Raw genomic sequence first — 144,179 nt, forward strand, 5'->3', positions numbered from 1 at the left:
AGTATTCAGCATTAGTCATTAGTTTGCATGCCAGGACCTGGCTGGGGTTGAAGAGCAATATATTTCAGCCCAAGTTACAGATGTGGTATAGCCATAGCCAGCTTTTTGAAGCCCCCACCAGTTCCCTGGGGGAGAGGATGTAGGATTACAAAGTTGTTATGGTCAAAACTCCCCTGCAAATCCAAATACGCAGAGTGGAGAGCCAGGCCTGAGGTCTGATGGGGAAGAATGGGTTTCCAGCTTTATTAAACACAGAAGGAAGGCATGCAGAGAGATGATCAGAAGATACCCTCAGTCAAGATGTAGCAAGCAATTTTCCAGCATGCGGAAGAATGCAGCTGATTACCCACAGGACTTCAGATCAGTGTAGTTTCTCAGATGCCTACCCCTGTACTCACACACACCGCCCACTGCCCCCCAGGTTGATGCGAGGACAGCATTTATCACCTGTAATCAGATTACAGAAGAGTTTCCAAGTGTATGCTGGACTCGTAAAAAGAATATTTTAGACTTGCACAAGGAACAGACTTCAGAACAGGGTGGAGAAAGTTTGCACACACAGTTCAACGGGTACTCTGAGAATGTGCTTCATCTGGAGTCAGAAGGTGGTACCTCTTTGGGCAGTTTGTGAGGCTTTTTTAAAAAAACCCAACATCCCTGTATAATTAGAACACATTCCAAATGTGTTGATTGCTCTGTACCTAGACTGACTAACATGCTCTTTGGTAAAAATTGTGTGGCATCTCCTCATAAGGAACTCCTAGTTAAAATAATTTAACAGTGTATAAACACTCACATACTAGGGCTATCAAGTCCCTGTATTGAGTTGGTGCATCTATAAACTACCAGTGGCTTCCTGTAGCAGCATGAATCTAGGATGTACTATAGATTTATATATCACCAGAGCTTTCCCAATTTTTGATTTTTAAACAAAAGGTGCTACTTTAACAGCTGAGTTAACCAAACATTTTCCACCTTTTTTCCTCTCTCCCCTTGAAATTTGGGTTTTACTTGTAAAGTTTTGTGTTGCTTCAAACACGAAACTGTATTCCTAACATTGCAAGGCCCGTATTAGTCACTTGTTAAAAACAATACTTTGTAAGCAATGAGTGTGTTAATTTTAGGGGAGGGGGGACGGGGGACGGGGGGGGGGGACGACCACCAAACCCAAGTCCCCAAATATGCTTTTAAATTTAAAGCAACTTAATTGTACTACCTAGTTCAGTGCAGGGGCACTCATATCCACCTTTGTTCAGGTGACATAAGCTGCACAGGTCAGTCAGAGCAATGCTGGGGTCAGAGAGGGAACAGACAGAACCGCTCCCTCCTCCCAACTGCATCCCAGCCCATTTGCTACAAGAAGCCAACTAAGACTAGAGCAAGGAAGGACAGAGGAATGGCTTTCTTCTTACCTATCTGATCGCTCGGTGACTGCTAGTACAGATTTCTGCAGACAACAAGGACAATGTGGGATGAAAAAGTGAAAGGGAAGTGCAGAGTGCGTGAACTGCTTCTCCAGAGAAGCAGAATGACAAGTGCTTCCCTTGAGGTGACCCACACAAACTGCAGAACACACATGTCCCACAGGTTGTTCTTCACCTGTGTGCAGACCACCTGCACCGGTTGGGCCTTGAGCTGACTTTTCTTGAGATCTGCCAGGGAGATCCCTCACTCAGCGCACCTTCAGCAATAAACCAAACCACAGATACCGCCACGTGATGAGGAAGAAGACTGACAACAAACCACACAGAAGCCAATGAAGTTATATGACAAGAATGATACTGTGCTATGAATGTAGGTGTGTGAATCATGAAGCAACAATGCTCCGCTTCGACGTGAGTATTCAAAAACAACTCCTCCAGAGGGCATTCAGAGCAGCAGGTAAACGAGGCTCTTGTTCCAAGGGCTCCAACAAAGTTTCTTTTTCTTCCTTTCCCAAATAAAACGCTGCTGAAACAGAGGAAGGCTAGCCTGGGGAAACTGAAGTCAGCCTCTGTGATTACCCACCTTAGGCTTACTCTGGCATTTTCACATCTCAGTGCACAATTGCTTTATTGTTTTCTCCCCTCTACAGACTGCACTGAGAACACTGATCCAGCACAGCATTAGTGATTCCAGGGCAAAACAGGTACAAGTACAGGGTGTATCACATCTATCCACCCTTCCCCAAAATCTTTCAAAAATAAATAAAGCATCATAACTGAAATAAGAAGATTGAATTTTTTTATTTGTACTTAGCACATACAGGACAGATCAAAACAAATATTAAAAGATAGCATTTGTAAACAAATATATTTCACAAAAAGTTATACACTATCAAATTTGCTCTCAAAAAATTCATGGTTATAGCTGTTTATAAATGTATATTTATCAAAATCAAGTTAAAAACTACTTCATTTTTAAAATATCCCTAATGAAGATTCATTTATTCCAACAACTTTGGAGAGACCACAGATGTAAGGCCTAATTAGAACAAATGCATGAATGAAGTTGGCACTATGATTTCCAGTTTTAAAAAAAATAAATCGGCAAGTGATCAAAATATCTGCCAAGCCTATTTAAAGACCTAGGTTTGTAAAATATACATTCAACTTTGCAAATGCCTAACTTAAAAAAATATAGCTATTCCACTGGATTGTCCTCATCTTGTAGTGTACCAATCATGAGCTGTGTTTTTGAATCCACTCAGAGAAAAGTTATCAGTAGGTAGTTTTATGCAATTGTGTAGTTCACTTCCATAATCACATTAAAAATAAGACGACAGCAGCACCTTTCAGCAAGGATTCATTTTTAACATTCTTGCCCTTATAGCAGCAGGTATGGTTTTGGGGATGCTATCAACATAATCAGTAAGTCCAAAAAAACCCACACATACTCCATGAAGCTTACTATAGTGTTCTTTCCCTATACTTGCTTTCAAAGTCAGGCAAGCACCTCTATTTTTGCTGCAGAACACAAAAATTAAAAACAAATGACACTCAAACCTATGACTAACTCAGTAGGCTCCCTTTGTTGGTGGTCCACAAGCCATTTTGATTGCCAGTGTGAATTCTGTTTCTTTCTCCTTCCAGTCTCCTATTTGCACGTCAACTGCAAAACAGTTTCTCAAACAACTTCTATTACTTTGACTCAAAAGAAACAAGATAATAAAAACAACTAAGGCACAAATGGCTGATCTTCAACAGCAGGCAGGGGGTCACAGATTTGAAAGTAAGGTAGAATGTAAATGCCCAGAAATATTTCTGGTCTTGGTGCACTGAAAATTCTTACCAGCTTTCACAAAAGGTTTTTCAAGATTTTTTACAAAGATATGGAAAATACTTTTCCCAAGAATGTCCATGAACACGAAACAAGGATGGATGTACATACAAAGACACACACATTATGCACAATACACTTTGAACGTACTGCAGACAGACACGGACCATGGAATGCAATGATCGTCTTAAGATGACAGGTGAAATGAAGATGACTGTTTTTCAGAGAGTCGTCATGAGTTTATCTTGGTACACCAGACTTTGGACTCCTCCTAAATTCTTCTGGTTCTGCTCCTGGATATATCGTAAATTGCTGTCCTCTCCACTTGTGGGGGGTTTCCAATATGGCCTGTCATCCTGATAGGGTGGCCTGTACCATTTGCACAGTTATTGATTAGTGAGAGATGGAAGTAAACTTACGAGTGCTACACAGTAATGAGTTCATCCAGCAAGTGCTAAGCATGCATACGGTGCGAAGGGCGGCTACCAGTAAGGGAAGGAAATGGTGACAGACCTATAGGTCTGATGCAGAAGCCACTGAAGCAACTAGGAACCATTTAGCTGATTTCAAAAGGCTTTCAATCAGAGCTCAGTCATTAAAACCCCTCTCTGCTTCCAAGTGTTATAGAAAAGTGTCGTGCTTCAGTGCTCCTGAATCCCAGAGGGATGGTGGGGAGGCAGGGGGAGGCTGTAGGAAAACTAAATGTGTACAACAAACAAGTAAAATAAACTGTATCATGCAAAAAGTTGAGCTCATGAAAATCTATCCTTAAGGCCTGAAAAATTAAGAAAGGCAGTCCTATTAAGGATGAAAATTGCTCTTCTGTAAATACAACACTGGTGCAGTTAATTACACTGAAGCAGCCTATAAGTTACACAGTCGCGTTTTGTTAAGATGAACACCTAGAATCTATAGCTAGTACAGGTATTTCTCGGTGACTATATAGTGAAACTTGCAAAAGTACTAAGAAGAAAAATATTTTTTCCTTATTTGTTCATTACTTATTGCTGCTTAGAGATGCTAACCTCAACCATTCCTACAGTGTCTCCTGAATCATTGCAGGAGGGAATAAATAAATAAAAATTTTGAACAGAATCTAGGAAACCACAATATTTAAGATTCCCTTATTACCAAACTGAAGTTGCACTTTTCATTTTGGCTTTGTGTTTTTTTTATTTTCTCAGAAGACTGAACATTAAGTTAACTGCAAACAAATAATATCACTGAAAGGATTTTACTAAGAAGACTGAGACACAATTACACATATGATTTCACAAATTATTCAACCCCCCCCCATATATAACATGTATTGCACAGGTAGTTTCATTTCAACCCTTGGCCCATTCTATACTTGCCCGCCCTGCGGAAAGAATTGCATGCATCTGTGGTTTGAGTGCAAGTTCATAGTTGGATGGGTTAAGCTTTCTAAAAGCAAGCTATCCAAGATGTTAAACATCCAACTCTTCCACTTTGACTCCAAGTTAAAATAACCTGAAGCTTAACCACACATTTAAACATTTCTACCTGACTGGGACAAAAATTCTGAGCACCTTTTCTACTGAGCTTGCATGGCTGAGCTTTTAAGTATGTTTTTTAGACTTACAAGCCTAGCTATAAAAAAGCCATTGTTCATATTTCACTGACCTTAATCTTTGCCCAGGCAGCGGAGGGGCTGAAGGGGGAGGTTGTCTACACACATTACAATACATTCTTGTGCTTATTTCAATATCACTCTGCTCCAGGGTGAACTATTTGGCTTTAAAATGTTAGACTAGCATCATAAGTGAAGAAATCTTTAGAAAAATTTCAGCAAAACCTCAAACGATTTATAAAATCACTAACCTCTCTTAGCAATCACTCTTTTGTAATGTGAAACTGTACATTTTAAATCACACACCAAAAATATGGACAAGTAAACCCTAAAACCAGGAATAATCTGAACATAAAGCATAGGGAATGGTAATTACCTAATTACAAGTCTTCTGTTTCTAGCATAAATTTAGTATCTGCTTTACTGCTGTATGCTAGGAATTTTGAGATGACAATGAGTATGTCTGCTTCTCTGCCTAGTAATTATTTCTAGTAACATATTTGCCTTTTTCCTGCATTCTCAGACTCAAACTCAGACCAGATTGTCTTTTCATGCATTTTAAGCTCAGCCTCATCTCCAGAGCCTGCCTACACTAAGAACGAAATCTACCCATTCTGATGTAAGACTATAAAGATAAAAACCTAAGATGAATAGGAATGAAGATTTATTTGTCTAAAAAACTGAGTAACCAAAAAAGGTTCCTTTTTATTAGGATAAAATAGCAGCTGATTTTTATCATGTGTACATGCACAGACACATATCCACCTGAAGGTGCCTGCCTCCAGTGTGCATTCCAGCAAGCTGGTTCTATCTTGGACTGAATATTCTTCCAAAATTTCTTTTCACTCGATTTCTCTCATTACTAGTTACAAAATAAAAAAAAGTATGGGAGAAGATAGCACAATAGCACGTACAGGAATGTTTTTGTGAAACTGTTCTCCGAAAACTCAATGTTATGATTTCACTCATTATCTGTAGAGCGCCTGATATATTGTTCAATGTACATGTTATTTTTCCATATACATTTCTGCAAAAGATTAAAAAAAGCACTGAAATGCAAGAATCTCTTCACTCATAACGTAACTTCATCCTAAAATGAGTTTCTTCTTTCTCTTAGGAGATTAAATACTGATCAAATTGCAATTATGTTTTATTGAAGCTACTGAGCATCTTCCCATCCAATATACTCCCTACAGAAATACTCTAAAGCTGTATTTCAAACTCTGAATTAAAAATCAACCCCCAAAAATTTTTCATCAAGGAGATTCGGACATTCCAAAGCAAAATCTAAATTGAAGTTATTTAATGCTGCCTCTACATCACATATTGCTAACTTATATTTGCTTTTCATGTGCAGAATACCGCCCAATACGTCCACCAAAGCTTCGTGCCAACAGATTAAGATAAAGAAAGAAGTAATCACCTTTTTCAGAAAGGGAAGATTGCTTACCTTACATTCACAGGTGTATGTGGATGCCAGTGTGGCTGAGCAGGATGTATATTAGGATGATACTGTGGCTGCAAGTGAAAAGATTGAAGCTGGTTAATGATATCATATAAAAACTCCCTATTAACTCTAACTTTTTATTTTCCTGGGGCCACGAAGAACATGTTCCCTGTGAGCCCTAGAAAGCCCACTGTTTCAGACTTTCTCCCATGCCATTTAGCATATACACGAGACCTCTTGGTGATGAGCTTGGTCGTTAAGACACACTCATGGGAAAATGCAAAGAAAATTGGTTTTCTGTTTGAGAGACAACCTGGCACATCTAGTGTTTCTCATAAGAAAGCACATCAAAAGAATGCCAGCTTTAATCAAAGGTGGAGAGTGAGAAAGGTTACTATTATAATAGCGGTCTTCAGGAGGTCACCTATCTTTGGTGACAGCACATTTCTCTCTAATATCCATGAGATCTTGAGGAGAAACAGTGAAACAAAATCACTAGTGAGGCTTTTAACAAAAACAAGTGTTAATACTAAGTTCTGATACACACACTCACTTTGGATGAAAGCACAGCTTGCCTTCTCAGTGGCACTGACTGCTAGTATCACAGATGAAAACCAGGTAAGGTTTTTCCTTGGAGTGTATAAAGGAGCTTGTTTAAAAAAAAATAACAAGCAAACATTTGACCAGCAATGAACTCCTTAATTGTTGTGATAGGGAAGATAATTGCAACTTTGAACTTGTTGTCAGGGATCATCCATGTGAGAGGCTGCACTAGACAAAAGCCAGTCTCCTGGGGTCCATCATATTCACAGTCCCAGAAGTTTTAACCTGTGATTTCACAGAAAGGGAAGGGAAGAGGGTGGCAAATGGAAGGCATTCTGCTTGCAGAGCATCGAAGAACACAGGGGGGGAAAAAAAGAGAGAAGAGTCCCTCTGCTTTCCCCTTAACTCCCAATGTGATGCTGTTTATTTTTGAACCACCTCAGAGAATCTCCCCCAGAGTAAGGAGAGGGGAGCAAACCAGCTGTACTAATTATAGAGAGGAAAAATATTTATCACTAAATAAGAAAATGACTATATTATCCTCAACAATTGTTACACTCTTACCTGGTAGTTATGGACTTCAGGAGTATTTTTAGCACTAAGGGAGAAAAAAAATTAGCTTTTATGTAATCAGTACATCTGTGTCACAATTTCCTATTGTTCAGGGTTCTACTCTTCAGGAAAGTATTAGAGTGAAGTAAAATTCATACTCTTAAGGACATCAATATTTTATTCAAAATGCACACCACAACAACTAGGGTGCAAGAAAGAGGGGTGTAAAATTTTTTTCTTCATTTTGCAATTATAAAACAGGAACAAATAATGCTAGGTAAGTTGGCATAATAGCAACAAGCAAAAAGGAACAGGCTTTACTTTAGTCTGATCTCAAACACAAAAAGAAAAAAAAATTAAAAATGGAAGCACTTAAAGTCTCATAGGCAGTCCCCAAGAAGAACCTGGTGCTGCAAAATGACAGAACCCAAAGTAATTCATCCCACACCAGAGAATTTGTTTTGACAGATCCTAATGCAGAAATGGTTTTCAGAATGCTATTTGCCTGACAATAGCAATTGAGAGGTTGAGAGAACTCGGGCAGTCACTTACCACAGTTGTGCCGCTTTCACAGGATTGTTTGCTTAAAAAGAAAGAAACAAAAAACCTTAAGACAGGTGAAAATAAGACGTGAAATATCAGTCATTTTGCAGTTATTCAGATTGGGATGTTACACTACAGTTTAAACATATCCTCATACAGCCACATTTGCAGAAACGCGTCAGAATTGCAAGTGCAGCCCTGTGCTTTCTAGCGTTCCTGTGTGAGTACATAAAGTATGAGGCAAACACGAACCTCCCTCTGTTCCTGCAAGAGTCAAAGCCCATGAAAGATGACAGCAGACAAGAGTATTCTTCCCAAATGTCACAACAAAAGGACTTTTGGCAGAGCAAGTTCTGCACAACCAGAGCTCTACTTTTCTCACCTTGCTGCAGCTACCATGTCAATACCCTTGAGTGCCTTGGAAATCACAAGCTACCCCTCACAGCAATTTTGCATCTTACAGAAACCAGAGTATTCCTGAAGTTGTTAATGGCCTGTGTCTTATTACAGTGAACGATGGTAGCCAAAAAAGCCCATCAGTTGGGAATATGGCAAGTCACTGAGTAGTCTTGAGCAACAAGGTCTTGGTTTGTGCTTTGGACAGGCTGGAAAGAATGATGAAGGCGGCAGCTGGATAACTAGGATGTATCATTTCTTTTTCCTGACAAACAGCGTATTTTTCCAGAGTGTTGAAAAACTCCTGAGTGATACAGCTGAATTCTGTGTCTGCTGAATTCAGAAAATGGATGAGAAACTTAATAAGACACTGTAGAAGTCTTGAAGAGACTGAGTTAGGACAGAATCCAATGCTTGAGGGCTGCAACTAGGTACAGGTCTTAATGGCCAAGAGATGTGTGAAAGACAATAATCTAAAGGGAGTTTTTCTATTAACTTAACAAGCGTGCTGTTGAGCTCTCTGGAGGGAGATCATCTGGGTATGACAGCAGTTCTGCCTGGCTGCTATGCACAGAAAACTAAACTGAACATAAGCCGCACTTTCCCTCTTCTCCCCTCATCTCACAGAGACAAGTATGGAAGCACTGAGGCACAAGGTATAACCTGCAAGTCTGACAGATCCTGTTATTGCAAAAATAAAATTAAAATAATCTATTCTTCCACTTATGAAATCATCCTCACTTACCATATATAATTGACTCCCATGTATCACACAACAGTATCTCACAAATTTAATAAATTTGCTTTTCTGTAAAACTGACATGTAGTGGGTGCTACAGCCTCTAGAAAGCACACGTATTCGCTACCCTTTCCCCACCATTGTACATGAGAAATAAAAATGCCCCCATAATACCACAAGGACTTTTCATGCAATGAGGTACTTATTCTAGGAATGCAAAGGAGTGCAAAGACATCCTAAGGTAATGTCAGCTCACTCTGCTCCATACAGCAACTATATCTTCAGCCTCAAGTAATACAGAATTTAGGCAGGGTTGCCTTGCAGTGCTCCTTCCTAGGTTTTTCCACAAGGAATAAAAATCATAGCTTAAGTTTTGAAGGACAAATGACAAAACCAAAAGGGAAATCAATTCCTTGTCATTCCATTCAAATTCAGCACATTTCAACTCCCAGAGAAAGCTGGTTAAGGTCACAGTCTGGACAGGTGAATAACTTGCTATTACAGTCAGCAACGCAGCAACAACTACATAATGAGACTGCTAAATAACCCTAAAACTGGCCAGATTAGCAAGTCAACGAGCGTTTTGGACACTCTCCACTCTACATGACAAATGCACTTTTTCAAAGGGAATGTTACATGCTCTCCCTCATTGAGTTTGAGGCAACTTTTCTTTCCTCCTCAATGGAGCAACAAAAGAAACCATAGGTACCCCCTTCTCCATAGGTGGGGAATAGAAGTGTAGACAGAGATTAAAAATGGTAGATACAAACAATGGACTCTGACTTTGGAGAAAAAAGCATCACATACATTCTGATTTTTAGGTGGTCTGACATGGTTTTCTTTTTATACTGTGGTACAGATTTTATGGTTGTAATATGACATTAATAGGAGTTAACAGGACACCTGCATGACCGGTTCAGTGAACACACGTACAAACATTTACCCTTAAAAGTTGAATGCCTTCGAGAAGGATATCGCTTGCTGGGCCTTCTTTCAAATGTACTAGTTCTGCGTAATCTTGTCCCATGTGTTGCTTGATACTCTGTCCGCCCACTTAAAATACAGAAATAAACAAAGTTAACTACTGCCTTTTGCTGAATGCTGTACCTCCTCCTTTGCAGAAACACAAATATATTGCTGTTACTTTGCTAAATACCTGAATCTGAAGCGTGATCCCAGCCTTATGAAGTCGGATCTACTAGATTTACTATTTGCTGGGGCTCGCAATCTGAAGAAAGCATGGTGCTCCACTGCACACTTCCACAAATGTTTGCACGTTTTGGCACTGTCTAACCGGAAAACAAATGTGTGCTCTTGCTCTCTGCCCTAAATGCAGAAACAAAAGCTTTGGAAGTTGGCATGCATGATATTAGTCCTCGGTAGGAGAAATACAGCCTGGGCCAACAGTGTGCTGAGCCTCCCTTGTGTTCTTACCAGCCTCAGCACACACCACGCTTTGTTGGATCAGGCCCAAGTAAAGGAAGAAAGTTACCTGTTCATCATCTTCTACAACCACAAGGGTTAGTTTGCTCTTTTTAAAGTCCATTTTTGTGATTTTAGGCCTAAACACAAGAAGCAAAAAGAAAATTAATGGAAAACCAGCATTTTGTAATCTAGGTGAACCCTCCAAAAATGTATGAATGACCTGCAATCCTGGAACACTTCAGGAATCATAATAAAAGTATGATTTCCTGGAAATGTGACTATTTTTCAACAAGTATTTCACATTTGAGAGTGGTACTTCCAACCAGGCTAATTTACCTTCACATTTAACCTTGATCATATAATCACAGAATAGTTTGGGTTGGAAGGGACCTTTAAAGGTCATCTAGTCCAACACCCCCTGCAATGAGCAGGGACATCTTCAACTAGATCAGGTTGCTCAGAGCCCTATCCAACCTGACGCTGAACGTTTCCAGTGATGGGGCCTCAAACCAGGACAGGCATCTATCACCCCCTGGGCAACCTGTGTTCCAGGGTTTCACCACCCTCATCATAAAAAATTCCTTCTTTATATCTAGTCTAAATTTTCTCTCTTTTAGTTTAAAGCCATTACCCCTCATCCTATCACAACAGGCCCTGCTAAAGTTCGTCCCCATCGTTCTTATAAGCCCCCTTTAAGCACTGAAAGACCACAATAAGGTCTCCCCGGAGCCTTCTCTTCTCCGGGCTAAACAACCCCAACTCCCTCATCCTGTCCTCATAGGAGATTGACATTTTAACCTTGTAGATTCAGCCTACAAAATATAGTAGTCTACCATTATGTAAAGGAGAAAGATTTCAGCATTTTAACAGAAAGGTGTATAACACAAAAGCAGATTACCAAAAGAATAAGCCTATTTTGTTGGCTCCTTCAAAGATCAATATGCCTGTTGGTGTCAGTCCGAGAGCATATTCACAACCATCTCTTCCCTGCAAGCAAGCACAGAATCAATAATCAATATGCTATTAGTAGTGTAAATCTTACTACAGTAGTATGTCAAAATTCATAGGTTTTAAACTAAACAATAAGGCTTGCATATTTTTTTAACATGACAGAGTAGAATAATATGGATCTGTATTGGGTGCAAACTGGCAGGTTTCGGCAAGAGGGGGCCGCAGGGTGTCCTGCATGGGAGGAGGCTGTGTTCTGCTCCAGATGTCTCTGATGCCCGTGGAAACAGCCCCGCATGAAGACTGCAGCCAGGGGACCCCACACCTCAGCTCACCTGTGTTTAAGAGCAAGCAGTAGCTGCCAGGGGAAGGAGACACAAAAGGAAAAATTTGAGGGACATGGGAAAAGGCATGTAGAGAGGGACGCTGTGGGGGACATGGCTGGAGATGCACTCTTAGGAAGAGCCTCTCCCTGCAGGAGGAAGTCCTTCTGGGGGGCCATGGCCCAGGGGCAACCCACACCACAGCAGGGACACACCTGAGGGACTGACCCACACCAGGGCAGGGACAACCCTGAAGGGCCATGGCCCATGGGTGCCTCACACTGGGGCAGGAACAGCCCTGAGGGACTGCAGCCCACAGAGAACCCCAACCAGGGTAGGGATGGCCCTGAGGGACAGTGGCCCATGGGTGACCCATGTAGCAACAGAGGAGCAATAAGAAGCACAGGTCAGCACAGGAAAATGAGTGAGAAGCAAGAAGCAGCACAAAGAAACTGTTGTGCAGATGACCCCAAACTTGTGGGCTGCCTTGGGAGGGACCGAGTCTAACCCGCAGGGAAAACAAGGGGAGCTGACACTAAGAAGATAGGAGGAGAGTCACTGGACTGAAGTTGAACTTGGGAAGGGGGAGGAAAGGTGTTTCTGTGTTTGTTTTACCTTTTTTTTTTTTTTTGGACAGTACCCAAATGTTTATGTTAATTGGCAGTATACTAAATTAAGTGAAATTCCCTGACTCGAGACTGTTTTGCCTGAGACAGCATCTCCATTCAACGTTCTGACCCCACATTCATAAAATAAGGTATAACATGGATCTTACCTTAACTACATGCATATCTACACCATACATTTCTAGCCATTTAGCTTTGTTCAAGTAGCACAATTCAGCCTGCGCCGGGCTCTTTCCCCTAAGAACATAAAATTTATTTATACTTAATGGTAGGAAATTTTTGTGTTTTTTAAATGTTTCAAAATTTATTCCCCTAACCCTTTTGTTTGGGCCCTCAATCTTAATGACACTAAACGGTATTTCAAGCTTAGCCTATATTTTTACCCTATTCCCCCCAAATGAAAATAAATCAAAGTGATGAAAATTGAAAAAGGTCTAAAATTGCCAATAAGGATGAAAGTTCAGGTAAGACAGCATCACCATAATGTACCATACTTATGAACAAAAGACAGGAAAAACTATTTGCTACTACCCCGAACACAAAACTTTGTCTCATTGACACACGCGCACATAAAGAGAATTATTTCCAACTCACACAGAAAACAGATCAGACTGCTTAAACAGTTATGAAATCACCTAAAGAAAAACAAACAAAAAAAGAAAAACTCACCCTACCCATCTTCCCTAAATTACCGCTTGCCATTTCTAAGGAGAGGGAGGGCTCAAAGTCTGGCTAGAATACTCCTCAACTGACAAACATAATCACCATTTTACATCTGTTGAAGGGGTTTTTGTGGACCTATTTGACTGTGGAAGAGAAGAAAACCTCCTTTTGCTAGAGACACCACTCCCACACAGGTACCCTACCTGCACTCTTTCCATTTCTGAAAAATGTCAAATTCCATTGCTTCGGTCTGGTTTGGTGCAAACCTGAATTCAGATACGAGTTCTGGTGTGTGCTCTGGGTGCTCACACTCTCCCAGCTCAGCTGCAATCAATTAGTTGAAAAGTTAAAATCATCAAGATCATGGGATAACCAGAAACATTAATTCCATAATCTCCACAAAGACAATGATAGTTTATAAGTTTCTAAGGATGCCGTAGAAGATATATACTTGTAATGATATCATAAGTTAAAAAAAGAACCCACAAACTCAAACCAGATTGTACAGCAGAAGTCAGACAAATGCATTTGCAGGAGCAGTGTAAGGTTATGGTACAGAATTCTGACATTTAAGAATGTTAGATCTAAACCAGCTTAACTAAAGCCGCTTCTCTGGATTTTAAAGCATTTAAAGGAAATAAAGTTTCTATTAAACCCCCAAATCAATGCACTACTGTTTCAGAAGAGGTTACTTTGAAACTTCCTCTGGGTGCAATGAGGTCATACTTTTAATTCCAAAACCCTTCCCATTCTATTGCATGCTTTGTTACATTACTGGTCGTGTCAAAACATGAAGATAAAAATTGTGGTTTGTTTCTGTTTTTTTTTTAAACCACAGTGGTGGTGTAATATTCAGATTAAGTACTTTTTAAGGAAAGAAATGCTGAAGCATTAACATAATTGAGGTGTCACTTTCTACTTATTTACTTAAGGCCTGGTATCTTCTTTTCTAGGAGCAGAACACTTTCAAACTCTACTGAGCTCAGCAGGAGATGCAAGTGCTGAGCATCTCAGTGATTTACGCCCTCAACTGTCTTGTGCCTGCGACTGCTTTGCTCCTGGAACCTCTCAGCTATACAAAGAGGCTGCAATGTCACTGCCACAAGACTGCGAGACAAACTTCAGTGGCAAATACGCCGTTCAGCAATACCACGTGTGACCTGACACATGATGTGATTCCAAACCAGGCCTTTATCATAAGTTGGTGTTTCTTGACTACTATTACTACTAAAAATTAAAAAAAAAAAAAAAAAAAAAAAAAAAAAAAAGCACAGAGGGAAATTAAATCCCTAGAAGAAAACAGTTTTATTGCTCCAGGGCAGTTTTATACATAACAGTTGCAAAAATTGTATTCATTCTCAGTTTTCCTAGCAGGGTACATTCGAACACAGGAAGTCACATTCAAAATACGATCTGTTGACTGATACACTTACTATGTGGTTTTGAGCACTTGAGCTTTGCTCCAACATTGTAGCATTCCTGAGGATATTAAACAGATTGAGTTCACTGATGTTCATTTCTAACTACTGCCTCACACACATTTTTTCTCTTCAACAGTAATCTTCCATGGTGAGTTACAGTATTCTTATCTATATGTCTTTAACAGAGATATCTCGGCTCTGCTGCTGTTTCATCTAGGTTGGAAGCTTATTTAATACAGATGTTGCCAAGAATTACAGGCAGTCCAGTCTCCAGTAGATAAGAGGGAGCCACAAAAAACACATTAGCAAGGAGGACTTCAGGGGAAAAAATGAAAGAAACCAAAGTTTGATGTGTTGACAAGCATCTAGGAAAAACATGGGAGATTCCTCTACTAGTTAAGCGAGAGAGAAGGCGGAGAATGAAGGCTGACTGTGCTGCAAAGAGGATGTGTAAGGGTGAGAAGAATCATGAGTGCGTAGGACAAAAGATACACAGAGAAGCTAGGGCAGAAGTATCAGGTACAAGAAAAATACCACCATTGTTTCTCAGTAGCTGCACTCACTATTTATTCCCTTTCAGGCAAACAAATGATGCCATCACCATGACCTCTAAGAAACAGGTCTTGAGAACAGGAGCCAGGAAGAGCCCTCATCAGCTCCCCGCACAGGGTAGAGGGGCAGTGGAAGAAGGGGGAAGCGTGAGCTCCATATGAGGATGTTCTCACTAGTGTCTTTCCCGGTGGAATTATGTCCCCTGAATGGCTCAGCAGCACTAATATTTTTCAACACAAGGGCACAGAAGAGGACCCATCTCTTCATTTGTGGTTTTATGACAAAAGTGTCATGCCCCTCCTCCAATCTTTTTTTTTTTTTGAGGAAGGGAAGGTGTTACATAATGCATTTATATACATTATCTGTGTTGTTTAATAAATAACTGCATAAACGGGGGGACATTTCTAAAGGGAAGTTTCCTAGGAAGCTTTTGAAAACTGCAAAAATGTGTTTATCTGTAAATATATTGTTGATTCTTTTACACAGAAGGAAAAAAAAGTTAGCACTATCCCATGAAGATATCTTATGATTAGAACGGTAAACTCGAGATCTGAGAAGCTTCCCTTTTCAGTTTAATTAGCAGTTTCAAAAGTATAACTGGTTAAATATGAAAGCCACGCAAGACTAATGAGGTAGTTAAAAACTTATTCAGGCAGTGATGATTCAAGTTTGATCACGACGTTTCTGTAGATAATCCTTAAGTGAAGCATGTGATTATGTATCTGCTTCACATACTGCAGATCAATGCTATTTGCAACAGAAGTTCCTCCATGGGACTGGCAACAAACCAACAATTTATGTTTGAAATATGATTAACACAAAACACCAGCCTTGGAAACTGTTGTTTGAAAGAAAAAAAGATTTACTGTAACAGAACAACTTCCTTGATAAAGAAAATGTATGAAGTTTATAGCTCCTTGATGAAGAGAAAAGGCCTTTCAGAGAATTAGAGCATCAATTCCTAAACAGCCTTTTATAATGTCTTCCTCAGATTTCACAGACTACATGTAACCTACTGAGGAGGGAATAATCATTTGACAGTTCTTTAAACTCTTCTTAATTAAAAGCTTCCAATGTCAATAAAATGTAAGAAACACTAAAAAAATACTAATTATAGCAAATTCCAGCAGACATAAATAAATTAGTTGCAATAATGAAATAATTTTGGAGAAACTTAGTGTGATAATGTCAAAATAGTGGAAAACTGAAACTGAAAAAAAGACAGAAGTACAAAAATGCCACCACAATTTAAATATGTTCCCAGAGACAGTGTCAAGAAGTGTTAGTTTTGTACCTAGTTGGAGACATTATAAACTTGATGGATGGCTATTGTATTACATTTACATAGTAATCACAGGTGTGAGTTACTACCCAAAATGTTGAGGCATCAACATATTATTCTTTGCTTGGTTCTCCTTGCTTAGACCAGGGGTGAGGGTACTGGTGTTTTTATCTGTGAAAATGTAAGTGATGAATCAAATAAGGGCTCCAGATTTTCTCCATCTCAAAAAGACAAACAGAGTTTGCCTGCAGCAGTTCTTTGCACACCTATCAATCAGAGCTGTGCCAGAACGGTGCAAATGGAAACTGAGAAATAACTCACTGCCTTAAGATTTACACCTGTTGCTGCCTGGAACTGAAATCCCAGTTTTGACTGTCAAGTCCATCTAGAATCACTGAGTTATCTCCATTCCTGTATTAAACAAGGAGACTCTGCCTGAGCACCCCATGTGCCATTGCCAATGACCAGCGGAACAGGAAGAGTATTTTTCATTCCGCTTCATATTGCTGCTGATATGCCTAGAATGGTCCAGATCACTGCACTTTCTTTTAGAAAAAAAAAACGAACGTGATTTGAGCTTCATTACACAGGTTTCGTTCCCATCTACAAAACAAACTGCCTGAAATTGAATGAATATTTGTATTAACATGTTTGCAGCGATAAAAAAAAAATACTCTTTCCTACAATAAACGATGAAAATGAAAAGTACTGTCCTGTTTTTTTAAAAATCTTGTAACCCTCGCTTCTGACACAGAAGTAATCTTAGTTCTTACCTTTCCATGTAATTCTCTCCTCTCCAGTACCTGCCACCCCTTCCCTCCTGCCCTGTAACCATCTCCTGTGTGACACACCGTGGAGACTTGCTCTCCCAAGCACTGGCCAGGCAGCAGGCAGCCCAAAACTGCACCTGCAGGGACCTGCCTGCCACAAAGCCTGTGCTGAAGGGCCAGCTGGCTCTTCAGGCTCAATAGGTAAACGCTGTGCACACACCACAGCTTATCCCTCAGTGAGGAACTATTTGGGGTCTGTCTTCCCTGATCAGCCCCTGGTTTCCACGAAACTTTTGTCTATCCATGCCTTTGACGCTCCTTCCCCTTGGCAAGTGTGCTGACATTGGTTAATGTATTTCAGAAGTTATGAATGGACGGATGGCAGGAAAGTGATCCCCCTAAAATTCTTCTCCTCGGGTAAAGAAATGCCATTTATATATGATCAAAGAGAAATCATTAGTATCAGAGTGAAAAGAAACTAGTAGGCGAGTTTTTTAATACATTAAGACAAACCGCTTTCAAAAGATCACATACCTTGAAGACACAGAGCTGCTAGTTCAACAGCGGTTTCATACGGGCATTTCAACCTTAAAAAGAAAAAAAATCTCAAACTATAAAAATAATGTCTTTTTTCTCAGTGAGCTCCTCTTGCAATAAAGCTAAGTAGTAGTCTAATATATGAAATAGAAGCATTAACTTCCACAAGCTTTTAATGATATGAAACATCTACAGTTAATTTTTACTTGCATATGGTTATTTCCTAATTTGGTACGTTCTAATTAGCACTACACAAATGATATGCTCCACCATAAAACAAGCTTGAACTAATAGAGACAACATTAAATAGACTATGAAATCACCTTTGCTCCAACACTGTATTTTAGAATACATGGTCTTGAGATTTTTTGGTTTTGTCATTAAAAAAAATGAGCAGGTGTGAATTTATTGGCCAGGGTGAGACGATAAACACAAAATACTTCTGCAGGGTTGAGCTGTACAGAAAGTGCTGCATTTCACCATCTTTTCCCCCTCTTTTACCTACCATACTGAAAAATACAGCAAGCCCATGTTACATTTTCAAGTCACAAAAATCAGGACAATCTTTGCTCTCTTTATACATTTCCATCATCTGGTCAATCCATCAAAGGTCTTTACCCATTCTATTTGTCAATGATATAGTCATGATACACGCAAAGCCATCTCTCTCTCTATTCTAAAGGAAAAAAATGCACACGGAACTGTAAACCTTATTTATAATCTGTGCACAAATTCCATAGAGAATTAAAACAATCATGCAGTTAGAGTAAAATTTTAAATCACTAAGAGTTTAACTATTATAAATACTTTAAATTATAGCTGCAAGAGCAAAGAGTTACTTACTTCCCTGAAAGAATGTCTTGCCGGAGCTGTAATACAAACAGGTACCTGACAAATAAAAATTCAGAAAGTCAAAAGTATATATATAGTCATCTTTCTAGCCCAAATGGCTGGAAAAATATTCAAATTCATTTAGTAGTCACATTTTCATTAACTTGCTTTTAAAAAAAAAAGGGCCTTCAGGATCACTCAGATAAACCTTGCAATCTTCGAAGTTCCCATAGCTTCCACTAAAATCAAAAAGAGGAGAACATTTTTCACCTTCTGGCTGTGTTCAGGACATTGTCTGTCCAAAGCCCTACACTGCTCTACCCTGAGCATGCACCACAGCAACCTAAAAGTTACTGACACTCCGATATTCTCCTGAACTGGGTCTTGACCAATTAAAGCAAGAATTAACTATCAGATGTGGAGACAAAACACAGATAAAGGCATGAAGACTTCAGGGCTACCTTCTCAAACACAAATACAGACCATGGAAAAAGTCCGAACTGGGCAAAAAGAAAAGCTCAGACTGAATTTTCATTTAAAATAGCAGAAAAGTTCTGAATAAAAGAAACCTCAATTCCATAGAGCCCATACATTTATTTAGGAGGCCAAGTAAGAATTTAACGCCTTCAAACTGTAGTAGTATTTTAAGCTTTTGCTAATCTTCGGTTCTAGGCATCCTTCACGTTTTACAGCCACTCGGTGTTGGGGTTTGAGGCATGCAGGAGTGCCCCAGGCCATACAAGAGCTCTGTACAGGACAGGATGGCACAGGCAGACCCTGCACTGCTCTGGACACTGCAGGGTGCGGTTTGCAACGATGAGCGACTCGAGAGAAGAAAGCATGAAGCACTACTGAGAGTCAACCCAGTAAACGCGATCCTAAACCTCTCCTATCTTTACAAAGGATGCTAGGAAGATAAAGTGTTTTTCATCACAGAGGATGTGCTGTGAACGTGGTGAAGGATGAATAGTTGGAATCAGACAGGAAAACAGAAATGAAAAGGAAGATTAAAAAGACTTCTCATGATACACTGAAGCAGAATCGGATTTATCCACGTTAGCTCCGTGTCACATCTCTGATTCACATACTCGGCTAATACCTGACTTGCCAATCAAACCTGGGTATTTGTGTGCATAGATTAAGGGTAGACAGGTATGTTTCCTGTTCTTATTGTTTTCCCCCGATGATTCACAATCCCATGAACTCTTCTAAACTTGCAAGAAAAATCTGGGCAGCCTTTCTATCAGTGTCAGCCGGCCTGTGCAGCATGGCTTACTCTTGCTCCTTTTCCGCCAGCAGACTGACAAGCATTGGCATCTCAGTTGTTGATATTCCCCAAATCAGCAAAATACCTTAGAAACTTCTCTGTAACACACATGTAGAGACACATTCCTCTGTTGTTTTTTCTAACTAAACTAACTAATCAGGTCCCATAAAAGTGACAGAATACGTCTTCCAAAAGGCACTGGATTTCAACCGTGGTTTTAAATTGGAAAAAGAGAGAGTGGGTGAAGGGTTTTAACACTTCCCCATTCCTGTGCTAATCATGAGAATGTGATGTTTACAGCTTCGCTAGAAACTGGAGTCTACCAGAAAACAGATCTCCACAAGGAATTTTGAACACACCCCCCCCCCCCCCCCTTCCAACCAAGGCAGTTCATGGTTGCTGTTAATAATCATTCTTCTTACTCCTCTTACTCTCAAATTCCATTTCCACTTGGAATAATTTTGAGTATATAGTTGCCAATCTTCACTTTTTACTCAACATGCTACATGGAAAATATAATCCAGCCAGCAAAAAGATTCTTAAAAACCCAGCAACATTCAAAATCACTTTCCCCAACAAAAAAAAATGCAACTATTTATTCACTGTACAATCAATTTCCAGCCCATTTTCATTTTCCCTCCATAGTTTCACAGTGGTCTTCTGTCAAGCTTATAATTAAAAAAAAATAATGTTCACAACACTGAAAATTTAGCTGACTAAAGTATTTTTCTAATTAAAATAGTCTTCTGAAATGCCACCTTTTAGCAATAATTAGATCACAAAGCATCAGAGGTTAATACTTTCAGAGGAAATGTCTTACTCGATCACAGCAATGATCACATAGCTCAGAAACACACATCTCTCAGTGACTAGGATCATATGCTTCAGAGGATGAAGCAAGAAATCTTGTGGTAGACAGTAATGGAATAATTTGACCACAAGGGAAATGTAATACTTGTCAGACATGCACCCTGATGTTTGAAGACTTATATCAATTTTCAGAAAAAATATATTATAATTCCTACTAATTTAACTGCATTTTCCCACTAGAGATGCCCCCAAATCATCCAGGTTTTTGAATTCTCTAAGATCTTATACACAATTACATAAATAGCAGGGAGTTCTATAGGTTAATTATACATTGTACAGGGATATACCCTTTTATTGAATTAACACTGCTGCACTAAATTCATAATGGATATTAAAGACTCCATGTCAGTCTCATAAGGTGGTGACAACTAGCTCTTTGATCTTGTCTCAGGTATTGAAAAAAAAAAACCCCATGGTCAACACAGCAGATATGAAAGGAGAAAGTAAACACGCGCCCCTAGGCATAAGTTTAATGTAAACATCACATGCACGTGAACTGCAATAATCAACTATCTTTATACACCTTAGGCTCATTAGGAGTACACTGATTATTGCCAAGCAAATTAGAAGACATAGAAAGTGCCCTATGGTGAGAAACAGAACCAAAGAAAAAAGATAAAATAACATTAAGATAGATGGTTAGTACACAAAGACGACACAAAGTTGGCAGATACAAAAGATAAGTAAACCCTTTTCCTCCAGCTGCTCCTTTCCCAATTTCCAGAATATCCTCTAGATCACACTAGGGTGCTACGAACCCAGCAAGGTTCCTCACAGCCCGCAAAACAGCCCACCAGATCAAAGCAAAAGACCTCCAGGTATTCTACGGTGACTGTATACAATGCAGTCTTTACACCTTTTGCACCACAGAGAACTTGTGGGAAGAGATTCAATCAACCAACTGCTAACCGAGAACTCCAGCTGTCTATTCCCACAATTCTGTGGCTTCTGTACCATTATTAAATCACCGCCAAGTCTCAGAGCACGGAGGACAAAGCAGAGCACTGGCATTTTAGCAGGACACGATGGAAAATCCTCTCAGAGGTATGGCAGGTGTCACTGGTATAAAGAGCAGCAGTCTCCCAGCTGCAGCTCTCCCCAGCCAACGCTGCCTTTCTTTGCTAACTTCAAAGCACCAGAACACAGCATCTCCTACAGACTAAAACACTTGGAGAGGCCCATGAGCGGTTTTTGGCAGCAAATAAAAAAGATGATGTTTCTCTGTCAGTAGGAAAACACCTAAGAAGTCAGACAAAATGACCACGCTTAGTAAGAAAGAGCAAAGCACCTGTTTCCAGTACCCCCACGTACTTTAGATGTCTTATTTACCCCTCTGCCAGCCACCCAGTTAACCATACATAGTTCCTACCTTGTAAACTCCTCGTGAAGGTTGTTCGGTTCCGATGAATAGTACTTAATTCGAAAATGCAACGTGTACGGAGGTCCAACTGTGTATGCGGAGATTTTAAATGGGGGAAAAAAAGTTTACACTAGTTGCAGTTCTGCTAAGGCGGAACAACAGCCACCACCCCACAACCCAAGAAACCCAAAATGAAGAATGTTTTTCAAATTCTTCAAAGAAATAAATATTTCATGTTTTTACATTTAAAAGTGCATGCAATAAAAAAAAATATAGAAGATTACCATACTTTATGATACTCTAATCATTAGATTAATCAAGCAACAGTCCATTTGGCAAAGACATTTTGGTTCAAAGATGTGCGTCCCGCAGCATGCTGTGAACGACAGCAAGTTCCAGGTACACTGCATGTGACTGGGGGCAGGGGGAGATGGCAGGGAGAGGGAGATGCTTCTTGTTACCAGGCACAAACACAACACAGAAAACCTCCCCACCCAATAGATCAGCTTTTGAATGGTACACATGAATGAGACAAGGTAAGATAAATAAGGTGAAAAGTGCTGGACAGGACTCCAGAAGGCACCCAGGAACACAGAGAGCTGACAACTCCCACAAAGTGGAGTTGCAAGAATTGTAGTTTTCTAATGCCAAAAGGTGAATGCTAGGTCTGACTTTGCCAGGTGACCAATGCATTCTTATCTGCCTAAGCCTCAACTTCCAGACCAACAGCCTGCTGGTGTATTAAGTGCTGGAAAAATGACTTTTTCACACCTTTCTAAGGTCTTCTGTAACACCACATCAACACAGTATATACCTGCCTATTAATGATCCATTCTACTAAATGACTCTAATAATTAGAGATTTGACGTCGTCCCCAAGGATATCTCCTAGAAGATGGGTTATAGTACCCTAGGCTGACAGTTAGGCACCACCGGTAAGGTCTGCATCAGCGAGATAATGACTCTTACCTGCCCACTGCTGGGGGGAAAAAAAAAAAAAAAAAAAAAAAGAGCAGTGAGCAACATCCATCATGAAAGAGGAACTCTTCCCAAAGCACCTGCTGAACGCAAGGTAAAGAAAAGTATCCTGTTGTAAGACAGACCTTTACAACACTCATCAAATTGCTTCCCTCTTCAACATTCCTCAGGGCAGGGCTTAGCCAATTTCTTTTTGAAACAGGCCCTTCAGAGATTAAACACAGACAGAACAGTGCAACTAAACTGGTTGAATGTGTTACAGAATCGTTGATTTTCCACATTTTAAGACAGATCAAGAAAAGGAAAGTGCACCTGCAAATCACTCAGTGACTTAAGGTAAAGCAGTCTGTGATGTGATGAAAAGGTGAAGAGAAAGCCAACCACCAAAACCTTACTATCTTTACCACCTACTCTAGCAGACTGACACCCACACACCGTGGGGTGAAAGCAAACTATCCTAAAGGCCTTTGAAAAAGAACTCCACCATTTACAAAAACTGTCTAGGTACTTGGATACTTATCAGAAAGAAAGGCAAAGCAACACCAACGCAATCAAGACCCATCTCTGTGAGTTCCTGCAAGGCGGTCAACAATTTCCTTGCAAAACGCTCTATTTTAATCTTATAGAAGTGATATTATCAGTTGGCCTATGGCTTTTGCCAACTGCAGTATATTAACAAAACACGTTAATGCCAATGCTGTACTGTACCCAAGCCTGCAACCAGATTATAAGAGAGCCAAGAGCAACTTCGCTCCTGTAGCCAATTCCCAGAAAAAAAAACCTGAGTGTACCCAAACTCAATCCCTCCACTCCAAATTCCCTTTGACAAAACAGCAGGTATTTGGGCTAGTTTTATTTATAACATAAAAAGAAGAGGTTAACCATCACACAATGAAATATTTTCCATTTACTTTTTGAAAAAAACCCAAGAAATCTGTTCTGGATCAGAAGCAGTGACAGAAACCGTGATCTGCGTCCAGGCAACCTGATTTCACAGATCAGACTGAAATTACCTGGCAACCTACTCTGCCTCGGACAAACAGCACATATTTAACAAGGGCTACTGAAGGCTGTTCTATTGCTTATCAGTGCTCTTGAATTTAGACATGACATAGTCAGCCAATTAGCTGAATGAATAATGAATAAATATTTATTCCATGAAAGGCCATATTTAAACATTCATTCACGTTCAAATACTCTAAGTTTGAATTCTTAAGGAAGTAACAAAATAAACAGGCAGAGACACGGTACTTACTTTTTATTTGCTTCTTAATGAATTTTGAATGGTCCAACCAGTGCTAAAAAAAGAAAATCCACGTTTAAAAGCAGTTCCATTTCAAGATTTTGTTGCCATAATAAATTAATTACAGTAAAATTTAACAGATAAAAATCTCTTAAAAGGAAATATTGCCATATTTATTTGCTAAACTTCTACACATTTGCAGAAGGGCTTATTTGCACATTTACCAATTTACCTTCTTTCAGGGGGGAAAGCTTGACTTATAAATGCATCAATACTGCCGGGGAAGTTTCACTCTTCCAGAGACGAAACCCCAAAATCCAAAGCCACAAAGCAGAGGGGTATAAGGAGAATACCATTTTGTCTCCAGGTTTAACCGTTGCTCAAGCGCCCCTGAGGACAGCAGGCCAATCCCCTGGGTTTCATTCTCCTTCCAACTCCCCTCTTTGATGGAGACCCTCCAGATCCCATACAGTCCTGCCTTCCATTGCTCTATAGCCAAGTTTCTTCAAGATAAAGACGGAAGACTTAAACCTCACTAAAAGCATCTAGAAACATTGATGCATCCCCCCTCCCCCCTTTTAAACTAACAGCAAAAAATCTTGAATAGATGCAACTATGATAACAAAAAAAGTATGTTTCCCAGCAAAGTTTATGCGCTCTCTCGTCAGTGCAAGCTGCATCTACAGAAGAATAGCAATAAACACTCTCTGGTGTAAATTTAGCTTAAATCTTTTACACTCTCTGTGCAATGTCCTACACAAGGCTGCAATCTGATTTGAAGCAACCTCATGTAAATGCTCCTGTCCCACAAGGTAATAAAACAGTATCTGGACTTCCTTGAAATAAATGTGTTTTTTATCTTTATGTATGTATTTATTTTAAAATAATAAATTATGTACTATGGAACAAAATCTTAGGAGAAAAAAACTCTTGCTTCCTCCCTATTAAAGCATTCATGCTTTCAGAAAAAGGGGAATCTCTGAATGACTACTTATCATTCCACTAACACCATGCTACCATGGCTAAAAAAATGTGAAAAATTATTTGTTGGATAGTAACACTGGTATTTATTTACTAAGTATGTCCTAAGCCAAGGCAAAAATTTGTTTATGACAGGTATGGAAGGGTATAGATTGAAAGTCTGACAACTTATGACCCTTGAGGTAAATAAATCTCAGAAAAAAAGGAGAAAGAGAAAGAGAAATGAAACTATTATTCTGAAGGTGCTTTTATTTGCGTGAGACTTGCTAGACTCACTTAGGTGAGGCTGCCAAGGAAACCATCCTTACAATCTGAGAAATAACTACCAGAGTGGAAATAAAACATTACAACAGCTCATACAAATACATTCCTTAGAGTTGCAAATAATTTATTCTGTCTCTATTTTGCTCTCTTATGAAGAATTACATGAGAAACCACAGCAGTTCATAGAAGCTTTGTGACATTTCAAATTTTTTATAAGGGAAAAATATCAACATTGAAACTTGCTTTTTTTACTGAAATTATACAAGTCTGCTACTTTCACACCTCTGGGGCAGATTCATTTTTTACGCTTCAAATACCTAGCTACAAAAATATCTTTCTCCTCAATGTTTATTTTGGCTAAAGATAAACCATTCACGAAGGCAAATATACTGATTCCATTAAAAGAAAAGTTTACCTTTAACATAAAGAAAACCAAACATGAATAACATCTATACTACAGGCAAAAATCCTAAAATAACTTTTCATCTGTTGCTCTGATTAGTACCGTGTTCAGAAATAGGCACCACACAACCTGCACTACAGTAATTCCCAATGAATTAACAGCTGATAGTCCCAATCTTGGAATGTGGTGTTCTAGGTATATTAAAACTGAAATAACAGCAAGTTTCAAACTGATTATTAAGTGTAAATACTTCAAAGAAGGTTTAAAAATAACTAACAAGACTCTACTTCCATAGACGGTTAAATGAGACTACAGCCTAGACAGGAAACGATCATTCATTCTCCGTACCCAAGCAGCCAGAGGCAGACTGCTCCAGGAGATAAACCACAGCAAGCATTAAACTTATCTCTCTTCAGAAGCAAGAATGAGCTGTCATTTCACGCCCATCCCACATAGCACATCATAGCTGTGCGCGATGTGGCCACCACGCAGACCACAAAATAAAAATACAGAGGTAGGACACAGACTGGCAGTATTATTGGCCCAGAGTTCCCAGGCCTGGCAGTTATGCAGATTTGTGAATCAGCACCAACCTAAAGTCAGATATTTTGTGCAACTTCTGTGAAAATAAGGATGAATTTCAACACTCCTTTGCCTCAGATAACATCAGAAGGCTTCTTCACACTGGAAATCACACCAGCTTTCCAAACGTCCCTCCGAGCTCAAAGAATTTTGCCACCCTCTTTCACCCTTTCACCTAAATTGTCTTTGGGCTTGGCTACATACTGCTTGCGCACTCAAGAACCGGAAAGTGAAAGCAATGGATTCTGGAGTCTCACTAAGAAGCTGAATAAAACCAGAGGGGACTTTTGGTCTCTCGGCACCTGTGACTGTAGCTCTGCCTGTCTTGTGCTCTGCCTAAATAACTGTACGTCATTTCAGGATCCAGACTCATCAAAGAAACTTAACTATGGATCTCAGTGCAGGACCAAGGCTGACCACAGCCATTTCAACTATACAATGCCACGTTCTCCATATCCAGTCTGGACTCAGAAATATCAGTGCAGAACATGGAGGAGGAAAGGAATTAATTGGTCTAGGACTGTGTTATGATAGGAAGACAATGTCTAAGCTACTTTGCCCGCAGTAAGGGAAAAAAAACAACCCAAATCTGGTCAAACTGCAGGTAATCAAGATTCTCTGATTACTTTAGAAAAGAATAGCACAGGACAGAACAGAATAAATAGTTCAGTTGGAAGGGACCTACAGTGGCCATCTAGTCCAACCGCCTGACCACTTCATGTTATCAAGGGCATTTGTCCAAAAGCCTCTTAAACACTGACAGGCTTGGGGCATCGACCACCTCTCTAGGAAGCCTGTTCCACTATTTGACTACCCTCTTGGTAAAGAAATACTTTCTAACGTCCAGCCTAAACGTCCACTGGTGCAGCTCTGAACCATTCACACACATCCTGTCACTGGATCCCAGGGACAAGAGCTCAGCACCACCCTCTCCGCATCCCCTCCTCAGGAAGCTGTAGAGAGCAATGAGGTCGCTCCTTTAACTCTGTCAGGTAAACCGGAACTTCAAATTTTGGATTAACTTTCATTTATTCCTGTTTAATTCCAGTAGAATTTCTTTGCTTTGCCAAACAGATAATGTTTCCTATGACATAAACAAGTAGTCACTGGTTGGGATTCATGTGTTGAAAACACATGGCAATCAATTCCACATGAAATTTTTAAAAAAGATTTCTTAAAATACTGCAAGTACATATTTATCTCAACATGCTCTCCTGTTGATCACTCACTTTATCTAACTGAAGAGGAAAAAAAAAAGTACCTCAACACTTTGTAAGTGGTAGCAACCAGTATCTTCTCAAAATAATCATGGAGCAAGGGAAAGATGTGTTTGTGTCAAGATACAGGAGATAAACTATAGCTACCAGAGCAGTCTATGTAAGGACCACAGTGACTGCTAAATGAAGACTGAAAGGGGGAGTACCACAGGTTAACACAAACCCATCGCACACTTGAGCTTTGCAAATTCCACTGCCTCTCTACTTGCTTCTTAAAAGAATGAAAAATCCTTGTCTTGATCTATACGGTCCTTAAAGGTGACCTGAAAAGGAAAAAAAAATTGCATTTGACCCTTTTTGGTTGGCTTGCTTTGCTATTTTAAAAGACATGAAGAATATCTTGAATAGACTGTTTTCCTTTATTTATTTTAACTATCAGTAAGAGAAAGCCCATTCCTACTGGAAGTTTTATTTGCTTTCTGAAAAATATTGTTTAAATGCTTTCTTAAATCTTACCTGAAGGTACAGGAGGGAGAACTGTGCTAAATGGTCAGGTTCGGAAAGGACAGTATGCTAAATAAAAGCTGGCACCTTTAAAACCAAAAGTCAATTATCCCTTCAACTGTCTTCTTTCTGTCTGATTTCTTAGGCACCTGAATCCTACCAAGCTGTCTGCCATTAGCCACGTGGCCTTCTAAAGCAGAGAGGATAAAAACATATGTATCACATGGGAGGAAGGAATCACGAAAACCAAGCCAATAAAAATGCTACCCACCAAACCACAGTTTGAGGACTTCTCTACATGTATAAAGCTAAAAAGTAACAAAGGAGAAAAGGCCCTTTCCTCTTTTCTTCTGAAGGTCACCTTTTAACAGTAGTAACAGAAAACCAAAGGAGAATTGGGGTCATGTACAAACTCAGAGACTACATAAGCATATACTTAGAAACTGTATAAGCTCCCCAAGAGTTCACAGCTTAATACTATGAGAAGATTGTTCTTTACACTTGTATATGTTTCTTTGATCCATCCTAGAAAGTTATGTTCCTTTTGAAAATGTAGATACAGAGAAAAACGGCTTTTACATAAACTGTTCAGAAACAATTCAAGATTTAATGGACACCAAGGGTGATACTGGTTAGTATTGTCAATAGGAAGCAGGGTAATGGGACACAGTGCACCTCTGTAGGGTTACTAATGACTCCAAGCAGAGAGAGAAAGAGAAAGAGATGGGACACAAAAAGGCATTTCTAAACTGGCTGGAGAAATTATTTCAATATGAATTCTGCAACATCAACACAGACAATTACACACTGAGCCCCAAGGGAGAGGGGAGGAGAGCGCCTGGCTTACATTGGGCTGCTGCACCAGAGTGACAGGAGGAGATTCTCAGAGGGGCACTGAAGTCCTTCGGGCCTGGAGGTGGGGGTTTTTCAGTCTGAGGACAAGAAGCCTACCCAAGGGGTGACTGAAGATGAAGCCAGACTCTCCGCAGTGGTATACAACAAATAGCAACAGATCAAGCAAGGAAGTTAGAGAGACAGCTTTTGCTTCGGTGTGATGGTTTGACCTTGGCTGGCTGCCAGGTGCCCACCAAGCTGCTCTATCACTCCCTCTCCTCAACTGGACACGGGGAGTAAATATGGCGATGGGCTCATGGGTCAAGATAAGGACAGGAAGATCATTCAGCAATTACCATCATAGGCAAAACAGACCCAAGTCAAGGAAATTAATTTATTATCAATCAAACTGCAGTAGGATAATAAGAAATAAAACCAAATCTCAAAACACCTCCTCCCCCAGCAACTCCCTTCTTACCAGGCTCAACTTCATTCCCGATTTCTCTACTTCCTCCCCCTGAGCAGCACACGGGAATAGGGGCTGTGGTCATTTCATCACACGTTGTCTCTGCTGCTCCTCCCTCCTCACACTCTTCCCTTGCTGCAGTGTGGGGTCCTTCCCATGGGAGATAGTCCTCCATGAACTTGTCCAACGTGGGTCCTTCCTACAGGCTGCAGTTCTTCATGAACTGTTCCAGCATGGGTCCTTTCCATGGGGTGCAATCCTTCAGGGCATCCACCTGCTCCGGCGTGGGGTCCTCCACAGGCTGCTGGTGGATGTCTGCTCCACCATTAACCTCCATGGGCTGCAAGGGGACAGCCTGCCTCACCATGGTCTTCACCACAGGCTGCAGGGGAATCTCTGCTCCAGCACCTGCAGCACCTCCTCCCCCTCCTTCTTCACTGACCTTGGTGTCTGCAGAGTTGTTTTGCATATACTTGCTCTTCTCTCAGCTGTTGTGCCACAGTTTTTACCCATTCTTAAATATGTTATCACAGACGCGTTACCAACACTGTTAATGGACTCAGCTTTAGCCGGTGGCAGATCTCTCTTGGAGCCATCTGGAACTGGCTGTGTCCAACACAGAGACAGCTTCTGGCATCTTCTATCAGAAGCAACTCCTACAGTCCCCCCCTCCCCCCCGCTACCAAAACCTTGTCAGGCAAACCCAACACATTTGAAGAAGCAGTTCTGCCAGGAAGAAGTGCTGGATTTTAGCCTTAAGGTCCCTTGAGTACTGCATCCAGCTCTGGAGTCCCCAACATAAGAAGGACATGGACCTGCTGGAGTGTGTCCAGAGGAGAGCCACGAGGATGATCAGAGGGCTGGAGCGCCTCTCCTACGAGGAGAGGCTGAAAGAGTTGGAGCTGTTCAGCGTGGAGAAGAGAAGTCTCCAGGGAGATCTTATTGCAGCCTTCCAGTATCTAAAGGGCACCTTACAGGAGAGCTGGGGAAGGACTTTTTACTAGGGCGTGTAGTGATAGGACGAGGGGGAATGGCTTTAAACTGGAAGAGGACAGGTTCAGATTGAACATTAGGAAGAAGTTTTTCACTCTGAGGGTGGTAAGGCACTGGAACAGGTTGCCCAGAGAAGTTGTGGAAGCCCCATCCCTGGAGGTGTTCAAGGCCAGGCTGGACGTGGTCTTGGGCAACCTGGTCTAGTGGGAGGTGTCCTTGCCTATGGCAGGGGGGTTGGAACTCGATGATCTTCAAGGTCCCTTCCAACCTAACCCATTCTCTGATTCTGTGATCCTATGGCACTCATTGCCTGTCCCAGCCTGAGTATGCACAGAGTCATCTCAGAAGCACCTCGATATGTGACATGGTTTATCCGTAGTCCAGATGACTACACATAAATAATGGAGAGCTATATGGACACCCTTCAAGAGCATTATCCTATCTTAATTCATATACATGTGACAACCTACTTCAGCCCAAGGGACATTTTGCTTTGCAGATCTGAGGTGACTGAAGCCGAACTAATAACTGAACATGAACACAGATAATCACTACTACACAAAACAACAGTACGTACAAGATTACTCCCTTTCTCTTCTCGGCAGTGAAACTTCATATCCCAGAAATGAGGGAAGAATAAAAAGAAGTAAACCACAAAACTATATTAAAAACTTGCCTTGTGTATCATAATTTTCATTAGATTTATTATACGGACAATGAAAGTGGATGCCACTCCAGATCAATTCTAGCAATAAAAAGCAAGTTACCTTTATTTTTGAAGCCTATGCCCAAACATTCAAAAAAACAACAGCAAAACCAACCCTGAAAGGATCTGTAACAAACAGGCAATAAACCTGACTAAATCTGTGGAAGAAAACTAAGGATACCACTTCAGCTTATGCTCTGACAATGTACAAAGACAAAAGAAAACAGCAAAAACTGTTTGCTGTCCTGGACAGACTGAAGACTTGACTTCTCTACACTTGGAAGAGAGGTGAAGAAGCATCACTGGTAGATAATATCACAACCACCTGCCCTGTATGGCTGTTTCTCAAGTCTGTGTCTTCCAGCCCTCCTGGAAACAGGAAGTGCTACTGGAAGACTGAAAGCTGGAGATGCTTTGGGAATTATTAGTGTTTTGGAGTCTCCCATCAAGTGTTCATGGACTGCAATCAGCCTTGGACAGCCACAGCTGGAGGTACTCGTTCATCAGTTGTTCTGCGCTGCTGTGGAGTCAGCCACATTGCTGTTGTCCAGTTACTGAACTGGCTTTCATATCACTGCCACTATTAGTAACTGAAGCACTGAGTACTACAGAATATTGTTCCCTGTACAGTTTTTGGGACCCTCCAGTCGTGACTGGTATTTATTGCCCTGGGCTACAGTCCACAGATACACATCTTGTAACAACCGCAGTCCCAGAGAGCTCACCCTCCAAAGGAACAGGAGAGATTCAGAGAGGAGAAATAGAGTAACAGATAATTTGACAGTTTATTCATGGGGAAATGGGATATTTCTACCAGAAGCAGGAAAGGAAACCTTTTTATTAGCAAAATATTTACCAGTCTCGCTTTCTCCCAACATTCAATGTATTGAACAGTGAGGCTTGTCTCTATTTTGTTCTGCCTAACAAGCACTTGTTATAGTATTAAGCAGTATATAAGAAAAAAGACTCCCAGATACCACACTATGAGGCTAATTGACTGGTTTGAGTTGCTGATTTTTCCAAATCCCTTAAACGCTTAAGAAGTCATAGCAGTAATATCAAAAGGAGGCAGTTGAAAAAACTCTTGATTTGAATAACAATGAGTCCTTAAAAGAAAATTCAGATGCAGCAAAGGCAGCCGTGAAGCACCAAGTCCCTCCAAGGCCCTGAAAGAAACCTGCTGAAACATCCAGGAGTCTAGTTCACGATGTGGAGAGAAAACAAAGGCATTCAGGTATTATTCTTTGTTGCCCAGCTTGCTTCACCCCCCACCCTCACACTGCACTGTTGAAAACCTGTATCACGAAGAATACATGATCCTGAATCTCCCAAAAATACCTGGCCACAAGGCCACCTTCCATACAGGTGAGGAAGCATCCGGATCAATGGGTCGTGACAAATTGCTGCTGGTTAGGCCCTGTCTGGGCAACACAGTTCTTGCCCCTTTATTTTCCTCTTATATTTTTACTTGGAACACTGCTTTCACAAAAGCCTGTTTTAGTTTCTACACACTCTTCTCCATCTCCGCCCTCCACTGTCTTCTTGCCTCTCACAGTAAATGAATCAAAACCCGATTTAGGAATCAGTCAATATTAAGAAGTTCAGATGAAAACATCTTGCCAGGACAATTCACTGCAGGTCAGCCGTGGCTCTCATCTCCCCAGGGAACCCTGGCCCCCATCGTAGCCACGGGCACCTGCAGGAGACATGGGCTGTCCTCGCATAAAAGTCTTGCTGTACACACACTGTAAATCCAGTGCTTCCCAATGTCCCAGATACATTGGGTGTGTGCACACATGCTCCAAATGGCTCAGCTGACTGCAGAGCACAATATATCTACGCAGCTGGGAAAGGCTGTTCCATACGGACCTTCTTTAAGCCAAGGGACCTTTGTGACATTGGAGATCAGACATAAAGGACTTAGAGGATCACTGAGAGAGACACGTGTAAGAAAAGTAGCATTTTAATTCTTTTGCTTCTGTTCTTTCTCAACTGAAGTTTCACACCTCAAGGATTATAGCAGCTCATTTGCAAAAAAAAAAAAAAAAAAAAAAAAAAAATTTAAAGATGTATCTTAAACCCCTCAATCACTGTATAATTGTTCTTGTGATCAGAAACAAAATCATAAGGGAAAAAGCAGCAAATTCCAAGCTAATCAACAAGGGCAATCCTTCTGTTCTGAATTCCCATAAAATATAGGGGGCTGGGAGGGTATCCATGTTTTGTTATCACAGGACAGACAAATGGAACAAAGAATGCAACTGCAGAAACGGCAAGATCTATATCCTTAGAGAATCCTAGAATATTTTGCAGCTCATAAGGGGCTGTAAACTGCAGAAGCCCTTTTCCTTACGATAATCTGGAATAAGAGACAAAGAACGGACAAGCCTGAACAGAAAATAAATAAACACTAGCTACCAGAAGCCTAAAATAAATGTCAAGTACCAAACCAACCATAGAATAGAATAGAATAGAAAGCAACATAGAATAAGTTGCACATGACCAGTTTCTGCAAAGATCAATAAAACACTTCCTCATGGCAACTCAACTTTGATAGTATGGTCTCATAAGATTTTATTATTGCTATTTCCTGCTTTGCTAGAACAGACAAACCATAGTAAAAGTAATTAAAAACACAGTAAGCTTTACATTTCCTCTAAGCCATTGCAAGAGACCTCCTCCATAAGAGTGACACTCTTCAATCACCCAAGCACTTCCTCCCAGTCGAAATCCTGTAACAGTTAGCTGAACAAGAAATTATTTCTTTGATTCTCATTTCCTTCCTTCACTCCTCCTTTCCTTGTCTTTCTCTCTTCCCTCCCTTCCACAAACAGGAGGAACAGAAAAGCAGAGCAGGGTTTTTATTACAAAACAATGGGAACATTGGAAGGGCCTTAGAATGTTCCCAGACTCACTAAAGCTGTCCCAGAGCACTGGTGTCCAACCTTTTTTGATGGCGCAAAAAGGTCAATTATATACATGTCCCACTGTACTACTATATTATGCACACTATAAAACATACACAAAACCAGAAATTAAAAAAGTATGAGAACAATCAAAGAACGACCTAGAACACCTGCAGAGCACTAAGTCTCAGGAGTTTCATTACTGAGTCTGGTAGAAAAAGAGCTGGTCCAAAGCTATTGTAATGCAACTACAGTAAAATGCAGTTTTAATCCTCACTATAACTTGTAAATTGTGATCAGTCAAGGTGCTGAACATCAGCAGGCAATGTACCTGTGCCGCTTTTTAAACCTCACTTACGAATAAAGCTTTTCCAGTAGATCAAGTTCTTCCACACACTAATATTTAATGAACTCTCCCCCCGAGTATTTCTACTTCTGGAGTTAATACCAGATAACTTAAAATACAACAGTACCCAAAGCTTTGCTTTAAAATAAACTACTAGATGATTGTCTAGATCCTTCTATTCGTGGGCATCTTCAAAGGGCACAAGATACAAACTGATGCAGAGTTCACTGTATAGGTTTTATAGTATTTTCTGTCTTACTGCTGACATCTTGCCTTGCACAACTTTATGGTTTTCGGTTGTATTGAACAATTATTTTTTGGGGGTATTAAAAATGAGCTGTTCAAACAAAACCATTTTTTTCTCTTTCAAAGCAGATAAGCTTTAATCATGATTTGCTTTTCTAAATCACAGCTATCAACACTGCTTGTCCTGACTCTCTGGCAAAGTTACAGGATTGCAAGAAACACAGTGCACGCAAAAGCTGCTGGCCTTGGAGCAAGCAGAAGCCATCTCCACTACTCAAAGACTATTCTGTGCTCTCTTATTTATAATGGTGGCTTAAAGATGTTTAGCACTTAACAATACATAATAAAGACAAGGGCTTAGAGCCTCAAGGAGTTTACACAACTTTAATCTCTCAAGTCCCGCAATTGCCACTCTGTGGTTGGGCTGGCACTAAGCAGAAGCACATGGAGGCTATGCATTAATTGCTATGCAAATGAAACGAGTGGGTCATAAGTTCAAAACAGACCAAGGAAGGCTGTGAAAGCACGGAACCTTTTTGCACAGGGTGCTGGGGAAGATAAAAGCTTGTGCCTTGAAGCTCTCGAAACTCCGCTCACTGCCCATCTTGGGCCAGACAAAAAACCCCAACAACCCAAATGAGAGCTTTGAGCCTTCCACTCCAGCGAAGGTGAAGAACTCTGCCCTCAACACTCCTCTTAATCCAGGAAACCATAACCCTACTACCAAAGCCCTGCAATCAGTGTTCGCTTTGTTAGGCCTCCCAGAAGCCATTCATAGCCCTTATCCCTCTTCTAACTGTAGATGCCATGATTTACTTCCCCCCGCCCCTAACACGTAGGAAAGAAATAGCATACAAACAAAGCTAAACCACTTGCGTATGTCAGCTCATTTTGCCCTGAACACCAGGGACAGAGCTATCTATGGAAAAAATACTGGGCGCACATCTCTGTTTCATCTTTCTTACCATTCAAAAGAGCCCTTCAGTTTTGCAAACGTACAAGAAAATGAGCATTCCCTGCTTGCTCAACCAGGTCTACTGCTTCTGATCTGCCCTATTTCTTGCCTAGGAAGGGACGTTTCGCTCCCCCTTTCTGATTCTCTTCTTACAAAACATTACAGAACTCCTTGCTAGGTAACTATTCCTAGCTATCAAGTTCCCAATTCGGTGAATTTACAATCAGTGACAATATCATCTGCTTTTCCTATTATAAGCAGGCTCTGCTCTATTAGCTATGCCCTTATGATCAGGTCCATCATAAAAGGAAACACAATTTATGCAATGTAATTTTGATCAGGAACACACACTAAACTTCCTAGAACCCCCCAACCCGTTATGGGCATACTTAATTCAAACATCATTTTCCACTGATAAATACATACCCTCAAATTAATTGGGATATTAGGATAACGTTTAAATAGACAACACCACTTTTCTCTCCCCCAAAATCATAGATTCCCTTTCTCAATATCAAGTCATTATCATATCTGGACAGGTTTCCTGTTTGTTGTTTAAAGTCATTGGTAAAGACCAGATCACAGTGCAGTGGTAAAACACTGACCTGACTTAATCACATGGACCCATGTTTGCTAGAGAATAAAGCAGAGAATTCTGAGATGATAAAGCAAAAACCACTTTTCACAAGATGTCAATGTTGTGGCTACATTTTCCTATTATTTTATTTTAACAGCACAGAATGCATGTCTTCTGTTGCTTTATGGAAAAAACATTTACATACTGACCATATAATCAAAAAGTAAACGCTTATCTTTCAAGTCTGTATATTCTCTACCCACAACCCAGGTTGCTGTCATACTGATACCTCAGCACGTAAGACTAAATACATAGCAATACAGCTTAACCACAAGATCAGTCTTTTAACTCTTCTTAATATATCTATCTACTTGCATCCCTAAATATGTTCTTTTATTTTTTTTTTCTTTTACCAGTAGATGATGGGGTCATTGGATAGGGGAGAAGGAAAATTTTTCTCTATTGCAAACAAAACTAAATCCACAGAGCAACATAATCTGCGCATGCAACAGCAAAGATAGGAGTTACGAGAAACCCTTGCTTGCAAGAGATTTAACACATTTTTAATACCATAAGAATACTAAACATAAAGCACGTTTTTCTTTATCCACAATTATTGCTTTTTCACCTATGTGTGATCGAGTCATGTGCGTATCATGTAAAACAACATGACTCACTTAGAGGATTTGGCTTTATACGCAAGAACTAAGCATGGTATCAGTCATTTCAGTAGTATACCCCCCAATGCCTACACCTCTCCATGAAACTGCACCAGTAATACATTTGTAATAGGCAACACAAACTACTGCAGAACATAAAAATTAACTGAAGTTATACTTACCGTAACCTGGGAAGCATCCATGAATTGTAGGCCAAAGTAATCAGTTTCCACAAGGTCCAAATGATACACAATCTGGTCAAACAACTCCTGTCCCTTTGCATTTTTCTGTAACAGAAAAGAAAGTGCTTTGTTTGTTTTTTTTTTTTGTAGGAGGGTGTGGGTTTGTTTGTTTAGGTTTCTTTTTAAGTTCAAATGGGGGAGAAGAGATGCACAATGAAGAGTAATATCTAAACAGTAATTCTCTTTATTCTAAAGAATGGTATTGACATTTCTTTCTATTTTCTTCAAGAAAGATACAGTGACATGTTGTTCCTGTCTACAGCTGTTTCAACAGCATCAGACTTCACTCTCAAATAAAACTTTCAAAGTTCCCTGTAACCCGAAGTGTAGGAGAGAAAGGAAAGGCTTATGTCCTGTAAGTGTCCTAAGTCAGAGAGCCAACATTTTAAACCCCAGGAAGCCAAATTCTCCGGTAAAAGCTTGCTTGACACACTGCCTGAAATGCGCTGGCTGTTATCACATATCAGCTGCAGTCATGCAGTGCCGTACCGCTGTTCAAGCTGCAAAGTAAATACTGGGCAGCTTGAATACTTTAAGTGCACTGTGAGGAAAATGAATGGGATTTGAGGATCTTTCAATAATGCTGCTAATTGCATCACATTTACAGTCTTCAAATGGAAGAACAAAAAAAGGCAGTAAAAAAGCTACAATTCTTACTTGGCATGCCATCTGAAACACATAGGCATGGAAACAAAACTAACCCCAGTCACGGGCTACAGGTACTAGTAGAAAAGTTAGCTGATCTTAAAGCTAGGCTGCATTGGCCTGTGTACTTGTCCTGAGGTTAAGCCAAGAATTTAGATACCCAGTGCTTCAACTTCAAACGCTAGAAAAAGCAAAACTTGGAGGTTACAGGGAGGTAGGAGGAAGAAGGAATAACAAACCAATTTTTCATGCAAACCCTGTTGTGTTACTTGGAGAAGGAAGTTTTCAAGTTCCTGAGAAATAAACAAACCCTTGGCTAAAAATACATGAGATAATCCTAAATCTCAGCAAGAAACTCAAGCTACAGGTGTATTTCATGCAGGAAAGTACAGATCTGGAACCACTTTTGTGCCTGCTGTCCCTCATAAACCTTCATAAAGCACTTCATGCCAAATTGTAGCAAAATTCAAGGATTTCAGCTGAAGGAGAGCTAAATAGTGTTCAGTTCCTTTAGTCTGGCCTTCTGCACAAAAGCAGTATCAATCGTAACATGCAGAACTCCTCTCCAGGACTCCAAGCTGTCTAAAATCTGTCTTCTCCAGCAAAAGACAAGATGAAGAGTTTCCTCTCTAGGTCAAGTAAGCTTAGGTTTAGGTATCAAATTTTATTTAAGTTGAGATTTGTTTTTTTTGTTGTTGGTTTTGGTGGCTTTTTTTACTAACAAAGCAGAGCACAGAAATTGAATAATCAAATTTCAGGAACAGCGTTAGAACTCCATTAAAACAAGCTGCATAAAAATTTAAAACAAGTATTAAATTATCATCTTAAGATGCTTTATTATTTTGGGGGGCAAGAAGTGAATAATAGACATTCTTAATCAAAGTTCAACATGATATTGAAAGCAGATGAGAATACAACAGCTTCTTAAAGAAGTACATTGCTAAGAAACCAACATCTTTAGATATACAACAATTGCTATAAACCAAACAAAAGGTTTGCTAAGTTTGCTAAAAAAGGATCTAGAACATATTTTCTCATATATAGGAAATTTAGCACTTGTTAAAAGAAGCCAAACCAAAGCACAACAGAATTTAAACTGATTCTGCTCAAATGATGGAGGAGAAAACACTCCATAGCAATAAAAAAAAAACACGGCAAGTCATGAGGAATTCACAAAACTCAGAAAAAAATCATTTGATGCCCTATGATCACCCTTGCTTTATGGCATCAACTACCAGTATGTTTATCTTCGACTGCCAGACACCCAATAGCAACCAGAGAGAGCACACTCCACCTTCTGTACCCAAATAGTAGTTAATGTTCAACATATGTGCTACACGGAGAATAGCTCTGCACTGCACGGCTAGACCATAAAATGCGGTATTACATACATCGCTTACAGGACATTATAACATTTAACTTGTCACTAAATAAGCTTTCCCAGCAACTCATACCATTTAGATGGTAAAGCTGCTCCAACCAACAAATTGCTGACAAAAAACTTTCTTTGAGATGTTATACTAAAGGGGGAGATAAAAATGACGAAATCCTTTCCTCTATGAACAGCAAAGGATGACCTGCTCTCCTTTTTTCTGCCTCTTCTCTGCCTCCCAATCTAGGGAGTCGGACTATGGACTGATAAATTGGTATCTGTGCATTGAATGAAATGGGTGCTATATGCAAAATAGAAGGGTTTTTCCTCAGGAATTGCAGATGCCCACATGCGTAAAAGTGGTCTCTAATGGAAAAAATATTCATATTATAAGAAACTTCTGATTTTCATGGTCTTTTCCTCCTCCCCTCCTTCTAAGATAACTCCGAAGCTCAAAAAATGTTTCCTGTATCAAAACATGGCACCACATAAAGAATATGAAACTGATTTCATACAATAAGAAATTCAAAGTAGATCTAATCAGTTGGAATTTAACAAATCATTCTTTCTCTACAGACTCTCAACTTGTGTATATTTTTAGAAGATACATGTAAAAAAACCCACAACCTTAAACTAGGAATGTTTTACGGTCCCACCTTGCTAGACAGATGGTTCAGAACTGTCAGATGTAAAAGACCTGCATAACTTCCATCTCAAAAAAAAGGAGTATATGGCGATAAACAATATACACATACTGTTATATACAGTTACTACTTTGTTGCTATGAAAGTTACTATAATTGAGAACAGTGATGTAAGGAAAATTGCAAAGCCTTGTTTGATTGGTGGAGAGGAGGTTTGGTTGGTTGGTTGGTTGTTTTTAAAGAAAAAAAAAACCAAAACAACAACTAAATCACTGTGAGTTTCTGGTAGAGCGTTCCTTGGAACACAGGAGAACTTGTGTGAGCACCATGAAACCTCACAGGCAAACGCTGGGGTGCATTTCAAATGTCCAGCTTATGAACAAACTGCAGCTGCAACCCAAGGTAAAACTGAACAAGCATGAGGCAGTCATTTGCGTTCCCTTTTGCCTCTTTGTCCTTGAAGAAACATAGAAAGACTGAATTACACTTGCAGGTTGGGAAGCTCCATGATAATGAGCAAATACTGAGAGAAAGGGGGAAAAAAAAAAAAAAAAGAAAAAAAAAGAAAAAAGGATGTTTCTCTCAGCAGCCAGCCCCATGAGCCATCCACACCTGACACTGGTACAAGTTTCCTCCACCCTGTATTCCAGAAACCCTCCTCAAATTTTTTTGGGACCATGAATCACGGCATCAATGAAAATTCTTACTCTTAATGAGGACTTATTGCTGGGTCCTCCTACAAGGACTCAAATCGGCATGGGTATAAAGCACCTTGTAGAGCCACAGCGACAGCTGCACGGCCCACATTTCAAGTAAACTAAATTTTTGGCTGCTAAAGACTTCCAGTCTCAGGGAACCTATGGAAATTCTTGTCAGCTAAAACCTGACAAAACAAAGATTAACTTCTCTAATTAGAAACTCTTCCAGACTTGACATGTGAATAGGCAAGAGGTTTTAACGTGCTTTTGGTGGGCATGAAGGAAAGGGCAAATTAATCAGCCAGGGGCATTTTACACCAACTGGCTCTGTCCAAACAGGCTGATCAGTTGTTGATTTTAGCTATTCCAGAATTGTTTGAAAGGTTCTGCCAAAGGGCATGAGAAGGGGACACAGAAGCCAGAAAAGTCCCAGTTTAGTGCAGATACAGTGCAGGAATGCCACTGACCACTCTCAGAGCACGCACAGCAAAGCTGGAGAGCTTCTGCGCACGCCTTCCCCAACCTGAAGTGCAGTGTGCAGCAACCAAGCACAGTGCTTGCAGCATTACAAATGAACTATTAACGGATTTCAGAAATAGCTGAAGTTGTGCTTGGGAAAAAAAACCCTGTCAAATAGGCCAGGAGTACATGAAACAGCCTACAAGTTGACAAAACGATAACAGAAAAAAAGAAAATAAATTACTGCCAAGAAAAAAGTCAAAGCCAATTAACCGTACTGTGTCCCAAAGTACATAGCGAGTAGTAGCAGAAATGAGCAGGTAGGGCACATTGAGTTTCTTTTTCTAAAGAAAGTGAAGGATTATGCATCCTGCAATACGTCAAATACTTTTGCACAGCGGGCTGCTATGATCTTGTGGTCACAGACACCTGGTTTTAGCTTCTAGGAAGTTAGTAAAGGTGCATTTGTAGATAGCAACCCCCTGCTCTGCAGGCCTGATGCTGCTTTATTCCAATGGCATCAGCGTTTCCTCTCCTTGGCATTTCCTGGAACTGGGTAGCTCAGTATATTCTGCTTGGTCCTCTTACACCTGAACTGTTATTAACTCATTTTTTCAAACCTACAACTTAGGCTTTATCTGCTGGTCGTATTGCTTAGTAGTGAGAATTTGCTTTGCCTTTTAACAGTCACTGGCAATGTTGTTTTCCAGCATTTCAGACATACTACAGGCTAAACATGCATAAAGGCGGCTGGGCTTCTAATTAGCCTTGACTCCTGGTGCCTGTTATCATCTGTCCCTTTAACTTGCTATCTTCTTGACAGTGAAGCCCTCAGTTTCTCAAACACGTTAACCCGTACTAAAAGAAAGCAGTACTTGCAAAGTTTTAAGCACAGATGTGCAATTCTGTATTCCTACGAATCTGTTCATTATGTCCCTTGGGAAGAGGATGGGACAGACACCACGCTCCGTGCCCTCTAAGCTTGGTCACTGGGGGGTACGTGACTACAGTACAAATATCCTTTGGATCATTACTCTTGTAGGCACATCAGAGCTAGCTCATAACTAAAAATAACTACATATTGCACAGCACAATTGCTATAATATCTAACAGCTTCAGCCAAGTATGCAGCTGAGGCTATGGCTGGGCTTGCAATAGCTGCGCTGAAAACCATGCTACCCAGCAATGCTACTATAGTAAGTATTGTCAAAGACATCTTTTCAGGTTCCAGTTTCCACGCTGCCATCCAGAGATGACACTCTGCAGAGGGCATGCTGCTGTCTGCAAACTAGCCATGACCTTGGTGCCTATCCCACCTTCCTCCCGGGGGACCTAATGAATAGATTCATAAAAATAGGAGAGTTGCATTTTTGTGCTTGAAATTATGCAGATATTGCTTTCTTTCAATACAGAATAAATTCAGTGTTAAGACTAAAAGAATAGCAAGTTATTTCTTAACACATCATACTTCCGCGAGGCTGGCTAACTTGCTCAAGCTACATGAATATGATAGGTTATTTTCTTACCAGTCAACCATTGACTCAAGTTTCCAGTTCTGGCTCCAAGCTCACTTAAAAATGTGCCACAAACACTGCTCCCAGTCATTTTCAGCAATTTTAGTTTGGGGTATTGACATTTCCTGAGCAAAAAAGAAGCTTATGAGCAAAGCAAAAAAAAACCCAACCAACCAATCAAGCCGCTTCCTTCAAATTACTCTCAAAGTCTAGGATAAAACTAGGACTCTCACAAGTCACATCCCATCAAGGGAATAAGGGAACTGCAAATAAAGAAACAGCACGCTACATTCTCTGCTGGTAGATTGGCACTAACAGTGCAAGTGAGCTGGGTTTTCTGCAACTAAGATGCCAATGAGAAATTGCAGACAGATACTAAGAAAAAAAAATGCCCAAAACAGTGGGTACAGTAAACCTCACTATTGCTGCACAACAGCATTTCTAAACAGCATTCAAGCTCTCATCTGTCCACTGGTTGTTGGCAAGAAGAATCAGTGTTCACTCCTTGATAAACAAGATAGAAATAGGGATTAATGACTGCAAAAGACAAGTAGCACCTCTGCTCCTTTATACAGGACAGCAAGGATTGAAGGTAGAAAGTCTGTAGAACTGGTACAGAGAAGAAGCCTGAACAAGAACAAATAAGTAGATCACCATATTTTATATGTACCAGGCACTACATAAACCCAAATAGCACTGGGCTTCTAGTCACATCATGATACCTTTACCATGCTGGCATGACATTGGCCAAGTCTTTCGTATTAGCCTAAGCTTTCTACCTGCTATGTAAGTAACTTTTGAATAAAAAAAATAAAAACAAAACCAAGAAGCCCAAAACACAAATTATGGGTAGGGAAGAACAATATGCTATTTTCAAGGTCTGCAATAGAAATGAAGAAAAGATTTTCAATGATTCTTTAAGTATAAACTCATTGAGATGAATCAAAGATTGGAACAGCAGCCCAGCATCATAAAGAATATACAGAAAATATAGCAGAGCGTTACCTTACATACAGAACAATCACTAAAGAGCCCAAAACCATGTCAATTAACCTGTTGGAAAGATGTGAGATGTGCAGCAACACTTAGAACATAAAACAGATTCAAGAAAGTCAGGTGAGATTTGAAGAGCAAGTACAGGGTTTCCTTTGCCTTTACCAGTTTGTGCATCCCTGCTTCTAGTCACTTCCTTCCCCACCTCTGAAACACATTGTGCCTCTTCCTTAAAAGGGCAAGTACAAGTGGACCAGCTTTGTGAAAGGATCTGTACAATGCTAACTTTTTCTGAAAGCTGGTTTTGCACAATTGTTTTCAACATATGCACTTTCACTAGCCGAGCTTTACAGTACAGCCCTTCAAAAACTAATTACAGTAGCACACCTAAAGCCTCCGAAGTCCATTTTGCTGGTGAAAAAAGGAGCATGAAATTACCATGTCTCAAGACCTACGTTATCTGGAGGGAGAACTTCGCCACTTGCCTAGTTTTTTCTAGGAAGATGTTGGGGCTGCCCCATGCTGGACACAGCTGGTTCCAGCCATCTCCACAACGGGCCCACTGGCTGCTGGCGGCGGCAGTGAAGCGGGTACAAAAGTCAGAAGTGAAAGAGTGAATCTGAGCCTGGGAAAGTGCTGTCTTCATCTTGACCCATGAGCTTTCTTGTTCCTGTTTTTTCTCCATATTTGCTTCCCCCATCCTGCTGATGGGAAGGTTGAATGAGGAGCTGGGTGGGAGACTGGCTGTTGGCCAAGGCTAACGCACCGCAGCAGGGAAACCCAGGGCAATTTTACATTTCTGTCAAGTCAGTGGTCATCTGAAGGGCATGCTGTCTTTGAAGAGCCTTTAATTGCTCCAAAAGCCACATGAAGGGCAAGCAGATACTACTGCGATGGGTGCCATATAAGTGCAATTACTATTGGCAACGTTAATATTGGCACTGACATTTTTATTTTATTGGATTCAGATGAAGGTGAGAGTTTCTGTTTACTGTCCCCATCACCTACATGTACTACTGGCAACACAGAGCTCTTCCAAGAGAAAAGCACTGTCAACACTTCTAAATGGGATCCTCGGGCAACAAATAAAAACTACCATCAGCCACAGAGCAAAGTAGTAAAAAAATCCTTACTTGTAACTTTATATTCTAGAAGTGGGTCCGTTCTCCTGTTATTTCAGATACAGACAGGTTACCCCATCACATTTCTACACTCAGAGGCACAATAAAAAAAAATAATTATTTGTATGGGAGGAAGATTCTTTTTCACCCCTAGACTGCCAGCTCCCTCTCCTGACCGGCTTGAAATACTACATGCACCTCAAGTCCGAGTACACAGCTGAAGAAACAAAAAGTAGCTAGGATGAGGAGAATAGAAACCTATGCTGAGGCTTCTTAACATACATGATTCCACTTGAGATATAATTTACAGTTCTGCATGCCTGGAGGTAGAGAGAGAACTTGAGAAAGGTAAGCTATGGGTGTTGAAGTGGCAGCCACCTCTAAGAGACAATACCATCAAACACAACACATAACGTTATGCTTCCCTTGCGTGACTCGCCCGTTGCCCTCCTGCACAAATCATGGTGGGATATAGGTGCCATTTTGGTGCAGAATTAGAGAAGATTCTAGGTAATGACATTAAATTGCATTTGAGAAATAACACAGAACACCAGCATAAGCTAAGTTGACTTGGAAGAGAACAAGCAGAAAGAGGCAAATGCTACTAGAAAAGAATCCCAGGAGAGTTTAGCAAAGACTCTCCGCTTTCTTATGCTAATGGCAGTACCAAACTTTCAAAAGACATCTTTGATTTCTTATACGCCTGCATTTGAATGCTGCATGAGTAGGAACGGTTTTAAATAGATGCAATTGTACAAACAGAATTTTCCATATGGACACATCTTTCATATACATTTTGCATGTGTGTGTCTAACTTAACTCTTTCCAATTTTTTAAACTTGTTTTTAAATAGGGCACTTATGACTGTCTACAACCGAATGGTTTACTGATAAGGCTCTACCGGCAACCTTCCTCTGGCACAGATGCAGCTAAGACCAGCAGTAATGCCCAGTCAGACATACAAGCAATACAAGCCAGAAGTACTTTATATAAAGGACGCCTGCAGGGTCCCTGCTGTCCCAGCCAGCCGAGTCACACGTTCTGTTTCCAGCTCTTACCCGAGAGGTTTGTCAGTGCAGCTGTACAGCTATATGCCGAGTAAAGAAGTGCCTACAGGGGGAAGTTACATCAGCATCACATCACTACTGATTCAAACTAAGAGTGCTTGCAAACCCCCTCCCCACACAAACACTCGCTGACGGGCCACACGGTAGAGCCTGGTATGGGGCTGGTCATGCCGAAAGCTGTTTCCTGAACGCTGGGCAATGGGGCAAGGAGGAGGCCACAAAGCTGTGTTGCGGCTGGGAGGCAAAACCTAGAAAGGCTGCTCTAAGAACAGACATCTTACACAACGCCTTATAGATCATTGCTTTTAGTGTGTGCAACAGCACCTGTAAAAGCAAAAGAGTGCAGATTCCTTTAGAAATATCACATCATGTATGCTGCAGGAATTTACTTTTTTCTATGTCTGGACAAAACTGGAAGTTCCTTAGAACCACTTCTCTCTCACAGCATAAATATTGCATACTATTGATGCTCACGTAATTCACATTCAATTGTTTCTATGTGTATTTTTTTAACTTAAATAAGGCATACAATTGTTGCACTTTTCATAGCAGAAAATTAATTCCACATGCATGCTAACATTAGCATTAATTACCTATTCCCTTATCTGGCACAAAGTCTTATAAAGTGCTAAACCTTCCATATAAATCATACTAATTCTTGATCACCCTGACAGTTACAGCCACTAAAGAAAGTTAAACACGTGAAATGTCGCAGCAGTGACCACAGAGAGGTTAGAACTCGAGAACAAAGCTCTAAGGTGGTCCTTCGCAGATTTGAAATGCAAAACCAAACTCTTTTAGAAGTTACCTATTTATTCAACAGACTTCAACACTCTTCACTCTTTGTTCTTTCACACACTAAGCCACAGGACCTCTCAAAAGAATCAAGTCCAATTATTTCCTCTTCTCTAAAGAGAACGAGAAATCCAGAGACTCAGAAAAGTCAGTAAAACCTCTTAAATGGCAGGTTTATAATCAGCAGTTAAAAAAAAAAAAAAAAAAACACAGAAAGACCAGGGCAGTTTACCACTAAAAATATTTTATTTAATGGGCAGCCAGGAAGACATAATTCTAATCTCCTCACTGCTGCAAAGGAATCATGTAAAACAAGATAAATTCTTGTCATGCTATAGAATTTAACTTCTTGCTCTGTTATAAATATTCAGATCTGAAGAAGAAATGGACACCTAACAGTACTGCAATAGTCATGGCAGCACAATGTTCTGCTTATCTTCATTCCAAAGAATGAAGGACTGATGCATCTGGGGTTTTTTCAATTAGAGAAAAAACACATTTAAGGTAGAGGTTCAGAGTGTCAACATGAGGAGCAGAAAGACTAAGTTATAGCTAAAACTGATTTCTTCTATTTCATGCCAACCAACAGATCATCCAGTCAAGTTAAGTAAGAGGCTGAAACGATAAAAGTAGTGATTATTAACAAAACCTCTGACCCCACAGTTAGTTTGCAGAAAAGCACAGTATTGATTGGAATCTGGAAAAGGGACATTTTCAAAAAAGACAGTCAGAAAAGAGGAACCACAAATCCACACAAGTGTCAGACCTTTCCCCATCAGGTTCCCTGCAAGCTACAATTTTTGTTGCCTGCTTGGAGGGAATATCATATGCCAGCACTTCCTTTGGATGTACTTTGAAAGACTGCCTCCAGAATTGTCTAGACAAAAATAGAGATGAAAAGGAAAATATGTGATCAAAGGTACATGCTACATGTACATATATTACAGAAAGTATAGATAGATTAGGAATAGTTAGAAGGCTACCCTTGCATATGGTTTGATTTGAAAATCCATTTGCAGCAGGCAACAGTGTTTAGTAATTTGCAGGAAGGTTTGAATTTTGTCTTTCACTTTGAGGTTTGGCTGCCCTGCCTGTCTCCATGCCATTAAATGAATTCTAGCTATTTACATGTCAAGGGAAATAAAACAGAATCCAAGAGACTATAGTGGAAATTAAACCCATGCACCATAAAGGAGTAAAAAAAAAAATATAAAGCATCAGCTTCTCACCCTGCTTATTTTACCTGTGTATTAACACCACCTTAATAGGAGCTTACGCTCTTGATTCAGACCATCACACAAACACAGGAAAACTTTGCCATTGCCACAGTGATTGCCAAAGATTCGGTAGAACTTAAACTGGCAATGCTTCCAGCTTACTGTGGTGGGTTAACGAGGCATTCCTTGTGGCTGGCTCTTTCCACCTGGGCATTTTACCTCAACAGAATTTTTGCTATGCTTGAAAACTTTTGCAAAAATCTTTTTCTCAGAGTCTGGATCTCAAGACAGATCACACCAAACACTCTGAATGGGTCAGTCACACATGGCTGAACTGCTGCCATCTCAGTTGTTTAAAATGGTAACTTGGTCTTTTAGTCAAACGTTTGTAGTTTGTTTTTTTTTTTTTTTTTTTTTTTTTAATTCAGGGAAACAAATGGTAAGAAACGTACTGCTTTCTTACTCACATAATGAATTATCAGACCATGCTAACATGGTCAAGTTCATATCCAAAAGCCACTGTAACATGAAGCCACTGCACAGCATTGCTTTCAGTTGGAGGGATAATGAACAAGTTAAAATTGAAATCACTCTGTGGTGGCCCCAGCAAAGACTGTGCCACCAGTTCTCTGAGTTACAAGACAGCCTCCATGCAGATATTTACAAAAGCCTTTGTTTATAAAACAGACAAATAAAATCAGTAAGGTGCTCTTTGTCTCAGAATAATTTTATTTCACAATAAAAGTGAACATTGGAGCTGAAAATTCCCACAAACTCACAGTACTTCAACGAAATTCAAACAATATTCAATTAAACCACCAGCATTAATACCAAGCATTCCAACTATCTGAAAAGTGATCAAGTCACTGGAGGATCGGATTTTGTTATCCTAATTCCCTATTCTATCACTAATAGAAACAATGTTTCTCGTTTCTAGACTTACAGACTTCCACAGAGTCAAGAGCAAACTCTGGTTCTTCTGTTGGAGCAAAGTTACGCAAGCCAAATTCCGACCCTAGTGACAATTTTGCTGCCTAATGGCATTTAAATGACACCGACAACTCAGCTGACTTTAAAAGTCATACACGTGTAGCCAGCAAAGCCTTTAGCTGCAACCCAGTACCACGCTGTACCAATGACGCAGGAAAGCCAAGTGTCAACTCACTCGTTCAGCTGTGTCGATTCAGAAAAAGACAGCATCTGACGAAGTTTAGTCAGGCTAAGCAGCAAAGCACATACGACTGTTGATACAGCCAGAGAGTCTGTAGATAAAGAGACTCAGTTTTTCATCTCACTGTAGAGAAAATACCATACGTTGGAGGAAAACAAGCAATTCAGACAAGGAGAGCGATAAGCTGAATGCTCAATCGCTTGCCCATCATGCACACCGAAGATCTTAAATTATACCCTCTTTTCAAATCTTGGACGAAAGACCAGCAAAAGTTGTTTATTTCGACTGTTGGGTTTTCAACATGTTTTCCCACACCATCCTTGCACTCAAGCTGGCACATTATAGTCTAGACAGGTGGATTACTGTGGATGAAAAACGGCTGGATCACTGGGCTACCTGGAAAATAGTTATAAGTAGAATTCCTCAGGGGTCTATCCAGGAACCCCCATTTAACACTATCTACCACACAGAGGAAGAGATGGAACACATCTTTGTTGACAACTTTGAAGACACCAAGCTCCAGTGTGCAGGTGACTTGTGAGAAGGCAGTACACACAGACGCTGACAAACTAGAGTTCAGGAAAGGACTGCAATGGTGTTCAGAGACTGGACCACATGCCCTACCCAGAGAGGCTCAGGGAACTGGGCTCAGTTAGTCTGGAGAATAGAAGGCTATGGATACCTATAAGCAGCCTTTCAATACCTATTGTGCTGTTACTGAAAAGTCAGAGCCAGGCTCTTGAAGATAAGAGACTGTGAATATCAACTGAAATAGTGGAGGATCCAACTTATATGTGGGCCCTCTCAGGAAGGAAATGAGACCTGGTCACCTGGGACATAGACAAGGCTGAGGTACTCAATGACATTTTTGCCTCGGTCTTCACCAGCAAGGGCTTTAGCCACACCAGCCGAGTTGCAGAAGGAAAAGGCAGGGCCTGGGAGAATGAGGAACTGCCCACTCTAGGAGAAGATCTGATTCAACACCATCTGATGAACAAGACCATGGGACCTGATGAGATGCATCGGTGGGTCCTGAGGGAACAGAGATGAAGTTACCAACCCACTATCCATCATATTTAAGAAGTTGTGGCAGTCCGGTGAAGTTCCCACTGACTGGAAAAGGGGAAACATAACCACCCTTTTTGCAAAGGGAAAAAAGGAAGACCTGGGGAACTACAGGCTGACCAGTCTCACGTCTGTGCCTAGCAAGATCATGGAGCAGATCCTCCTGGAAACTATGCTAAGGCACATGGAAAATAAGGAGGTGGTTGTTGACAGCCAACATGGCTTCATTAAGGGCAAATCATGCCTGACAAATTTGGTGGCCTTCTACAACAGCTTTACAGTGTTGGTGGATAAGGGAAGAGCAACTGACATCATCCACCTGGACTTCTGCAAGGCATTTGACATGGTCCTGCATGACATCCGAATTGATGAATGGACCCCTTGGTGGATAAGGAATTGGCTGGATGGCCACACTCAAAGAATTGCAGTCAACAGCTCAATGTCCAAGTGGAAACCAGTGATGAGTGGTGTTCTTCAGGGGTTGGTACTGGGACCAGTACTACTTAAAACCTTGTTGGCGACATGGATGTTGGGATCCAGTGCACCCTCAGCAAGTTTACAGACAACACCAAGCTGTATGGAATGGTCGACAGGCTAGAAAGAAGGGATGCCATCTAAAGGGACCTGGATAGGCTTGAGAAGTGGGCCCATGCAAACCTCATGAAGTTCAACAAGGCCGAGTGCAAGGTTCTGCTCATGGGCCAGGGCAATCCCAAGCACAATTACAGACTGAGCAGAAAATGGATTGAGAGCAGCCTTGAGGAGAAGGACCTGGAGGTGTTGGTTGATGAGAAGCTCAACATGAGCTGGCAACGTGCTCTCACAGACCAGAAGGCCAACCGTATCCTGGGCTGCATCAGAAGAAGTGTGGCCAGCAGGTCAAAGGAGATGATTCTGCCCCTCTACTCTGCTCTCATGAGACTTCACCTGGACTACTGTGTCCAGCTCTGGAGTCCCCAACTTGTTGGAGCAAGTCCAGAGGAGAGCCACAAAGATGATCAGAGGGCTGGAGCACCTCTCCTAAGAGGACAGGCTGAGAGAGTTGGGGTTATTCAGCCTGGAGAAGAGAAGGCGCAGGGGACACCTTATAGAAGTCTTTCAGGACCTAAAGGGGGCCTACAGGAAAGGTGGAGAAGGACTCTATCAGGGAGTGTAGTGATATGACAAGAGGTAACAGTTTTAAACTGAAAGATTAGATATTAGTGGTGAGACCCTGGAACAGGCTGCCCAGAGAAGCTGTTAAGGCCCCATCCCTGGAGGTGTTCAAGGCCAGGCTGGATGGGGCTTTGAGCAACCTGGTCTAGTGGGAGGTGACGCTGCCCATGGCAGGGGGGTTGGAACTAGATGATCTTTAGGGTCCCTTCCAACTCTAACCATGCTGTGATTCCATGGTATGTGGAAAAAAGCTACACTATGAGGATAATTAAACATTGGAGCAGGTTGTGCAGAGAGGGCATGGATCTCCACGCTTGGAGGTTTCCAAGCCCTGACCGGATAAAGTCTTGAATAACCACATCTGAATTCAGCGATGAACCTCCTTTAAGCAGGAGGATGGAAGGGACATAAGCAGGCTATCCAGTCCAACCTATGTAATTCTGTGTTTCTGTGATTTGACTAACCTTACAGTTTCCCTTTCAGTTTCACCGATAACTTGCTAAAATTTATAACAGTCTTGCACCTCGTACACATTTATAAAACAGATTCAACATGTTGCACTAGCATATGCTCTAATGCTACCTACATTTTAAAGAGCACTTTTCAAATATTTTAAACTAGCTTGAAATCTGCATCCTTTCATTTAGAGGGGCACAGTGAGTCTTTTTTAATTCCAAACAAAACCACTGTTGAATTGCTTCACAAGTATCTCCAGGCTCGATTCTCAACTCTCAACAGGAACAATTAATCTGTCACAACTAGAGTTAAAACTAATGCTCAAGAAGAAAAGCTTGACCCTGACACACAAAAAGGTTTGGAAGCATGCTGTTTCATCTGTTTCTAATTCTTGGATGCTGTGGTGGGCTAACCTTGGCTAGCCACCAGGTGCCTACCAAGATGCTCTCTCATTCCCCTGCCTCAGCAAGACAGGAGGAGAAAATAAGATGAAAAGCTCATGGTTTGAGATAAGTTCAGGAAAAACACTCACTGATTGCCATGACAGGCAAAACAGACTCAACTTGGAGAAGATTATTTTAATTTATTGCCAACTAATAACAGAGTGAGATAGGGAGAAATAAAAACAAAACTAAATCCACCTTCTCCCTACCCCTCCCCTTCTTCCCAGGCTCAACTTCACTCCTGACTCTTCTACCTCCTCCCCCCAAGTGGCACTGGGGAACAGGGGTAGCATTCAGTTCATAACACTTCATCTCTGCTGCTCCTTCCACCTCATGCTGTTCCCCTGCTCCAGCATGGGATCCCTCCCACAGGATACAGTCCTTCAGGAACCTCTCCAACGTGGGCCCTTCCCACAGGCTGCAGTGCAAGAACGGCTCCGGCATGGGACCTTTCCATGGGGCACAGTCCTTCAAGAACAGATTGCTCCAGCATGTCCCCGCTATGGGCCACAGCTCCTTCCAGTAGCCTGCTCCAGCATAGGCTCTCCAGGGACTGCAGCTTCCTTGAGGGCACATCCACCTGCTGCAGCATGGAGTCCTCCACAGGCTGCAGGGTGGATATCCGCTCCACTGTGGTCCTCCATGGGCTGCCGGTGGACAACCTGCACCACCATGGTCTTCTTCAAAGATTGTAGGGGAATCCGTTCCAGTGCCTGGAGCAACTCTTCCCTCTCTTTTTCCACTGACCCTGGTGTCTGCAGGGCTGTTTCTTCCACATTTTTCTTGCTCCTCTCTCTCATAGCTGCTGTACAGTGGGTTTTTACTCTTTCTTAAATCTGTTATCACAGAGGTGCTTGGAGCCAGCTGGAACTGGCTCCATCTGACATGGGAACAGCTTCTGGCATCTTCTCACAGAAGCCATCCCTGCAGCCCCGCTGCTACCAAAATCTTGCCATGTAAACCCAGTTCAAATGCCTCCCTTCCTCCACAGACTCCAGTCTTGACCTCAGTATCCAGGCTCCTCATACATCATGTACAGATTACTAGGCCTTCAGTATATTCCAAGTAGCCAGTGTTCAGGGGGAAGGTGGAGAGCAGAGAGTCACCTTAGTCACCCTTACTGTCCTAGCTCAAAACAAGGTTATCTTACATCTGCTATACTCATTGTTACTGAAAGGCAATAGTCTCTCCTCACAACAGAGGACTGAACTCATGTCCTCAGTGAGTGATAAAAACTCTTTCACTCTCTGAGAAATAGGATGGCTCCTTTGTCCGTGTCTCACCCTCCCTCCCCACCCCCAACGTTCAGAGGAGGAAGTGACTCTACTCTGTTATTCAATAACTGTGGGCACTCAATTAAAAGACAGCTTTTTAAACATCCTATATTTACTGACACAATCAACCCAGCAAAATATAGGTTATTCCAATGTGAGAGCAACTCTCTCCTTTCTGCTCAGAGATTCCACGCAAAGTGAAGTGCCCCAACTCCACGGGCCACAGCAAGTCGGTGGGGAGCACACACCTGCCTGCAAGCAACACCAAATGCTTTCCTGCCTCATTTTCACAACATCCAGGGGCTGCGAAAATCTTGTGAATTTGAAATTGTCCTTCCCCAGCCTGACTTATTCTCTCATTCCCCATGAATCCATTTTCCCCAGTGAATCATAAAAGCACAAAATTTACAAACTACAATATGACAAATATTTAACACTTTGAAAGTATTTTTAAAGCTTTATGTTACTTTACATATAAACGTAGGTTTAGATTTATTACCTCCCAACCCATGTGAGTCAAACTCTCCCACTTTCCCTCATCCCCTAATTTAAGTTTCCTGCGAGTGAACAGACATAAGATTGACAGTTTGTTGGTAACAAGCATTTCCTGACTTTGTGTGTAACTCATACTGAATTAATGCAATCTTGTATACAATGCAGCTTTTAGAAACAATGCATTTTCTCATGTTATGTTCCAATTGTCTTCTAGCTTTCATCACTGTTAAAGCTGCTGGTTGTTTTGAATTTTCAGAATAAACCATAAACTAGGGTGAGTATTAAATTGTAGGAATTTGCTGAAGCAGAAGGATAATGGTAGACATCAAACACTAACTCAAACAATCGTCCTTGTTATTCTATTCCAATATGTCTATTTAAGTGTAAGTGCATGAAAATTGGAAGCCTAACTACACAAAGCAAGCATTTAAAAAAAAAAATAAAAATCCATTGGTGTAATACATCTGGTTCCCAAGGCACACAAGATCAAGTAACAGTTTTCAGACAGGTGCATGTCTAACCAATTTGTTTTAACCCAACACAGTCAATGCTTAAAACATCATCTTCCAGACAGTCTCCAGTTGTCTTTTATACCCTGGAAGGGATACATGGATGAAGGAACGAGTTACGGGTTGTTTACCTTTTGGATACTGACCATGAAAGCCTGGGAAAGTATCCTTCTAAGATAACTGACATTCCCCTTCCCTTGTAGCCTAACCTCTTCACAAGGGATTTATTGTGGAGTAATTTCTGCACCTTGGAAAGAGGAAGTTCTCAGGAAGTTGAGCACCCATGTCAGAACAGGATGTCTGCAAGGTAACCACAGCAGAACATCACTGCTAGAACTCTTATGGCTAAGTTCCCTATGCTATTAAGCCTTAATACTAAAAACTAGGTTAAATGCATGTCATTTTCCACTGTGTAACGAGACTGACTCAAAGATTAAAATGGGTTCAAAGGCCATACCAAAGACACTGCTTAAAATAAAGAAATCTCTAACAAAAATAATCTACCAACAGTTCTGAATTTAACTTATCAAGATGAATAAGAACTGAGTGTACTATGTAGAGTACTCACTGGTGTTTTTCACTAGTGATGTTTACATCATACTTGGAAAGGAGAATTTACAGAAGTTACAAACTTCTTCCTCACTTTGGAAGATATCAGAGGTATGCTGCACTATTTACAAAGCTTGATAAGGAAACGAGAACTGCCTATTTACATGTCAGAACAAGCTAGTGCACACGTAACACTATGTAATGGAACAGACATCACATATCATATTTTCATCATGCATGAAAACCACATCTTAATTTTTTTTTCCAACAGCTGTAGATGGCATCTGTATTTTTTGCACTTTGTAGCAGCTCAGCTATTGTTCCCACATTCTTTTTCCAGCATCTTGATAAACTGATTAAATTTATCTTTGTTGTTTTCAAACAGGGTGGGGGCTAGTAGAGCCAAATAATCTTTTGTTCAAGTAGTGCTATGATATTAATACAAAAGGAATATATTTGTCTGTATCAAACAGAGCAGGCAGATCAGCTACTTGGCAAAGAAAACATGCAATACCAGGAGAATCTCATACACACATACAACACATGTTTCACATCTCATACAACACATTCAGAAACTGAAGAACCAGGGAGTCACCCCTGTGAGGTAGAGAAGAAAGACTTTAACTGAAAGCAGTGAAGGCTGCATCAATATGGAGCATTTAAGAGTCAACAGAAGACAGCAATAAAACTGAGAAGAAGGGAATAGGAACCACAGAGGAGGGTGTAAATTTTGACATATACAAGGTACAATTAAGGAATGCAACTTGGGGAAGACACGATGCAGAGAAAGACAGAAAACCAGCTGGTCATTTTCTACTAGCCTGGGACCCACAGGGATTGCTAGTATTAATACAACAAACACCTTTCTCTATTAGATGGTATACATACTTTACTGAGTCTTACAAGATGTGTCATGAATGCATCTTGCTGCCCTGATCCTGCAGTGCCCAGTAAATCATGCCTTAATGATGCCTGGTTGGGCGCCATTAAATATGATCTAGACACTCATACTACAGGCCTTCCACAGCTGTAAGACTTGAGAGGAAACATTCTATCTAACTTTTGCCTAAACATGCTTATTCTAAGTTTAAGCTACTAAAAAAGAACTTCTTTAATTACAAAAACAAATGTAAAAGCTAAATCTGGAGGCCCTAGAAGGAGGGAAGTAGACGGCATTAGGAAAATAAAGCAGACAAGATATTTATGGGCAAATTTATTAAAACTGATAAAATTTTTCCAAAACTAACAAAATTCTTGCATGTGCAAATAATTGTACTAGCGAACAGATTGCAACGAATCAAGGTACAGGAGGGAAATGAATTGGGCAATCAGTTGGCAGAAGGGCCTCAATCAACAGCCCATACTCAAAGGACTGCCCAAGCAACGCATTGCCCGGACAAACAGCTCCAGAAAATTGTGCAACAAACTCTGAAGTGCCAGTGCCTCAAGTTGAAAAAAAAGGAAGCACAGCTCTCACACAACCCACTACCCTGCTACGGCTTTCAAACAAACTCATGAGCAACTCAGGTTTTGTGCTTCAGGTTCACTACGGAACAGCTGGACTTAAAAGATTATTAAAAAATTACTATCAGTTCCAGCCAAATACCGCAGGTGTAGAGTTACGGCATACTACTTCTGAAAGATAATAATTAAGCAGCAACTAAGATGAAGGTGGGGGGATAATCAGTGGTGTGCTAATCAGGATAGAGGATTATTTCATGTTAAACATATTAAGCACAGAGATTTGGACTATGCTGGTGCAGCAACCCAATGTTTATCTTAAAAAAAATAAACTCAGTCTTGTGGTGCGAAAATAGTCTTTACTAACTCTAGAAGCCACAGACAGGGATTACTAAACATACTCTAAGAATTCACAAGTTCTCTACTGCTTTCAAGTTTCCTGCTTCCTATTATGCTGAACTTAAGTTGCCATCCAACAGCGACAGAGAAAGCCCTTGTGACAGAGATGCCGATTTCGTGAAATACAAGGAGTTTAAAACAAAACTGCTTCTCAGGAATTCCCAGCTCCCCAAAGTAGTCAAATGTGTGCATGGGTGCACATGTGAGGATACCCACACACTCTTAACATCCCACTTTCTCAGCCCCGTTTCAGCCAAGAGGATGACTCAAAAAACCTAACCCTATAAGGATACTAAGAATTCCCCAAATGCACTATTAGAATTCCATTACTAGGAGGAAATTTCTCATCATTATGGGGAAGACAAAAAAAAGTTACCCAAAAAAACCTGCCTAGTAGAACTCTGCCTAGACTCCAGTCCCTTGATAGGAAGAAAAGCCAGACTGCAATCCTGAAGCCAGAAAGATTACTGTGCTCCCCCAGGACAAAGCCCAAACGACTACTGGTGCCAAAGCTGAATAAAGCATTCTTGTTGAAAGGGACAACTGTGGTAATTTCTTTCCCCACCTCTCCCTCTACATACTGACAGTACATTAATTAACTGCAAAGTGTACTGCTAGAGGATGTTAAAGCACCTCCACTGAATTCAGAGAGGTTTCACATCTATACATACATGCTCCAAAGCAAAAGAAAATAAAACCAAACCAAAATAATGTAAAATTATCAAAGGACAGGAGGTTCTAATCTTTGTCTTTTGTCTTGCAGATCCAGACACAATAAGGATGGATGGGTAGATACATAAATAGTACAACCACCTCCTGAAAAGCTTTAATGGTAGAGATTCTCGTGGTTTCTCTGAACACCCTGCTCCAGTGCTACACTGTCTTCCCAGTGGAAAAAATTTTCATGTCCAATGTGAACCTCTGAAGCTGAAAACAGGCCTTGTTACATCATCTGCTTGGTTCCATCATCTTTGTAACTGTGCTCCAAATAGCTGCAGGCTGCTATTGGATCACCCCATAGCCTATTCTACATCAGACAAAGCCCACTCCTTGAGCCTCCCCTTGCAGGTCACACGGGCCACCCTGGTAAACATCCACTGATATATTTGAAACTAGTGGGCCCAAAAGGAGTGTCACTGGCGGAGGCTCATCAGTGCCAAGTACAGAAGAACAATAATTTCCCTTGATCTGCTGGCCACGCTCCTAATGTAGGACATTACCAGATTTATTGACAATGACAGCACACTACTGGTTCATATTCAACTGATTTTCAACCATAACTCCCAGTCCTTTTGAGCAAAGGTGGCACTTACCCATTAGTTCCCTGCCTGTACTGATTTGTGGTATTGTTATGCCTCAAGTGCACAACTTCTCATTTTGTGTTCAACTTTACAAAAGCCTCTGATGGCCAGGTCCTTAAGTCTCTCAAGATCTCTCGGGATTTATGCTTTGCCATACATGTCAGCCATTCCCATTAATTTAGTGTCATTTAAAAATATGTCATCAGCCAAATCACTAGCTATTGAAAAATACGGACTCCAGAATCAACCCTTAGCATACTGCACTCATCTGCCAGCTCAGCATTGAGGTATTGATAGGGGTCCATTATTTTCGAGCCATTAAGCAGATTGTTCACCTTCTACATGAGAATGTAGTTGCAGACAGTGTCCAAAAACCATAGTAAACTCAAGAAGCAATATAGTCACTGTTCTGTCATTCATACAGCCAGCCATTTTGCCGCAGAAGGCAGAGATGAGGTAAGCATACTCTTGTTAAATGCACATTGACTATTATGTATTAGTTTCTTGACTACAAAGTATTCGTTTCTTGACCATGTATTAAAAAATTGAACCCAAGTAGAGACAAGCCGTGATCCTTCCAGGAACTGAAATGAGGCTGTCAAGCCTATAATTTTTAGAGTTTTTCCTGACTTTCTTGCAGATGGGTATAGCATTAACATTTTTCCATGATTTTTCACCTTGCAGTCACATTGCCAACTCTTTCAGCTTCCTAAGGTGAATTCAATCCAGCACCAGGGATCTCAGTATAGCCAGTTGCTTTAAGTAGTTGTTAATCTGTTGCTGCCTAATGTGATCTGCCCATCTTCTTCCCAGTCTGTACCAGTACACTCAAAGGTATGAGAGCTGGTTCTCACCTGCAAAGACCAAGACAAGAAAGACCAGTCTTTCCCACACCATCCGGGGGTCTCACCTGCAGGGAAGAGCGGACAGGACAGGTAACCCAAAACTGACCAACAGGGTATTCCATCCCATCTGCCTCATGCTCAGTATATCTCCCTCACCCCATCACTGGATTTGCATTCTCCTTGAACTTCCTTTTTCTACTAGCATACATATAGAAGCCCTTCTTGTTAATATTGATTAGCCCTAACTCTGGCTGGGCTTCGGCCTTCCATTTTTCATCCTTCAATACCTGAGTAATGCTTTTATACTCTTCTTCTGTTGCTGGTCCACGTTTCCACTTCTTATATGCTCCTTTTCTGTGGTTTTGTTTATCAAGAAGCCTCTTGCTCAGTCAAATGGGTTTTCTGCTCAAAGTCCTGATCTTCCTGGAAAACGAGATGGTCTGCTCTTGAGCTGTCCATGATTTCCTTTAAAAAGATCTTTAAATTTTCTTTTTAAGCCCCTTATTGACTACCTCCCCAGGGATTCTAGTTCAGCAAATCCTTAGACAAGCCAGAGTCCACAGGCCGGATTTTACTTCTAAGCTTCCCAGACTTCTCCAAATTCTGAATTCAGTCATCTCATGATCACTTAAACTCAAGATCCACCAGCTTCTTCCATTGTTGTGGTCAAATCAGACCTGGCTGCTAGGAATTCATCATCTACACCTTCTAGGAACCTCCAGCATTGTCTGCCCAAAGTTTTAAGCCTCTTTCAGTGGATGTCTAGATGGCTGAAAGCCTCTGTGAGGACAATGTGCAGGAGACCTCTTTTTGTTTGCAGAAAGCATAAGCCACAACTTCCACCTTGTCAGGCAATCTGTAAAAACTCCCAAACAGCATTGCTTGCGTTCCCTTTTCTCTGAGTCTGTCCCAAAGACTCAACAAGCATGTCTCTGCTTTCATACTAGAGCTCTACGCAGACAAGGAGCTACCTAACTAAAAGTGCAGCTTTCCCTCTCTTTTCCTTACTAAACAGCTTACGCCTATCTATGACTGTTCCACCTGTACATGAGACCTCACCATGTTACAACCCTACAACTCTACTGGATAAAACTTTAATTTTGGGATATGTCCAATGATAAGAAAGATGTAAACAGAAAACCATAGCAGGAAGTGTTTGTGCCTTTTAAAAGGGATTGACATATAGCATTCAGATATTTAACGGAAAGTGTTTTGAAAGTGTTCATTGTTACTCATTTTAATTAAAAAAAAAAAAAAAAACCACAACTTAATTTCTCCACTGTTTCTTTCTGCCTACAAGTACTTCAGGGCAGGAAATAGTTTCCGTAGGTTGGTTTTGCAAACAACCATGGGACAGGACAAGTACTTTCAATTAAGTTGGTTTTGACCCTTCCATTCACTGAACAGACGTTTCAGAACTACAGGTTGGTCAGCCTTGCTTCAATGGGAGTGAAAACTCAGGAAACACATCCTCTTGGAAAACACTATAGGGCACAAAGATGATGATGACAGGAAAAAACACTAGCATGGATTACCAAGGGTAAATAATGCTTGATCAGATCAACCTGATTAGCTGCCATGACAAAATGACTAGACCTGTGGCTAAGAGAGCAGCCAGTGTTGCTTACCTAGACTATACAGCTTTCACTGACAGAATCCTTGAATGCAAGTTGGTATATTAGAGTCTAGATGGGTTAACCACCAAGTGGATGAAACACTGGTTGGATGATCGGTCTCAAAAGGCAGTAAACAGTTAATACTCTACCTAAAGGCCGGTTGCAAGTAGAGTTCCACAACTGCAATGCATTCTCATCAAGTTTTTGGAAGACATCAAGCCAGGGGAAGGGGGAGAGCACAGCTGACATCCTCAGGGGCAGAGCTGCCATTCAAAGCAACCTGGAAGAGCTGGAAGAAGGGGCCAATAGGAACCACATGAAATTCAAACATAGACAAAGTTCTGCTCTTGGGACAGGCTGATCTTCTGCAGTGGTACAGGCTGGGGTCTGATTAGCTGGCCTCTAAACTTATATTACCCCAAAGAAAAATCCAAATCCCAAGACAGAGGGAAAACACATCAAGATAGTTCAAGGTCATTTTGTGACAAAAAAGCAGCTCAGAATGAGTATCTGTATCTGCTGATAGAAGGGGAGATTTGAAAATACTTCCAATATTTTAGAAGGACTTCTGTATTGAGTGTATTGAGAAGTGATTAAGGGATTGGAGCATCTGCCTTATGAGGAAAGGCTGAGAGAGCTGGGACTCTTTAGCCTGAAGAGAAGGCTGAGGGGAGACCTTATTATGGCATACAAGTATCTAAAGGGTGGGTTGAAGGAGGATGGAGCCAGGCTCTTTTCAATGGTTCCCAGTGACAGGACGAGGGGTGATGGGCACAAGTTAGAACACAGGAAGTTCCGTTCAAATACACGGAAACACTTCTTTACGGTGAGGGTGACAGAGCACTGGCACAGGCTGCCCAGGGAGGTTGTGGAGTCCCTTCTCTGGAGATTTTCAAGACCCGCCTGGATGCAGTCCTGAGTAATGTGCTCTGGGCAATCCTGCTTTAGCAGGGGAGTTGGACTAGATGATCTCTAGAGGTCCCTTCCAACTCTGAAAACTCTGTGATTCCATACAGAAACAATAGTCAATGCATTGCAACGTAAGACACATGAGAACACATACCACAGTATTCCCTGCCCCTCCCCCCCCAAACAGACGAGTGTCACTCTTTCAATTCCCGATCCTTTTTGACAAGAGTAGAAAGGCTAATAAAAACACTGCACCAACCAGCAGTCAACATAACAATGCTTAATGTATGCTCAAAGATCTCTGCAGTAGATGGCATTTTCTGCTGGAAAGAAGAAATGGCATTGTCTGCAAAAGGCTGGAATAACTAATTTCAAAACAGCAATGACAACTCTGAAGTATCTCTTGATTTGCAAATACTCCATGAAGCATCTGCTTTACCAGGTTTATAATTCTGTCCAGAAGAGGCCAAGGTGGGTATCCTTCTGCTCTATTGCAGATGGGGGGGATCCACGTGCAATTATATCTCAGCAACATGAGCCTCAAAAATGCCCGCTGGCTTGCTTCTCTTCCAGAGATGCAGAGTGCTCCAGGACCCTGCACCTGAACAGCCTCACTGTCAAGCAGGGAGAACAGTCCCTGGTTGTGTGAACGGCTTAGAAATCATCAGATAGAAAGCTGATTTGCACTTCTAATGCCCATCAATCTTCCACATGCCATTTTTCAAGAATTCCTACTATTAAAAAGGAAAAACTGTCTGTTTATTTTCCTTTATCAACCTAGGATACCAGAAAAGCAAAGCTGGTTCCTTAACTAACTCTTCTATGAGAAAATTCTCATAACACAGTGGTAATTCAGTGAGATAAATACAAAGGGAAAATCTCCCAAAGTATAAAATGGTCCACTCCAAGAAGGCAGTTTAAGTGAGCCCTTCCACACTACTGGATCCTAGCAAATCCACACTAAAAAGAAGAAAGAAAAAAAAAACCCTCTGATATAGAAATCAGATACCATGTTCCCTTAGAACAAAGGTCCAGGACAAATATTTTTCAAATTTATTTATTTATTCTCAGTATACCTTAGATGGGGGTTGATTTGTCTAGGAGATTTCATACTATTTGCTATAACGACAACTGCATTTACAAGCTAGGAGCCTATTGTTATACTATCTCTTCCATCCTGCTACTTAAATAAAAAGCCAACACTCTTAACTGCTACTTTCTCCAGCTTGTGGCCTCTTATCAGAGCGGGACTGCCCTCTTTCCATAGTTAGAATGGGTTATTACTGAAAATTCTGAGTATTTTGGGTTTCACTGTAAAATACTTGGCTTGCTCTTCACGGGAGAAGTACGTCATAGACGTCACTTTTCTTTTTCCCCCCTCAGACAAGGGCATTTCAAGTATTTCCACAGGACATATTATATACAAGGCTTCCACAGGGATCCAGGTCTCACTTAAGAGTCCAAATGACCACAATGCGGAAGATATATCTGAGGGGAGGATTAAGATAGATGTTACCTTATCTCAAAGCCTGTTCCTTCTATTCCACCAGAGCAATTAACCCAAAGGTTGAAAGGAAAGCTACAGGTGAAGTATAGTTCTATCTCAATAGGGTCTCAACATAAATTTCCCTAAATTCTCTCACAAACAAGTTAGAGAAATATGATCTAAAATACTTTGATGTGGAGACTCATCTGGTTAATCAGTTGCACTCACAAGACAGCAGCTAAATAACCAGCAGAAGAGTATTTGAAGTTATTTTCTGGATCTGATTCTTTCCAACAGTTTAATTACTGGTTTGGATAACAGAATGGCTATGCTTTTAAACATTTACAGATGGCACCAAGAGAGACCATAGCTCAAATAACTTAAGCGAAAATTTCCAAAATAAGCAATCCTGTACCAATAATTTTTTTTAGATTACACTAAAAAGTCAAAGTGGTCCTAGTAAAGTATCAACCAAAAGAGATTTAAACACAAAAAACACCACCAAATATAAAATACTATATAAAGGTGATAAATCAGTGAAGCGGTACAACAGAGGAGAATGGGGTGCTCACAGTGGATGAAAAACTGCACACAGACAATACTAGACCGTTGCCAAAAGAAGCAAGTCCCATTTCTAGGAGGAGTGTTATCCTAGGCAATCAATGAGGTCTGGAAAGCAATTATAGTTCCTTGGTGCTAATAACACATCACAGTTGGAAACCTTACTCAAGTTTGAGGTTCCACGTTTTAAATTGCTGACAGATAAAGAGAAAGCACCCAAGAGAGACCTGCAAGGATAATAGTTTTAGCAAACGTGGCTTATAAGGAACAAGTAACAAGGTTGCTTGGGTGTTTGTCTCAAAAATATAAAAAGCTATCCTGCCTACTACCTAAGAACCCACAGCCCAACCACAACAATCTAAACATACACTCTTTCAATATACAGAAGCGTGTAATGAAGAGGACAGCAATCAGTGAGGTTCTGAATGGAGCAGGAAAGTTTAAACTTGCAGCTGAGACGATTTGGAATAGAACAAAGTTTTAACAGTTATAACACTACAACAAAGGAACAAAATACCTAATAATGTTGATGGATCTCTTGCCTTTGAGGACTTGCAAGAACAAGACTGACAAAGAGTCCAAAGAGTCTTGATTCTTCCCCCCATGCCAATGAACACCATCACTGGTATTTCTGTGGTCCAAAATGCTTTTGCAGTTTCAAGTCCCTGATATCTTCAGAGTTAGTTTGCTTTTTAATTTAAAAAATGCTCATGTTAGGAACGTAATCTGAACAGTTTAGGTTGGAAGAGACCTCTAGAGGTCATCTTCTGGTCCAATCCCCCTACTCAAGTAGGGCCAACTAGAGCAGGTTGTCCAGGACCATGTCCAGAGAGCTTTTGAGTATCTCCAAGAATGGAGATTCCATGACCTCTTTATGAACAACCTATTCCAGTGCTTGGTCACCCTCACAGTAAAAAAGCTTTTCCTGATGTTCAGATAAAACCTCTTGCATTTCAGTTTGTGCCCATTGTCTCTTGCCTTGTCACTGGGCACCACAGAAAAAAAGCTTTGCTCTGTCTTCTTTGCACCCTCCCTTCAGGTATTTACATACATTGATAAGATCTCCCCTGAGCCTTCTCTGTGATGAACAGTCCCAGCTTTCTCAGCCTTTCTACCTATGACAAATACTCCAGTCCCTAAATCACCTTAGCAGCCCTTCACTCAACTCTCTGCGGTATCTCCCTACCTCTCTTGTACAGGGAGCCCAGAACTAGACCCAGCACTCCACATGTGGCCTCACCAGCACTGCGCAGAGGGAAAGGATCACCTCCCTCGATCTGCTGGCAGGATTCTTGCTCATGCAGCCCAGGATGCCATTCGCCTTCTTTGTGGCAAGGGCACATAGCTGGCTCATGTTCCACTTGGTGTCCACCATGACCCCCTGGTCCTTTCCAGAAAAGCTGCTTTCCAGCCAGTCGGCCCCCGGCATGTACTGGTGCCTGGGGTTATTCCTTCCTAGGCGCAGGACTTGGCACTTGCATTTGCTAAGGGACAGGAAGAGGAAGGCAAGACTCCCTACCAAATAACCACAGGACAAGCCAGTCTATGACTCCTAACAAAGATAAAAAGATTAAATTGTTTCTAGATTCTATCTCCCTACCACTGCTGTAAGAAGGACTTGAGAGAGGGGACACGTGCTGTTTCCATGCTTTAGTGCTAGAGTTGGGAGTCACAAAATGCAAAGAAGGTCCTGACAGATCAGTTCAAATCACTGAGATCTCACCCACACATACATGAGAATGGAAAATATCACACAGCATTTAGGCATATTTTAAAAGTAGAAAAGACTGAAACACTCTTTTATTCTTGTTTATTCCTCTTTTTAATTTCTATTTAATAATTTTTTATTCTTTTTCATCCTTTTTAGTAGCTTTGCTTTAAGGTAAATAGCAGAACTTTCCTTCTATAAATTATATTCTTCTTTTCAATACTGACTTGAGCAATTTTGTTTCCCAACTGTCTTATTTTATACTTTATCCATTCTCTATTTTCTTCTGTATTTTTCATCTTCTGCCAGATCTTTCTTCTGCTCTCTGCATCATTTCAACAACTCTTAATACTGTTCTTCGGAGCTATAAACTCCTTACAGATCACATTTGCCTTGCTACAACTTACACTTCAAGATCTTGTCAAGCCTGTTCTTCAACGCGCACACACCTTCAAGCTAAACGAAATATATTTAAATGAAGTCTGAAATGACTACTTGATAAACAGCACTGCACTTGTACAGTGTCTCAGATGTGACTCATCTCTACCAGGCAGCTAATATACATGCATGCCAAGATCAAACATAACAAAACAAAAGCTATCGAGATTCAAAAGAAACACGCATACGCAGAGGTTGGTATTTACAAGGCTGCTCAAAGGAGCGTGCGCCCAACTGAAATGAAGTGAAATTTGGGCACGCACCACCACCCTCCAAGGCACATACCACCACCCTCCAAGGCACATAATCTTCAGCTATACTTCAGGTTCAAATGAAGAACAAATAAATTAAAAAAGCAAGGCGACAACCTATAGAAATAACTCGGCACTGGGAGGCAGACTCCCGACTTTAAACCTTAGATTTTGCTATTGCTTCAGTCCCTTATTTTTCCAATTTGTTAAACAGCTGTCTGTGAAGTCGTGAGCTGTAAAAAATGCAGAGCACAGGCAGATGTCTACACTGCTTTCAATTAAGCTTGCACAAAGTCCAAATAATTTCATTGGGAACATAGTTTATAGAAGCTGTATTGCCTGGTAATAGTATTCTTTATTCTATATCACTATGCATGTCTGTCTGCTTCCGAGTATGGAAGCAGATTCTCAGTTATCACTCTGCTGTTTCAACACCCAAAACCCAGATGGAGAAATTCAGGTTTGTAATGATTCTTGCTACATTAGTTTCTCCTGCGTATTACACTCTGCTACAAGCAAGCTATGACTGGTAGAAGCCTGCTTTATTCCAGGTTATTTAATAGCACCGAGTTTATATTTCCTCCAACAGATGAAGAAAGTTTCTTGATAATACACATCAGATAATCCTGGAATGTGGGTTCAGCTTTCACTTGAAGCCCTGTTGCTTTATTACAAGGAATCAGGCCAGTTTCTACATACTCAAAATGCTCTAATTTATTGAAACTTCTAATTTCTCTGCTATTTGGGATTTTAGCACCTCTACTGGCAGAAAAGTATTTCATACCCTTCTGGTTTGTTTTAGAGAAAAAACGTATTTATTTGTGCTAGCTATGTCATCGTTCCTATGGCTCTAATTGTCTCAGTATTGTGTTCTCATACATAAAAGCAAAAAAAAACAACCCCACAACTGTTTTTGTTTGGTTGTTTGTTTGTTTTAAATGCTATCAGCTTTCAGGAAAACATTTACTGTATTCAGAAAAATCAAACCCAAACTGACATGTAAATATTTTATTCTAAGAGTAGAACTCCGTAACATCTTAGCATAAGTACATCAAGAAATTCACCAAAATGAGTTTTCTTCAAAATTACGTTAAAAAAATAAGCAATGCCTCCTGGCACGTGTGTCATTTAAGAGTGGAAAAAGAGAGCAATCAGGAATCAAAACAGGTGTCAGTAGTAAGGGCTGTAGCGTAAATGTCTTTTTCAAATTGCACACACACGCACAAGAACAAACAACATTCCTGCCTCATTCAAGCTTTAATTAAGATTCAGAATACCTAAGGGCTGGTATGAAAGCATCCATTAATTCAGGCTTTTTTGAGGGGAAGAGGGGGAAAACACAATCTCTCATTTCTTTAAGCAGCTATTCCAAGAAAACAGATTATCCTTCTGAGGGAACATTAGTTCTTCTATCTTTTAATTCAGCGACTGAACAAGTCATACATACCTGTATTACATAACAGGACTGAGGCATGCACTTAAAATAAAAATCTTTTTGGATGCTTTCAGCAAAATTTCATTTATACAGCCAAGAGATTAAAAAGATGGAAGTGTTTGTAATACTAGCTCCTTTACAGTAGATCATAGCAGAAGCGCACAGCAAACATGCTGGAGATTTGTAAGAGTACAATAGAAGTAGACCACCACAAGAAATCTGCGCCTTAGCTTGAAATATAGCAAAACCTACCCTGTAAGCACATATGCACGTTGCAAAACCCCATCTTATTACCACAGGCAATCATGGTACCTGTGCAAATTATAATATTTCTTGCCAAAGGCCATTTGTGATGACTAGACAACATTATAAAGCTGTCTGCAACCCATACATCAATTGTGTGGATAGCACTATGATTTCCCACACCATACACAAACATTTAGCCATGAAATAAAATGAAGTCCGCAACACAATGAGCGTAAAAATCATTATGTGCTTCTCTGATGTTCTGGATGGCTAATTATCATACAATAGATTACATTATGACATGAAAAGACATATACCAAAGGTTAGAATTGTGAAACTGAGCTGCAGGTTCCGTGTTTATCAGAAGGCAGGCAGGAGATAAGGGAATCAAAACCTCATTTTGGTTTCAATGCCCAGCAACATTCGTCTTTTCTGAGCCTGTGCTCACCACAGCAGCTTCTATGCCCTCTCTCTCTCTCAGAAAGAGCGGACTATGGTTCCACTTTGTACCCAGTAAAAAAGCTCCCTGCCATTACCTCTCTTCAGTAACTGTGTCTCTGAAAAGAAAACATGTCTCTGTGGATTCCACATCTCCCAGACGAGCACCTCGGACTTTACAGACAGTATCCAACTGGTATTGTCCATGGAGAGTGCAACCTGTGCAGAGCAGACTCTAGAACTCCTCAGTCATCCAAGATGTGTGTGGCTCCTATATAAAGGTAGCTTAGTCTTTGCTGTCCCACTTCCCTTGCTAATGCCTCTTCGCAGCATCACCCCTGCTGAAGAAATGGGGGCAGTGGAGGAATGCAAGCCAAGTAAGACTCACGCAGAGACCAAACCACCACAGGTTGCGTAAGATCTGTTCCCTCACTTTCTGCCTACTCTCATCCCACTTGTGGCAACGAATAGTAAATCTCAAAGTCTGCAAGATAAGAATCAGTTGAGTCTTAGCTACCTAAATAAGAACAAAGGAACAGGGCTCCTGCTGAATTATTTTGGGGAAAGGAACACCCTGAATGAAGGAGCAACCTTGCAGACATCCAATACACATGTGCATTTTTTATGAGGATACAAGCTGCCATGACATATTTCCAAAGTGGAAAAGAGCGCCTCTGTTAGCTAGCAGTCTCCTTGGACAAACCAGGAACAAAGTCCTCATTTGCTCATGCTATTCCCTACCAACAAAACTAATGAACCTAAAGATCTCCCAGGCGTAAAAGTGACTTGGGGAAGAATGAGGACAACTAACGTTCTGGTTTAACTGAAACAAAACCACCGTGCTAAGCAACTGGAAAGCATAGGAAAAGGAGGTAGAAGGATCACAGCAGCACCTTAACCCAAGTTAACTAGTGCAGACTGTAGCTCACCTAGCTGTTCAGGCTGAATTGATTTCAGGGAGTAAGCTTCAAGAATAAGCAACTAAAAACAGTACATTAGCAGGGCTCAAAAATGGCTTACTATATAGGCAAGTTAAAAAAGAACTGGAGCTAGCATAAAACACCTCTCCTAGAAATTTTTAAATAGTGAAATGTGAGGGATGAGCTCAGGTGAAAAACACCTACTTTCATCAGTAATGCAATCTTGCAAAATATTTCTATTGTATGGTGGACCAGTTTTTGGTCTATTCTCTTAGCAAACCAGTTTCCAAAATGGAAGACAGCGAATCTGAGGGGCATCTAAATGCTGTTGACTTCTAGACTTGCACTGACTCTCTACTTTCTCAAGCCCCCACCTCCCAAACCATACCTAAAAGGAATTAAGCATAGAGAAGACTGAGGCAACAAAGGCAGTCTGAAGCTTGACACCTGCTTCAGAGTACAAAGCATGGTATTTTCTGTATAGAGACACAGATCTACACGAAATCTGAACTACGGAAGAGAAATTTATCATGGTTGGCTGCATATCATCTGCTAAGATAGTCTACCAGATCTGTGTTTGCTCTGGGCAGGTGAAAGGCCTATTGAGATATCACTGTTTGCACTGCCTGCTTGCCTCCTGACAAGGGTGGAGCACTAGAATAAGCAGGTCCCAGCTTGCTGGCACCACAGTAAACTCAGAAATACTTATCTTAACCCTGGTTCTGTCCAGAAATTTTAGTTGTGTCTTCCCAAGTTTCAAATACGGTGTTGTGGAGCTAAAGAGCTCTCTGGCATCAAGAACTAGAATGAAATAGGAACTGCCTGAAACACGGTTTCAAGGAGGTGAATACAATAGCATATAGGCTACGTACATGGTGCTACTCAACAAAAAGATCACAATCTCAGTATGCCCAAAGTGTACATCATCAAAAAATGGATATTTTCAGCTGCATGAATCCAATTACAAACTACTACAGTTCGCTGACATTAGCAATGACATACTTTCACCACAAGCCCCTATTTAAACAGCAGTCCTAAGACCACTCACATTTAGCATCAAGACTGATAGTATGCCACCAGAATGATCTCACTTACGTCCCTTACTTAAAGGGACACACCACAACTTCTCCTTAAGTGTCTTCCCCCCCCACCACGTCCCACCTCCTTACCTCACACCCTTTGGGTAAATAAAATCATCATGCAAAAGTTAAACATCCTTCCAGTGTCACAAGCAGCTATCTTACATTTTCAGTATGAATGAACACTGGCCTTATACTAGTTTGTAATGCCCATTTACAATACAGCTGGACCAGTTCTTTCCTAGTTCATTTGCCTTCAATAGGGGCTTCATTCTCAATTCAAATGACAAATTGCTCCGGCAACCACACATACACATGGCTTCCTCAAGCCTAGCATTTCTGGGTTTAATAGAGCTTTTTAAATTGCCAGTGTTTTAATTACTATATAACAATATATACATGTTAATTACTTTGGAAGACCTGTGCAAAGTAGACAAGCATTCAACTTTAGTACATAAATATTGCAGCCAAGAAGGATGTTTTAGCTATTGAATAGGGTTCATATTGTTGATTCGTTTCATCTTTGATGCATTTTCCTGGCAAAAAGCTTCTAACAACATGAACTAAAAGAACATAATCCCTTAAACATCAGGAATAAACCCAACTCTGTTGACCTGAATCTGTTCCCATCAACTTCCTTTATCTGAAAATTGGCACTCATGCTAAATGGACAATATAAATAACAGCATTTAATGATTGGTGTTTTCTGGATAAGCTGCCTCTACTTTTCCAAATCACTCTAGGAGAACCGTATTTGTTAAAGTAATGATCTTATTCAGATATTGCACCCTACTAAATACTTTCCTTCTTGCTCATTTGGGGCTGCCACAATTCTTCATTTCAGAAGATGGCACAGTCATCCCAATTTCTCAACAAAACAACATCATAATCTGTACGTTATCTTTGCTATACTTATAAACTGTACAAAGGGCTTATGAAAACTGTTATTACTGGACATCACAATTACTGCAGGAGAGAGGGGGTAGGAAGGAGAATCAGGATTGGAGTATGTTACAGATGTGCACCTTGCCCACATTTGTTATTAGCGAAGTGTAACATTCACAGTGATTAGTCAGGAAGCAGGAGTCCTGCTTCATTCTATGACACTGGCAGAAATGCACCGAGGTGATGACTATCAACAAAGCCAGCTTGTGATGTGGAGCCATTAAAGGTGCGCACATGCTGCAGCCAGTCACCAAAGTCACATTCTTACTGCCTTTGCCCTTCCTCTCGCTTTTACTGCTCTTTTATTCATGTGACATTTTAAATTAACACAAGGTTTCCAACCTTTACACCACACCTTCCACAGCAGAGGCTGTAATCCCATTAGCTTCCAGAAACCTTATGTCAGCCCTGATTTTAAAAACTAATGTGAGCATAACATCTTTAAGAAAAAAAATCCAACACTGGAAAATGCAAGCATGACAGTTCAACCTAACTTACATAAAGAAAAGATCCTCTGGCTGTCTATAACAATCTCTGTAACAAAGGCAACCAGAAATTAGACTACTCCTTGACCATAGGTGATGAGTATCCTAACAACAGCAGTCAAGTTTTCCCCCGATCAAAGATTCTTTTTTTCAGGAATTCAAGCCTGGCTTTGCCCACAAACCTTTTCTTTCTTCCTCCGCTTCTTCCCTCAAACTAAACAAGTATATCCTCGACAGCTGAAGAACAAAGGCAATTTTTTTTTCTTTTTCTAAATAAACTCATAATTTATCTTCCCAAGCTTAGGTTTGCTTTTACATCAAAAGATAGTTTTCCCAACACTATGCTAAGTACTGGTGCCAGTTTATTTATCTACTGATTTAGAAGTAAGTTTTTATCACTCTGTAGATCTTTAGGTCCCAGAGCTGTACTTGGAGTTTCCTTTGCCCAGAGCAAGTATAGAATGCACCAACATACAATTAAGATAGGAAGTCAGGAAACAGTCATTAAAAATTCATGTGAAGAGCACAACAGCTTCAGGAAGGGAATGCAAAAACCAGAAATTGTTAAGTGTCATGAGTTTGGTTTGTCACCACAGCCCATCCCCAAATGAGTCACGGTAACTCAAAACAGAGATCATTAGATAGTCACAAAGCATACATAATGAAGTTTTATTGGAAGAACAGGTGCACTTCAGCATTATTAGAGTAAAACCACCAAACTACTGCATCTTGCGAGCATATGATCACTGAGGAATGCAGTAGATTTTATCCAAATTTACTAAGTGTATATGTATTTAAAAAAAACCTTTCCCAAGTCACATCATCTCACATTTCCACTCATTTCTATGAGAGTTAGCAAACACTTTCAAATTCTTAAGGGTGGGGAAAAAACACACTTGATAATCGCGTGGGGGTTTTTTGGGTTTTTTTTTGTTTGTTTTTTCTAAAAGCGTGCAGCAAATCGAAGACGTTATTTTTTGTCAAGACTGCTGCGTGAGTATGCAAATCCAATGTGTCAAAAAGAAGAATGACTATGCTGAGTTGCATGGTTTGTAACATTCTTCCTTACTGTTATACACAAATTATGATAAATTACACAGGCTTCCAGCAGAGTTAATGCAATCTCTGCCTTTAATACAAAAATATAAGAGTACATCTTTGTTTAGAAAAATGCACTTCAAATGGATTGCTATAAGCTGTTCAGTTTCTAACTTCAGTATTTTGCCATTAATCTTTTCATGTGTTAATGCTTAACATTCCATTTAACTAAATCCAAATATCACTAAGGTTATAAAAACCAGTTTAACCCACCTTTTGACTGTTGGTTTGTTTTTTTTTTAACCGAGCTTCAGGACATGGTCTTACTCACTAGAAGGCCTAACAGAACTTGAAAAGAGCAACTTGCCAAATCATTTCTCCCAGGTTAAACTCTGTACACTGAAGTACCAAACTTCAGAGCATCGTAATGGTCTCTACTACTTGACTGTCTGAGTAATACTTTATTTGCCAAGTTTCTATAGAAGCCAGTTTACAACATTTCTCCTCAACTAATCAAAACAAATACAATAGTCCTACTTTGCTTGAAGTATTGCCTAAAATTACATTAGCAGTCTCAGGTTGGCAGCATCATTCTCCTGCCTCTGTTCTTAGATGACGCTTTATAGATGATAGTCATAAGGTGTGCCTTGCACAGAAATTAAATTTCCTCTACGGGTTTATTTTTTGAAGGAGCCATATTCCTCAAAACCAAGATCCCAGATAAAGTTAAGGCATGGGTGGTAAACACTTCTTCCATGCACTGTCATCGAGTATCAAAAACACACTTCATAGCAGAAAAAACACAAGTTCTAGCCTTGAAACATTTCAAACAAAAGATGAAGTTCAACACAAAACATTAAGAGAAAAGAGTATGCTTCTGGAGATGGAAGAAAGTAACTGACCACCGTTTGACTCATTCCCCCCAGTACTTATGCAAGTATACATTCTGTCCACTAGGCTGGGAAACAATATGCTATGAGCTTGGCACAACAGAACAGAGCATTTCAGATTCGGAGAATGAAACAAAAAGCACACAGAACTGGTGCCAGACAAACTATCACTGTGGAAGACAGGTTAGGTCTGACAAAAATTCAGTTACTGCACCGGTCACATTAATGCACGGTCTTGAATATATTGGCCAACGCAGTTGAATCTGATGGGAAAGGATTACCACAGTAAAATAGCTGTCTCCAGTGTCAGCAGCATGAAATTTAGAGAAGGCTGCAATGATCACTTGGCAGATTCTTAGAGGTTTACATATCAAAAGAGTGGAACATTGATGTCTTTTAAAGACTGCTCAGGAACATGTGGAAAAAGAACAAAATAAGAGATGACACTAAGAAAAATAAGAAGTGGTGATACCCCTCCCTTAAGCTTACCGATGAAGAAAAAAAAGCCTAAAAAGACTGTGAACCAGCAGCTCCATTTAAATGGTGTCATTGACAAAGGACATGATCTCAGTTCCTTCTTTTGAGCATATTAAGTTCTGTTCAATGTTACCCACATACAAAGTCACTAACAATTCAGGTTACACATGTCATGCTGATAGCAAATTTAAGACCCAGATGATAGCTGAAATCTTGGTCATAATTTACTGCGACAACTTCATACTAAAAGTATCAAAAAAAGAAGGGAAAGGTCTAGTTTGAACCAGGTATCAGGTTGAATTTGAAGGATGATCAGCTTAGAGACAGAAGGAGAGGAGGAACAGATGAAAGGAAGAGAGGTTGTTCTTCCTTTCCTCGGACTCCTTAATGTAAGATTGAATTAACATTCAACTCCACAGCACTACAGGAATGGCACTTTTCAGACCAAGACTAACCTTCAAAAAGCGTGTAAAGATGGTAAATTAAAATACTGGAAGCAACACTAACTTTACCGTTTTCTACTCTGTAGCTAGTAATCCAACGCAGGAAGTACTAGAAAGCTTTCACAATTGGGGGTTACACAACCAACTAAAGGCAACAGAGTTTCATATTTCAGTGCAGAAGTTTAAAAGCAGTGTTGGCAATAAGTAGAGAAAGCCTTCCTTTTCTTTCTAGAGGAAAGGAAGGAGCTTAGCTACAGCATTTTAGCAAACCTTAGGGCCAATGCAGCTCAACCAAAAAGAAGATTTATTTGAGGTAGGTCAGTTCCTGACTCTTAAACACATAGTTATTACAAACCATATACAAGCTTATATACACATACACACACATATATATAAACAAAGCTATAAACACACAAATAGCACAGTGGACTGATTTGTCATCTCTATCACAACTGGAGACAGCCCTCATACTATTAGTTTACCTGAACTGCACACTCTGAGCCTAGAAGTTACAGTGAAACCAATTCGACAGATGCCTGCCAATTTACAAGCACACACCTACTTTATTTACAACTTTACCAGTCTCAATGAAGTATATTAAAGCATTTTAGATAACACACAAAATACAAGTATTGCTTTTAAACTTTGCCAATTTTGATTTATTTTACATTGACAGAACAAACTAGCAATTTGTGTGTTTAGACAAGTCATTAACTTATATAAATTCACAAGGACTTTGTTTCCTCCTCCTCTCAGAATCAGTAGAAATGTTTAACAAAAAGTCTCAAAGTAATCAGAGGGCCTAACTTCATTAATTTTGAATGTCCTTCCCAATCCCACCCCGCCACCCTGTTAACCTAAAGCACTTGGGCTGGGGGAATATCAAACCAAATTTCATCCACCAAATTGATAAGTTCATGACAAATATTTGCCTTTCTGTGATTACAAGTGTGTAACAAGTCACTAATACATACGTAGACTACCTATAACCTGTCTAGATTAATTGTAGTACAGACAATCATATTTTAGTAAATTATCAGCTTTGTGCTTTAGCACTAGCGTTAACCAAATTCTTTGTGGCCAGCTTCATGTAAAAAGCTGTAAGTTTTAATTTAGGCTTATTGTGTGTTCTACAAGGAAAACTCATCTTTTCCACTCTACAGGGTTATCACAAGACAGTCACTTCAACCCAATAAAGAATGTCAAAGCAAAAGGAACTTTGTACTGTAACACTGCAATACCTTTAGTCAGCTTCCAGTATTTGTGTAAGGTGAAATTCTGCTTCTAGAACAAAGTCCAGATAAAAAGGCACCACAGCTAAACTAATTTCCTCAGTCAAGAGGCTAATCAAGAGGCTTTGCATCTACAGACTGCCTTAGGTTTCTATAGGTTAGCAATCCCATTTCTTTTGCAGGCAGTGTTTTAGATCCTGTTTTGGCCAGTATAAAACTCTAAATTTGTTCCTGAAGTACATTCACAGCAGCTTCTGAGGGCTTCCCAGACAAAAATCCCTACGGGAAATATTGCGGATGTAGGAAGAGCAGTCCAGAATCATACCAAGAAACCTGACAGGCCGAACAACTGCTGTTCCCATCTCCTCAGAGGACCACAACAGTGCTTGACTCCTGCGACATCTGTCACGCTACAAGCATAGAGCTGCTAAACTAAACCAGCGAGATCATGATACCACAAGAGCAAAGGATTTGGCAACTCTGTTGGTGAAGCATGTTAGAAGAGTAGACTTGGCCTGACTAAGATAGAGGCCCAAACTGGCAGTCTTGCTGCAGCTGTTGAACAGATCGTACTCTGCAAAGCCCGTACTCCCCTGACTCTGCTGGAGATCACCATTTTCTCCACAACACAAAACATATACTTTCGTCTCAGTCGCTGCAGTGCAGTATCTCATGGTTTAACCTCATACCTGGTTATTCGGCAGACAGGCTAAGATACAGGCACGCACACATCCTTCTGCCAGTTTAGTCACAGAGCAAGACAGCTAAAGGCAATAACCTCTTAGGCAATCTCCAGTAATCTTTTTGCAGCAGTTTACCAAAGCCTCACGTCTTTCTATCCAGATGGGGATTACAGACATTGTCACCTTACTACACAGACTGTATAACATCTCCAAAGATGCTTTGTATCACAGGAGGAGCAACAAAAGTCTGCGGCTTTAAATAAATAAATAATAATAATAAAATAATCAAATCTTAACATGGAAACCTTCACCAACAAATACCAAACCCAGCACCTCTCAACTCTCTGGTCAGCGTGCATTCACCCAGGCCAGGAACTGAAGTTGATCTCCCCCACCTTGCAGTTGCAGCACAACGTCCCTGACTGTACCTGGACACATGTGCACAGAGAAGCACCAGATGGCCTGGGAACTCTGTTTTCTCAAGCATTTTGAAAATTGGATTTATTCCACAAGCCATCAGAAGAACACAACTACTTGCTCATAAGAAAATCCTGAAGCAAAACTTTGTTTCCCTGGTTTTCCCCCTAAAAAAAAAAAAATAAATGTATGTTTATTCAAATGTTTAAAATAGTTGTCATTCTAGTTGAAACCTGTCTTTCTAATGTCACTTGTGGATTTGGAGCTAAAAGCATATTTTCCACTGGAACTTCTTCAGCATGATTCAGAACTGTCCATTTCTGCTTTCGAGACATAAATAATCTTCTACCTGCTTCTCAAAAAATGTTAGTTTAAGAACATGATCTAAAGTTTCTTTCCATAAATATGATAATTTAATCATTAAACCTTGTAAGGTTAATTTGGGAAATGCAACATGAAGTCAAACTCTTCCACAGTTCAGTTTCCAAGTGAGAGACTAAACTAAAAATAATCGAGGAACTGGAAATTTCAATCTGAAGTTTTTATCTTTCCATTTTACTCACAATCAAGAATTACTGAATTTGTACTAGCAGCAAGACGCATTTCTGGAATATCCACAAATAAAGATTTACAATTAAACTCAGACCACTTGGATTTTATGCATCCCTGACAGGTTGGGAATCCAGGGTCTGCTCAATGCAATGTCATTTTCCCACAACAGTATATGCGTCTTGCAGCCAGTCTCAAAGAGCTAAGAGTTGGAGAAGTACTCCATCACAGGACATCTGCATCAAGTAATGACCACAAGAAGGATCTTTTCAGCTCCGGTTCTATTTGAAACTCCACAGGTGGAACCTAGAAAAAGGTAGGTGACCTTCTCTAAAATTCCTAGAATCTTTCTAATTTCAGTATTAGCTTTGTTATTCTTACCAACTCTGGCTCCCCATTAGCTTCTGAAAATAAAAACTAGAGATGGCTGGGTTCAGTCAGCAATAAATTAAATAACAGCAGCATAATTTATACCACTCATTGCAATTTCAAGAAAATTAAGTCTCATAAAACAAGCCTAACTTCTTCCTCCATAAGACTACACATTTTTTTGATTGCGGCAATAAGGAACCTTAGAATATGTTTCTGCAAGATAACTGCCTTTGGCACAGAGGAGCTCTTGCCAATCTAGCTTGAGCTACTTGCCATGACTTCTGTCACTGAACCACATTGCTGCAGCAACTAAGCGTTTCTTCTCCACTTCATACTAATCTGCCTGACTTCAGTGGGGCAGATGAGAAGCACTCACATGATCAAGCTGAGAGCACTAAGTACATGAATCAAACCATTCCTAAAGTGATTATTTATACCCTTAAGGCCCAATTCCACAACACAGGGGCTCTTACAGCACTTTCGCCTTAAAGAGGTCCTGCGCCCTCTGTCAGGTTTTTCCCTACTGCTTAGCCCTTTACTTATGCCATACCTTTAACAAATTTCTCACATTCAATGCTGCAAAAGCATTTATTTTTTTTTTTTTTTATTACAGTGAAACATCCCTGGATCTGATCCCTGACCTGGCTTTCAGCACAGCCCTACAAACAGCTGAAAGGGCAGGCATCTGCCTGCAGCACCAGGATGGAAACCAGAAGCCAAGAACTCTTTGAACTTGTATTGTCCATAAACACCTGTACTCTCAAAACACAACCTATAAGAGAATCCAACAAAAGCATCATAAGTGTTCCTAAAATAGAAGTGTGTAGTACATGACAGATTTTTTTAAAAAAATAATTAGGAAGGGAAAGGAGGAAAGCAGCCAGCCACAGCAACAATGTCAGTGCAATCCGAAGTGTTCTGCTCGCAATCACTCACCGGACAGTTTTCCCTGGGCGGGAACTAATAAAATCACTACTACTGAACTTTGCGAAACTGGCACAATAGCAGGAGATGATGGGTCTCATTGGTTGTACACGCTGATTTGCGGCTCTTGGGGATGCAGAACTGCATCATCACACTGTAGAGGATTTCAGTGAAATTACAGGTCACACACAGAGGAACAAGAGTTTCACTCACACTCACTAGGTCCAAGATAGTGCCCCAGACTTCAGCAGCGCTTTAAGAACTCTGGTTTAATGCTACAGCCAAGAAAGTAAACACTCAACTTGAATGCATAACAAGGGAACATGAAATAAGGAGCAATGCCATTTCATATAACATTCGGCAAACCATTGTAACAGCATTGCAGTGCCCAGCTCTGCACGTTATGCAGTCAGGAAAAAAGCTACAAAGAATAATTTTGAGTCTGAAAAGCATCTGGAAATACATTTTGGTTTTACCTATTTAGGCAATGAAAGATAAGACTAGGAGGTGGCTTGCACGTGAATTTCACATACCTTCATGTGGAGAATATTTTTTCCCCATAGTCCCAGGGCTTTTCACCACATGCCTGCCCAGGTACCAAGACAGGGAATAACAGCAACCATAAAAATATCAGATACAATAAAAGACCTGTTATTATTCTGAAGAGTCCACGTACCACCTGAATAAGTAACTGCTTCTCATTAAAGACTTTTAAAGGCAGACAAACTAATGAGATCCAAGGAGAGAGCCGATGCTAAAAAGTGACAGCCTTAAAACATGTTCTTGGAAGAAGTTCTAGGGACTGATCAGGGAAGGAGAACAGATTAAGTGTTCACAATGACCCTTTTCTGACCTGAAACAAATCTACAGTTCAGAACCTATTCATTTACAAGCCATCCATGTGACTAACTCTCCAATATAATCTGAAGAGTAATAGTCCAAATGATATCTAGGGATAACAGTCAGTTGACTTCCATTTAACATCATCATAACAGCCTTAAAAGATGTTAAAAGGAGGAACAAATGGGAACAGAGACAGCTGGAATCTCTGCTAGCCATTTACCCAAAGCAAGTTTTCTTAGTTAGCAAATGGGGTAGCTCTATCAGAAGCGGCGATGAAACTGCCAGGGTTTTGGGGGCAGATGATACAAACAGGTAACAATAATCATATTAGTGATTTTCTGCAAATCCTTCATTTTAACAATTCCCTTTGAAAAATAATTGCTTATAAAAACAAGAAGCCCTGTTAGTATATGTAAGCTTGCATTCATCTAGTCAGGCCATAAGAAACTGTCTCCCTCCCTCCCTCCTGCTTAAGCACAACAGTAAAAAGAAAAATAATGTGCATGGTAAATCCTAGCTACCTCAAACATCAATTCCACTCCTTACTGCCACCAGGAACCAGCAGTCTCACAAGGGCTTTTGAGATACAAAAGTCACTTTAAATAGCACCATAAATTAATTTAGCTCTGAAACCAAAGCTGCACGCTTGCCTCCTAGCTCTAACTATGGTGCCTGTTTCTGCATTTATAACCTGTCCCTTGGCTATAAAACTACTTCACGTTTATTAGCACTGCAGGTTATGTCCACGAATAGGATGGAAACAGAAGCATAGTCCAGAGCACATGTTTCCTCATCAGCTCTGCACCCAGTCTCCCACTCCCTCGTTCGCCTCTCCAAAAGCTTCCACTACGAGCTGTGCAGAGGCAGAGGGTACCCGAGCTTAGAATTTTACAGAACATACTTTTCAAGTAAAGCAGACAATAGTCTTGGAAGTAGACGAAACGGTCACACCTTGTCCCTCTGAAACTGCACCGAATTCATGTTTTGCCTTCAGGGACATTTTTTCAGCACTGCAAACTGCTGTTGGATTGCACCAGGATCGGTTGACTATCTGGCTGCCTGCTTCCAATGGGCGCTTTCACTTCAAAAACTACAAGAACTGCAGAAACAAAAGAACTTCATTCTCCATCTCACCTGTATCAGCTCTGCACTGCAGACAGACTCTTGCACCACTTTACAAACTAGTACAAAAAGTTTGCAGTGTTCTAAGACTCACAAAAGGAAAAGTGGGAGAAATGCTTTCTTCCCAGATACGTATTGGGACAGGGAGTCTGACCCAAAACTCCTGCAGGAATGCAGCACTGTTCGCAGACCTGCTCTCTGCGGGGAGAGCTGCCCAGGCCTGGGACTTTCCACAGGATCTATATTTGGTAACTCCCACAAGTCATTTAGCACTGCCCTAGTCTTGACAGCCTTATCCTGTTAATGAGGTTAGTGCACGTGCAATAAAGAGGAATTTGTACTCTTTAAATATTGCACTATCTTCCTTGCAACCTAACCATTCATTTGCCCTGTGGCTTGCAAAAAACAGCTCGTCCGAACAGCTTGCTGAAGGTTTTGGTATTACTTAAAGGCTCTAGCTGCCTTAAATTAAGAAATAACTTTTATTTCAGTAAACAGTAAGATGCCTTGGAAATCCTAAAAGCAAAAGAAACAAAAGTTCATTTTGAGGGCTGTCCTTCAAGATAGCACTTGCACTTCAGCTTGCCCTCTTTCAACAGCTCCTGGAAGTCACAATGAAGCCACAGAGGTTCTTCAGACTATTTTTGCTTCCTAGAAAGCCTCCAGCACCAGCTTACTGAAACAGCTGTGAAAGTTCTCCACTTCTGGCATTACAACTGTCAGTTCCTCGGCATTTGTGTAACAGGGAAAAATCTGCCTTCTGAAATAAACTTCCGATTAACAATATTTTCTATTTATGAAATACCACATCTTTTTGCTTTGTCTGACAATTTTCAGACTATGATCATGCTGAAAATGTTATCAGATGATCCATTTTTCTCTGTCAAAGTAAAATAAAATTCTTCTATCAGTATCTATTAGCATAACATGTGGGAGGAAGAAATAAAGATCCCTTTTCCTGGCCATAATCATATTCTTAAAGCAAAATCTTTGCTGAAACAGCTGAACTTTTTTTTTTTTAAATACACTTTATGATCAAATTATAAACCAAAATATGCTGGGTGTTTAATGTGATAATACATCAAAACCCAAGCACACAAACTGTAAAATGATAATATCTGCTGGCAAATTTCAATAGCAGCAAACAAAAGCTACTCATTTTTGTTTCACAGCACTGGATTTTTCTATTCCCAGAGATGACTGAAGTCATCAATTTCAGTCACTTTTTTCTTAATATACAGACAAATGCTCCATCTCTTTACTCATTTTCCCCACACTTTGTAAACATCTTTACTTTTTAAAGCCAGAAATGACACCTCAAAGTTTTTCCTGTAGGATAAATTTATAATGCAAATCACGCATCAACACATTACACAGGAGAAAAGCAATTGTAAGCAATACCAACAAAAGAGGGGATGGCTCAGAGAATTCAAGACTAAAAAGAAGTGAAGGTGGTGAGTAACCTCCAGTTCTAAATTTAAGAATACTATAAAAATATTTGTTATGCAGATTATTCCCTCATAGATTGACCTCCTAAAATATATCAAGCACCTTTCATTAGCTACCGAAATGATCAATTAAAAAAAAAACACACCAAAACCTCCCAGTGCCTAATATTTGCAACAAACAATTTGAATAGCGTGGCAATGTTTTGATGCCTCAAAGGCTCCCCATTTTCTATCCTAAAAATAGGGGTTTGATTCCCTATTTTGCAAGTTTTGCAACAGTTCATCCAAGAGCAAAAAGCCAACTGCGAAAGATCATTGTATGAGAGGAGGGGAGTGGAGGGAGACAGAGCAGACATACAGGCAGATGACAGCTTAAGCAATCAGCTTGAAGGAGAAAAGGAAAAGTGTTACAGTCAACATTTAACAGCTTCACTGGCCTCAGTAAAAAGTATCAGCCACCTCTGCTGTCTTAGTAAGCAGGTCCCCCCATTAAAACAACCCCCCATCAAAACTAACATCTTCTAATTAACTGGAAGGCACGCAGAATTAATTGTGCAAGGCAGACACTGGGCACACGTAGAGCCACCCTGCAGCTAGGTGTTCCACGCCACAGCTCGCACGTGGCCTTGGCAGACGAGACTCGAGACTCGCGGGCTCAGGAGCCGCCACGGAGCAGGGCTGGGAACGCTCCTCCTCCTCGGAGAAAGGGGATGTCCGTAACAAATAAGAAAACATCCTGCCGTCCTCTCTTCGTTGCTGAACGGCAGTGAAAGAAAAAGAAAAAACTAAATCAAGTGCAATACGTGAAATAGCAGGAAGAGGGAGGAAAAGGAACGAAGTCTTTTACACAACAAGCAAGTTACATTGCTGCTCTATTAAACCAGCTCTTCCCTCTGCAGACCTATAGCAGGATGTCCGAATTCACATAGATACATAACCGCATCCAAAGATCACAACATGAGAGAAGATAAGTGGATATTGCCGACTGGACTTTACACTTCCAGAGCGCTGCCTATCCTAGTGATACAACCCATTTTGAAGAATACCACCACTCTTCACTTATTTGCTTTATTCAAAGAGATAACAGACTCATCATTCATCATCTCTCAAAGCAAAGCACTCATGGAAGGTTCGTTATTCAGGAAGAATTTCCACTCAGTAAATAGACTGAATATAAAACCTACATACTGAGGATTTGCATCTCTACTGAATAGTGATCTTTGTTGCAACACGATTGTACAGAGTACTTGCGTTTTCAGATCTGCTTATGAAAATGGAAGTTTTTAGGTTTGGTCTTTTAACACAAATGCATACCCTCAATTTAACATCATACCATACCGCGGCTCCAGGAACAACAAGGTATGAAAGAGATTTGTTTAAATGACAGTAAAACAGCCTTGACCAATTCTGGATGGAAACAAGGGAGAAGAAGGAAAAACTTAATAGAACTGCTCCTTTTCTCAGAAAAGGTGCAAAACATTCACTTGCACAGTTAAAGCAGGTAACATTTGGACATTAAGTAATTTTGTTCAGACTTAACACTAACCAAAAAGATGTGATGCAGTTATCATGTTTACTTTATCCAGCAATATTAAAACAAGAATTTGTTTACAGCCTAGGATAATGTTAAAGCTTCACAAAGACAAGTGAAATTGCTTATTGTCTAATACATAGCCTCCAAGACCTCCCATAGTGAAACATACACGGTAAGAAACTTTAAACTTAAAAATTGGAAGCAGTTTCCTTGTTTAGTCTAAATTTAGGCAGAAAAAGAAACAGGTGTTTTCCCAGCCAAGAATGCTAAGATACAAAACTCCTCTCAAGTCCACATTTATTTATTTATATATATATATAAAACACTAACGAAAATAACGCATACAATCAATTACTAGTACTACAAAGAACTACTGTGAAAAGCATTCTTTTCAAACAGCCACAAGAGAATTAATCCTTGGGTAAGTTATCCTTTGAAATAACGTTGCAGTCTACAATAATTTAGTTACAGGTCACAATCCCTAAGTTATAACACTATGCTTTTCTAACCGTACATTTGATACTGGTATGTTCATATGAGTCCAGGTTCCTCAAAAGAAAGGACCTACAATCTGCACATATTTGTGTAGAGTTAATTGTCATACTTCACAAACATTAAATTGGAGCCTCCATTAGAATTTCCAATCTCTATTTATCATATAAACTGTACCACATTATTAAAATAATAAAATACAGTAACATCTCAATTGAAAGTGTTTGTCAGTATACTAAAAAAATAGAGGACATTTGGTATTTGTTTGGATAAACTATCTGCGGTTCCATAACAACAAGGAAGGGAAATAACCCGAATCTGTGCAGATTAAAACCATAAACAGCCAATAGATATTAACTCTTAATATTTTTCATGGTTCATAGTTGGAGTCTGAGTCTAGAACTTCAACAAATATTTCAAAATAAACCCATCACAATATAGCTAATGGTCCAGGGCATATTTAAATTGATGCATAGAAATAAATGGAAATAGCAAGTCAAATGAAGAGCAGATGGTCACTCTAAACACTTCATTATCTTCCAACTCTTATTTCTAATGCAGAAAAAAAAGAACATTTACCAGAGTCTGCATTGGAAAACAAATACTAAAAAGTCCTATGTATTTCTCAATTTAAAATACTAACCCAGCAATACCGTACATACAGTTAACAGCTGTTGATTTCTTCATTCTAGCAGAAAATAAAATAAATTACTTGTACTTATCCTTATATTTTACTTTGCAAAGGGTCTACAAGTTCAGTGACATATACGTTCTCCCTTCTTCTCTTGACCTCCTTCTCACACCATTTGAGTTTTCAAGTCAGTTTTTATAGTCTCATATGAAACCATGAATTTTTAAAGTGAGGAGGTTTAACCTTTGAATTAACTATTTCACCAGTCGCCTCCAATGTTCCCCTAATGTCTGCTCTACAACTGGGAATGCTCAGAACAAGTGGTCACCTGCCCCTGACAGACAGAGCACGTTCCTAATCGAGCTGGCTGAATGAGCTGCTGAGCCGACCACAGACCTTCTGTGGTTCAGACCCCTGGCCGCAGCCGGGAAATTGCATTCTCAAGGGGAAGGAACAGGACTGAGGCGCATTTCAAATTTCTGACAACTCCACAGAACCACAGAAATTATCTTAACTGGTGGGAGGGAACGGGAAACCTAACTACGCTGGAGGCCCAAACCAGAAGGAATCAGACCTCTAGTGCTCTTTGAAGTGCCTCCCAGAAGAGATCCTTCATGGTGAACTGTTTCACAGCTTGTGTAGCTGCTCCTGGGATGCAAAGAAAACTGCTGTTACAGATCAGGAAAACAGTGGGGGGGAAACCCCACAAAACTAAAAGAAATCTGCTCTTATTAAAAAGAAAATTCAGTAGGTATCATGCCAGTAATACAGATGATATCCACACAGACGGAGAATTGCTCATGGAGGGGATTGCAAAGGAGAAGGAAATGGTTGGGAACTTAAAAACAGAAGCCCTGAATAGGAAAACGGACCTACACTTGGAGGAGAGACGCTAAATGAGGCCAGCCGCTCAGAGAAAGTTACAGGGACTACAAGTAGAAGCACAAGGAAGCACATGAAGGAGGAAGACAAACATGCACAGAGAAGCAGAGGTAGAGATATCTGTCCCCTCCGTTTCAGAAAAGAACTGGATAGACAGTACATCCCATACTTTACTTATATACCATTTCGAGTTTCTTCACCATTTCAGCCTGTTTCTTCCTGTACTACCTTCTACCATCCAAACAAAACTAGCCTTCTGCTTGCTTTTCTATATGGGCTGCACTTCCAAAGTCTCCTTACTCTTATTTCCTCCCTCATAAGAACTTTTTACGTGTCCAGACATCCTTTTTCCCCCTTCACAACCACTATTAAGAGCCTGAAGCTACAGGTTTGCTACCCAGCAATCTAGTCTGGAACACAACCAGTGGTGGGAAAAAAAAAACAAAACAACAAACATATTAGATGCACATTGTTTACAAATAGACACATTTTCTACCTGTTCTGAAAGTTTCCTTCTTATTGACCATCTCCATTCAAATCCATGGTGGTCTTCAGAGTTTCTCCAGCGTTCATGATTGCATAGTTAAATCCAGTGCAAACAGCTGCTACCGAAATGCTTTATTGTGCTAATAAACAAGAGGCCCAGCCACTTGCCATTTCGCATGGTTACTTTCCTTAAGCCTAGCTGTGTTCTAGGCCATTGTAAAAAGGCTTCTGAAAGTATGCATACAACCACCTTATCGTCTCCCCACCTCTTCAAACACATAAGCTCTCCATTAGAGAATTAGTACCAGGTGCTCATACTTTTGTCTTTGCAGTATACTACTCTCATCATCGGCTTTCTCCCCCTTACCAGTTGTCAACTCTTTGCAGTAGTGATCTTGTTATCCTGTCTATCTGTAACGCACTGAAAAATTGTATTGGTTTCCATAAATAACTAATGGAACTCACAAGCAGAATTTATCTAACATACGCCAAAACAAAATGCTGTTCGTTGTCTCCCTCTTTTACTATGTACTGTTGAAACGTCTTTTATATGCTGTAGGTTTACCGGCGACATTTGGTGAGCACGTCAAGGGCCTACAAACCCCTCTTCTCTCCAACAACCTAACACTGTGCATTTCTGAAGCACAGCTACAGTCACACGTGCATACCCCATCTCATTCCCATTTCTCTGGGGCTGCGTATGCCCCTGGCTTTCAGTACAGGATTGTCCTATGAATGCTTTTCACACACCTTCAGTATACACAGCAACGCAGCAGAGTATACGGTACATGCATAACATAATTAAAGGCTGCTGCCAGAAGACAGCACATCAAGCTCTGGCTACAGTTACCTGATCAGAGCTGTAAGGTAATGAAGAGGCATTTCAACGTGAGCTGCAAAAGCAAAATACCCAACCCCTTCTAAAAATGGAGCTTCATCAGTTTACAAAGGGGATTACAGGTGCTGGTGCCCACAGGAGTTCATGAACGTGAGACGCCTTTCTACTGCTGCAAATATGCTTTTAACGGTTTCCAGCAAGTAATCTAATTTTATGTTGTTGAAAGGTAACTTCTGCATAAAGAAGGCATATTATTAGTCTCATAAGTGATAAAAGCTTTAAAGAATTAATAAAAAAATCTTGCTCCCCACCTGATGTAATACATCTGTTTGGGTGGGGGGTGTTACTCCCCAGTCAGGAGAGAATGACTTGAATCCAAGTGTCTACACACATATTAGTGCATTTCTCTGGAGTTAATATTCCTGAAATGTCATTAGGAAATCACATATGATGTAAAAGAAAAAAAAAAGTAGTATTTATCTCCTAATATTTATAACATACCATGTCAAGTACACTAACGAATAATTACATGATAGAGATGACTAGCGAAGAGTTAATTTAACATTTACATTTGATGTAAGCAGAGAGACCAAATAACAGATTTTGCTATGTTTGTGTTACTCCAGCAAGAAAAGGATACACCACAGAGAAGATCACAGATTAGAAAAGGGTATTGAAGAACATTTACTATCTCTATCCTGACATGTTTCCATAGCAGCCGAAACAATTATTAAAACAGATACACCAAAAGGAAGACAAAGTAGTAATACAAAAGCTATCCATCTGAAAACAAGTCATGGATTTGAAGAGTTATATTTGACTTGTTTGTTAATTTAATCATTAAATATCCCCTACTTTCTAATACATCATACGGGTCTTTGTAATGATGTTAATAGCAGCACAGAAATTTATCCCAGCAAGAAGATTTTTAAAAAGTAGTATTTACGACAGACAATGCTTTGACTGCTGTGGCTTCGCGTTGCAGAAAAAGTAAGGTATCCTATATCTGCTTTGCAGGATGGGGATTTCCATAGTACAGTAAGCTTACCATTTGTTCCCTCTTTGTTATCCCACTTAAATTAAACAAACCCAAGAACACCCTACAAGTGTTCATTCTCCTTCTGCCCTCCCCCAACTTACCACAGAACACCGTTTTCAGTGGCACTAAGAAAAGGGACATTAATTCCTGCTGCTCTGGACAGTCCTACTGAATAGCCATCTTTCATATCCTCCCTTTAAGCTTTCATACAATGCACTGAATTAAAAATCAGAGAATCAGAGACTCAGTTTTTAGAAATGCCAGCAATCACATCTTAAAGCCAACAAAAATTTGGCTTCTTGGCCTTATCTGAGAGCCATCTATAGACTGTTCCACTTACGTATTAACTAGCAGGCATCATCACTGCTGCATTAATGTCAACGCTCTTGCCCTGCATCCTTTATGTAAGAACACAGCAACATCCATAACCAGGTTTTCTTTCATGAAAGTCATGAGTCTTCCAGAAAAACAGAGGAAAGACAGCAGTGAGCAAGTGGCCTTCCATCCACCTACAGCTGAGTTACAAAATCTAAACAAGTACCAGCCTCCAATGTAAGTGAATATGCAACACTAAAGATCCTAAACAGGTTCTCAATGGTAAAAAGAAATACACCGATACCTATGTGAGAGGGAGGAAAGGATGGTTTCTAACATAAGTGTTTTCCTCCTTGCATCAGTTCTTATAACTAGATTTCAGATGCTCAGGACACGTGGCATCAGGTCAAGAGGAAGTAATGACACCATTTATGCTCCCCCTTCCCATGGGAAATCACCCCACAGCAACAGAACTGATCAACTGCCACTCACTCCTATACAATGGATCCAACCTTAATAGCATCTCACATTCAACACAGGGCCCCGAGGAGCTCATGGACTTAAAAAGCCATCCAGTGCATTATTCTATTTAGAAAGAATACTTTCAAAGTACACGATTCTTGCCTTAAGAGTGAACAGAAAAGCCAGCATCATTAAGCAATCCTTGAAATTTCAAGCAAGAAGCTGAGTATAGAAACTCTGGGGGTATTATCTACAACGCTCAGAATAATTTTATGTTTACATTTGTATGGGAACAGCTGGGTAGGAAACAAGTTCAAGAAAGCTGGAGAACACCTACAAGTGAAAGATTACACAGCACCTTAGGAGGGCAGGCTAGCAGATGGGATAGTCCGAGGGCAGAGAACATGCAGTAAAAAGAATAAAGTGCAAATGCCCCAGAAAGAAGTGGGTGTGGAAATGCAGATAAACAAGAAAGGTGACTCTGATCACAATACCGCTGTATAGCCTAGAGAAGGACAAGCCAAGGAAGGACTCAGAGATCAGGGTAGACCTCTAGTTCTGTTACCACCACGAGCAGACAAGAGCTTATCAAACATGCAGTTTCTAATACACATACTATCACGTAAATGCTAACATTAACCCAAAAGAAAGTTATCAATTTACTGATACAGGAATTATTTTTCCAACACCACCACCAGCCCCTGCATATGAGAAAACACTGTAGCAGAACCCAATACATTTAACCTGGACAAAAGCTTCAGGGTTATAGCTTTACTGGAATATTAAAAAAACAAACAAACAACCAACAAAACAAACAACAAAACAAAACAAAAAACCCTTCAACTTTTTCTACACATATATCTGAAGTTTTCCCTCAGTCATGTCTTTTCTGTCATTCCTCCACTCAAACAATAGACCCTGTAGTCTTTAAAATCTAATAAACCTTTCAATTACTTCTAAGTGAGGCCTTAGATAGCAGCCTAAAGAGTTGTAGTTACAAGAGTATCACAGAGTCCTAATATCCACCAGTTCCTGGCAAGACAACTGGGGTGTAATGTTAGCAGGTAGCAAAAAGAGCACATTTTACAGACGCCAGTATCTCCTGAAACAAGTGCTTGTGAACACAATCAGCAGCACAGTAAACTCCCCGGCAATTATCTACACACTTGACTTCATGGGTGAACTGTTCACTGGTGATGAAGCCCACACTGCCTCCCTTTCCATAACATTTGAGCTGAAACGGAGAGAAACAACCATGCGCTATTTTTTTTTAATGGAAAAGATGCTACTCCATTCATTCAGCTTAGCCAGCCCTGTACCACAGCTTCTGAGTATTACAGCACATTCTGTTTCAGTCCCTAATCCCATAAAATCTAGAGCTGCAAAGCTCAGAGAAACTTTACTGATCAACTTCTATAAATGGTGCAATGCCTCTTTCAGTTTTTCTAACTCTCAGTGTGGGTGTTACTTTCTGTGAAAGAAAGGGAAAAAGCACAAGGAACAGATACGCAATTCAACAGAACAGATTTTAGTCCTCAAAACAGACAGCTATTACGTGCTCCAGAGTCCTCCACTGGTCTAGGGATTTCAGTGAAAAAAAAAAAAGAAATATCAGCTTCTTACCCTGTCTTTGGACAAATGAACTACAACCACCACATGTGCAGCTCACGTTCTAGAAACACTGGCAGTCTAGGCTTCCTTTGGAGGTCAAATTCAAGCAAGAGCACTCCACAGCTTCTTTACTGGACCAAGCAGATACTTCCATATACTTTCAATACTCAAGGATGAAGAGTGCCATTACCTCATTTTCTGATGCTTCAAAACCACAGACCATCTTAAACAGGCTCTACAGCAAAAGCTGAACTCTGATAAATCAGAGGGAGTATAACCTTAAGCAAAATATTTACTGAGCTTATCTACATAGACCTCTATAAGTAAATCCTTAGCATGCTGATAACATTCATCAAGTCTTCTTTAGAAAAGATTTGCGCTGAGATGTTAGAAGGACTGCAGCAAGTTGTGAAGGAGACATGAGAAAATATATTAGCATTTCCAATATCTAGAAATGCGTGATCTAGTCTGTAAGGCAAGGGAGGCCTGATAATTCTGCAGCAAGCATCTCTAGGTGGCTCCATTCACATACTTCTATATTCACGTGTAAAGAGTCTTACCCCATCTCTTTGGTTTCTTTTAAGCAGAAACGACAGGGTTGCCAAATTCCATGTTTTAGCAAAATTATGCCAATATATACAGATAATTATTAATATGAAAGGCACCTAACAAGATTCAAAAAAGTACTCTGAAAAAAACCACTCTCTCTTTTGCACTGCTGGAGATTAAAGTCGTGCACAATTTATCAGGCTGTTACACTCATTATTAGCAAGTTTCCCCACCTGCTTTCATCGACCAAGCTTAATGGCTGGCAATTACTTGGGTTGAAACGTAAAGAAGATTAAATGTTTTTCAAATATTACAAACTTCCACGTTATTTCACAGGAAACTTGGTTTTCAAAGAGGGAAGGAAAAAGCCAGCAAAAAAAAAAAAAAAAAGAAAAAAGACAGGTGGGGAACATTTCGCAGCTGTGGGCAACGAACCCAATTTAGGCAAAACCTAAATTCTACCCGTTAGCCCTGCAGCCTCCTCGAAGGGAGAGAAAGGACACGCACAGACGGCTCCGGGGGATGCCCGAAAACGCCCGACAAACGCGGCCCGAGGAGGCGAACACAAACACACACAGCTCCGCAGGCCGGTACCGGCCCTTCCTCATTCCTCCACCACAGCGGCAGGAGGGGGAAAAGTTCAGCCCTGACTCCGACCCGGGCCCCGGGGGGGGGGTGATGGGAGGGGGTGTCCGGGTCGGCCCCTCCTGGGAGACGCCACCGAAGGCATAGCCGCAGGGGGCTGATTTTTTGGCTGGGGGGGGGGGGGGGGCAAGGTGCCCGCCTCCGGTCTCGCTCTGGGCGGGGGGAGGAAAGGGAAAGAGGGAAGCAGACGGCTCCAGGAAGGGGGTGAGGGGAGGGGAGCGTCGGTCATGGCGGGGGAGACACGCCGCGCACCTGGCAGCAGGTGCAGGCGAGGCGGGGACGCCCGAAACTAGCCGGGGGCTCGGCCGGAGAACGGCGCATGAAAGATAGATGTGGGGGGGGGGCTGTCACCATTAAGGAGGGGGACACACGATGCGGAGGAGGGGAGGTAGGTGCCATCGCTGTTTCGCAAGGCGAGGGGAGGCGAGAGCGCACGTTACTCACCGGCAGCTCCACGTTGACTTCGGTCCCGTCCAGGAGGAGGACGCGGCACTGCAGCGCCGGCTTACTGCCGCCGGCCGCCGGGATGTGGACGGGGGCTCCGGCGCTGTGCACGACCCCTCCCGGGTGCGGCGAGGAAGGGAAGCCTCCCGAGCCGACGACGCTGGCGGCGGCTCCTCGCAGACCACCGTCCCGCTCGTCCCCTTCGCCGCCGAGCCCACCTCGCCCGGCTCCGCGCCCGGCTCCTCGCCCGTAGCGCTGCATCGACCGCCGGCCAAAGGTCCTGCGCAGGAACCGCAGCATCCTGGGGGCGCCCTGCCCTGCCCCGGCCCGGCCCGGCAGCTCACACCCCCGAGCCGGCAGCTCCGCGCCCGGCCCCGCGGCGCCTCCCAGAGCAACGCAGCAGCGCCGCCCGCCGGGAGCCCGCCCGCGCCGGGCGCCGGCCGGCCCGCTCCGCCTCTGCCGCCCGCTCCGCCCTCTGCAGCGCCGCCCGCCACCGGCACGGCGGGGCGGGCCGCGCCGCGGCCCCTCCTGCTGCCGCCGCCGACCGAGGCGGGGGAACCCCAGCGGCGGGCAGGGGGAGCTGCTGAGGCGGGCGGGCGGGCGGCCACCTGTGGTGGCGGTGGCGGTGGCGGGGCGGGTGGCTCAGCCTCGGCTCACCGTCTCTCCGCGCTTCAGCCCCGCTCGTCGCCGGCCGCGGCCTCGCCGCGCGGTGGGGGGAAAGCGCCGAACCGCGCCGCGCTGCTCCTCCAAGCAACTGCCCCGGCTGCGCGGCGCTTGGGACGACCGCGCCGGCCCGTTGGGGCGGCGTCTGCGCGGTGGCTGCCCCTCACCGCCACCGCCCCCGGGCCGGGGAGGGGAGGGGAAAGGCGGGGAGCGACGGGGCGGGGGCGCTGCCGGTCTCACCTGCGGGGGCACGGGGCCTCCCCCGGCCGGGCCTGCCGCCCGCGGCCTGCGGGAGACTTGCTCCCCTCCGGGGGGCGACCATGGGGGGCCGGGGGCGGCCTGTCCTTCGCGCCGGTCTCGTTGCTCTGCCCCCCGCCCCGCGTCCACCCCCTCCAGGTCTGCCGCATCCGCCCCTTCGGACGGGCGGGTGGGGCGGGGGAGGAGTTAATAGCTAATTAACACATGACGGGGGGGGGATGGATGGAGAACTTAACGAGCCCCGGCGCGACCAGAAGGACGCGTCTCGCCGGTGCTGGGGGGAGGTTGAAGCGGCGGGGAGGAGGAGGAGGAGAAGGAGGGCACCGCACCGCCTCGCCTCTCCCGCCACCGCCGCCTCCGTCCCTTGTGCCCAGTGGGTGAAAAAGCCCCCGCGGTGGCCTTCGCGATCGCCGTCGTGTGGTGGTGTTAAGACAATAGATGTGAGAAGGTGGTCTCAAGGAAAGAAAAGCCCTCCCCGACCTGCCCGGGGGTTCGCTGCTTTTCCCTTTCTGCTGCCCTGAGCCCGGCGGCAGTACGGGTTCGTCTTGTCAACGCAAATCCATAGGTACCAACACTGCCTCACGCAGCCGCTTCGCCGATAAGTGAAGTCTTTATGTATCCCGGCTCGGGTGGGAGCACTTTGCTGAATTGCCGCGTATAGAACGCCGGCTGTGAATCGCGTCTGGTGGAAACAATCAGTGGGGACGAATTCTGTCCCCCTGTGGTCAGATACGATTTGAGGGGCTCTGAATTGAGATAATTTGCTGCTTCTAAAGTTTTGTTTGTTTGGTTGGTTTGTTTTGTTTGGATTGGTTTGGGTTTTTGTTTGTTTGGTTGGTTGTTTTTTTTTTTTTTCTGCAGTGGATTTATTTCCCTTAACCTTGCTTCCAGGCCAGTTTACACAAGCGTTGCCCTATTCAGAAAGCCTGCCAAAATGTCAGCTCGTCATTTTTTTTTATTGAGATTTGATAGTATTAGGTAACTGCCTGCTGCTTCTGCATCCTTTTCCGTGTTTCTTCAATGCGCTGGATCAGGTCTCAAAGTGTCTCATCAGCCAAGATTGTCACTAAACTGCACGAGCTTTGGCAGGGATGTGTCCGCAGCCCTTCTGCTCGGTGTAGCTGTGTAAGAGAGCTTTTATAGAAAGCGAGTGGAAAGGTGCTAATCTTTGCCTGCTAGTGTTCACAATCAAGAGCAGACACTTACTATAGGTGCTCGAGGTTTTTTTTTTCATGATTTTTTTTTTTTTTTTGCATTATGAGCAGAATTTGAGTTTTCTTTCAGACCCTGAATGGTGCAGCATACCTTGGGGTTCTTTCACCGCTGTGAAGTCTGTGAAGACATCACAGTCCCATAGAGCTCGTTTGCATACCATAAGCAGCACAAATGATCTTAAGAGCTGGAAATTCAGCGGAATTACTGTGTCTCTTGAGGGATCTACAGCAATTCTGGTGCAAAGGAGAGTGGGGTGGAAGGGAGGTCTGGCATCACTGAGGACTGACCTGGCAGAAAACCAAGCAAGTCTTTTGCAGTGCTACGAAGCTTCTTTACTCAGCTGTAAGACTTCAGCCTTTTGTCTCTTTCAACATTTGGCATGAAAGCAGAAGTCTGATATTTTACAATATGTAAACCTAGGCTTGCTTGACTTGAATTAGCAACACGCACGATAAAGGCCAGTGACCGTACCAGACAAGCAGTCTTGTATTTACAGAACAGCCATAGAGATGCTGAGGTCCCATTGAATTTCGTATTAAGCAGTATAAGATAATGCTCATGGTAAAGGATCTTCTGGAAGGAGCTGATGGTGGGAGTAAATAAAGCTTGTTCCTTAGTACCCAGCTTCTCTTGGAGTAAAACAATTCCACCATTATTTTGTCTCATGTTACCAGCAGAGCTATCTTTAGCCCTGAAACAAGAGCCTTGAGCAACTGTGGTTACTGAGGATGCTGTGATACATTCATTGCAAGATGAGAGGTATTTAAACTAGTATTTATATTCGGGTTTGCACTTTTACGTTCCACCCATCTGCATCCTCTCTTCATTTTCTAATGGGTAAGCCCTAAAGTGATTCAGTTTGCTGGTACCTCTGTCCTGCAGCCCCTCCTCAGAGTGCCTGCTACTGTCTTGATTTCCAATGAGAGACACAAGCAGAAACGGCTGTGGTCCTCATCTGTGCTGTAATTAAGGACATTACTTTTAAATCTTTATCAAAATAGCCCTCCACTGCAACATCTGCCTCCTGTGCAGTAGTCCAGGCTCCCGTGGGAGTTACGATTTCCTCGCTGCCACAGGAAAGGTGGTGACCTGGGTGAACCATTTGTGCCAACCCATATCGCAGTTCTGGTAGCAATCCCTGCAAGTAACCAACCTGTCTAATGGTTTTGCCATAATGCTGAGCAGTGTTTAAACAGGAGAGTATTCATCAAAATCCTTACTGCAGCAAGACGGGGGATCTGTAACCATCAGAGACACTATTACTGGTCATGGCTAAATAACTAAATAAAAGTGTGATAAGAACTTTATTCTTGCCCTTCTGTTTGGCGTTTTGGTTTTGTTCAAATCTTGTCTGATTGCATTTTGAAAGCCACCTAATGGGGATGGGCAGCGAGCCACTGACAGTCCCGTGAACAGGCTTCTCCCGCACTGGGTCACACTGGGTACGCACGTGCTGCCTGGACATCAGAGACCTCTCCTTGTTTTACTTTCTGTTACTGCAATCACATTTATGGATTTTTCCTGGCCTGCCAGGCTTTCACTGTCTGCAAAGGAGTGATCTGAATTTAATTTGTGTGCAGTTAGGGTTACTTTTTCTGCAGTTTTGAATAAATGTTATCTTTATTGAGTAACTTAAACAGGTTTATATTTTGCAAGCTTCTGCCAGGATATGTTTTGTTACAGTCATTACTAAAGAAAACTTATATAAAAGTATTCAAAGAGCAAGTATTGGTATGAATGCAAATGTCTGTGTTAATAAAAGTAGGGGGGAAAAGAAACTTGAGGAGTTATGACACACAGTCAGTCAGGCTTTCAGATATGAGTTTGTTGGGTTTTGTTTTCTAAACTTATGAATGAAGTTAAGTGGTTTTCTCAAAAAATTCATTAAAGGAGATATACTTTTCAGCATGAACAGTCATTGGATTACAATGTTCATGTAGCAGTTGGCAGTCCTATCTATTTTCCTCAAAAGCATGTCAGTTATATGAGCAGGCATAATGTCACTCTTTTTGCTTTACAAACAGGTACAGGTCAAGAATAAAATGCAAAGATAATTCTGAGTTATGTGGCTAAGGATAATTTGCATTTCTATGCTATCTTTCAGCTAGAAAGATCCCAAAGCACTTTCATTAAAAGAAGGGAAAACTATATGTAGAACTATTTCATCGACACTGAAATGCAGCAGCTGTTTAACATCAGAGAAAAATACTAAGAATCTGTCTTACACAATTGTTATGGAAATAGGAATTGGGATAGGCAGAAAGTTATTATGCAAATTATATGGCCATGATGCTGGGGCTAGTGTATGTATTCCTGCAAAAGGTACCATACAATCGTAGGTAGCCAAGGCTTTCCCTTATAATATATCAACTATATCTCCTTCAAGTATTACCAAAGAACTGCATTAAGAAATAAATGTAATACTTCTCTGTTTGGAATAACACCAGTGTTACAGTAGGCATGAATTTTGGCAGCTATTGCTGTTCATGTTAATCCTTATATTCTGGGGAAAAAAAAAATTCTTTTTTCTATCAGAATAAATAAAAAAGTAACGAATTCAAGAATAGGTGTTTCCACTCAAAGAGCTGTTCTAGTATATCCAAAGAGGTTTGTTGATGAAGATATAAGAGCAAAAACCTTTCCATTAGAAAATCTACAGAAAGAAAATATTTCTTGCTGAGTGAACACTTTGTAATGCCTCTTGTCCATCTAATAAGCAGGTTCAATATGACTTAATCAGATGTTCTTTCCTTTAGTGAGGATTTTATCAGGTTTGTACTGACCTCAACGCATAGAAATTATTTATATTCAAACCTATGATTAGGTTTAAAGCGTTAACAAAAAAGTTTTCAATGTTGTGTTAAATTGCAAAGATATCAGATGCTCAGTTGAAAAATCGAGGCATCTTTTCATTGGTGAACTGTTTTGATTTCAATCTTAGGGGAGCCTAGAAGACTGCTCAGAGTATTGCCTATAAACAAACATCACCTGCTGAAACACTGATGTTTCCTTGAAATATTTTCTAACAGTAATTATGTGTCTTTTAATTATATCTGCACTGAAAAGAGATATCCATGGCTTCTTGTGCTGTGCAGGAATTAATAAGAATTTTGCAACAAAGATCCCTTTGATAGACGCAGCAATGCTGAATGATACCTTGTATAGGTATGATGGGGCAATGAACTGATCATAAAAACCACTGGAAACCTTCAACATGTATGTGGAGACTTGGATTCTTCATCTCAAACTGTTTCAGAGTCAGAGAACAAGGGACAGAAGAAGTATTTGCAAGAGGAGGAACTTGCTGGAAACAAACAAGTCAACAAATAAAGAGTTGAGCCAAGAAATGTAAGTATTTCTAGGGGCACAAAAAAGGAAAAACAACAAAAAAGAAAAAGATGCACCACTGACGTGGCTATCGAGTCAGTTTATTCATTCTGTGTCTACCACTGACAAGAAAACCAGAAGGATAAATCATGACTGAAAGACAGAACCACAAGTGCCAGTAGTTTAAATAAAAGTAATTTAGAAAAAGGATACAATCTGTATTTCCAATGTGTAAACTTGCATTATCTAGCACAGGTTTTGCTGAAGCCTGAGGGATGTGGAACCAAACTGTTGAATTATTACAAAGTTGCTTCATAAAGTAGAAATGTTCTGTAACGGTTGTTTTTTAGAAACTGCCTTTTTGTAGACAGCAAACAGCTCTTTTTAGAATATAAAATATATATTAATTAAAATGTAGTCTTTGTCTTTCTGATAACCTGAATATAAAATGAAATAACGCTATCTACTTCCCACCGAACAAGAATCTGCCACACCGGTGGAATCTGCATTGATGTTCAAAAGAGGAAAATCGAAGGAGGACTGAATCACTTGTTCACCCCACAGCATGGCTTTTCATTTCTGTTGTATGCCATATCGATGGGGAAGCGTACAGTCCTCTCTTGTGTGTATATGGACTTTAGCTTCCAAGATTGATTGTCAGACACAAATCCAGGTTTGTTTTACAGTAAAAAAATCCATAGTAGCGTTGGAGAGCAATATCTTTTGTAATATATGCCCTGGGGGCGGGGGAATATTTTGAAGATGTTAAATGACTTAACAACTACTTGATCGCTTACATTTTCTGACATGCTGCTTTCCTACTGAGTTTGTGGGGTTTTTGTTTCGTAAGAAGTACAGCACCAGCTGAGGGAAATCTTTTCTGAATCCTCCTCGTCTCCTTCCCCTCCTCCATCAAATATTAATATGTGCATATACTGTCAACAGAGGTTCCTTCTTGCCCAACATTTTCCTCTTCTTACTACCCTGCACTATGCAATGCAGGCTGTCCTATGTGGTCTTGCAGTGATGGCATCAGAACATTCTAATGTTCCTCTGAGGCTGTTTTCTTTCTCTTGTCACATAAATATGTTTTTATTTAACAGTCTTTTTATTCTCTCTAGAGCCTCTGTCAAGTGATGGCAGTGTAAGGTGGAGAGATGTTTAGACCACAGAAAGAACCATGGTGCTGCTGAGGGTAGAAAAGGGTTCATCTCGTCTTTCTCTTGAGATCTTCCCATGTTTATGGCAATTTACCAGTTGGAGTCACTGGGCAAAACATCTGGCAGGTTTGCAGAAGCCCTCTCCCAAAATCTAAATTAAAGTGATGTAGACTGGCTGGAGCACACAGAAAGATCAGAAATATCCTCCTTACATCACTGGAAGGAAATTTGTAACTTGTGAATTTCATCAGGAGGAAAGGCAGTGAATCCCAAGCACACAGAGAAATTAATTTATTTTTCCCATCTTTCAAAAGTCAGACAGCGATGGAGAAAGACATGTTTTCTCTAAAATACAAACATTGAAAGGATTGCTTCTGCTCAAAAGGCATAGCTGCATAATGACATACAGCAAGTGCTGGGTACCACATCTTGATCAGCACAAGTTTAAAAAAAAAGATGATTAATGTCATACGTATCCCTTGTATGTATCCCTATACTTAATTATAAAGAATTTTTTTATTATATTTTCATAAGGAAGCTCCATAGCTTTGGCAATATTATAACACATTGCTGAAGAGACAGAAACAACTATTTCTTTGTTTACCTACATTTCCCTTAAGTGTAATCCCAGTTACAGCACACAAGAAATCTGTCTAAAAATGAAGTCACTCTAAAAACAAACGTGACTGACAAAGAAAATTCTGCCTGAAATGAACAAATCCATTTACACACCTTCATTTTTTATAAGTACAATAATCCCCATTGGTATTTTCTCCAAAATACTTGGCGTGCTTTCAGCCACACCTGAACTCAGTTGACTGGGTGCAGGTACATTTCAAACGCAGTAGCCTGGCGCCTTTACAAGTTGGAACATATGAACTCTTCTAACAGCTGCAGCACCGAAAACATCTGTCTTAAACCCTGATAGATGGGACCACTTGCAGACATGGCAAAGTCACTGGGTGGCTTTAGGTGAAGCTTGGAGACTGAGGGAGCGTTCCTTTCTTGTTCGCTGGTGTGAAGCCACGCAGAGAGAAGTTTGCAGGGCGAGATGGGATTTTTTTTTTTACCCTGGCAGCTCATGAAAGAGTAAGGCATGTGTTACCCAAATTATTAATATATAGTGAAAATAATTATAAGCCTATTTAAATGTAAGTTCTTTTATATTGTATGTAAGATTATTGTGTTAAACCTCTTAGCAATTAAGAAAAAAAAATCCAAGCCAGAAATATAGAAGATGTTAGAAGTTGTACCTCACTGTAACCCTTTCTCCTGCTGAAAGTGCAACAGATGTTTGATTCCCATGTTTACAGTTTTGGAGGCAGGCATAAAAAAATTGTGCGAACAGGCAGGCAACCGTAAGTATTCTCTGTTTGGATATTTAAGTATTCTCACCACCCTAGATGAGCAAAATGAAATGGAAAAATAGACTGGGCTGTAAACATTTATCCATCGAGGTTGCCTTGCATGGAGCTCTGCATAGGATAGATGATGGGCAGGAAAGATTTGCAGCTGGCTCACTGAAACGGGGCCTATGGCCGGCAGCAAGGGCTACCGGCTGCTCCTCTCCTGTGCTCTGGGGAGCTGAGGGGGCCTTCTGAAGAGAGGTGGGAAGAAAAGGGAGATCTCAACTCTGCTAGACCTGGTCCTCCACAGGGGCATAGGACACTGTTACCTTCTCAGCCAGGGCACTACTTGTACAAAACTTATCCCAGGACCATCAAACCACGCATTAGGGGCTACCACTCTGGAACCCCATAGTGCCCAAGCTCCAGTGTGTTCAGGCTGGGATCCTGTTCAGTGGAGAACTGGAGCCAATATGTTTTATTTGACCTGAGTGAAAAAGAGTTTCCGTGTGCTACTGGTATGTCTCTGGAATGTGGAGAAATGGACTGCTTAGTTTTTGTCAGGAGCTCTAATATCTTCTCAGGCTTTGCTGGGAGATTAAATTAAAAAATGAAAAAAACCCAGGGTTTTGTGGTTTTTCAATGTCTTTTGAAACTGCTGAGCAGGTTTATACAGTTATCCAGAAAAGGTAAACAGAAAGTTACTGAATTAGGTTTACATGTAGACATTGAGATAAAGCATTACGATTAAAATCTTGCTTTCACCATCTCCCTTAAATGTTAGCCACTGATGGTGTGTATCCTCAGCAATTAATGTTTTATTGTATTTGAAAACTAGAGCTGAGAGGCTCTCAAACACAGAGCTGCACCAAATACATGCAGTGACAGAAGCTAGCAAAACCCAAGTCAGAACTGAAGTGGAGGCAAATGCTGATCACAGTGATCCAGTCTTCAGTGGTGGCAGAGCACGGGCTGTAGGCAGCCCTCAGATGCAGTGGGAAGGCTGGTGGGTCCCTCCCCAGAGTGTGGGAACACCAGCACTGTATTTGCATAATGGTGCAAGCTAATATTAGGAGTGGCTGAGCTCCCAAGCGGGAGTTTACCATGCGTTCCTTCACTGTGGGAGGAAGACTCACCTCTAAGGTTAAATAGGATGGAGATGAGTGTTTACTTGTTGATGCACAAGTTCTTTGAAAGACTAGCTTCTTGGAAAATTGTGTTTTGGATGAATGTGGCTGGCCCCCTCGGCCAGTCAGACAGTGTCTGTGAAATACCTGTTTAGGTATAGGGTGAAAAGGTGATTGCGTTTTATTTCCCAAGGCCAACAGAAGAAATGAGACTGTGCATAGCCTCACCTAGCACCCGGATCACTGTGTCACTGTGTGCTCTTTCTGAACGTCCTGCCATGGCCTCTCACTCATTGCCCTTCCCTTGAGTGCCGAAAGTAAGCACGCATTTTATTCTTTCTCTGGCCCAGTCATGAAAATTTGAGTTTTTTGTAAGGATGAAAACTCTGAATTTTTCAAGCACATCGTTGAACAGAAAGATCTTGCTTTAGAGGCTTCAGATAACTCAGATGATAGGAACACTGCCAGGTATAAGCTAGAATTAAGATGTAGCTCTGGAAAACTACCTCTTATCTACCTACATGATAAGGGCCATCTCCGTCTTGCACGGTGAAGTAACTCCCTACTTGCCAAGATCAAATGTGTAGCTGAGGTATTCCTTCAGTTCCTAAAGTGTACCTATACCAGCCTGGAGGCACATCTACACAGACTACAGGGTTGTTTACACTAAAACAAGAGAGGGAACCCAGGCCTATACTGCCTCCTCTGGTAAAAAGTCGGCCCAAAAAATCTCACTCACTCATGAGGACCGAGAACCCTTCAGGCCTGGCTTCAGGCAAAAACCTCCACAGATAAGATAAGCCTGGCAGCAGCCCCAAATTGGATCCCAAACTGGAGCTCTGCCCAGCCAACTAGGAGAGCTGGGAGCCATCCAGGGGTAATACCTGCCGCTATGAGATATAGAGCAAGTGCCAGGAGGGGTGAGAAGAGCTCCCCGGCTGCTTCAGCGGCTGGCAGGGGAAAAGGATGAGCAGGGAGGTAGCCACAGTCCAGATGATAAATAACCTTACTGCAGAGGAAAACAACCAATTCAGCAGACACTGCAACCTGTGGGACACCGGCACTGAGTTTTCCACGGTGGGAGTACATCATGAGAGATAGGTAGCCGGGCTGCTGGTGTCTCTGGGTGACCTTGAAGTCCAGTCCCAGGAAAAGTGCATCCTAAATGATGATGCAGGACAGAGCTCATGATCATAGTAACAAGAATGATGGTCTACATTTGGCTTTCTGGTTTGAATCTTCCTCCTGCCTCCTTTGGCAGGCATGGTTAATAGTGCAATTATAGATCTCGGCTATCAGCTAATGTATAATTTTGCAAATCTCAATCAGCAGTTGATGAGAACCCTACTGCCAGCACGAAATCTGGCTCTCCACCTATCAAGGAACAGGGTTGTCTAACGTGCCCCATCACAGCAGGAAAAGGGCCCATTCTAGTCTTCCTGAAACAGAGAGATTTGGAGGAGACATTTGGAGGTGTCATTCAAAATGAAAGAAATTCAAAATCACTCAAAATAAAAGACTCAAATAATATTTTAAATAATTGAAAAGAAAATAAAATAATCTGACAATATGAACATGGCAAAGAAAAAAGTAAAGCTCCGAAGAATAAAATTCAAGTAATTTAGGACTGCTTTTCTATTCTCCTTCATGTCCACCTGGTGTTGTTGTAGCAGCGTGGAAGAGAGTTAAAGCTACAGTAGTCTTCCTCCCCAGAAGCATTAGGTGAGATGGGTGCTTATCCTACCCTTGTGCCTGTAGGGAGCTGTTATGCTATTGCTTCTGTCCATCCAGAGGTGGACAAAGTCTGATATCCCATCTACAAGTGGGAGAGGAGGAGTCATGGTCATATGGCTTGCCTAACAGGGTGACCAATCACTTCTAGTTGGTTCAGAAACGGCATTATTTGTGTATAGGGAAAAGGAAATGTTGCACTCTCGGAGCCTAGTTGGTTGCTAGCTCAAAGCTCATGCTGACCCCGAAAGCAGCACACCATGATGTATCAGCTCATCAGACCTATCTCCTTGGCAAGGTTGGTTCTCTGCCTCCCTCCAGCTCTGCTTAGGAAAGAGAGGGCATTGTGTGGGTCACGCTCTCTTTTGTAATGAAGAGAAGGGGTTCCCACGTGTGGCCGTAGAGGAGTTATCATAAGAAGGGAAAGGGTTCCCATATGTGGCCAGAGAGGAGTTATTGTTCTTCTCTTCCTTCCCTCCCACAAGCACAAGAATGGATGTAGCAAGACATGTTGCGGAGTGAAGGGTATGCCTGAATAGTCGGGCTCTTTTGTCAAATACAAAGCAGCTGCAGCTTAGGTATGCTTCAGTTTGCCTTATTTAGGTGGAATTAGCAGAGTTTATGTGTACCCCCTCCCTCAGTCTGTTCCTGGGCTTTAGCAGTTTACGTAACAAAACTTTCACATCGGTTTGGGCTCAGATCCCGTAAGAGTATTCTGGCCAAATTCGAAGGTTACCTGAAGGTCACCAGGCAACTGAAGTAAATAGATAGCCAGGAGTGCGCCGGTGGCAGCGCAATGGACTGGATGCCTTTGCTAATGATAGAATCTGCAATTTTATCTGGCTTGGCTGTTCAGGGAAAAGTGACGGGAATGTTTGAGAGCTACTCACTCGGTATGCCAATATGCATGCACCTTTGTTTTTCTGAGCTAGAGCTCTATCGTCTGGTGACACCCAAAAAATTACAAAATAAAATGAACCAAAACCCAGCTATAAAAACTCACAGCAGCGCTGAACTTTGCACAGTTTAATTAAAATGCCTAATTGGATTAGCAAACAATAATTTGGATTATTGGATTTGCCACACAATAGTTTTCAACTGCATGACGAATCCCAACAAGTACAAATACTCTCTGTTAAGTGGGGCAGCAGTTGGAGTTCTTTTATACTTCCTACGTCTTGGAAACATCTTTCTGAAAACATCATTAAAACAAACAAATGAAAAAGGGGTGCTTGCCTTTAAAAAAAAAAAAAAAAGAAAAGAACTTGACAGAAACTTTGCTGTAAGTCCATGCTTATCAATAACATCTACTGATTTATTATGCCTGACTTGTAGCTCATTTCAGCAGCTTGATTTTTCAGGCTGGACTAAGCATCTCTTCTTTGAAAATGCATGTCCATATATGCCATGTCAGGTATCTAAACTAATCAGCAACATCAAGCATTTAAAATCATTAGTCTTGGTCTGCGATCGTTGCTCTGACTCTGTATGTGCTGCTCTGAACAATCTTGCCTAAAAATCAAAAGATACTGTGCTAATCTTGGGCATACCTGGGAGCCAAGGTGTCTGTAGTAGAACCAGCAAACAAACAGCACGGATTTACCTACATTAGTGGCTGCTGATCTTTCCAGACAATAATCTTTCATATCTGACAAAAGGAAAACTGATTTAGATGTCTGACATTTTGCAAACGTGGTTAAAATTTAAAGAATGGAAACATAGGGAGGAAGTCTGGCACTTGTCAGAATACAAAACTCCAAAGCTAGTCGGATGTCTGATTCCTAAAGAAATGCCTAGGAATTGGAAATGCTGCAGACTGGTTTGCACTGTAGAAGCTTGCTGGAAATGTCACCAAAATATGATTCCCAGTAATTATTTCTAGCCCTGGACAAGTATCATTGTTCCTGACCAGCAGTGTGAAAGTAACATAAAGTGAATATGTGGAATTCTGTCTAAAACAAACAGCTCGACATTGTTTGCTCAGCTAGAGAGGAGTATTGTTTCTGTGAATACCAGCCATAATAGAAGTCTGAGCACAATATTTCAATAATAGCTTAAATAATCCTTGATCAAAGAGCAACGGGGTGGTATTAAGAGCCAGACTGATTAAATTTTCCTCAGAGAAGAATATGGAGTCCCAGGCCTCACCACTGCTCCAGATGAATTAGCTGGAGGGACCGGTCCTTTCTCCTTGCTCCTGGGGGATGCAAGCAGGCAGCGAGGGAGCAGGGCAGGGCCACGGTCCCTGGGCAGGGCTGCAGTGGCACCTACACCTCAGTAGGCGTAGAAGAAGGATGGTGAAAAGTCCCCGCTGAGAGGCACATTGTCCCCACAGCACCTCTGTGACTGTCTGCCTCCCATGCTCTGAGGGACCAGAGACACAGCTTGGGCCTGAATTACCTTTGGCCGTCGTATTTGAAGGACTGGTCCCAGTCCTGCCTCTCGTGGGGATGCCTTTCTCCATCCACTTAGTTGCTCATGGCAGTAAATTCCTTCCTGGCCCAAAAAATCAAAAAAGAAATGGAAGAAAGATGCGGGGATGCACTCTCTGCTGTAAGGTGAAAATTGAAAGGCAGTGTCTGCATGGACTTACACCTGTGAGACACTGTATTTGAATAGATTTATCGGATAGTCGCCCCGCTGCTGAGTAATGCCAGATGCCCAAAGCCTTGCTGGATGACTTCCCAGCGTAGGGAAAATAGTGACATGAAGTCTGAGCGCATGTGAAGAGTCAGGGACAGCAGGCAGGGAAATCCCTTCCATCGCCCTGCAGCTCACTGCAGAGACGCTGCTGGCTTCCCTGCGAGAAACTCTGCCTCAGCCACCTTACACAAGGCACAGCCCAAGGCACAGGAGGGTCTGTGGCTTTGTGGTGGCGGCAAAACAGAGCAGTTCCATCACAAAACTGTTACTCCTGCTCACACGTTAAGGAAAAGGCGTTTGGATGCAATGCTGTTCCCTCGTAATAGCTGCCATTGCAGTACTGAAATTGTTCGGTTTCCTACCTGTGATGTGTATGTACCCGTGGCTTTCCTTATGCCCAGAAACAGGGGATCAGAAAGGACATTCTGCGTTCAGTCCTTGGTATCGAAAACTATCCCACCATCTGGCTTTGTACCTCATTTTAAGGTAGCTCTTGGTAAATCCAAGTTGTTTGCCATCTGCAAAATAAAGGAAAACAAGTGGGCAGTGAATTTAAGTGCTGTGCATCAGTATGCTTAGAAAGAGGGACTGCCAAGCTGAATCCTGCCTGCCCAAGACCCAAGCCCTGCAATGCTTATCTTTAAAGGTGTACAGAATAACAATCTGTAGTGTGTACATACAGATCCGGAGTTATTTGGGCAAGTCTGGCAGCACCACATCAGCCAGCTTAACCAAATAATGTAGTCGTTCTTAGTGCTTTCCCTCATTAAAGCATTTTACAAACCCTGCCTTAATTAAAGCTCACAAGAGTCCTGCAAGTTAGCAAAATGTCATTATCCCAATTTTACAGATGAAAAAATTGCAACAGAGGGGTGAAATGCTGTGCGGTGGATTCTGTGTCTCCGCAGCAGGAGACAGTTTCAGGGGCAGGATTAGCCGTGGGGAGCTCTTTGGTCTGTGCAATCTAGCCAGCCTCTGAAGGCACTGAGCAGGCTCTCAGAGAACTGAACGGGCTCTCAGAGAGATGCTGAAAACACTCCTTCCCCCTCAAGGCTCTTTTGCAGCCTCTGTATGCTGGCTCTAAGGAGGCAAAGGAGACTGATCTAGGTGCTGACATCTGCTGTTATCCCATACTTACCTTCCAGCAATGGGCTGTGCCAGGTCTGTGCCAAGGAGAAGGAGGAAAATCAGCAATGTGACCTTGGCTCGGGCTATCGTGGAGTCTCAGAGTCCTGCCCTGTGAACAAAAAGGGACCACAAACAAGTTAGAGCAGCCTCTGAGGCTGGGCCAAGACACAGCAGGCACTGTACTACCTTTGACCGCTGCTGGAGTTGGGGGCGGCTCAGAACTTAATCCCCAAACCATGATGCCTCGCTGTGCCAAACACGTAATGGTGACCACAAACACATCGAGGATGGCTAGCAAGCTGATGCAATCACTGATCCAAGTGGTGCACCATTTGCAACCCATCTGGAGTGATGCAGGGTGCAAACTTCTACTCTGAGTCACCCAGCAGCCACATCAAGCTGGGTCTCCCACCTTTCAAGCCACCACCCTAGCCAGAAGGCTCGGATGGGTGCAGCTGACACTCCTACACCTTCCATTTTCATGTAAATGTTCAAAAGATTTCATTTTCCCCAATAAGAAAGGAAAACCCCTTTCTACATGTTAAAAAAAAAATCACCACAAAGCAGGATCATCACCCACTACTCAGGTGAACATGAAACAATTGGGTCAAAAGACACCTCAGGTTGTCTCTAGCCTCACCTCCTGCTCAAAGCAGGGTCAGCTCTGAAATCAGACCCGGTTGCTCAGGGTTTTAACCAGTTGTGCCTTGAAAACGTCCAAGGATGGAGATTGCACAACAACCCTGGGCAACCTGCTCCAATGCCTAATTTTCTTCATGGTGATTTGTTTTTCCTTATATCCAGTTGGAACCAGTTGGACTGTTTTCTTAGAGACAAGTATGTCATTTCACCTGGTTGTGGCCACCCCCAGTAATTTGTTCCTTTGTTTGAACCTCTTAAGAATAATGAAAAAAAAAAAGACTGCAGAAACTTTTCAGTATGGATTTTAGCACAGTAGCACACTGTCAAGATCTCGTGCCGCAGGCTCATGATTACATCAGAAATCCGATAAGAACATATCTTTTTTTTTGTGGCAGAATGCAGCAGCTTTTTAAAGACTCAAGTGTTGTTTCATTTCCCCCCTTGTTTTAATGAGACACTGCTTTCAGATCCCTGTAATGAAACACAGATCAGAGGTCTCTAAAGTTCTCAAGTTTACATCACATCTTAATACCCTAAGGCACAGGTATTATGATTGTGATTTACTGCTGAAATTCATCTATTATATTCACGTTGCATCAGTGATATTAGTCACCTGTTACTTTCTGGAAATTCTTTTATAGAAACATAATACTCAAATTTTCTTGTGGAGTTCTCTCTATATTTACTTTCCTGACTTGGGGGCAAGGGGGAAAGAAAAAAAGTGTAGTGCGGGATCTAAATTTCACCTGAACCATCCCTTAGTAATTATATATACACCAAAGCCAGGAACTCAGCGTGCCACGCGAGTGAAGGAGGAGTGTGGGTCTCATTCGTCTTTGACGGTTGTAACAAACTGCACCGTAATCCTGTGTTGCAATAACCCTAGCATCAATCTGGTTGTGTCTGTAATGGCATATGGCAGAACTGTGAAATACTCTGCTGTTTTTACTTTGTCCTGTGTAGAGGAGTCACCGTACCCACCTGCCAGGAGGCAGTGCTGTGGCCTGGTCCCACCATGACGCTGAGCATGCACAAGAGCTGCAGCCACAGCCTCCTGTGGGAGGACTGTAAGGTGTGCCGCTATCCTGCTTAATGCTGATGTTTGGAAAAGCGCTGAAGGAAGACAAAATGACTTATTTAGCCCGTGGCTATTTTTCTTATTCTGGCAAACAAGAGAAACGTGGCACTGGAATCAAGGGACTAGAGTCTATTGCTGGACTCTACCAGAAATCAATGAACTAGAGTGTGAGGAATGGGGTGTAACTGATACGGGGTGGCAAAAGTGAGAACAGGCTGTTCTGACATTGATACCCTCTGGGGGAGTTTAATGAAAGGATACTTCCTGTGGAATGAAGTACAGAGGGATACTGTGCTAAAGCTGGCGTGGTTCAGCCTTCAGACACTGCCGTTTGCTCATGCGTCTTGAGGTCCACGGCCTCCTACACCTCAAACACTGCAAATGAAGGGGTAGCAACCAGTGGCCACACTTACCGGTGAACGCTGAAACCCCAGTGTGAGTCATCCGAGACCTTGCTCTGCTTTCTCCTCCCGTGTGAGTTCCTTGCTGCCGTCACTATCTTTCCCCTCTCTCTCAGCTTTCAACTGATCTGCATCAGCAAGAGGGAAACGCGCAGGGCAGCCAACTCTGCCATGCCTGGAAAGGAGAAATGAAGCAGGGAAGCCTGATCAGACCAATGGACTGATGTCCCTTAGTAGCAAAGGGAGTCAGAGTCCTAAACTGTGGCTCAGTGGTTAACCCAGAGTAGCGGTCATGACTGCCCTTGTTCTGGAGAATGCTGATTTTTATCATTTTCACTGTTCATTTTCCCCCTTTTTTTTTCTGTTTGCACTGTTTCTTCACGTTGGTTAGGGTCAGAGAGACAAAGCCACGAGCTGGCTTTGGCACTGCTTGGACCGTAGGTGCGGCAGCGATGCTGCCCCAGGACCTGGCTGATTGGAGAAGAAGATCTGCTCTGCGCTCCTTCCTGCCGAGGCAAGCCTGGGAGCCGTACCCAGCCAGCGAGCTGAAACTCACGTTTTCTCAGGCAACCTGCGGTGGCTGCAGTGTAGACATATGGTCTGTTTTGCTGGAGGCCAAAAAGTGACAATTATTTATACCTCAGTCTTAAGCATGGGACCCCACTCTTTTATTCCTCACCAAGGTGAGTAAGATGGAATAAGAGGCTCTTACGCTCATCCTCTCTTTCCTCTCCTCCCTCCCTCAAAGAAGGATTTTGGTTGTTTTCTATTATGTTTGTTTTGAACAGTCATGTGGTTTCAGCGTGAAAGTGTCTGACATGAAAAATACCTCTCTCTACTCTGACAGAAGTTGACTAATATCTCAGTAGCTGGAAGTCCTTGCATTTGTAAGCACAACATCGGTGTTGTCTGTTCGAAGTTTTACAGTGAGCCAGACATATGAACGCTAGTATCTCACTGAAAATTAATACAGAAATTCTTACCTGCTTCTGTGTACGATCCCCTTTTGGACAAAATGTCAGGGGGAGCCCCTGCCCTTTTAAAGGCAGGCAGTCACTGTCTTGGAATGATATCCTGGTAAATGGGACAAGCAATCCTATCATCTTGTTATCCTTCTAGAGGGAAGTGAAACTGAATTAAGTACTGAGAAGAAAAAAAATAAAAAACAATAAAGTATTGTGGAGTTTTCCTTAAATTTAGGTGGGAGGATCTTATTTGTGTTAGAAGCTTCAGCCCACTGTCCTTGGCATCTTACTCCAGAGCCCAAAATGCACTCAAAGCACAGGAATAGCTTCACCAAAGCTCCTAAATAGGGCAGGGCAGCTCACCAATTGGGACCCAAAAGTCTGCGACCTTAAGAGACGGGAGCAACTTAGGGGAAATAAGTTGCCGGTGCTCCTGATGATTTGTGTAGCCTCAAAAGAAGAGTTGATACTGATTTTCCTCCCTCCTGCATCCAGAATAGCGAGAAAGCAGCAGCAAACACACTGGTGGCTGTCACCTACAGAGGTGCACAAGGCTTTCCCCAAACAGCTAAAAACCAAATTTTTGCTGTGACAATAACATACATTATGCCCGAGGCCGGGTTTTGACTACTGAATGGGTCCTTGTGCTGTGAGCAGACTCCTTGAAGTCAGTGGCAGTCCACACGGAGTAATGTGTTACGCGCCACGAGTAAATGCATCACAATGAGTTTCAGATAATATTCAAGGGCCCCCATCCAAAAAGCACGTCTCCAGCTGCTAGAAACTGCATCAGGAGAGAAGTTTCCCCTGATTTCAATAGCATCACCGGCAAGGAGAGAATTGCCCACAACCGTAAGTCGGATCAGGGCCTTGAAACATATTTCTCCTGGGGCAAAGGTTGCATATCTGCATTTTGTGAGAATAATTGGATATTCTGCCTGTGCTGAAATCACAATAATAGACCAAATCTCTTGAATCTGGAAGACGGCTCACAAGCCTGCTTTCATGCCCTGCCCTATTTTCATAGGCCAAATACCTGCTGTAGGAAAAGTGAGCAAAAGAGGCAGAAAAACCCCATACCTTCTGCTTTGGGTACTGCTAGAAATGTTCCAGTTGCCAAAGGTTTGTTCCGTGACCAATAATTAAGTGCACTCTCAATCCATAAGATGTATATTGAAAGAAAGCAAGTTATACAGTAGCATGTCTTATTTGTCTCTCCACAAAACTAAAGTAATTTTTTGCAGTAAGCAGATATGGTAGGGTTTGAATCCTACCACTATTTTATTAAAAGTATTATTTGGATTCTACATTTTTTTCATATCTGTGGTGAACTATTTTTAGTTAGAAAAGAATATTTATGTAGGGAAGAGCTTAAAATCCATAGTGCTGGGGCATATAGAATATATTAGGTATTTTTAGTCATTATAGATTCTCTGCCTCAGTCTGAGGAAAGTGTGTGGGGGGAGGCAGTTATCAGCAAAAGTATTTACCACAGAACAACATCTCTAATGCTAATATATTAGTAGTTCCAAACGTGAAATTTGAGAAAGGTGATTTCCTTTTCTTCCCTTTCCCTGTCCCAAAATTGCCACCTATTTTGTACCTGTTCAAAGCTGGAAGGTATCAGCTGCCTTTGATCTTCAACAGGAAAACTTGGAAGCAAATGACAAGATATAAAGGACACCTTTAATAGATAGCTAATGTTTCCCCAAATAGGTGCAGCCTGGAGAAGCAGAGGCCAGCAACGAATGCGTGCTCTAGAAACTCCATCTTCCTGCGGCAGTGCATAATTTGCATTAATTATGTCTATAGCCATTACATCTGGCACTAGCCTGCGCTTCACTAAGCAAACAGGAGATGCCATAGTTTTTATCAAGAGTTTTGCTTTGTCTGTCAGTGAACTGGGTGGGCTTGCTGTCTTTGAGCAGAGTGCCCTTTTATCAGGTGTTCAATAGCCATTTTTTTCAAGGCAGATTTCACAGCAAAGGTTCTCTGTTTAAAATTTTTAGCATTGCACAGAGAGCATTCGGCAACCTGGAAAAGATTATATGTTTGAAGGTATTTAAACGACGTTTGAAATGCTGAGTTGCATTTTGATATGTAAGTTTTGCAAGTTGTGGTCAGTTATACATACCAAAAATAGCTTTTCAAGAATGTTGAGCCAAATGCTTTGCTTTTATACAAGACTACAGACAGAGAGCAAACCGGAAAGAAAAAAAAAAAAATCAGATTTAGTCAGGAAGTTATTGTTTAAAAGTCATTCAAAATTTTTGTATGATTACAATGTGAGCTGCAGAAGAAATCTGGAAGTGATTTTGCTTTGAAACTCTGTTAGCAGTTCTTTGAAAATTTTCCTTCTCCTCATGGCTAACTGCGAAGCCCTGCCAGACAGCTGCCTTGTTATACTGGTGAGCGTCCTGCAACACAGTCTGCACTAGCCTGCCATGCAGAACTCCTTGGGACTTTCTGTCTTGATGCAAAACAAGTGCAACAATCTTTTACCTGCTTCGCTCTACGTTTTATAAAAAACAAAAAAAGAAATATTGTAGGTATGTAAAATGTATTATATAATTATATATACTATCTGTAATATATAATATATTCTACATAAAATATAAAAAAAATATATAGACAATCGAGTCCACTTTCTGCAAAGGGGACCTTCTGAAAGGGGAGACTGTTCTGACACACAGAAACTTCAGGAATCCTCTATTTTTCAGGAATCTATTTTCTAAACATTTGAGGGACTATTTCCACAGTGGTTCTCAGGCTAAAAGTGACTAAAACATAACCGTTTTTACTACTACCTAGAATAGCATAATTATTCCCCATCATTTTCATATACTCATGAATATGCATACACTACTACTTTCTTTGCAAAATGGGAAAAATGTGAGAAAACTAACTTTTGTCTCAGAATATGTTAAATATTTCACTTAAAGGAATCCATGAAGACATTATTATTTCCCCCCTAGATTCTACCAACAACAGGAACTGATTCACTGCACTCTCCTCAGAGAAAATGCACTTGGCATAGCTGCGAAGTGGGTCTGTCTAATAATAATGCATGCATAGATAATGCATACGTGCTGATATACGTACAATAAAGTACCATTGCTTGTAAAAGCTATTGGTGGCATATTCAGCATTTCCCTTGGGCCTAGCTGACCTGGTGCTAAGAATGTCTGCTGGAGGTATCAGGAACTGAAAAAAAAGAGTCCCACTGAGAACAGCAAAACTACCAGCAGCCCCATCTACCAATTAGTCCTCATTGAATAAGTATACTAAAGAGAACTTGACAATCCTACACGCCGTTGTATCAGTGAGCTTCTAAGTAGGTGCAAGCTGACGGTTTGAAGAAGAATATATTCTTATTTCTTCCCATCCGCCAGGTTTCTCCTCGGCTCCCCGCCCCCAGGAGATGTCTGCTAGTGAGGGAGAAACTTGTGCTGTCACTGTGGGAACTGAGAAACACGCTATCGCCAGTCCCGGCAGGAGCTGGTGTTGCCTACCTGACCGGCCTACCAACCAGCGGGGACAGGCAGCGCGTTTGCAGTGCTGCTGCTGACATTGGGACAGGCAGAAGGGTTTTTAAGTAGCACTGTCAGTGCTGACTTCCTCCCTTGGTTGAAAATGAGCCTGCAAAATTTATTAGATGGAGCCATCTGCTTCTCAGCTGTTCTCCTACACTAGCCCTGACAGTGACTGACAGGAGAGAAACAATGAATTTACAGCAGTGGGTGAGAATCAATTGCATTTCTGATTCTTATTCCAGAGCTGCTGGAGCCCTTACGGTGCAACCTGGAGTATCTGGTAACACGTCTCTTTTGAACTTTTAGGGTGTAGAGTAAGTATCCACAGTCACTTTTACTTTGCTCCTTGAAGGAGCCAATGAAGAAGACCCTGCAAAGGAGTGAATTGTTTGCAATCATTATTATTAATCTAGCTAACGAAGGGGGAACTTCAACATTAACAGCCCCGTGGTTTTTTTTTGTTTTTAAAAGGAACCTGTTCAAAGGTCATTTGGGTCTTATTGAGATATAGCCGCTGGTTTCAATAGGTTTTGAATATGGCTATGAGTCTATGTTCTTTGAAGGAGTTTTCATTAACTGATTCCAGTCTGGAACATACATTTTTTGTTACAAATACATAATCTTTATGGCAAAATGACTTTTTGTTGTGAACACTTCTCTTGGCTATGTTTATTCCATTACTAATGAAAACTGAAAATATTGTCGTTTGTTTTTTTTTTTTTCCCTGATATTTACTTGATGCGAAAATCAAGTGCAAAAAATTATAAAGTTTTGTCAAAACAAGAGAAGTCACTTTAATTCAATTGTATTGCAAAAGAAACATATTAGTTATGCTCCTTCCACTCCAGATCTAAAAAAAACCTGTATGTCCAAACCTTGGCTACTTTTCGATCTATACCAGTTGAACTAACGAACAATAATACTTCTGCCTGCAAATGTCAGATGACAAAAATATGAACTCTGTTGAAGTTAACCAGTGATTTAAGGCAGCAGCATAGCTCATTTGTAGCTCTAACAGATAAAAGAAACAGGTGAAAGAAGTTGCTGCCATTTCTAAAACTGGATTCGTGTGTCCTCAGGAGTTAGTTGGTTACCTGCTGCATATGCTGTGTATATTCTCGGTAGGTGTTTATGGAGGAAGCCACTCATGAGCAAAGAGAAGCACCAACAGTACCTCAGCAGAGAGGGGAGCCCGTGGGCTAGCTGCCCTGTGAGGCTCCCGTTGAACGCAGGCGCCTACCCCTGCAGTGCTTGCACGCTCAGTGGCACATGCGAGATCTGCTAAATCGGATCTGCTTCTCTCATTAGCCTGCCCACCCTTGCCAAGGGCCTGTCTTCACCCTGGGCTGGCTGCGCTGCATGGGCTTCCTCTTCTCCTGGCAAGCGGCAACCCACTAGCATCTTGCTGGCTAAGAAACCATGGGTGGCTGGCTGTCCAGGGGTGAAAAGTCCTGAGACAGTGATATCTAACTCTCTCTTAAGCGGGGTACACCCTATTGCATGGCTTGGGGGCTCTATCTGCCTCATGTGTCGCTGGTGCTTCTGGCATGGCCACCTACTCGCAGCCGTGCTCACCACAGGCTGGAAAACAGTAACCATGGGTAGGCCAAAAACTTGGCAGCATCCTGTCTGTGTTGGCCACCACCGCCACTGACGCAAGGGCTGCCCATATGACCAGTGTTAGTCTTCTTGGGGACTTGCTTCACATAATCCCTGTGTGGTCAGCTGCTCTTCTCTATTTTAGGATCCTCTGTGAGTGGCAGCTATGCTCATTCACGTTTAAGAAGGTCCAAGCCCAAGGCAGGGCCAGCACCCAGGTTGACTTGGTGACCTGTGCTGGAGCTGCAGGGTTCCAGAGGAGTCAGCATGCCAACAGGGAGACTTGCAACGTAGCCCAAAGAAAACACTTAGGATGGGGTGTGTCTTAAGCCATGCCCATCTCAGGGCAGAGCACCAGGAACCACTGCTCTCTTAAAAATTTGCAAGTCTTTACACTTTTCTGGAGATGGATGCCTAAAATCCTTCTATTTTCCTCCCTTTGGTGTTTGTGAAGTATTTTAGTGTTAGTAGCCAGCTCATGCAGCCAGGTGTCAAAAGGCTGTTCTCTGCTCAGGACAACTTAGATCAGTGTGTCCCACCTCCCCAGGCTGTAACACATGGAGACAGATGGAACCTGGGTTACTCACACTTCTCCTGGAGAAGCTGCACCTCTTTTCATGGCATTGATAAAAACCAAGTGGAAGAGAGAAAGAGATCATGGGTGACCCAGGGACAATGTGGTCACAGCATTCCTCTGGGGAGAAGGGACAGGCTGTGCTCCAAGCCCTTACCCTGGAGCACATCTCAGATCCCACCTCCCCGTGCACAAGCTTACCAGCTGTAACTGTGGCTTTACAGAGGCAAGTTCATTCTTGTGCTCTTTCCTGTCCTCAATAAACATTTATTTATCCCATGCAAAGGGGAACAGCATAAATAAGGGACTGTGCCTTCCTGGAGAAAGGCAGTCGCGTACACCCAGCCGCTGCGACACATTCCTGGGCAGGAGTTTGAAGCTGCCCTCAAATTGGGCTCTGCTGGTGGGGCAGGCAGAAGACGACCTGGCCTGCAGCTCCCCGGGGGAGTGAGGTTTGAGATAAGACACTGGCCCCTGCACTGCTGAGCATTGTCAAGGCAGGAGCACGTCAGGGCATGCTGAGAAAACAGAACGTGAAGACCCTGAAAAATACGAGTTTGGGAAATAATGGCATATTCAAAATGAAGTTGCTATGTCAATTTTGGGGGAAAAGAAAGCTACAGAAACAGTTTGTGAGTAGTTTGTGTACCAGGAATTACAAAGTAAATACAGTGAAACCAAGGAGTATTTGCACATTGTTAGATTAGGTCACCAGAGAAAGTGAGAAAGAAACATAATGTTGTATGGAGCAATGCGTCTGAGTGATTATATTCGTAAGCCTACAAGACACAAATGAATGATTTATAAAAGAATTGGGGGAGCGAATATCATGTTATCTGTTGGAATTGCTGCAAGGTCATGAAAGCAATTCTCAGAAATACCCACAACTCACCAAGAAATATTGCCTGTGTCTCATCCCATCCGTAGCAGAAGAAAGTTGGCACATGCAGAGCTTCTTGTTGAAAGCATTGAGCGCATCCTCCTCCTTCTTCTGCCGAGCACGATGGCATAGCAAAGTGCTTTTAGCTTTCACTGAAATCAAGAGCTGAGATCATTTAACATGTACCTGAACTGGTTTGCATCTTGCAAAATTAGGTAACACAGGCTTTTTTATTTTTTTTTTTTAACCCATGCTATGCAGGGTACCCACTACTTTTGCATGAGAGCAAGTGCTAGAAAGCAGAGGCTGACGTATTTTCTGGTATACTGTGGAGCAGTTGAGCCTTAGCTCCAGCAATCTGTGTTTTCTTTTTGTAACAGCACCTCTCCCTGTGGTATCTTAGCACTTGCTAAGAGGTAATCTCGGAGAGTTAATACATGTCCACTGCTCTGAGTTGCCTCGATTGGATTTGTCCTTTAATTCCATGTTCTGGTGGGATTGCTTATATAACGGATTTTTTTTCTTCGTTAAACTAAGGTTATAATTCCATGCTATGTAGAATTAGGCAAACATTTCATATAACAAAACTACAGCCTGTGGGTGTGATGGGCTTTGGGCCAGCATCTCTGAACAGACAAATGTTTTTGTCATTTTAAGGAGTTAGAAAATCAGACAGTTCGCACAGACATGAGAAATAGTAAATGTGTTTCATTAAAAATTATTTTCTCAAGATGGTTTCAACAAAAATATTGAATATTGGAAATGTCATTACACCTTTTTTGAACATAGCAAATTTAGGCCAGGAAGCCTGTTTTAAAGAAGTAAGGAGGAGGAATAGAAATAAAAGTGGGTAAAAAGCTCCCCCCAAATCGCAAATGTGTATTTATTTATTAGACAAACCATCAGCTTAACAGACATGTTGAGGGAGAGGATGATTTCCTAGAAAGAGAAAAATTATTTTCTGTTCAGAAGAAGGACTTCACATCACAGTTTTGAATGGCTGCATGAGGGACATAGTGTCATTTTGGTGTCTTGTGTTGGGGTGGCTTACTGAGGAGTGGTGAAAACCACCCATGAGCAAGCTAGGGAGCTGCCCTCTCTCATTCTGCCCAGAAATGCTCATTGGGCTGACTGAAAAAGTTAATACATGCAGGGTACTGTTCTCTTTCTGTAGGTCTGGGCAGCATCTACAGAGTCTGAATGGGAGCAGCTCCCCATTCAAAGAGGGACACCCCACCCATCCCTGGAAGGATGTGTGCTTCTAGCACCCCTATTTTATCCATTTTCTTTTGCCTTGGGCACGAAGGACGAAATTAGCACAACTCAGACAATTCCACTTGCTCTTGCCAGCCTTGCAACTAGAAAAGTCAAATCTTTGGCTCAGGGTGGAGGGGCTATGTGGCTTTCACCTCCTCAATGGCTTCGAGACCAACTGTCCCACTCAGTTGGGACAGGCTATGACTAGGGCTGGTGGAGCAGTTGGCATAGGGAGCTAGCATCACCTACCAGAAATAGCCAAGCCAAAGGGGCACATGAGCAGACTTTGAGTGGTGTGAAGCAGGACCGACACTGCCTTTCAAAGAGGAGAAAGGTGATTAATTAGCTGCCCAGGCAGTGTTGTTTTCCTCTGCAAAGTAATCTCTCCTTTGGAGCTGGGAGACACACTGCTGACGGTGCTTAATCACTCATCCAGGACACCAAGGTACAGGCTCACCAAAGCCCTGGGAGGACAGTTAGGGTTTGGGAGGGTAGTACCAGACTCCTGCACTGTTCCAGCTCTGGCAGGTTTGCTGTGGGCCCACAAGCTGGTCACTCTGTCCTTCTGCCTTCATTTGCCCACCTGAATGAGTTAAAAGATGGGCTTTGTGGATTAGTTATTTAATAAATTCTATTGTGCTTTGCATATGCAGCACATGATTTAAGCATCCCTGTGGCTGTGCATGTTCATTAAAAGCCCAGGAGTGGTTGTATTACGACAGGTGAGCGTGTTTTGGCAGCCCCAGTTTCACAGATGCATCAGGTTGCAAACAGAATTTAATGTGATTTCAAATAAACCGTCTGAAAATGTTACGAGCTCTCCCGTTTGTTTGGATTAGCATAAGCTCTTCCTCCCCTCATCTCATTTCCCGCATGTTTAAACTACAAATACAGCTGAATTTAAATGTAATCCTCATGTCTTTACCAACTCATCTTCACTGACAAAAGCACATCATTAAGAAATAGTAGTGTAAGGGGGGGACTAGCCCCCTGTTTCCAAATGTGATAAAAGCAAACCCGTCCAAAACTGTACTGGTGATTTAAATTTATCCCATAAACACAATAAAATTGGTATCACAGAGCTTGCAGATACAAAAAAAAAAAAATAATAATCCAGGTTTAGGTTTACCAAAGCATTTCTGTAATTTTGGCATGCCTTCCTCAGTTCATAAACACTTATTACATGTAAGCAGACCCGGTGCCTGGAGAAAACGTGCAGTTTAATCTATTATTGATTATTTTTACAATCTTCAAAAGCAGCCGGAGTGTAACTTAGGGCAGAAATGGAGAAGCTGAATGTGCAGCGCATACCCTGGGGAGCTGCCAATGCCAGTTCCACCTGTGAAGTGACAAAGGGTTGATCCAAGCCCAGCGCACCTGGGAGAGAAAAGCGGTCAGAACCCGATATCCTGATTCAGTAGCAGTGTGCAGTCAAACAGTGTATATTTGTTTTGGGGCTGGGTTTTTTTGGGGTTGGTACAAGCTAGGCTTCTGTGACATCCATTGCTTTTAGCCAGAGGAGTGACTAGGACCTGAAGCAACTTGTCACCAGGAAGTTGTAGAGAGGCCCCTGAAAGATGGTTCAGCTGTGGCTTGCTTTGCCCCAGCCAAGGCTGGGGCTGTGGGAACTACAGCCAAAGGTACCACCAACCAGACCTGAAAGTGGTTTTCACAGTGAGTGACTTCAGCAGAGGAAACCAAAAATCACTTCACAGGAAGACTTCTTATCAGAAGGGAGACCAAAGTGCCAAAGTCTTTAGAAAAACTCTTTTTTTCTACAATTTAGGTGCTCAGGTTCCCCTCTGTTATTGCCTGCCCTGCCTTGGAGAAGACAGTGACCACTGGAAGAGACAGTCACTGGTGGCACAGAGACATGTAGCTTGACCACGACCAGATGTCTCAATAAAAGCAGAGAGAAGCAAGGCACCACGAGTGGCCTGGTGCAGCTCTTGTGCTGTGGCAAGAGGAAATGTAAAGGGAAACCAGCAGCACATATACATCGTCAGAGAAGCCATACTGAGTCAGACTATTTGTCAATTTGGCCCAGTATTTGGCCTCTGACCACAGTCATAGCAGACATGTAAACAAGTGTACAAGAACAGGTTAGGTATGTTTTCCTAGAATATTCTTCCAATCTTCAAAAATTTGCAGCTCCTGATCCAGAAGGGTTCTTTGGGTATTTAAAAGCCTGTAGTGGATGCTTGTGAATTAATCCAGTTGGTTTTGATCCTGCATGAATGTTTTACCCCATCTCTGCAAAGAACCATTTCCTTTTGCCAGTTCTGCCCTGGCCACCGTCTGGTGTCACCAGGTCCCTGTGGGACACCAAGCTCCCATGGGACAACCAATAGTCATTCCCTACCCAACTTCCCATTCTGCTTGGTGGACCTCTAGCACATCCATCCTTGGACATGTCCTTTCCTGGGCTGGAGAGTCCTGGTCTCTGTGGCTGCTTCTGCTGTAAAAGCCATTCCACACTTTTGAAGATCTTGGTTACCCATCTCAGTCTTTTCCTATCCTCTCATATTTGTGATAAGGACAGATGGCCCTCTGCCAAGCGATACCGCAGTTATGACGTGCCAGCACTGTCTCTGTAGCTGTGAGAACAGCCTTGCATCCAGCACTAGTCAGTGCAGGCCTGCCCTTCTTCCTCTGCCTCACTCCTCCTCCTCGCCCTCAGCTGCTCTGCTTCACCTGGGGCTGGGCAGGGGATGCTGCATCTGCATTCCCCTTACTGTCACCTCTTCTGATGATGCCCATCGCCTCTGCAGCTGAGGACTAGATAACGGCCGGGCTGCAGGGTACTCACCAGCCCACCAGCAGAAGCAGGGGCCCTGGGAAACCCTGGCTGGGGTGGAAGGTTGTGCCACCACGGCTCCTCCCGGGAAGGGGTTGCCCCCAGGAGCAGGTCTCTTCACTGCAAAATTGGGTAAGCTGGGGAGGGGGAGAACTCAGAAAGGGAGGTATGTGAGAGAGAAAACCTTTGCCTTGTGATTACTGGACCCTTTTTCACAAGTTTAGTACTTGATGGCATAGCAGTGGTGTTCTTTTTGCCCAATGTGTCAGTCCTGAGAGATGAACATCCCCCTTTTCATGCGTCCCAGACTCTTGCAAACTGCCCAGCCTTATCGCTGTGCCACACCACCAGCTCACAGCTGGTTTTCTGGTTCTGCCCCACGTCAATCCCCCCAGCACTTTTCCAGCATTACTGCTTTCCAAACACTTTCAGCCCCATCAAACAGCTACACGTGTTTCTTCGATTCTTCTGTGCGTATTAACTTGTGTTGTCCAGGTTGGATTTTATTACTATATCCTCCAGATAAGGCTACTGCCTGCATGATGGAGTCTTTGCCTCCTACTATGAGATTAGCTTCAAATTTAATTTGGGAGCTATTCATCCCCTCTTGATTCCTGCCATTAACAACAATAAAAGTAGAATTCAACAACTGAGATTCCCAGCACCCTTCGGGTACCTGTCCTTATTTCGGTGTATGGCTGTTGATCCTTCAGTTCTATCTATTTACAGTCCTTCAAGTAGTGTTCGGTATACAGAGCAGCTCTCTGACGTGCTATTAATCACCTTCTTTGAAATCACTGAAGAAAAGATATTGGGCTGTGAGCCAGTACTTTTGGGATCATGTTAACGGTTTGCTGCCGTATTTCAATCACTTGCACTGTGCAAAATAACCCAAGATGTCCGTCCCTCAGGGTATTAAGTAAAGATTGCAGCCCCTGAGATAAGGGAAGATTCTGACATGCATTAATCTGCAGGGAGCAGTTCGGCAGGAAATAAAGGGCAAGTGCATCGCCAAATGGCCTTTTCTCGCGTAGGAGGTACTTTACATAGGTGCACACACATTTTGGGGGGAACACAGTTTCCCCAGCATTCTCTCTTTGCTATGAATATTGGGGTGCATTCGGGTGGTTTTCAGCATCCAGAGCTTTCAGTTTATGCAGATTTAGAAAATCCTTAATTAAACAACAGAAGGCATATTATCCCGTCTCTTTTCATCAGCTTGGTATCCATCAACTACAGCTGGCACAAACCAATTATCCCTGTGGCAACCACAGCTTTTGACAGCTCTTGACACAGACCGCTTTCAACTTGTATTTTTGTGCTTTTGCAGATGATCGAAGGCTGTGCTGTGCACCTCCTTTTCTTCGGGGAAGAGCTGCTGGACTTGGGCAGCGATGGCAGTCAGGAGAGCACCTTCGAGACTACTCTTCACCAGCGGCGTCATCAGCCGGTGGTGGCGGTACAGCGTAGGAGAAGTTGGCTGTCCTCATACTTGCAAAGAAGGATGTTTCCATCAGGTTGAAGCTGATGGTCCAACTTTCTTACAGTGGCCGTCATTCCCCACAGCCCAGTGCTCCCAGGGTTGGTGATGGGTACCCATAGATAAGCCCGGGCGATGGGGCAGCCCTCCTGTTGTATGGTAGGAGTATGATAGGAGTATGATGCGCGACCCACCCTGTGGGCTCTGGGAGATTGGGTATTGTCTCAGGCTGCCTATGAAGTGCTGGGAGGACCTGTAGGCTGTGGAGCAGTACATAAGGCAACAGAAACCTGTTGCAATGTTTGAGAGGAGGGGAAAAAAACATACCAGGAGGTCTTTCAAGGCACCAACGTCAGTTCACAGCTAATTAGAGGGCAGGAGGCTTTTCCCGGGCTAGTGACCAGACTGGCTTCACTTCATGGCTGCTCTGCAGTTGACAACAAGCCGTAGGTGACCAGGAGCTTAGGCGCTGAGCTGGTCATCTCCACCCATTGACAGCAAAGCCAGCCAGCAGCCTGGCAGTCGCTTCCTGCACAAAGATGGTCTCCTGTCTCAAAGGGAGATTTAACATTTTTCTTAGTTTGATCCACTTATCCTTCTCCAAGAGCCTGAGCCAAAAGCTATCGACTTAAACAGGCTTTGCATCAGGTTCCTAGTTTGTTGGAATGAGGCACAGATGAAATGGCCCCAAATGTCCTCCTTTACAAAAATATTACTTATTTTCTCTCTGTGCTAATTCCATGACTGATCCAGAAAAAATGTGAAGCGTGTAGTAGGACATAGTCACTATCTTAAAGATTGTTTTTTTCTTCGCCACACCTCCCCACAGATTTTTAGTCCAAATCCCCTCTCATGGAAATCAATGAACATTTTAGAAGTGAGATCAAGGAGGATCCAGAGCATAGTCCCTCAACGCTTTTTTGTTTACCTCAATAAGCTACAGCTCTGGGCTGCAAACCTGGGTTTAGGTTTGAATACTTTCCTCCTTTCTTTTAACAGAAACTTTTGTTGGCATCATTTCTGGATAAATCTGCAATATACAGGCTTTTAAAGAATCAATATAGAGATTGTCAAAGAGTCAAGAGTCTCATTTCACACCGAGAGGTTGGGTTTTTTGGGGGAATGAGAAACAGAATACCAAGTGCCAGTCTGAGGAGTAAGAGAGCAATTTTATTACCAAATGCAGAACATTCTCAGATACCTGAAGTTTACATTTAAAAGGAGATGTCTAAGAACTTGAGGTTGTTATTTTATACGTTGCATTTTGGAGGTGTTTTCTAAAAAGAACTTTTAGGGAATTTTTTCCTCAAGTACCTCCACATGTTCTTAACTGGATTAACCTTTTAAAAATTGTCTCTTCAGTAAAAAGGTAACATTTTGTAAAATTCCATATTAAAATTATATGGATCTTTGCAAAGTCTGAAGACACCATCAGACTTTTGGATACCTCTTTAACACACTGGTAATTTAGGCTCTATAATTTTAGCCACTGGAGGGCTCCCCAATTTTTTAATTAATTTAGTAGGACACACAGTATGAAAGGATGGAAGAAGGAGCTAAAACAGGGTGGTCCAAGTCACTACCACAATCTCTACAAATACTAAATTTCATGCAAATTCCAGGTATTCTTCTCTGTACTACTCAACCAAAATAATGAAGAAAATAATTTTAGTATTTCTGGTAGAACAAATATTCCACTATGAGCTGGCCAACCAGCAAGACTGGGTGTAACTGACCAGCTAGATAGGCATAAAAATACAAGAAAATTAAAGTCTCAGAACTTGGTAGCATCACAAAATCAGGCAAATTCCCCACAAGTTTTACTTTAATATATCAGTCATTTAGTTTAATATATAATTTTTTCATGTGGATGATTTACATTATCATTGCAGCCCCATGCCCCCAGCCTGCCAAGTCACCCCTATGCTCCCGTTTGCCTGATATGCTCCTCAGAGGCAGCTGGCTGGAGAAACTGTCTTGTTTTTTTTAAAATAATTATCTACGTTTTCTATACTGAAGATGATTGCTCATGGCATGATCAGGTTGCTGCACAGAACAGAGTCTACTCCCGCCATTCTGCTCTGGATGTTGCACTCTAAACACTGAGCTAATCATCTTCCAAGATCCTATTCTTTGCTCAAAGAATTACTTTCCTTTAAATGGAAGAAAGAAAAGAGAGCAAAGAGAAGAGAGGAGATATCCCAAGATGAAATCATATTAAGAGTGACTGGCAAACCAAAGACATCATGCTTTTCCAGAAGTGGAGGTGTCCCAGGCTGTGGAGGGCACAGACTTCTGCAGTCACGTATACAACATCTACTCTGTTGGTATACGGGTGACTATAGAGGCAGCACCACCCCTCTGTTTCACCCTTCTGGACGCATAGCCCATCCAAGAAACTAACTGAAAATTCGGCTTCAGCTTCACAGCCTTAAGCCACAGAAGAAAGCAGAATCTCCTGGAATAATGGTGCTTACCCATACCTGCTGGGGTCAAGGAACTTGCTGGTTGCCCTACCATATCCATGCCTGATCTTGTCAGAGACCTGGTGATGTGCCTCTTGCCAGACCTCACTGCACTTGTGTTCCCTACAGAAGGAGAGGCCGATAACCCTTTGCAATGAAAGATTTGCTGGTGAATACAGGAGGACAAATCATGGGCATACCTGTCCCACCAGCAACTACTTTGTCAGAGGTAGGCTTGAACTACTTTTATACATAGTGTTGCAAACTGCTCCGTCCTACTGACCTGATCAGGCACAGACCCAGCAGTCTGGTACAGTTAGGATGGTGCAGGTACGCAGAGGTTTGTATGTACTGCAGAAAGCAACGTGAATGGGGAAAAAAATGAATTGTGTGGCTCAGGCTTGCAAATTGAGCCACAGGGATTGCGAACAACCATCAATGTAGATGTGTTCGGTGCATCCCTAAGAAAGAAGAAACGAGTGACATCAGTGTTTCCCTCAACTCTTGTCTTTCATATTACCTTTGTGCAAGGCCACCCGTATCGCACCACGGTGAACAGTAGTTGTAGACTCCTTAGCGAAGAGGCATATTTGCTGCTAATAAAATATTAACCCAGATGAAGAGCCGGTAAAATATTTAAATATCAGACATTCCTCTACTCTTCAGCTTCCCACTTGGCACAAATCACTGCCATGATTTGGAATCCGATCAAACATGTTTCATAGGTACAAAGAGGCTAATTTATAAAGAAAGATTAATCCCTCTACAAGACCAGGCTGGTTGGAATTTATCTTTCCCCTTTTCATGCTGCAAGGCTCTTAATTTTTTTTCCACACAACCCCTTTGTGGAGAATTTTTTCACCAACATGACTTACAGCCTTTTGAGGCCACGTGTTTTAATTCCGAGACCTGGCGGCTGAAAATTCCTATTTATCCACAAGGCAAGTAGTATTTTGCCCTTGGCACTGTGAACATCTTTGCAGTAACCCTTCAGCGTATTTCGAGCTTGACCCATAGAAGGGCAGGCAAAGTTACAGTGAGCCTTGGGACAGAAGAGATGACGAGCAATGGTGACAAGTCATGCCGAATGTAGTGCGGATACCTAGAGTTGGTGCAACTGAAGTTCCCTTAGGACATCGGAAGTGAACAGAAACAAGGGGAGCACACGGTGACCTTCACCTCGTGTAATGGAGGCATACATACCATGGCGATGAAGGCCACATTTCAGTTACAGGTGGTGTGGAACAGCTTTGCTTTTTGTTTCAAGTGGGCTGCCCCATAATTTCAATGTGTGCCCCTTAGCACTCTGAGAAATTGTGAATTATCGTTTCCTGTGCATCTTTCTCCCACCTTTTCTGAGTGTGAAGACTTCTGTTACATTTCCCTCACTTCTCCGTCAAGAATCCTCATAAATTTTGTATGTCCTCACTGATGGCATCAGTACACTGAAAAAACACAACTGCAGTCTTAATGGGGGGGTTTCTGCACCGTGGGACTAGAGTTTGTGATTGATTGCTTTCTCTTACCCAGCTTATCTCCTTCCTCAAATTACTATTTCTCACTTCAAACAGGAGCTTGCGGACTTAAGAGCAAAGCTGTGTTAAGCCTGTTGTGTTCACCTACAGAGGCACAGCCCTTCTGTTGCAGACTTTTTCGTCTAAATAACCAGAGACAGAGGGTAGGGAAAGGGGTGCAATAGTATAACTTCCCGGAGCGGGAGGGAAACGACCTCAAAACTGTGTGAGAGGCAATTTGCTAGAGCAAGCTGTGGAAGTTACTGTGGATCTTTATCCATTGGATAACCCCCTCCATGCACACCCTCACACCCCTTGCCCAAGCGGGGTTCCCTGCTGTGACACCTCCCCCTGGGACCTCATCCACCAGCATCAGTTCTGCAGGAAGCTCCTTCTGCCCCAGACCTTGGGCACAGAGATTCCTGTGCTTGCCCCATCCTGGCATTGCTGGTTGATCTGACTGCCTTCTCTCCTCCAAAACTGACAGGAGCCAACTTAGCCAACACTGAAAACGCCAAAATCACCCAGCAATGCCTTAAGCAAAAGCCGTTTCTTCTTTACTGTAGGCAAGTCTGGATCTTCCATTGCGTTTTGAAGAAAGGTGCCTTCCTAGTTCGCCCTGGAAACAGACCCAGTTGGCACCAAATAAACGATATCAAAGGAACTCTGTGGTCTGAAAAGGGGGACTTTTCACCTCGTCCAGAGCCACCCACCTACCCACCTTGCCCTGCTGCCCTGGTACAAGCCCCGTGTCCCACTGCATTTCTTGTTTTAGTCATCACCATAGCAGGGCCACAAACACACACGCACAGAGAAGCATCTTCCAGACGCATGTGTTGATCATTAGTTAAATAAATTAATTTAAACAACAATTTGGCATTAAAGCTATCATGGAAATTTAAAATCATTAAGTGTTCAATTATTTCCTAGAAAAGCTTTGAAGTGGTGCTTTTAAATTCCGCTCTCCAGCTGCTATCAGTGAGCTGCAGAATAGGCCATTTGCATACTCCTGGCTTGGATGCTGGCAGCCTTCCTGTCTATTATTTTATTGAGTCTAGATGCAGATTGTGGCAGTAATGTAAAGGTTTGTCAAAGTGTTTTTTACTGTTTGGTTTTGAAGTTACACTACAAACGTCTCTTAAAAAAGATCCAGTTAATCTCAGCTTGGCCTGTTGCCTGGGAAATTTTCTGTGTGGTGTTTAATATTAAGTATAACTCTTGAAGATTTCTTTATTTGCTGAAGTGTTTATAATTATTTCTGTTTTCATCACAGTTTGAAATTGGTTATTTCATGAGTACACAGGTAAGAATGAGGCTCTTCCTATGCTTCATGCGAAAATCACCGTCATTTTGTTAATCACTGAAAAGCTATTGCTAATACATTAGCCTGCAGAAGATGAGAAGGGGAGAACTGAAAGGTTTCTGTAAGAATGCCTAAAGAAATGGCAGAAACACGATACAGCTTTCAAACACAGACAAGGCTTCATTCTTTCTGTCTTGTTTGATAAAAAATGAACCACATAGTGAATGCTGTAGCTTCATGTTACTCCTGTCAAATCTTTAGTAAGTGGGTGTCCAGGGAATTAGATCATAAGCGGAGGGAATGTTCCTCTCATTTGAAAGGTTTCTTATTGTGTTTATTAATTTAACCATTGACTTTAAGAAGGCAAAATGTGCTGTTTTCAAAGGGATTCGATAAAGTGAGGTCTGCCTGACCCCTTTACAGGCTATTCTGAGAGGCACTTATCCTACGTATCAATGGAAGTATCCAGAAAGAATACATGCAATATAATTATTCATAAAAGAGAGCTAAATCACTGAGCAGTTACACATCACTTAGGCTGAAAATATCTTCAATTAAGGTAGGAATGAAGTAATATCACATTTTATGCGAGTTCCCATCAATAAGCCTGACACATGCCAGCTCCCATTTAATAACATATTTTACTTCTAATAATTCTCCTTTTTTTCCTAGTTCAAAAAATGTGGAAGAGGGCTCAACTATTCACAGAAGTGAAATGTGGTTGTGGGAGGAATTTAAGGTTTCATGTTTCAGGGCACACAGAACAACCCTGATCTGAGAAGGCTAAGATCCATTCTCCTAGTTGGAAAAGAGCACCGACATCACTGGGATGCCTCACCACTGTACACAGGAGATGGGACAAGAAAACCAACCTGATGAGTTCTGCGGCCCATGCAACTCCATTTCTGTCCCCTAAATGTTTGGGACGTTCTTTCTGTGTAAGCCAGTGCTAACTACCTCCTGTAAGTAAACTGAAATGGGCACAAGGTTCTGGCACACAAGTACTTTCAAAGCATTGGGCTTTCTCAAATTAAGTGAATAAAATGCAACTTCATCCTGAGTAGCAACTAAGAAGACAGAGAGGAGTAAAAAAGCAAGGCGCAGGAGATGGGCTAGGACTGGGGAGCCATCCTGAGCAGTGGGCCCTGGGCAACCAGAGCACCATTCCCAGCCCAAGCAAGACGCTGCGGCCAGTGAGCTGGAGACACGAGGCTCTTCACTTCTGTTAAGCATCCTAAATCCTGCTCTGCGGGGATTGCAAGGATGCTCTGCGCATAAACCCACCCTCCAGCACCTGGATCTCAGTGTCTGTAGCACGGAGAGAAATCAGGCTGGGAAGGGAACCAAGACCAGCTAGAAGCCATTCCCATGGAGAGCCTCCCTAAATCCTACCCCACACAAGCACGCTCAGTCAGGAAACAGAAGGGCTGCAGCTCCTGACAGGTGGCTCTAACAGCAGTGTAATCGGAGGAAAAACGCAAAGCCATCCTGCAGCAGCACTTAGGAAGCAATGACCAGGCTGCAAAAGCAGCACTGTGGGCAGCAGCAGCAGCTAGAAACCCAAATTTCCATGTCAGCATCTCATGCTTCTCTCCCCCCATTATTTCCCTCAGTGAAGGGGTTGCAAATTGGGATTTAACAGTTTAGGTGTCTAAGGCCGTTTCGGGCACCCTCGGGCTGCAGAGAGGTCTGCACAGCACTGGCAGGTCCGTGGGAGCTCTGCTTCCCTGGAGCAGCAGCTGGAGGACAGGTGGGAGAGCAGAGAACATCTCAAAAGGCAGCACATCTCCATGTTAGGCAACTAACTCAAGGCAAACTCAGAGAAATCCCAACAGATGCACGAATCTAGAATTAAAGGGATGAAAGGTAAAAGCTAACAAATTATTGCCAACACATTGCATACACATTTGTGTGTATAAACACACAAATATGAATATATTTGTATATATTTGTGTGAAGCAATACTAATAAAAAAGAAAATGTATTTTTTATAAAGTAGTGTATTATTACATGTGAGAAATAACACTTCAAATCAATTGAATGTGAAATACAGCAAATTCTGCATAGCAAACGCCCTTGCTGAGGTGTTTTCTGATGCACATGCACATGTGCCTGATGCACCGATACCAGCGCTGGCCTTCCAGGGGACACTCAGATCTAGCAGGCTGTGTGGCCCAAATGCTTTTGTTGGTCTTTTTAGCCATTTGTTATGTATTGCGATAAGACAGCCTCATGTACAGCCTGGCCACATTCATCTCACAGAAACAAAGTTCCTTTTTAGTCCCAACGACAGTGCTGTCAAGTTTCTTAAGGTTTTAAGGTGCGGTAAGAGTGGGAGGAGAACTTGAGCTTTCCTGGCTGTCTTGCTAAAACCTATTCATATTGCTATGCTTTCTGTTAATATTACCCACTTGTATCTTGCTAGTATTTTGGAACGAACCAGTTCTCCCAGCGCTCACCAAAGAGAAAAAATGGAAGAAGGAGGGACCAAGGAAGCTGCAAATTAATACTGATGAAAACTTAAGAGGGCAGAGAAACCTGTATTCCGATAAATCTCCTACCCCTCCTAGGATGCACTCCAACAGAGAAATAATCTGACCCTCCAAACTGCAATCTAACAAGTGCAGGATTCATTTCTGACTATAAACTACCCAGAAAGCCTAAGTGTAACTGTGTTATACACATAAAAGATATCAGCCTTTGGGAATGTGATAGTTTCTTAAGTAGATACTGTTTGCAACAGGTCAAAAAGTTGAGGTAGAAGAGATTCCCACTGAATGTTTTGTGGGAATTTAAATTACATTTCGTATGACATATCTGTAAATGAAACTAACCACAAAGGTAAACAAAGGCCTTTATCTTATTGAAATGAAATGCTCAGACATGACTCGTGAGAAAATTATTAAGTACCAAGTCAACATTTCCCAGAATTGTTATGTAGTGCAAAATTTGAAATTTTTCTCTCCTCATTCCAATTTGGAAGGATTTTTCCCTTGCCTAAAATGTCACGACTCTCCTTGGAAAAGACGTTCAGGTTCCCAGCAAGCTCTGCTATTGTGTTGCTCACCTGTATTTCCAGTCTCCTGAGCTAAACAAATGCAATTATCTTTATTGACTCTGCTCTCATTGGTATGAGTTTGTTGATTTCAGCTGTTCAGGAGCCACTTAGAAAGCGTAAGTTGTCTCTGAGCAAAGGCAATGTCTTTCGTCTGTCATTCATTACATCACATCTTCATGAAGGGCAGAGGAAGCAATTTCAGTGTTATCCTTCTTGAATAGTGTTAGAAAGCGTTATGGTCTGCACACATACACACACCTCTCTCTGTGCAGCCTCCGGATACAGCTGTAATGGATACACCTGTATTTATTGACCTGTAATCTGGCTTTAAAATACACCTAGATAACCCCTCCCAGCTGCCCTCCATCTCTGTTCTCAGTTAGATTCATGTGGTTTGGAACAAATGGTCCTGATTTCTCTGGAGCTGTGGGATCTGGTAAATGAAGTGTGAATGCGATTTTGCACCAAATGTTTGAGTCTATAAAAGTAATGACCTAACACACGGCATTTGTTTATACCTAATATAATACCATAAACCTTTGCACAGATAACATAGCCAAAGGCCCCAAAGACCGAGGGCAGTGTGTTGCAGCAAGCAGCTCTAGGGAGCAAGGGCACAGAAATGGGGTTGCCATAAGACCAGCCGGGAAGTCCTGGAGAGAAGCACGAGGGCACATGTGATGCTTCACATTAGCTGTGGCCTGAATGCATTTCAAATGCGTTAGCACGACTGTAGATAGCGCAGGGCGCATGCTGTACACCTGATCTGCCTGCCAGCATCAGTTCTGCAGTGAGCATCCCTGTAAGCTGATCAGCGCAGGCAGAGCGTGCCTGCCTGGTGCTTCTGGACCTCTGCAGGCAGGTCAGAGCCACTGCTGCCACTCCAATCAGTTTGCCAGGTGTCGCTGGTCAGTGTGTCTGGATTCTCCAAATGCTGCTCAGAGTTGGTGTGCGGCAGTTCAAGCAAGTGGTAACACTATAAAGCTGCAAACAAAAAGAAAAGTAAGTTATAACATATGAAATCTCATGCTAGGTCATAGAATCACAGAACGGTTTGGGTTGGAAGGGACCTTGAAGATCATCTAGTTCCAACCCCCTTGACATGGTCAGGAACACTTTCCACTGGACCAGGTTGCTCAAAGCCACATCCAACCTGGCCTTGAACACTTCCAGGGATGGGGCCTCCACAACTTCTCTGGGCAACCTGTTCCAGTGTCTCACCACCCTCACAGTAAAGAACTTCTTGCTAATATCTAATCTAAATCTACTCTCTTTCAGTTTAAAACAGTTACTCCTCATCCTATCACTACACTCCCTGACAAAGAGGGCCTCCCCATCGTTCCTGTAGGCACCCTTTAGGTACCGAAAGGCTGCTATAAGGTCTCCCCGGGGCCTTCTCTTCTCCAGGCTGAACAGCTCCAGCACTCTCAGCCTGTCCTTGTAGGAGAGACGATACCATCATGCTTAATGTGGCTGCAGCTGCAGTCCTGGTTCCTGGATGGCGTTGCTCTGTTCACTGTTGGTGTGGGAGAGCTGTCTGACAGGAACGGGTTATGGTGGGCTTTGTACAGGATGGGGAAGCAGCAGTGAATCAGGAAATGTTGAGGAGGATGAGCGTAAACCCACTGAGAAAAAGGGCATAAACTTCCATGGGAATCCACAAGACATCTTTCAGATGTGTGAGGAGTCTGTGCCATGCTCTGCCACCCTGCACTGGTGAGTTTTTAAGTCACCTGGGCAGAGAGAAGTGGCTTCAGTCCTAGGAGCAGCAGGTAAAATGGAATGGGTGAGGTGGCTCCCCTGGTGGCACTCCTCCCACCGTGCCACCCCAGCAGGGATGGGGCACATCTCCTGAGGAAGTGGCTGAGTGGTTGTGGGTTCCATCCCGGCCTGACAAAGCAATGAGACGTGAGGGGTGGCTGGGAGGTCGTAACAGAATCACAGAATCACAGAATTATCAGAGTTGGAAGGGACCTCTAGAGATCATCTAGTCCAACTCCCCTGCTAAAGCAGGATTGCCCAGAGCACATTACTCAGGACTGCATCCAGGCGGGTCTTGAAAATCTCCAGGGAAGGGGACTCCACAACCTCCCTGGGCAGCCTGTGCCAGTGCTCTGTCACCCTCACCGTAAAGAAGTGTTTCCGTGTATTTGAACGGAACTTCCTGTGTTCTAACTTGTGCCCACCTTGTGCTTCACTTGTGCCCACTTGTGCTTCACCTTAACGTGCTGCTGCTGGGTGAACATCAGACTCCCTAGGAAAGGTCTTGGTTGGAGATTTTGTCGTGGGCCCCTCCTTGTTGCCTGAGCTCAGCTGGAAGACCTGATGTTTATTTCTGTGGAAAACACTGTCCTTCTTGTGGGGAGATCCCCGTCCACAGCAGCTGCCTTGGCTCCAGCGAGAGCCTTTGTAGTTCAGTGCCAAGTGAGTCAGCTCTTGGGGATAAGGGATGCTGGTGGTGGCAGCTCTCATCTGGGGCTCAAATGGCCAAAAGTTGAAAAAACAGGGAGCATGTGAATCAGAGTTAAACATTGCTGTGGTTCTGTGAGGTAAACATTATTTGTACTGTAGTGGCTATTTTTTCATGGACAGTGCACCCTCTGAGAAGTTTCCGTGTGAGTTCATTTACCTCAAATAGTTACTTTAGTTCTGACGCAATGTATTATACAAACACAGCACATACGAATTCTATAGTGAGAGAGCGCAATCCTGTAACTGGTTTTACGATAAAGGAAAGAATTAATAGGAACACCAAAACAACTCTTTAAAAATCTCATAAAGCAAAAACAGATTGAAAAGTTAGTGATAATCCTGATGCAATTCCAGTTTAACTCCATTAGAACTGAAAAATTACCAGTAAATGACAAAGAATTGTTTGCTGCACACCAGAAAGTCCAGATAACGTCAGATTTTGTTAGCTTTTCTCATGTTATCTATATAGAATACTGCTCAGCCTCTTAATGGAACTAAGGTTTGACCCCGAGTTTGCTCTGTTCCAGACAATAATATCTCCCATTGGTGTGACATGATTGCTAGGTATTTTTCACAGAATATATATAGTCAGTTCCTTCTGCCTTTACATTTAAAGGTTTTATGGACAAATACAATGTCCTATAAAATGGTATTGCAGAATCTGTGACTGCATTTGAGTTCACACATCCCCTGGTTAACAGTGAAATATATTTGTTTGAGGTTCAGTAGTCACTGACATTATTCATTTATTACCTGTTGGCAGATTTATTTGTGCAGGTATGCCTGTTTTACATTTTCTGAGAGGCTGCATTTTTATTTCAGCACACCTCTACACATTATCAAGAACCCAGATTCAGCTGGAAATTTCTTTCGCATCAGTGGGTTTTTCTTTGTTTCCTTTTTCTATAATAGTTCAGGAAAAAAATAAGAGCACAACAGTATAAATTGGCATACATAAGCACACATATCTCCTAAAGATTAGAAAGCAAACTCCCAAAAGCATTCAGAAGGAAACAAAGAGGCAAGGCTATCCCTGAATCAAATTATGACTCCTTTCAGCAGTGTTAGCAAATACTTTTCTGAAGTACGAATATTTTCCCCTTTTGCAGGACCATTTTAAAAATATTTCGTTCTGCTCTGAAAATTGCCTGATATTAGGCTTATATCTGATTTATCCAAATCTAATCTCTCTGTCATGGATATCACCTGTTTGCTTCAGGAAAAAAAAATAAATAAATCCACACTTTGCATAGCAGCCCTCTAATCTGAACCTGGAAAAGCCTGCCCTATGAGTGCGTGTGCGTATGTGTGCAGACACGCACACGTGTAGGCAAGGGGACGGGGCCAGGAAGGCAACCGGATAATTAAGCAGCTGGGGAAATAAGTCTAACAGCCCTCCGTCAGACCTTAGCTATTTCCCCTTGCCCTCTTCACTGCCACAGAAGCCCCTGGGTACTCACCAGAGCAGTTCCCCCACGTTGCTGGGAGCAAAGCTTACCGCAGACTTCGGGGAAGACTCTCCTGCAGGCTGGGGGAGTGTCAAGAGCAGTGATGGGAAGCCCTCAGTGAACATTGTAACTCCAACCAAGGGTTCAAGCCAGGATGAAAACAGGAACTGGGTACGAAATCCAACTCAGATTTTGGTAGTTAGGGCAAGTGCCATAACCTAACGCTGGTCAGAAACGTGTCAGCTCTCCAGCTAGAAATTAAGTGCCTTTCAGGGTCGTGTACAGAGACTGACTTTAGGGATCACCTGTCATCGCTCAGGGAGTGCCCTGCTGAAGTGCAGCGGGCAGACACAAAGCTGGGTAGGTTTTTGCTCTGAAGGTCCTGTTCGTGGGGGCAGGTGTGCAGTGACCCTACACCAGCTGCATGCAGCCACCGCCACCCTCATGGGGGCAAGGAGATGTCTGGCTCCATCAGAGGAGGACCAGGCAGCGACTCTTCCCTGAGAGGGGTTAACCCTCTTTAAGCTTCTGATTTTAGCCCAAAGCTTTCCTGATGGCTTCACTGGCACTACGTACTTTTTAGTCTGCTGGGCTAAACAGGGGGAAAACACAGTATGTCAAAGAGCTGCCTCCTGTGGGATGCCATTTCAATAATCCCAGGTCTCGGTGCTGATGTACTTATTCCCCAAGTGCTGGGGAAAGGGGGAGCAGAGATCTGTGGCTGGTGGCTGCTCAGAGAGTGTGACCTGTTCTAACCTCCAGTATAGGTGTCATCCGAAGGTGGGCTGCTGACAGATCATGTGTAGGGAAGGTACTTGGAGCAATCTTCATCTTAAATTAAGATATTTTTTTTTTCCTGTAATTACCAATTACCATAACAAAGAAACTGAAGGGGCTGATCTGATTTGTATTGAGAACAGTTTTGTTTCCACCTCTTTTCTCTTGGCTTGGGAATAAAACATGCAAAGTACCAGGGAAGAAACTTTCTAATAAATTGTTGAATTATAGCTAAGCATTTGAAAGATTACCTATATATCTATGTATACAGATATATATATATGTAGGAAAGTGTAGAAAAGCATCAAGTTGACAGACAATATCTGTCTTACCCTGTGACTAACAACCCCCTGGAAAGTGACACGCTGTGTCTTTTTCCCTTCCTGTATTTTGCCATCATAATTTCTCTTACCCTCAACCGCCTGCTCCTGCAAGCCAAGCTAACGAGCCAAAATCTAGAGTTCCCCAAAGAATCCTAATAATTGTGCCCCACGACTCAGGGCAGACAGCGAGACACTTGCGCTCTGTGATGCTCTTCGGGTTTTATCCCAATTATTATAGTGGCAGCAATGTCAGAGTCCTACAAATATGGATGAGATAATACCCACCTCCTTTTTTTCTGCTTAACTTGTGACCAAAGCAGTCCCAGGTTCCACCTTGACTACTCTTAGGACCTACCTAAAGCAGCACGTGTGCTGCATGCTGGCACGCTGTCTCCAGCTGTGGTTTTCTGGAAGCGTTGCATCCATCACGCAGGGTGCACAGCAGCCATGCAAGTCACTGCTGGGTTTAAGTGACAAGGGTTTGGTAGCGGGATGGGGAGGGGGGCGGGGGCGGGCACCGTCGCCTTCCCATGTGGTGACAACAACCTGGGCTCTCTGCAGGGTTAGGAGCCTCAGGGATCCTGGTGCCTCTGGCCAAGCCATGCAGAGTCCAGAAATGTTGAACCGTTAAGCTCTAACAGCCCTCTGCATCTAGACAGATATTTTAGGAATAAAAAAGAAAAGGGTATACTCAGCCAAACAGGGGCAAACTTACATTTTTATAACCTTTCTCCTGGCTTCCCTTCTTTATCCCTCAGACATTTGAGCTGCATCAAGGATTTCTTTTCTTTCCCATCACCGACTTTTCCATTTCACTTCGTAGGTCATTTTAGGCCCGCAAACTAGTTTCCCTTTTTCCGTCTAACATTCAGTGTAACTTCACAACATTCAATTAAGTTTCTGTCCTTATCTTCTCCTCTACCTTGCCAGCTCACCATGTTTGTTCCAGGCTTTTCTAACTTCTCACTGATGCTCCTCTCTTCCCTGTCTCTCCTTACACTGGCAGTGTCCTCCCTGGAAATTAACTCCTGCCATGTCCCTTACCTTTTTTTTTCCCTCCCCCCTCCCTCCAATTCTTGTAAACCCCCTTGCTTTAGGATGTATTCCCGTGACAGAAACTGTGCCTCTTCACTGCCCCTCAGCATTATACCTCCTGGGCCTCCTTCGATCAAAATGTCTCCAGGGGAAAAAGCTTCTTTTCACTGCTCTGTGTGCTTTAGTGGGTAAAGCTCCAATCCACACGTGCTTAAAGAAGCCAGAGTAATTCATATATGGGCAGCGAGAGCACTGTAAACACCATTTTTCATAAAAATGCACACCAGGGAATACAAGGTTGGTAGGTAGCTCTGCATTTGCATTATTGGGAAAGCGTGCTTAAAGGGACGAGTGATAAATACTTACATCTCTGTTATGAACTCTGGCTACAGTAAGATTTGCTTATTTTCCCGCACTAATATACCCACGCTGGGCGGCTGAGAAAGAAAACTCGGCTGGGGGTGGGTGCGTTTACACCAAACTCTGTCTTCTTGTTTTTCTGCAGATACTCATTCTGAGACAACTGACTTTTCTAAAATAAGTTATAAAAGTAGGGAAAACATCAGTTTGTTTGGCACAAAGGATTAAACAGAAAAAAAAAAATGGCATTTTTTTACAATCTTTGTCAATTTAGCCCTGTTTGCTTTTGAAGGTTCTCATTAGCTAGTAACCACATTTGAAGAGTATTCCAATTAAGAAACATTCATGAAAGAGAAGGGGAGAAAGAAGGCTTTGAAACAGTTGGTAATTGTTTATAGTTTTCCTACAAGCACATACTAACTCTGTGTCATTTGCCACAGCTGCGGAGTTGTAACATCTGAGCCTTGACTGCTATATGAGAAGCAATCCTACCTTCTGTTCTTGCATAGGTGTTGAACAGTCTATTTTCATTTATTTTGGTGCCTAAACAGCAGTCCTTCCCCATGGCCAAGTGCTGCTCCTCATTCACTTCATTCAGAGATTTTCTGATATTTAGAGCTGTTCTATGCTAGTAAATTTTTCTTTTTTAGGGACAGTATTTCAGTATTTTCCAGGTTTGATTTCTTATCTCCTTTCAGGAGCAGCTCAGAGTTGGAAAAAACAAATCTCTCCAGAGGGGGAATATAGCACAAGGAGTTTCTCAGCCAGCCCTTGTGTATAGCATCTAAGCAGAATCAGAAAAAGCAATTGGAAAAAATACTGTTTGCTCTTTTGTGGTCTACCCAAATATACCTACAAAAATAGGCCGGTGGCGATGCTCCTGCTCTCTTAACTACATTCTTTTTTCTAAGCAAAATGGTTTTCTTTCCAGTCTGTCCAGAATGGAAAGTTTCAAACTCCCAATTTTTTAAACAAAGCAAAGCTTCTCAGTTTTCTGTCCTGAGCCTTGTTAGGTCTATGTAAATGGCTAAAGCCACGAGAATACCACCTTCTGCTGGTATATTGCTGCACAAGGCTGGAGCTATCAAACCTGCATAGCATAACTATCTTTTCTAAAAATGTGCTTGAAAGGAGTTTTCTACCTTTTTCATAATACTTAAGATATTTTACTTTTTGCCGCTTCTCATTACTCATTGCAATTTTATGTACTGCTTTCCATTTGTTCTCTGTCACTGATAATGAGAATGGCGACTCTGATCCTTTCTTACTGCTGATGCTCCCAGTTCCACGTGTGGCCCTGGGACATGTGTGCAGAGAGAGATCTTGTAGCAAGTGCACGCTCACAGGGATGCCCAGATATTGGCAGCACATGTGAGCAAATGCATTTGAAAACAAGATGGGTAAACCCATTGCTGGAAAAAACATCCAGTATTGGGGACAAACACCTCCCAAGAGCTAATGAGTCCTGGGCTGGAGTGGCAATGATGTGTTTGGTTGGTGTGCTCTTGCTTGTCTTAGCTAAGTCCTCTGAATCTATCAACTGAACCTTTGCTTTCAGTGTTAGCATTACCAGGCTGAAGTATGGAATGAAGTAAAATGAGTTGCTGACACGTTCAGGCACTGATCTATCATTGAAAAATGTGCCTCTCCCTAAGTCTGATTGGTAGTCATCATGTATTTCAGAGGTAAATAGCGCCTGTGGTGAACACCGAATCCAGCCAGTGGGAGCAAAGAGTGTTTATTAAATCGGCAAATGTGTTGAGGTGGTTCCAGCAAAACCAGATGAATGAGTTCAGTTGTCCGATGTGGGGCCTCTCTTGAAGTCCTCTCTTTGATGTTCTTCTAAAGCCCTGAATTATTATAGTGACCCAAATGATCTGTTGAATTTCAAAATTAATATTTAACTGTATTGACTTACTGGTAGTTACGTCATAGGCAGATCCTCGATCCCATTTTGACATTGGGAACTGGAAACAAAAAAAGGATGGCTTAGATCTGTTTGATAAGACTGTCATCTTAAACGGTACTTGTGCTTGCATTTTTAGAATAGGGGAAAAAGCCTTGCCATACTGGAGTGGGAGTCTCCATCCTCCATTTTAGAGTTCTAGGATGAAGGACACTAAAGCAAGGGTACATCTCACTGTACACTGGCTGTGAACATAAACCCCTACTCCTTGTCAGCAAAAATCACAATTCCTTACCTTACCAGTTAGCAGATGGCAGTTTTCTATGTGCATTAACATGGAAGTAAAGTCTAAGGAGATACATGTCATACCTTTTAGCACAGACATGCACGCATTGCTAGAAGAATTGATTTCTGCTTTCTAAACGCTGTATAATAATAAGCCAGCAGAACTATAGCATAGCTACCGAGTGGCTTAGTGAACAGCATATCAGAAAAAGAGAAGGATATCACAGTTCTCAGTTTGATTCTCATTTGTTGTAGTAGATTTGAGTGACTTTTGTCAAATTGCTCCATCTTCCTGTGCTTTATATTCTGCATCTCAAAAAAATCAGGATAAGGAGATCTTTTATAGGATGTTTGAGGCAAGGATTTGCTGTCAGTCTGTAAATTACTTCATTAGGAAATACTGTTTTTTTTAAATGAGCATTCAAAGCACGTAAAAATGATAAGTTCCTGTCAAGAAACATAAAAAGTTTTTTCAGAAATATTCAAGACTTTTATAATGCTGTAGTTCTTGGGAGGATGGGGCTGGGAGTACTTTTCAGGAACAAGGTTTTGTGCTGTGCAGGACAAGTTACAAAAGTTCCCTCCTTTCTTCATGACTATGATTCTTGCTTTGTTTTGAAGCTAAAGATGATGGCTGTAGTGGTAATTAAGTGTCAGAATAGGATGCGCTCAGGGATGAAGGTGGCTATCCCAGGGTACTCAGAGATCAAATAGCATGACTGATGGCTTTCATCAGCAAGTGCAATTTGACAGTGAGAGCCCACCTCTGGTCTAAAGATCAGCAGTTTAGCAAAATGTCATGATGGAGAAGCAGCAGTGCTTTTTTCATAGCGCTGCTGTGTAACCCCTGTGTCACTGCTCCTGGGGTACCGTGCACCCTTCTGGTCCCCTTAAATCATGCAGAAGGGGTTCAGAGTGATGGTGAGCATGCAAGTGTGATGAGCGGGGCAGGTTAGCATGGGCACAAACAGGTGGGGACATGTCAAAGGGGAAGTAAGTTAAGGAATGGCAGAGAGAAGGTGGAAAGGGGACAGGAAACCTGTGCAACGAAGGAGTTCAGGTTGTTGTTCCCTTAATTAGGATGGGAGCTCACTGCCACAAGAACTCAGTGAGTCATTCACAAGCTAATTGAGCGGTTGTAGGTGGCAGATTTTGGAAGAGATACAAAACCTGTTTCAGACCACAAGCCAATTTCATATTACCGAGGACCTGCACCGAACATGGATGCCGATCGCTCCAGGTTTACGCAGTTCTGACACACCAAAACTTTGCTGCCTTGTCTACGACAAAACCCTAAACCAGAAAGATAGCTGGACCAATCCAGCCAGATCGCTCACAGAGGATGTAGCAATAACATTTTAGGCAGCAAGGATAAAATTTAGGTGAGTAACAGAATTGGCTTTTGTTATTACTTGCAATGAAACCCAGGTGACTCATCTACCCTCAAAAATTTATTTCCATGGCACTCTCGATGTCATTTTTGACTGTGAAAGGTTCAAGTGAATCATTTATGAACGTATTCTAGCAGCTCAGCCAAGGGATATTCTTCCAAGCCTGGTTTCTTAATGAGACAAAAATGGAAAATGAAAAACAGCATTCTGATCAAACTACAGTGTTATCCAAAATTTCACCTGAGCCCGGGAAAATTTAGTTCAAAATTCTCCTCTGGTCTGGAGCCAGTAAATCAAACTTAATGTCTCTGCCTGTCAGAAAGGATAACATATAATTATCTACCTCACCAGGGCATTGCAAAAATTAGTTGCTATTTGCATAGAGTGGTTGAATAATGTAAAAGTCTCCATCTCTACTTTTGTGAAAGACTGTCTTTCTAAAGCAAAATAAAGTATTAGCAATTTCAAACTGGTGGTAGGGGAGAAGGCAGTCTCCAGAGCACAGCTTGCGTAATTCAGTGATGCCAAAAAGAAACAGACAGGTGCTGGAGAATGACTGGGACATGTCATGCAGAAGGACTGGACAGCCTGCTTCTGCAGCAGGCCCCCTCTCGCTGGATCTGCAACCACCTATATGTCACTCAGATGGAAGGTATCTTGCATCCAGGGAAGGCGTGCTACACAATATTTTGAGAAGACAGAACCGGTAATTAAAGAAAACACCAGGAAGTTGATTGTTTGTTTTTTTTTCTTTTCAGTTCAACTGCCCTGCGCTTTTCGCACAGCTTTCCCTCATTTTTGGATAGCCATACCTAATGGCACCCCTTTGCCCTCCCAGGTTTCAAGGGATGCCAATGCCCCCACTGCAGGGAGAAGATGAGCATCCTGTGCTCACCTCCCAGGATTTTGTGCTGTTTTGCCTCACACGGCAGAACTGCAGTGACAGGGTAGCTGTAATTTGGCTTTGGTATTTAGATTGCACTTATCAAAACAGTTCATTTACATTCACAGTCTCACCCTTGATTACACCTGACATTTTAAGTCCATTATGTTTGAAAATGTCCTGCCTGTCATTTGCGAGATAGGAGAAGCAGGGTGTGCTGGTATCCCAAAAATTGCAAGGCAAAGATCTCTTCTGTCCACGTGCTTCTTCAATGCACCGTTAGTTTGCACTTCCATCACCTATAATGGGTGTAGCACATCATCACTGAGCAGAGCTATGCAACAGAGACTTGCTGCAATTATGTTTTGAGTGCTATACTGCAGTGTCAGCAGCTGTGATTGGGACCCCGTGCGCTATGCACCACACCTGCACATGCCAAGGACACTGTTTCTGCATTCGATTCTTTGGGGTAGGGACTTTCCTGTTGGGGTGTATCCTGGCTGAGCAGTGTCAAGACAGACTTACAAGACTTTTTTTTCTTGGATTGTCTGATTTGAATGGAAGTACTCAGAATTCAAATCATAAGGCACTACTGCTATGAACTGAGTTATTTAAAAATCTTCTATCAAGATTTCCTTAGTCTTTAAAACAGGTGGTCCTTTCATCCACACAGGGTGTCACCACTTGTTTTGTCCAGGTGACATATATTACAGAAGGTTGCAGATGCAGTGCCTTGGATAGATTTGCAAGAAGAAACAGAATGATGGCCAAACTCCTAGTGATCTCAGTGTAGAAAGCTTTTTTAGTTATATTTTATTGCCTGAATGTTGATTAGCTACCTAAACATCCTTAAGTCCCTACATAAAGGGTGGAGGAAGGAAGGAGATCAGAAGGCGATTACCCTGAAGACAAGGTGTTGAGGCGTCTCTCTGAGGTCTCGGAACACCAGCTTGGTCTCCTAGGCTTGTGCTGGCCACTCAAGTGTAGCCCTTTGTGATTTCACCTCTTGGATCTGTAAAAGAAAAAACGTAGTAAATACAGACATTTCATTTTTACTTCCCAGGGAAGACTCACAGATATGGTTGGGGTTGATCATAACACGCATTTATTTGTATCAAAATGTCCTTGTGGCTAGGAGTTTTGAGACCAAGATAGGCATGTGTTATCATGTACCATCGCATGGTGAAGCATCCCCATGCGAGCGTGAGGTTTACTTCATGCACATAGTCAATGTGCTTGAACAGTTGTACTTGTGCTTTGCTCCTCAGTCCAGGATTTCTGGAAGAAATGAGAAGAGGAATAAAACAGGTAAGCAAAAGGGGACGTACGGAGGAGAAAAAAGGATCTGTATGCTAACCCTGCCAACCACTCAGGAATGTTCTTTCCTATTTGCATAAGTATTAGTTTTATTATTTTAACTCATTGCTTCTTTTGCTCTACTTAGCTTTGTTTGGGGTTGGGATTAATTAGCATAAGATGTTACAGAATATGAATTGCAGCAGACTTCTGCTTTATTGCACAGCTGGGGTGACCAAGACACGAAAAAGCAGTTTCTCATTGACATTTCTGGGAAAAGATTCAGAAAGGATTTTAACCTACATAGTTTTTATGTGTAACAGGAGCTAAAGGAAAAAGGATTACATTAAAAGAAAAAGATGGCCTTCTCTACCCACCCAGTCTTTCAACACTTCATTTCAGTTGTTTATATAATGAAAGACAACAGTTCCAACAGAGAGGGCAATGTACTATGAATTTTCCACTTCTGTGTGTATACCCCCTGTGGTAAAATTCATAGCAATGACAAAGAAGTTACTAAAAAAGAGCAACTTTTGGTCTAGATCTTTTTTACATTCAAAATATCATTTATAACTAAAATCCCTTCGAAACTTATTAAGAAATTCCAGCAAACATTTTTGCTTCAGTTTCCCACTTACATCAGCCCAAAGGAATAAATTAGAAGCAGCAACCTTATGCATGTAAATGTCCATGGGTGCGTGCATTCACAGGAGAGCCATAGGTCTGCAGGAAGATGACCAATGGACAATACGGTTGCTAAAAGATCTGTAAGAGCGCTTTTTGAAAAACAACAGCTGCTGAATGTGTTCTCACTCATAAGTATTTGAAACTAGATTTCAGAACCAGAAGGTCTTTTCTTTTAAAGCTGTGCTGGTTACACAGAGATTTATGTGTGGCTGGTGGAAAAGGACATGGAAACCCCAAATGTCCCATTCCATAAAAGATCCCTTTGTTCTCTTCCCTTTCTGACAGAAGATGCTTCTTTTTCATTTTTTTCCAAAGCCATTTCCTCTCTCTTCTTCCTATCTACAAGTGAAAAGTGCACTCATTTAAAGCCATGAGATCTAAATTTCTTCATTAAAAGTGTATTAAAAAACACACACAGCAGAATTATGTTGTGCATAATGCAGTCCCCATCACATTATAAAGTACCAGCAATAAGAAATATTGTCATCAATGTGTCTTATATTCATTAAGCAAATACTGCTTGAGACAGTGCTCAGATTTTCTTCATTTTTCTATTACATGATCCATCGGACTTTATTTTCTTGTGATTATGGAAACAACTGAACATTACACCTATAAGTTCTAGTTGCTTGCTCCATCATTTTCTTTTAATAGGTTTCAACAGCAAAGAGAAAATTAAACCAGGGAAATCTTGTAACAGAAAATGAAGAATACTTGATAACGTGCATGCAGCAAGCACTGAGGGAGGGTAACTCATTTTAAGCTACGCCTGTAGGGCACTTTCACCATTTTACTTCCTCGGCACACAATTTACCACTTACTCATATTTTGTGGACACATTTCACACAAAAGTCCGAATACTCGCAAGGTAGTGCCTTGATGCACACTTATCCAAAAGGGAACGGGGACTGGGTTTGCATTTCATCCAACAAACGAAAACGGACATAGGCTTCAGCACTTAAATTCCCGCTACGGCCAAATTGATACCTCTGACACCCTGGCTGTCACTGCCTTGAAGGTGCCTGGGTCTACCCTGTCTGACACGAAAAACTGCTCACGCGCTGGGCATCCCCTCCATGCCACAAGGTGCTCCTCTCTTGGCTGGGCTAGGTGATCATGCACTTTGCTTCTACTGAAACCTAGTGAAATCTGGGAGCTGAGGGTGCTTTTGCCCATGGGAAGGGGTGAGCTCCCTCCGGTCGTCATTGCCGGAGCCTGCTGGACTGATGGGACAGGGTGCAGCGCAAAAACCAGCAGCTGACATTGAGAGCAGTGGCGGCAGCTGTTGCACTGTCCCTTTCCATACCCCTAGGCCAGTGTTTATGGGTGGGACAACCTCCTTCAGGGATTCGGTTTCCAACAAAAGTGCCTTAATCAGCAGGCTGCATGCCCCTGTGGAAACCGTGCCACCTAGCTGGAAAAGAGCTTAAGGTTAACCAAAATGGGGAGGATGCAAATATCTATAGTGCCAATGGGGCATTCAGCCGAGAAGGTGCCTTTGATTCATGAGGACTCTCAGGACTGCTACGGTATGTTACGTACTAACTGCAAAAATAAACCAAGACACAAAACCAAACAAAACCCTACCAGTCAGCAA

The 144,179-nt window shown here is 42.0% G+C and overlaps 1 protein-coding gene across 1 annotated transcript; it reads right to left on the reverse strand.

Moving 5' to 3' along the window:
- Positions 1-3,479: 3,479 nt before the first annotated feature.
- Positions 3,480-91,875, reverse strand: EPB41L4B (erythrocyte membrane protein band 4.1 like 4B; the record flags this gene model as incomplete). The annotated part of the gene is made up of 16 exons (XM_082499011.1): positions 3,480-3,627; positions 6,300-6,367; positions 7,404-7,437; positions 7,944-7,974; positions 10,013-10,122; positions 10,226-10,395; positions 10,562-10,631; positions 11,393-11,481; positions 12,541-12,628; positions 13,258-13,378; positions 17,614-17,666; positions 18,460-18,504; positions 21,954-22,032; positions 24,177-24,219; positions 36,986-37,090; positions 91,576-91,875. The coding sequence occupies 16 exons, from the start codon at positions 91,873-91,875 to the stop codon at positions 3,480-3,482; spliced, it is 1,554 nt and encodes a 517-aa protein (XP_082355137.1).
- Between the last annotated feature and the right edge of the window lie 52,304 nt (positions 91,876-144,179).

The sequence above is a fragment of the Vanellus vanellus genome (assembly GCF_965231255.1).
Source record: "Vanellus vanellus genome assembly, chromosome: 2".
Taxonomy (NCBI): Eukaryota; Metazoa; Chordata; class Aves; order Charadriiformes; family Charadriidae; genus Vanellus; species Vanellus vanellus.